This window comes from Triturus cristatus, chromosome 5_1, assembly GCF_964204655.1.
Source record: "Triturus cristatus chromosome 5_1, aTriCri1.1, whole genome shotgun sequence".
In the NCBI taxonomy this organism is placed as follows: domain Eukaryota; kingdom Metazoa; phylum Chordata; class Amphibia; order Caudata; family Salamandridae; genus Triturus; species Triturus cristatus.
Genome location: NC_140587.1, coordinates 505,246,206 through 505,390,384, shown reverse-complemented (window position 1 = coordinate 505,390,384; position 144,179 = coordinate 505,246,206). Strand labels below are relative to the sequence as shown.

At 44.2% G+C, this 144,179-nt stretch overlaps 1 protein-coding gene across 1 annotated transcript; it reads left to right on the top strand.

Annotated features, from left to right (window-relative positions):
- The first annotated feature begins 25,880 nt into the window (after positions 1-25,880).
- CHMP4C (charged multivesicular body protein 4C) lies at positions 25,881-141,658 on the top strand. The gene is made up of 5 exons (XM_085605356.1): positions 25,881-26,243; positions 109,611-109,788; positions 117,850-117,964; positions 127,384-127,492; positions 139,791-141,658. Exons 1-5 carry the CDS (start codon positions 26,054-26,056, stop codon positions 139,853-139,855), a joined length of 657 nt encoding a protein of 218 aa, XP_085461482.1. The 5' UTR covers positions 25,881-26,053; the 3' UTR covers positions 139,856-141,658.
- Positions 141,659-144,179: the final 2,521 nt, after the last annotated feature.

Below are 144,179 nucleotides of genomic sequence, written 5' to 3'. Positions count from 1 at the left end.
AGCTTGTAGAATCACTTCTAGGCACCTCTCCTCTTCTTTCAGGAAGTAGCGCCCACTGTTCCTGGGGCGCAGATCAGGGGGCAAGTTCACTAGCAAGCCCTTGGAGATTGTTTTCAGCACAAGTTGATTCAAAGTCTTTTCTGTAGTCTTTTCTTCCTCTCCTTCCAGCAGCAGGCACCCACTGCAGGCCAGTCTCTTAGGCAGAGAGACAGTATTCCTCCTTCAGCTTCTCCAGGTCCTTCTCCTTCAGGCAGAGGTTCGTCTTGGCGTCAACAGGATCTAATTTCTTAGGAGCCAGCCTCCTACTTTTATAGCACAATTCTTTTGTTCTTTAGCGCCAGGGGGCCTGGGCCTGGCTCAGTCCAGTTCTGGAGCACTTTGTTATGGGGACTCTGCACTTTCCTTTCAGCAGCAGGGCAGAGACATCAGCCGCTCCACAGGGGGCGGCGCCGGCTTTGTGTTGGCAGAGCACAGGTCTATTCAAGAGTCAAGGTGTACTCCTCCCACCCATCCTGGTGTAATCTCCCTACCCACCACCTGGCAGCCAACCTGTCTCCTGGAATTCCCCAGCCCTGCTCCTTACTGTTGCTAGGCAGAACACACACACAGCGCAGAGGCGGACTGAATGGCCAGATCAGTAAATACTAACTTTCTAAAAGTAGTATTTACAAACACAGGATATTAAAATAAACTTTACTAAAAGAAGTATTTTATTATTCTGAGTTCAGGCATACTAAACATGACTTTCTACCATGCTCTATGAGTCCACTGGGGTCACAGCGTGTAGTGACTCCAGCAGCCCATTCTGGCCTATGGAGAGCAGGTAGCCTTCAATAGTGAAAAACGAAAATGGCTGTAATTCACTATTAAGACATGCCACACACATCAGGGCATGTCCTACCTTATGCCTACAATGCACCCTGCCCGTGGGCCTACCAGAGGGGTGACTAATATGTAGTTAAGGGAAGGTTTAGGGACTGGCAAGTGGGGGCACTTGCACAGTCAGCGCGACAGTACCAGACTGCGCGCAGGTTCTGCAGTGGCAGACCCTAGACATATTTTACTAGGCCGCTTCTGTGGGTGGCACAACCAGTGCTGCAGGCCCACCAGCGGTATTTGTATTTACAAGCCCTGGCACTCCTGGTACACTTTACTAGGGGCTGACAGTAAACCAAATGACTCAATCATGGACACCAATCAATGTATATAGTTTTAACAGGGAGCACTTGCACTGTGGCACTGATCAGCAGTGTCACAGTGCTCTGAGCAACTAACACCAACAAAACACAATGAGGCACATCAGCAAAAAGTGGAAGGGAAACTCACGCCAAGGTGCCAGGTCTAACACGTGTCCCCTCCAGCTGAAATGTGGGGAGAACTACCCTACCCCAGGGAGTTCCTCTTCACTAAGGCGGAAAAACCTGGACAGACCGTCAGCATTGGCGTGATCTGTGCCAGGGCGATGTTCCACCGTAAAGTCCATACCCTGTAGGGAGATGGACCACCTCAACAGTTTTGGGTTTTCACCCCTCATTTGCATCAACCATCTGAGGGGCCTGTGGTCGGTCTGAACCCGGAAGTGAGACCCAAACAAGTAGGGTCTTAGCTTCTTCAGCGCCCAGACCACAGCAAACGCTTCTCGCTCTATCGCACTCCACCTTTGTTCCCGTGGAAGTAACCTTCTACTAATAAAGGCTACAGGTTGGTCCCAGCCCTCCTCAGTCATCTGTGAGAGAACAGCCCCTACACCATGCTCTGATGCGTCTGTCTGTACTAGGAATTCCTTGGAGAAGTCAGGAGCCAAGAGCACGGGCGCCGTGCACATGGCAGTTTTCAGGGTGTCAAAGGCCTTCTGACAGGTGTCAGTCCATTTCACTTTCCTGGGCTGCTTCTTCGAAGTCAGCTCTGTCAAGGGGGCAACGATGCTGCCATACCCCTTGACAAACCTCCTGTAGTACCCAGTGAGTCCTAAAAAGGCCCTCACCTCCGTCTGGGTCTTTGGGGGCTCCCAAGCCAAGATGGTTTCTATCTTGGGTTGTAGGGGCGCCACCTGGCCGCTCCCCACCTGGTGTCCCAAGTACACCACGGACCCCTGCCCGATCTGACACTTGCTTGCCTTGATCGTGAGGCCTGCCTTGCGCAGTGCCATCAACACTTCCCAGAGATGTTGCAGGTGTTCTTCCCATGTGCCGCTGAACACTGCGATGTCATCCAGGTATGCTGCGCTGAACTCGGTCAGTCCAGCCAACACCTGGTTGACCAACCTCTGGAAGGTGGCAGGGGCATTCTTCATCCCAAAGGGCATGACACGGAACTGGAAATGCCCATCTGGTGTGGAGAATGCAGACCTCTCTTTGGCCCCATCAGTTAAGGCGATCTGCCAGTACCCAGACGTTAAATCAAACGTGCTGAGGTACCGTGCAGCCCCTAACCGATCGATGAGCTCATCAGCTCTGGGGATGGGGTGCGCGTCAGTCTTCGTGACTGAATTGAGTCCTCTGTAGTCCACACAGAACCGGAGTTCGGGTGTGGCACCCGGCGCTGCAGCCTTTGGGACCAAGACCACTGGGCTGGCCCAAGGACTGCTGGAGGACTCAACCACCCCAAGAGCAAGCATCTTTGAGACCTCCTCTTTGATGCAGGCTCTGACCCTGTCAGTTACCCTGTAAGCCTTGTGCTTCACAGGTAAGCTGTCTCCTGTATCCACATCATGGACGCACCAATCTGTGATACCAGGAACCAGGGAGAACAGGTCAGGAAACTGCCCCAGCAGTTGGCGGCAGTCATCCTGTTGCTCAGGGGTCAGGGTGGGTGAGAGGTTAACTCCATCCACTGACCCGTCCTGCTCTGAGGCTACCAAGAGGTCAGGAAGAGGTTCTGACTCCTCCTCCGTCCCATCATCGGTGGCCAAGAGCATGCCCACTTCGGACCTCTCCAAGTGGGGCTTAAGGCGATTGACATGTAGGACCCTTAAGGGGTTCCTAGGAGACTGCAAGTTCACCAAGTAGGTGACAGAACTCTTGCGCTCCACAATCTCAAAGGGTCCTGTCCACTTGTCCTGGAGTGCACAAGGCTCCACAGGGGCAAGGACCCATACCTTTTGACCAGGTTGAAGCTCAACCAGAGTGGCATTCTGGTCGTACCACCGCTTCATTTCCTCCTGGCTGGCTTCCAGATTTGCCTCAGCAAGTTGCCTGAAACGCCTAGTCTGGTTCCTGAAGGCCAGCATGTAACTAAATACATTCTGGGGAGGTTTCCTGGGAGATTGCTCCCAGCCTTCCTTGACCAGACTCAGAGGTCCACGTACAGGGTGGCCATACAGAAGCTCAAAGGGACTGAACCCCAGAGACTTCTGTGGCACCTCACGGTACGCAAAGAGAAGGCATGGTAAGAGGACGTCCCACTTACGCCTCATTGGTCCTTCAAGGCCCATGATCATGCCCTTTAGGGTTCGGTTGAATCGCTCAACCAACCCGTTTCCTTGTGGATGGTAAGGGGTGGTGAACTTGTATGTCACACCACATTCTTGCCAAAGGGATTTCATATATTTTGATATGAAATTGGTCCCCCTATCGGACACCACCTCTAGAGGGAATCCTACTCGTGAGAAAATTCCCATCAGTGCTCGTCCCACCACGGGGGCCGTCACTGTCCTCAGAGGGATGGCTTCAGGGTACCGGGTGGCATGGTCCACCAAGACCAGGATAAACCTGTTGCCCATGGCTGTCTTGGGGTCCAGTGGCCCCACAATGTCAATCCCCACTCGCTGGAATGGGGTACTGACCACAGGGAAAGGTTGGAGTGGAGCTTTAAGCTTCCTTCCACTCTTGCCACTTGCCTGGCAAGTCTGGCATGTCCTGCAGTGAGTATCAGAACTCCTGCGCATTTGGGGCCAATAGAAGTGGGTGACAAGCCTTTCAAAGGTCTTGTCCTGCCCCAAATGCCCTGCTAATGGCACGTCGTGAGCCAGCCCCAGTAGGAAGGTTCTGAACTTCTGGGGTACCACCAGCGCACGGGCTGACCCAGGTTCAGCAACCTTAGGCTCTGAGTACAGGAGGTCGTTCTCCCAGTAGATCAAGTGAGTTCCGGACTGATCACCATTGGCCTGGGCTGCAGCCTGCTGCCGCATACCCTCTAGGGAGGGGCACTCTTTCTGCTCCCTGCAGAATTCCTCCCTGGAGGGGCCTCCTTCTTGCTGCCAATGGGTCAGCTCAGGCAGGTCCCCCAGTTCGGCTATCTGTTCCCCGGTAGGCTCCAGGGCATCCCCCTCAAGGTCTGCTTCCTCCTGGGCCGTGGGAACTTCAGGAGCCGGTTTCCCGTGCCTCCCTTGCCCTCTCTCTAAGGCCGGTTCCTGGGCCTCTCCCTCAGGCTCCAGGGTCCCTTCAACACCCCTACTGGCTGCCATTGACCGGGTGGTCACGCACGCCCAATCAGGTAAACCCACCATCCGCAGATGGGCTGTCTTCTCCACCTTTTCCCAAGGGGAGCTCTCTAAGTCATTCCCTAGGAGACAGTCTACAGGCATGGCAGTTCTCACAGCGACTTGCAGAGTACCAGAGACCCCCCCCCACTCAAAGGGAACTTGAGCCATTGGACAATGACTCTCCGTGTTGTCAGCATTGACAACCCGACAATAGGCATGGGGTACGACCTGCTCTTGAGATACCAGGTGCTGCCGCACTGCAGTCACGCTGGCTCCTGTGTCTCTAAGAGCCTCTACCTTCTTCCCATTGACGGTCACCACTTGCCCATATTTCTTAGTGTTAGAGGGCAAGTTGGCTTGGGGGACCATCTCACTGTCTCCTAGTGAGACTAAGGTCATCTGGACGGGGTCCCACCCACCTTGGACTTCTACCTCCTCCCCAAAGGCTACTGTAGCCACTTGCCTGGGTGGAGCACCAGTGGGTGCGGGTTTCACATATTGGCGACACTTGGGATCACTGGCAAAGTGACCTAGTTCACCACATTTATAACATTGAGGGGGCCCCTTGGGAACAGGTTTACCTGTCGGGGCCCCTGTCTGCTTCGGGGTCGGGGGAAGCTGAGAACCCTTCTGCTGGTTCCCTTGGGGATTACTTTGGGGGCCTTTTTGGAACCCTTTCTGTTTTCCCTTGTCCCCCCCATTCTTCTGCTGGGGACCCTGCCCACCCTTGGCGGAGTCTCCCACGGGACCCTTGTGGACCCTGGTGCTGAGCCAGCGGTCCGCCTCCTCAGCAAGCTTCCTAGGGTTAGTCAGCTTGCTATCTATCAGGTGTTGGCGTAGCTCAGGAAAACAATTAAGCGACAAGTGCTCCCATGCAATTAAATCAAAGAGACCTTGGTAATCATCTACTTTGCTACCCTTCACCCAGCCATCCAGTGCTCTGCAGAAAAAGGTCACATACTCCACATATGTACCCCCCGCAATCTTGGTACACCCCCTGAACCTCTGTCTATACATTTCAGGAGTTAGCCCATATCTGGTCATTAAAGCTTCTTTCATGTGGGGGTAAGAATTCTGCATGTCTAAGGGCAAATCTAAAAGTGTGTCCCGCCCCTCACTGAGGAACCGCCCCCACAACCCCGCTCCCCAGTCTTTCTCAGGGACCCGGTGGGAGGACATGGCTACCTCATAGGCCCGGAACCATTGCCCTATGTCATCATTCCTGTAGAACTCTTTAACTACATCTTTTGGGATGTACACCCTTGACTCTACCTGCACCGGCGTTGCGCTGCCACCAGAGGGAGTGTTCTCCAAACTTTTCTCTTTGATCGCCAGTTCCCTCATTCTGGCGTCGTGCTCCATCAGGATCTTTCTCTCCTCAAGAGCCATTCTCTTTTCTTCTAGAGCCAGCTTTTTGCTTTCCAGCTCCAATTGACCATCTATTTTCAGTTTTGCCAAAGTGACTTGTTGCTCTCTTGCGGCCTGTCTGTCTGCCAGCTCCTCTGGTGACAGACCTCTGCCCGCACTGTGGATGCTCTCCGCTGGTTCCACTAGGTCAATCTCCTCAGGTACAACATCCTCAGCTGCACCCCTTGATTCCATCCAGGCTTTCAGCGCCTTGTAGATCTGTGGTTTGAGCTTGCACCCCACATGTGGAACCTTGAACTTCTTGCAGAAGTACTTGAGTTGCCTTCTTGTGTAGTCGTCCAGTTTTGACGCATCCCATTCCCATTCCATCTCAGAGGCTTCAGATGCTGTGCTGTTTGAGCCCGGCATGGCTTCAAACGCAAGGGATCTTCTTTTTCCTTGGCAAGTGAAAATTAAAACCTGAAAAAGTTCTGTGGTTTAAGCTACTGGACTGTCCACTGTGCAATGGTTAGTAATCACTGCGCAGACACCAAGAACGCAAATCCGTAAATCCCACCGCTGCCACCAATGTTAGAATCCGGGGTCTCTGGTTGGCGCAGGTATGCACTTGCGACAAGCAGGGACCCTTTCCTCTAAGTCAGGGCAAAGGATCACCTCTTTAAAAATAACCCCTGCTCACCCTCTAGGTAACGTGGCGCGAGCAGTCAGGCTAGATTTCCAGAGGGCATATAGGTTAAGCGTTCAAGTTGTCCCACACAATAATCACCTCCCCACCACACAAAGACACAAGGCTGTATTTATCAAAAATAGGATTCTTTATATAAAAGGTTTTCTTTCAGGCAGGTTGCATAAATACAGTTCTCTTGGTAAAATAATCCAGTTACTCTCAAAATGCTTTAAGGGCAGTCCACAGGTTTCAAAATGGCACAGTTCTGTTTAAAATAAGTTCTTTAGGTCTTCGGGGCACTTCGTAGCGCCTTTGGGGTGCTCTGGGCAAGGTTTTAACAGGACCTTGCCGTTTCGCACGCTTCCCGCGTGAGCCGGAGTACGCTTGCCGAGTCTCACGCTTCTCGCGTGAGCACCGGCAATGATTTCCAATGTAGTACGGCTCAGGCTGCCAGGGACGCTTCGTACCTCAAGGGAAGCACCGGTACGGTGCGAACTCGGCTGAGTACGGGGCGAACCAAGGTAGGTTACCAGGGCAGTACGCTCCAAAATAGTACGGTGCGAACTCAGAGGCGTGGAATGGCAGTACGGTGTAAGCAGTACGCTTCAAACAGTATGTTTTTTTAAAGGCGATCACGGCTCGTATGAAGCAAGTACGAGCCAGACAATGCTCACCACGTCCCCGATACTTCGATGGCAGGTACGGCTCAAACACTGGCAGTACGAGCCAAATCCACAGCCCAAGGTCCACACAAGGCACTTACGATGTCAGTACGGGCCGTACTAGCGCACCAGACTGGGTGATTTTAAAGGCGGGTACGCTTCGAACACCGGAAGCTCTCGATGAAAGTACGGTCCGTACAAAAGCAAGTACAAGCCGTACGTGTAGCGTGAACTCACCAAAACCTTGCAGTCTCTTAACGGGGGGGTTCGGGGCGGCCTCGCAGTCCAGCACCAGGGCGTCCCACGTCGCGCTGCAGTCTCTGATGTTGCAGGGACGGCGAAGCTTTGTGGGGCGTTTGGACAGGTCACAAGTCACCACGAAGGGGGGCAGAAGCAGGAGGGCAGCCTCGGGGTGATGTCACAGCGCAGCGCGCTGTTAGCTCCGTCTGGATGCAGCGAACCAGGGCACCATTAGGTCTTGACAAAGGTCTCTATAACCCGGCGGGGATCACAGGGGCTCAGCGCTCAGACACATAAATCTTCTCCTTGCGTTGCGAGCTACGGCTCGAGGGGGCAGCTGCTTACTTTGCTCGGGCTGACAGGCCTTTACGTTGCTCACAGCCACTCCAGCAGCAGAAGTCGCGTTGCTCAGCGAGATCAGGGGATGCACCAGTTCTCCAGGGTCAGCTTGTAGAATCACTTCTAGGCACCTCTCCTCTTCTTTCAGGAAGTAGCGCCCACTGTTCCTGGGGCGCAGATCAGGGGGCAAGTTCACTAGCAAGCCCTTGGAGATTGTTTTCAGCACAAGTTGATTCAAAGTCTTTTCTGTAGTCTTTTCTTCCTCTCCTTCCAGCAGCAGGCACCCACTGCAGGCCAGTCTCTTAGGCAGAGAGACAGTATTCCTCCTTCAGCTTCTCCAGGTCCTTCTCCTTCAGGCAGAGGTTCGTCTTGGCGTCAACAGGATCTAATTTCTTAGGAGCCAGCCTCCTACTTTTATAGCACAATTCTTTTGTTCTTTAGCACCAGGGGGCCTGGGCCTGGCTCAGTCCAGTTCTGGAGCACTTTGTTATGGGGACTCTGCACTTTCCTTTCAGCAGCAGGGCAGAGACATCAGCCGCTCCACAGGGGGCGGCGCCGGCTTTGTGTTGGCAGAGCACAGGTCTATTCAAGAGTCAAGGTGTACTCCTCCCACCCATCCTGGTGTAATCTCCCTACCCACCACCTGGCAGCCAACCTGTCTCCTGGAATTCCCCAGTCCTGCTCCTTACTGTTGCTAGGCAGAACACACACACAGCGCAGAGGCGGACTGAATGGCCAGATCAGTAAATACTAACTTTCTAAAAGTAGTATTTACAAACACAGGATATTAAAATAAACTTTACTAAAAGAAGTATTTTATTATTCTGAGTTCAGGCATACTAAACATGACTTTCTACCATGCTCTATGAGTCCACTGGGGTCACAGCGTGTAGTGACTCCAGCAGCCCATTCTGGCCTATGGAGAGCAGGTAGCCTTCAATAGTGAAAAACGAAAATGGCTGTAATTCACTATTAAGACATGCCACACACATCAGGGCATGTCCTACCTTATGCCTACAATGCACCCTGCCCTTGGGCCTACCAGAGGGGTGACTAATATGTAGTTAAGGAAAGGTTTAGGGACTGGCAAGTGGGGGCACTTGCACAGTCAGCGCGACAGTACCAGACTGCGCGCAGGTTCTGCAGTGGCAGACCCTAGACATATTTTACTAGGCCGCTTCTGTGGGTGGCACAACCAGTGCTGCAGGCCCACCAGCGGTATTTGTATTTACAAGCCCTGGCACTCCTGGTGCACTTTACTAGGGGCTGACAGTAAACCAAATGACTCAATCATGGACACCAATCAATGTATATAGTTTTAACAGGGAGCACTTGCACTGTGGCACTGATCAGCAGTGTCACAGTGCTCTGAGCAACTAACACCAACAAAACACAATGAGGCACATCAGCAAAAAGTGGAAGGGAAACTCACGCCAAGGTGCCAGGTCTAACAGTCAAGTATTGCAACCGGAAAATTAATGATATCCTATAATTCAAATCAACTACAAACGAGAGTTAACTAACGTTTGGTATACTTTAGAAAAGCGGGATGAGGCGCTTAAGGACGTGTCCGTAGACAGGGGCAGAGTACTCACAAGCGTTGCATATAACTTAGGGATTCCGGGGGGAAAAAACCCAGGCTCGCGCTTCAGCGACCGTCTCCGTGTTCGTGAGGCTGCCTAATGGAAGGCGGGCGACGTGCGGGCGTCTTAAGTCGGTAACCGACTTCAAACGTGATGTATTACGTTGCCGGTATGAAAGGGAAAGGGTGGAAAGACTCTCCCAGTTTAGATACGAAACTTCCAAGGATAGATTAGACAGAATCAGATAACACATCAACAAAACCAGACATTGCAAAAAAGAGAGACGTAGTAAATTTTAAAAAACATCCTCAAAATAATTAAGCAAACTCCATTTAAAAACATAACAGACAACATTGACAAACTGATAGTCACTATATTATTACATAACATACACTTTCCATTTGAAATCATAACAGACAACATTGACAAGCAGATTAATCACTGTATTATTACAAAAAATACTCAGAGGTATACATGTAATTGTGCAATTGCATTCCTACACTAGATCCCTAGCGTACTATGTGGGGACCCACTGGCTATTTACAAACACACAGCCAGATCCCTGGTGTATGTATAGGATCACTACCTCAATCATGTATTAGTGAGTACAGACACCTGTCTACTAATTTCCTCGAATTCATTTAGCCCCCGGGCCACTGTGTTCAAAGCATGTATCCATTTACACTCACGTTTGTTCAACACAATGCTGAAGTCACCCCCTCTTGGGTTCGGTATGACCCACCTTTTGAGACTGTCTGGTGCATGGTCAAACATAATGAGTGTTCAACCAGTGGGGCACCTTCTACCTTACATCGTATACGGCTAACGTGCTGCAAAATACGGCATTTAATTCTCTGAATGGTTTGTCCAACGTATAGAAAACCACAAGGGCAGGCGATTGCGTAAATAACGCCGCTAGTGTTGCAGTTACTGTGTTCGTATAATGTATATGTTCGGCTATTGTGCGTGAAATCCGTCATTTCTTTAGACATGGAACAGGCTTTACATGAGCCACATTTATGATGGCCCTTAATCGCTGGGAGCCCCCATAGAGTGGTCTGCCCAGGAATCCTAGGTGTGTGTAGTAGAGATTTGACCACAGAGTCCCTGATGTTCTTACCTTTCTTAAATGCATGTAAAGGGGTCGGTATATTCCCTAGTTCATCAGATACCATATGCCAATGCTGATTAATGATCTTTTTAATATCGTTGCTCTTGGTATTAAAAGTGGTTACACAGACTAGACGTTCATCCTTGGAATTAGTTTTAGCATTAGGGGCTAGTAAAAACTCCCTATGGTTATGCCACGCACATTTACGTGCTTTCTTCAGCAGACTGATGGGGTAGCCTCGTTCACTTAATCTACCTAGGAGACCTGCTGACTCCTCAAAATAATCCTCCTTTCTGGAGCAATTCCTCCGTATCCTCAAAAATTGGCCAAAAGGCAAATTGTCCCTTAGATTCCGAGGATGGTGGCTTGTGTATCTCAGGAGGGTATTACGCTCACTGCTTTTCCTATACAAACTCGTATATAGTTTACCTGACTGGGCATTTATTTTGATATCCAGAAAATTGATAGTATCTCTACTGAAATCAATGGTGAACTGAATGTCAGTAGAACAGGTATTAAGCCACTGAAGAAAAGATATCAGTTGTTCCTCATACCCTTCCAAATCATTAAGACGTCATCAATATAACGTCGCCACAGCTCAATGCAGTCTCCATATGGATTACACTCGTTTAGAACAAATCGTTGTTCATATTCATTCATGAATATGATTGCTAAATTTGGGGCGAAGCTCGCCCCCATAGCCACGCCTTTGGTTTGTACATAGTATTCCCCCAAGAAACTAAAATAGTTTATGGTCATGGCAATCCGTAAAAGTTCAATGATAAATTCAGTGGGAACCCTATGTGGTGTGGGCTGTTTATTTAGTACTGACTCAATGCATGTGAGAGCAGTTGCTTGCGGGATATTAGTATATAATGACGTTATATCCATAGTTGCCAACATGTCAGTACTAGGGTCATAGGGACGCTCATCCACTAGTTGAATCGTCTGCATAGTATCTTTTAAATAAGTGGGGGCACTTTCGGCAATGGGTTTCAGAAACACGTCAATGTACTTACAAAGTGGTTCCAAGGTGGAGCCACAACCTGAGATTATGGGTCTGCCTGGTGGGTCCTCCATACGTTTGTGTATTTTAGGGAGGGTATAGATCGTAGGCGTCCTAGGGTGTTTATTATTGAGATACTCATATTCCAGTTTACTCAGAAAACCTGATTTAAGAGCCTCATGGGTGACCCGCTTTATCATGTTACTGATTTCTTGAGTGGGGTCCTTCCTCAGTTTTTCATAATTACCTCTAATAGATAACTGTGCTAAAATTTCTTTCTTATAGTCCGCAACACTTTGTACCACAATCGCTCCACCCTTATCCGCTGGTTTTATCACTACACTTTTGTTGGCTTTTAAAGATTCCAAACCTTCCCGTTCCGACTTACTTATATTGTATTTCACATACTGTCGATTAGCCAAAATCTTATCCACATCTCTCAATACCACCTGTTCAAAAGCCACCAATTTATGAGGTAATAAGTGCGTAGGAGGATTAAACTTGGAGGGTGGTCTTAATCCACTCCCTGAGAAAGTCGGGTTAAAGGGAATTTTTAGAAAGTGACGTTTCAGCCTGATTTTCCTGAAAAACTGGTGAAGTTCTACCTTCAGATTGAAATTATTGGGCATGGCAGTGGGGACAAAAGCCAGGCCTTTTTCCAGGATCCCTTGTTCATTAGGTTTTAGTGTGTAGTCCGATAGATTTACTACTGGGTTTACAGGCGCATAAATTACCATCTGTAATGTTGACGGCGCGTTTGTATGTCCCCATTCTTGCGTCTTGATTCCCTTTCCTCAGAAGACAGTGACGCTCTCACCGCCCCTATCTCCACGAGTTCCTGGTGAGGCGCTGAATCTGTTTGTTTGGCCCAGTCCGTTCTTTTCTCTTATTGTCCCCCTTTCTGTCATTGAGAAGATGATCTAGTCGTAGAGTTAAATCGATTAAATCCTCGCATGACGTGGGTTGTTGATCGATTTGAGCTATAACATCCTTTAGCTCATCTTTAAATCCCTGGTAGAAAACGGCAGCTTGTTTTGATCTGGGCCAGTCGGTTTCTGCCACGAGCCTACGAAACGTATGCAAATAGGCCACCAAGTCTCTATTTCCCTGTTTGAGTTTGAGTAAATCTTTGTCGGCTGACAAAGATGTTGATCTTCTATCAAATACTTTTTCAAAATCTATTTTGAACGCATCCCAATCATACAGTAATGGGTCGTCCCTCCGTACCAATGGAACCGCCCACTGAGCCGCCTCTCCCACTAGGTAGGAAATCAGAAAAGCAACTTTGGCTTGGTTGGTGGCAAAAGCTTTAGGTTTGCAGGAGAAATTCAGCATCACTTGTGTGAGGAACACCTGCACTTTATGAGGGTCGCCATGAAACCGTTCGGGAGGAGCTAGTGGAATAGGTTCAGGTACTTCTACAACTAAGGGATTTGCAGAAGCCTGTGGCCGCCCTCCAAAGTCAAAAGAGTTGCGTTGCATGCCGTCTACTCTGGCTTGTAAGGTTGCAGTCTCATGGCGAGATGCCGCTACCTCTAACTGCACTGCAGCCAGAGCTGCAATGACATCATCAAGAGAGGCCATTCCACACCAAACCAACCAGGAGGACACAAATTTGTGAGCCGATTATTCTGTCCAAGGTTGCCGTGTCCTCGGAATTGAAGTGATGCTAGAAGGGGTCCACCTCTCAATAGCTTCAAATCGGATTGCTATATCAGCACAGACTGTTGAAGTGATTAAGCGGGGGAAGGAAAAGTATGGGACAGAAGGGAAGGAGATCTGTAAAAGAAAGAACACAATATTTAGCTACTGTTCCCCATCTCACTTACTGTTCCCCTCCTCCCTCATTCCATAGACCCACATATAGCCTTCTCTCACTACCTGAAAAGGAAAAGACAGGTGCTTTTTGTTTGTACTGTGTGGGTCAGATGAGAAGACGACTCTTGTATCATAAAAGGCCGTGTTGCATATGTACACTAATGGGAAAGGAGACTACACCAATCAGTATAGAATCTGTTACACCACCAGTTTCCACCAGTTTCCAATTTAACTGCAGATCAAGACTCCCACATACCCAAATATCTGAGTGAACACGAATCACGGGGGGAGAGAAATGTTTATCCTAGGTTCTGACTCCACGCCCCTGTTATATGCACAAACAGACAAGCAATATACCATAAGTGCTATTCATTTCATAGATTTGTAAAAACATGGACTTAACAGATATTCCAATAGTAGCATTCCTTCTGCAGAAGTCTCACATAAACAAACAAACACAGTTCTGAGGATGATCACTGCCTGGATAATGGAAACCAGAACAAAATGGATAACCCCAGTCACATGGGTCAATAAAGGAAGTTACTGCACTTCCTTCAATGCGAGCAAAAAGGAATAGACAGGTTTAAACATGCCCCTTCTCCTGCGTCATTCCTCAATACCTTTCCGCATGCGTTTTCCTTGAAAGACAAAAGGAATAACCTGATTTTTTTTTTATGTATTTTTTAAGTTGGGAATTGATGTCATGTCCAGTTCCCCCACAAGATCCCCCAAGGAAAATGGTTTATATGTTAATAATTGTATTTCTTCTGAGGGATTCACTTGGGGTGCAAAGGCTACAGCAGTATCCCTGGGGACAGGTCAAACATCAGTTCGATAGTTTTCTTAGACTTTATAAAGGCAGATATTATGAGCCTGATGGTCAAAGGTAAACTTACACTTTATAGTAGATTTACTCATTTTTGGTATTTACAAACTGCGTGCCGAGTTTTACAACCCTACACTCCTTATACTTATGTGTGCAGAGTTCTCCACATGCAGAGACTCCACAGTGTGGGCGGAGAACTTCTCATACAAGTATAGGGCGTGGTAAAACTCCACATGTAGTTTGTGAATTTGATTTTTTAGTACTACAAAATGTACTACAAAGTGCAGTTTAAAGTCAGGCCCAAAATGGCTACAGGAAACTAGGTCCATAGTTGATTTACAAGTAGATAATTATTATGTAGTTAGCTGCCCAGCCAACAATTTCAGGAAGGGACATGCCAGTGATGGAAACGCAATCTTACTCTCCACAAACTATTTATGGTCTTATCACCTTTTTAATCATTCCTCTAATCTAGTGCAATGCGTGAAATTACCTAAAACATATGATAGTCGATACACATATTCTTGGCTCTTGATTAATGTGTATCTGCTGCCAAGCCCAAAACACACCTCTCCAATCAGATCTATACTTGCCTTCATAACTAAAAACATTGAGTCTTAAAAATGTAAATGTATACTTAAGGTTGGTGATTTTAATGCTAAAGTATCTGTTGGAGCTGGACCCTTTTACAGGGTTATCCCCACACTTTTTGCTTCCTTCCTCCTATTTTTTTACCTGTTTTTTGGCTTTAGGACTCTGAGCACTTTACCACTGCTGATGAATGCTAAAGTGCATATGCTCTCCGTGTAAATTGTGATTATGATTGGTTACTCATGATTGGCACATTTGATTTATTAGTAAACCCCTAGGAAAGCGCACAGTTCTGTAAATCAAATGCTACCAGTGGGCCTGCAGCACTGGTTGTGCCACCCACACAAGTAGCCTTTCAAATTTGTCTCAGGCGTGCCACTGCAGTGTCTGCGAGTGCAGTTTTAAACTGTCATGTCGACCTGGCAAGTGCACCCACTTGCCAGGCACTAGCCTTCCCTTTTTCTACATATAAAGCACCCCTAAGGTAGGCCCACGGTACCCCCGTTGGGCAGGGTTCAATGTAGGTGAAAGGTAAGACATGTATTGGCGTGTTTTACATGTTCTGATAGTGAAATATTGTGTATTTTTATTTTCACTATTCCAAGGACTAGCTCTCTGATAGGCTATCATTGGAGATGCCTTGTAACATTTTAAAAGTGCATCTTTCATTTAGGAACAGCTAGCGATTTTGAGTTTGGGCTTCCTGCGCTCAGAATTTAATAACACATCTTTAAGTAAAGGTGGTTTTTAAATTGTGTGTTTGAAAATGCCACTTTTAGAAAGTGGTCATTTTCGTGTTCAAACATCCTTTGCCTCTGCCTGCCTGTGGAATCAACATCTGATTTTAGATTAACAGGGGTTGTTTGTGCATTCACTCCAGACACTCACACAGAGCGAGCTGAGGTGTGCCCTGCATATGCTGATGAGCCATCCTGGAATAGAGTGGTGGGAGGAGTGAACACTACCATCTGAATAAGCTGTGGCTGCCCTGCACAAGGCTGTTTCTACCCCCAGTAGTGTGGCTGGACCAGAGAGGGGAGAACGGGTTTTGCTGAACAAGAGAGACTTTCTGAACTAAGACTTCAAAGGGAAAAAGAGGTATACGTATTAGACCTAAACCCCCAGAACTTTAGATTACTTTTGGAAACAAGAGGAACCTCTGCAAGGTAAAGAGATGAAGAGCTGTGGGGAGGAGACTGCCCTTTTGCTGTGGGTTGCTTTACTCGGTTGGCCTGCAGTTGCTGTTTCTACCAAGGAGAGGAAAAAGACTGGATTTTGCAGTGAAACCTGCTTGAGAAGAGTCTCCAAGGGCTTGTGTGTGCTTGCCTCCTGTTCTGAAGGCTCAGGGACACAGAGACTTCACCTACATCCTTCTTGAACTCCACTACTGGGAGTTCTAACCTGCCTGGGGGTGCATATTCCAGTTTTGGGCCCCTAGAGGTTGTTTCTGCTACAGAAAACTGTTAAGAGCTGAAGAAATCTACAAAATGTACGCTTCGCTCTTCTTTTTTTTTACTTTTAAAAAAATATATATTTTCATTGATTTTCTCCCAACATCAAACCTCTGGCAATACATATTATAACATTCCAGGTCATTCCAAACTTTACATTGACATTAGATGTTTCAGCTAGCCATTTTAGTTATATAATCGATCACCCCTCTAGAGCTTCCAATCATAGTCTTCTTCTCTTTCCATTCTTCATTAATAGCCCCATAGTGTGGGATAGGTGCGCCTCTCGTACTCCTCCGGCATCTGTGTCCAGAGTCAGACCAATCAACGTATCAATAGATCTAGAAGCCAGTCCCCCGCCCCCAGCCCTCCCCATCCCATGCCACCGGTGTGTCTTCCTGCAGGATAGTAAAAAATCTAACCCCACTGTACAACCATTACTATGAATGCTACTCCTCTTCCTCCGTTCAAATTGAGCGATTCTATCAGAGTCTGAGCCCTAAGATTGCACCCCTTGGAACTGCTGGAAACCCCCCATGTTCCGCCTACTCAGGGTGTGTCCACCTGCATCTCCAACACAGAACCTCCATCATACTCTGAGTCCGGGATCTGCAGAGCCACTACCAATGCCTCCCATGCCTTCGCTGTTTCTAGCGCCTTATCATTATTTGACCTCCTAGCATGCTGGAAATGCACCGTGCTCTCGCTTGTTGCCCACCTAAGTAATTCTGCCCTCCAGCGCGCCATGCTGGCTCATCGCCTAGATTTCCAGTGTGTCGTTAATTCTCTTTTAGCGAGCAGCAGTACTAGATCTAAGAACTTACACGTAACCTTCGTCTTCGATGTATGAGGAAACCAATGCAATAAGCACGTGCCCATTTCCGGTTCAACCTGCCGACCCGTAACCTCACAGAGCACATTGACCACTTCAACCCAATATGTCCACAATTGCGGGCAACTCCAGAACATGTGAGGAAACTCCGCCCCCACCAAATTGCAACGTGGGCAGTGGGCAGTATTCAATCCAAAGTACCTATTAATCTTGGCCGAGTCAGATACGCTCTATGCAATACGAAAAAATGAATCAGCTGGAACCTAGCGTTGCGCGTGCTCTTCCATGCTCTCTCAACTACCTTTGCCCAAGTCGCCTCAGGGATCTCTCTACCCAGGTCTGCCTCCCACTGCTGTTGTAATCTGCTTAATGGTTGTGTCCCCTCGCTCACCATCCGTCTGTACAGACATGTTATAGCCTTAATAGTCCCTGCTGCCATCACGACATATTGGCACGCCAGCGCTGTCTGTGGCTCCGATAAACCTCCACACCAGTGACGTTGGTTTGCAGACACTAGTGCTGAGTGCATTAGGAAATCGCCCCTGGGGAGGCCATACCTATCCTGCAGTGCCTGGTAGGGCAACAGCACGCCATCCTCATACAGTTCTCCCAACATTTGTACTCCCAACTCCTCCCACGCGGCCAACGATGTCCAGTCCCCCCATGTGGAAGGGCAGTACACATACCCAGAGGAATCTCCGGGGCGTACGGTCGAGCTATCCCACCTCTGGCTTGGGTCCGATTCCAGCATAGCCGCAACGCCCTCTCTTCATACGTTAACGACCCAAGATGCAATCTTTGTTGGAGTACAATAAAGGATAGTACATGGCACGGTGATCCACCGACCAGTTGGACTATCCGGCCCTCTGAATTCTCTCGCCACTGCCTGTGTAAACCACTGTAGCTGGGCAGCTAAATAATATAATTCAAAATCGGGGACCGCCCAACCACCCTCAGTCCGGGGTCGCATCATTGTGGTCAAAGCCACTTGCCGCCTGCCAGTCCCCCACAGAAAGCTCCCTACCAGCGATCGGAGCGATTTGAATAAGGAACCCGGTATCCAAACCGGCAGTGTCCTAAAATAGTACAACAACCGTGGCAACACCACCATCTTCAGGAGCGCCACCCTACCCGCTACTGACAACGGCAGCATACTCCAGAACTGTAAACTGCCCTTAATCCCTCTCAGTGCCCTACCTACATTACCATCGAGGAGGTCCTCTTGGGTATGATAAACGTTAGTACCAAGGTAGGGTAGGTAACAAGGCTCCCAAAGTATACCCTCCACCTGAGCAGGGGCCGGCCTCGATATGTCCACAGGGAATAGGCAAGTCTTTGCCCAGTTCACCTGCAACCCTGAAGCCGAACCAAATGTACGCAGTAAGGATGTTGCCCCCTTCAGTGCCTCCCCCGTATCAGCTAGGAACATGAGTAAGTCATCCGCGTAGAGTGAGATATAATGCATGTCGGTGTGTAATTCCAAACCAGTGTAATACTTCCCTAGCCTGGCTTGCGAGGCCAGTGGTTCAATCTCTAAAGCAAACAGCAGGGAAGAGAGCAGGCAGCCCTGCCACGTTCCCCGCCCTACCGGACAGGAAGATGAGCTCATCGCCCCCGTCCGAACCCTGCTGGCCGTCGCGGACGTATAGAGCATCTCCGTCCATCCCACAAACCCCTCTCCTAGTCCCATCACTTGCATAACTTGAAACAGGTACGGCCACTCCAGACTGTCAAAAGCCTTCTCAATATCAACCGACAGGACCGTCGCCAATGGCACAGAGCTGTGGTCCCCCTCTAATATGCGAAGCAACCGTCGTATGTTGGTAGATGTGTTCCGTTTTGGGATAAATCCCGCCTGATCAGTGTGAACCAGCTGAGACATATACGGGAGGAGTCGAGTCGCAAGAATCCTACTCAGGATCTTATAGTCAGTAATTAACATTGAAAGTGGGCGGTACGCCGCCTTGTCAGTTGGGTCCCTCCCAGGTTTCGGTAGTGGGATAATAATAGCTTCCAGAGTGGTTGTCGGCAAACTCCTCACCTTCCGCGCCTCCCGGAACATCGCCAATAAACGTGGAGCTAAACAATCAACATAGTCCGCGTAAAATTCTATGGGAAACCCATCCACCCCCGGTGTTTTGTTACACGCCATATGCTTGATTGCCCCTCTAATTTCACCCAGTGTGATTTCCTGCCCCAACAGATCAGCTTGTTCTTTCTCCAGCTGGGGTAACAGTAAATCCAACAAGAACTCCCCAGTTGCCGTCCCATCGTGTCATAGTTTGCTGCGGTAGAGGTCCCTATAATAATCCAGGAACAACCCATTTATCCCCCGCTGTGTATACACCAACTCTCCCGTCGGCGCCGTCAGGCCTAATATGAGCGACCCCCGGGGGTTCGGATTAGCCAACCATGCTAACAACGTGCCCGCTCTATCCCCCTCTGCATGCACCCTCGCCATATAGGCTTGGTGATCAAAGCAGCACAGCCTCTCCACTTGTGTCGCGACCACTTCTCTAGCATCCGAAACCTCTCCTTGGGCTCCCGGATTTTCCTGTCAAGCTCTCTCGGCTGCGCGCAACCACTGTTCAGCGGACTCGATGTCATTTAATAATGTCTTCCGCACTCCCACCGTTTTAGTGATACACAGGCCTCGCACCACCACCTTAAACATGTCCCACTCCAATGCCACTGTGGTTGCTGTGCCCTCGTTCTCGCTAAAATAATGAGTGATGCCTGTCTTAATTTTGGCGCGAAAGACTGGGTCCTCCAGCATCTCCGGACGCAGCCGCCAGGTCGGTAAGACTGATCTCTCCTGGACCCATCGTATCTTAACTAACAACGGATTATGATCCGATATCGTTCTGGCAAGATATTCACTATGCTCTACCTTAGCATGAACGTCCGGCGTGCACAATATCTCGTCGAGCCGTACATGCAGATCATGCAGGCCAGAATACTAAGAGTAGTCCCGCTCCTCCAAATGGTGCGCGCGCCATGTATCTACCAACCCCCTACTGCTCGGCCACAGTCCCCTGGCCTTAGCATTTCTGTGTATGGGAGCGTCGGGCAGTGGTGGGTGGGACCTATCCATCTCAGTATCAACAACAGTGTTAAAGTCCCCCCCCCCTTCAATATAGGACCAGTCAGGTGCTGTGCTAACCTCCCTGATAATTTTCTAAAGAAGGAAATCTGATCAACATTAGGAGCGTAGATACTACATAGTGTCACGTCCACACCATTAAGGCGACCCGCCACCATCACATACCTCCCTTCTGGATCCACTAACTGCTGCGTCATCTGGAACGGGATTCCCACTCTGACCCATATCAAGGCCCCCCTAGCAAAGGCCGAATATGTTGTACAAAATAATTGTCCTCTCCATCTGCGCTTCAACGCCAAGCTCTCAGCCTGAGTAATGTGCGTTTCCTGGAGAAAGGCTATGTGACTCCCCCTACGAACCAAGTAAGCATGCACTTCATGACGTCGTGTCATCATGTGGAGTCCCCGAACATTCCAGGTAATGCACCGTGTATCAAGTGTTGACCCCATGCTGAAATACATGTCCTAGCAACAGTTGTGCGCAAGTGGCGTATATACCGGTGGCTCTAACAATCCCAAACAAAACCCCCCCGGAAATTCCCCAACCACCCCACCCTAGAACAGGCACTACAAAACCAGTATCCATCCAAACTAAAATCACAAACGTTCCCTCAGTAAACACCAAGGGAATATACCCACTCAAACACAGGGGGAGGCGGCCCAGAGCCGTGAAGTATCGACCCCCTAACCTACCATCGTCGTGTGCCATACCCCCAAAAGTAGGCAGTCAGCCTCTTGTGAGGCAACTACTCTAATGGAACCACAGTTATCACTCCCGTATCTATCCCCGGTGTCCCCTCCAGCTCCGTCCGGCGGGCACTCTCATGAATAGTGGAAAACAATGAAGCGCAAAACAAAGCCCCCTTCTATGCAAGCCCCCTCATGATTGACTCCAAGTCTTTAGGCATCCACAAGCTCGTCCACTGTCCCCGGTGTCACGTGCGGCAAGTGTCCACTGCCTGTCATTGATACATCCATGTCCGGCCCCCCGAGCCCTTATCCGATTCTGTGGCTGCCAATGACGTCATTCCCGCCTCTCGTGAGATGGCCGTAACGGCCTTCAATGCAGCCATACGCTCTCTCTCCGTCTGTGTCTCCGTTGGCCCCCGGGTGGGGGGACGGTGTCGCCGGGTGTGCCGCGAGTGATGCATGCGTGGCCCCTCCACTTGCGTGTTGCCAGTGCTCCCAGCCGCACCTGTGCCTGCCCTGTACGACTCAAGCCAAGTCCAAGCGTCCTCAGGGCTATCGTGAAAAAAGGTCTTATCATCCACAGCCACCCGTAGGCGTACCGGGAACATCAGCGAATATTGGAGGCCCTCTTCTCGGAGTGCCTTCTTGACTTCCAGGTACGAAGCTCAGTGACGCTGTACATTCATGGTGTAATCTGGGAACAGTGTCACTCTTCCGTTGCTCACTGTGTAGGGACCCAGAGTTCTGGTGTTATGCAGCAGAAGATCCCTGTCTTTGTAGTGAAGCAATCTCGCTACTACCGGCCTGGGTGGCCTTCCGGGGGCCAGCGGCCGAGCTGGGACTCTATGTGCTCTTTCTAGGGTATAAAAGGAGGAGAGTCCCTCAGGGGCGACTTCCGTTTTCAACCAAGTCTCCAGATAGTCCACCATACTGGAACCCTCCATTCCTTCTGGCAGCCCCACCATGCGGACGTTGTTTCGTCGATTTCTCCCTTCAGCGTCTTCGGCTCTCCGCTCCAGTGTACATAATCTGTGTTGGACATCTGCCATCTGAGCCTCCAGTGCCTGATGGGTGGGTTCCATGGCCTCGAGGGGGACCTCCGTCTGCTTTACCCTATCAACTAGTTTAGCGTGGTCCGCCCGGAGGAGGCCCAACCCCTGCGCTACCTGTGCTATGTCCTGCTGTAGGGCTGCTCTAGTATCAGTGATGGCCTGAAGGATTTGGTCCACCTGCTGCTGCATCATCCCCTCCGGAGGTTGCGTCATCTCTTCCTGCTTGTCCTGGGCCCCAGTGTCCTCTTCCACCTCGGGAGGCGCCCCCCCTGCTTCCCCCGCAGCTTCCCCATGAACGGTTGTGGCTCAAACCCCAGTTCCAATGCGGCCTTCTCACTGGTTACCGACGGTATGCCGGTCCACACAGAAGGGGAGCAATGGCCGACCGAGTCCCTTACCACTGCCTGGGTTCACTTCGCTATTCACAGAGGCCCTCGGTCTCCAGATGCTGCCGCCAATTGTTCCCAAATATATAAGGGTCCAACAGGTACAGCAGCATGTCATCTGCATATAGGGGGATCACATCCTCCCACTCCGCACCCCAGAACAGTCCCAGAATTTGAGCATCCATCCTCACCCAATTCACCAAAGGTTTCATCGCCAGAGCAAACAGGAGAGGGGGCAGTCAGCCCTGCCTAGCCCCCCCCCCCTCCTATGTATAAAATTGTTGTCTGTTTGCTTGCCATTATTATTCACAAAGTGTAGAACAGACTTCTAGTGAACCAAGAGCTCCTGAAGTAACGGTACAAGCAGAAATGTAAGTTGACTGCGTATCATGGTAGATTGAAGCTACCCCTCATGAAGCTTGTGAGTCGTGCAGCTCTGGAGGACAAGTAGACACGCTCCTTCATTGTACATTTGCTCTGCAATACCAATAATGCAGCTAATTTAGACTGTGGTCAAGAACCACACTGAATTAATCATATGAACAATTTTCAGGAACTCCACTGCAGGCTAGAGAAGGCCTGGATTATCATGGCCAGTCAAAAGGACAATGTGTACCTTGCGTCATAATCAGCACAGACCCACAGTCTAGGGTTGCGTGTATTCTTGTGCAGAGGGGACCTGGCCTGGCAGTTCAGACTCCACTGTTCCAACTGGAGCAAGATAAAGGCTGATTTGCATATGGCTGGATCCTGTCTTAGGTGACGTGGTGGGCAAATAATGATAGACTGGCATGCGGCCCAGGTTTTTACCAGTAACTGAGATTAATTCAAGAATTCCACCTATCTCTTTTGTGTATTCCTCAGTGTGATACCTTAAGTGCAACTGGTAGGCCCAGGCGTGGGTCCCATTCTCACTGTGCCACTGGAGTCAGGTTTGGCCCAACGCTATATGTTTTGGTTATATTTTTCATTATTAGTAGTATGAATAATGTTAATGTAATTTATTTACATTGTTAAATAATGTTTTAATATTTTTAAGTACATATTTTAAATGTGTATTTTATTTTTATATTTTTCAATATTACATTTATCTATTTTTGATTGTATTATTATTTTAAACTTTAATATATAAACAAAATGTTATTTAAAGCTATATACTTACCTGTTTTTGATAATATTCTAGTCCATGATATTTTCGTCTCAATAATTTTGGGCTTTATGAAGCATGTAATCATATTTTGGTTCCTGCTATTGCTTTTATTAAATTTGTTTAGCGTGATATTTTTGTTCCAGATGTTTTGTCATACAACCGTTTTAACATCAGACACAAAACTCAGGTGCTTGGCTCTGTGCTGGGCCGGCGCAGCTCTTTACATACACCCCCATGTTTTATCTACACAGCTGATCTATTACCTCTTGTGCCTTATTGGAATTCCATGTGGCCCCTCCAATCAAATTCTGCATGCACACTTCATACTCAGTTCAGGTCAGGGTGGTGATCAGCCAAAGAGCTCTTTCAAACTGGCTCAGGTATCTGTGTGTATTGGACTCGGAAATTCAGGAAGAGTGGGTGGAGCTGAAAGTGCTCTAGCAGGGAACTGAAGGCAAAATACAAAGGGAGGAATCTGATACCCAAAGCACGGAATACAGTACCCTTGCCATTGATACAGTGGAGGAAGGGAAGAACAGAAAACAAAATGTTTCCAGGTCAACAGAGATCTGGTTAGCCTTTCAAAACCCCCCTTCTCCAACTTCAGCTGCTGAACACACGGGGAAACCAAAAAGGATCCCGTACTGCACCCAGTCGAACATGCACACAGAATCCACACTCATCCAGTGTTGCGCTCAGAATGCCATATACCGTCACTAATAACCCACATGGTTGAAAGTAAAAAAACCCTGGTTAAGGTAGACTGCCAGACCCTGTTCCACCCACGAGGTCAGAGCGCAACTCCCCTGAAGGAGACAGGTTTAAAGGCTTGTCCATTCATTATAATCCACTCTGCCACCACTGCCACGCTCACAAAGCCAGGGTAGAGAGGGCAGTAGCCATTCTAATAAACAGTTGTGTAATTTGGATGCCTCAAAGCATGTCAAAGCATGTCTCTAACCAGGTCTCAGGGAGACTCTTTAGTGAGCAGACAAAATTGTAATACTCACTCTACAGCTCTACAGTGACAGGACAGTGACTTACCAGGAGATCAATATACGACAGGGGTGCACACTGCCCAAAGCCACAAAGAGGGCAATTTCATCACATCAGATGCTGAGCAGCAGCCTACAGTCTGCATGGCGGTCAGATGGTGGCACGGACATTGGAGACTCATTGATTTCTGAAAAAGGCAGACAATGGAGAAGGAAAGGAGAAGAGAAAGACGGACTACAGTGACAATAGGAGAAAGCAGGGGTGAAAAAGTGATGCAAGAGTGAGATAAAGGGGCAGGGAGAGAATGGTGGCAGATGGAAAAGACAAGGGGGTGGAATTAAGACTAGAAAGCTTTGGTATTGGGAAACCCTGACAAACGGCTGCGGTGCTGCGAAGCTTCTGAGAAAAACGTAGGGTCTGGCACTTATGCGTTTACAAATTAAGCACTGTATATAAGCATTTTATTCTCACAAAATTGGCATGCATTAATAGAAACGCATATGTGGGTAAGTTAAAAACATTCAGTCTCCATGTAACTTATACCTATTTTCTGCAGGATCATACAATTCTGCTGAGTTTACATAGAGACGTGTGTAACAGGAGCATGATCCACTGGGCTGCTTTATCAGGACTGGAGTTTTGGGCGGTCACGTTGCACACGGATCCCTGATGAACGTTGGCCATTGTGTTATCTCAACAGGACATGTGATTTGCAGGTGCATTCACCCTCCAAACTATTTCATGACGATTCAAAATGTATTAGCAGATTATCCCACACATTGCTGCAGCATGTACATTAACCAACTGGGCTATTCCAATTTTACTCTGCGAATTGCCTGCTACACGCAGATCTCCGCTAGCCTAAAATGTGGACTGTTTGTGTATAAGGCTTGCCAAAACGACTTTGCATTTGTACTTTTCTTTGTTGACACTATCTTTATGGGTATAATTTGTAAAATAATGTATATGCTCTGGCAGACAATAGACTGTTACTGGCCGCCCCGTCCCCCTTTTCTGCCTCGTCAATCCGCCTTCGCTTCCTCCCTCTCCAAGCTGTGAGTTTTAGGAATGTGCGTATCCTGTCTCAATTACCCTTTGTTACTCGCGATGTTCCACTAAAGTCAAGGGTGCCAAAAAAAGACATGGTGGGTGAAACTTCCGCTTGAATTCTCCGGCCTAGAAATATCACGTAGCACGAGCCTTTATTTTTAGGCAACACTGCGAGGCTCAACCTGCAACGTTCTACATTAAACTCCCCACACGCATGCATGCCACCTTCGCGAGTAGGTAGCTTCTAAATCCATGACCAGAGTGTCAGTGCAGAATGATAGTTGCCAAACCAGTATTATTGTTTACACCCACCCATCTGGTCACGCCCTGTGCACATCTGGATGGCACTTCTATTCTTAGTGAGCTTCGTCATTCCCAGCCGTCTGTTTCCGTACCCCTGCGTCACAGTCATCAGACCTGTTTGTAGGCACCGCAGCCTCACTGGTTGCCACGCCCTCAGCGGCAGTCCGCCGCCCATCCCGTTCTTCCTCGTGCTACCGTGACGTTTCTTTTTTTTACCGGGAGGCGTGGCTATCTAACACACCTGTGAGAAAGGGGGCGCGGTCTCGTGAAACGCAAGAGGTGCGGAGGAGGTTTCACCTGTCAGCAAAGGGAACAACACTTTCGTCCTTAGAGGGGTGAAACTTCCGGACTGCCTAGCAAGCAGAGTGTAATCAAGGACCGCTTCTCGGTGGAGTGTCAAGTAAGCCATGAGTAAATTTACCAAGTTGTTCAAGGGTCCCGGGGGCGGCAAGTCCCGCGCGGGACCCTCCCCGCAGGAGGCGCTGGCCAGGCTGCGGGAAACCGAAGATATGTTGGGAAAGAAGCAAGAGTATCTGGAAAAGAAGATCGAACAGGAGCTGGCCACAGCCAAGAAACACGGCACGAAGAACAAGCGAGGTAGTGCGGGCGAGGGTCAATGGTGGGCACACAGTGTATGGGGTGTAGCTCCATTACCCCTTTCGTAGTTTGAGGGGCTCTGGAAGTGCGCTTTACAAATGCTAGTGTTGGCAGACATTTAGTCAGAAAATATCCTTTAGCGGGGAGGGGTACACACTGCACAGTCGCACCTGACCTGTTGCATGCAGGCTGGATAAATTGGGGCAGTTAAAGAAGGGCAGCATGGTGGCTGAATAGAATGTACTTGTTCTCCCCCACCTATCTGGGAGGTGATGTTAGTGGTCGGGTGGGCATCTGAATATGTATTTGGAGATAAAGGGGGGAGGGGGGGAGCCGACACGAGGCCGCTTTATTGAAACAGATGCATATCACAGATGCATATCACAATTTCATCCCTTGGCCACTGCCTTACAAAACTAAACTCCTCACCATACAAGAATTTCCTGACCCCTTGTTCCTCCCCCCACCCCTACGATCCCCACATCAGTTCACCCATCCCACAAACTACAACATAACATTCCATAATATAACCCAATCCTACACAATCTATCCTTTCCAAATCCTAAACCCCCCTGACCGTAATCCCTGCCTTTGTGCTACTGTAACTAACCAACCTCTAATCTAAACTTATCCTACCTGGTTACCCTTTTCCTGCTCACAAACTACCAAACATATAACAACAAACTCCAGCCAATCCCGGCCAACTGTCAACCACCCCGCCTGCACCTGTTCCAAGCGTCAATACACCAATTCAACCCTTATGTACCTGTTCCAACAAATGCCGCCCGCAAAAAACTCCCAACGCCAAAAAGGCTAAACAGCACCAAAACGCCCCCTTTAAAACCCTGAAACTAGGGAGGGCGGGTGGGGACAAAAAACCTGCCCTGCCAAAGCGCTCCCAGCCACCAGGTCACCAAACCTAAAATGGTGGCTGGGTTAGTGCGAAAATACGTTATATAAACTTTTGGGCTATACTTCTAGAAATTGGGTTACATTTGGGCTATTCCCAATGTAGCCCAAATCATGCAAAATGGCCGCTCTGGCCACTCCCCGCCCCCCCTCCCCCCTCCCAATCTGCCCGGGGGGCAGACCTCGCTGTGCTCGGCTGCCCCCCAAGCTCCCATTCTTCACACATACTTAGGAGAGGGGTAACAAACACTACTGTAGAAAGGGGCCCCTGCGCTCCAGGGTGGTCAGTCAATGGCTGTGATGTTTGTGATCTGAGTGCAATTTTGTTAGAAATGTTTGACGACTTAGGCACTCATTCTGAGTCCCGTCGAATTTACCAGTTAGTAAAATATGTCGGGAGTAAACACATTACTGAGATAGGCGGAGAGATTGTGTCCTTTCCAAATATTCACGCAGCACTCCGAGGGCCTTAGCGATTGGTAGAGTGGCGCTGCTGGAAGATGTCTCAGCTTTCTCTTTATTCTCAGACCGCTTCCCCATTTTTTTACAGACACTGTTGTCTAGGTAGAATGGGCTTTGGATAGCCTTTTTCTCTAGATTGGATGGCTTTCTTTTCTTTCTCAGTTCCCTGCTCTTGATTGGATACTTTTCCTCCCTATTCTTATGTTTTCTCCGTCCATGGAGAATATTGTCTTTACCCTCACTTTTGACTGAGTAACAAGTATCCTTCCACTGTTGACTTCATGGAGCAGGACTCTCTACAGAGAGCTTTAGCTGCTTGGAAGGAACTTTTACAACCACACGCCATACACCACGCGTACAACATGTACACATAAACAGGTTTTGGGGAGTCCCATTCAGCCGTTGACTTGTTTAGACAAGCTCCTTTAAGGAATTAACTCCATAGGCAGTTACGTGTTACGATCAACCCACAGCATTTCGCTTCCCGCTTTTTGCTGTTCACCTTCCTTGACCAGTTGTATTGCCAGATAATTTGTTTCTACAACCATAGGTGGTAACCATCAGTTGCAGCTAGAGAAAGTCTGCGATGTCTGGACTCCAGGTACACCTGCAGCAATGCGATCATGATGTTGGGTTCCTGAGTAATTCTTTTAAAATAAGTTTGATAGGCATCTGCCTGCAAAACTTTAAAATAGATTGAATTGTTTTTGTACGGCATTAAGTTCCCTACACAAGCAGTTTAATGTATTTTAAATGTGCTCCAAAGCAACCACTTCTTTATTTTTAGTTCAATAAGTCTTTATTTCGATTTAACAAAAATCATAAAAGACATTTACATTTAAAATATTAAAACATTCCATTTCCACATGTAATATAAAGCTGACACAATAGGAAAGTAAATCTAGTAATTCCATCCGAGAATACAAACAATACTCAATAAAAACCCCATGCCTATTTACAGTAGGTGTCACATGTAAATGTGTGACTATATAAAAAGACCAGGTATCTACATTAAAAAAAAAAGCAAGTTAGCGCAATCTCTTCTTATTGGCACGACTGGCCCACATCCAGTTTAAAAATTTGGCAACCGCAATTACTATTGGTTCCGATGTGTCTGTTTTTAAAAATCCTAAATGCTTCGCTGCTAGTATTAATACCCTTAGACAAACAGATTGGTTTAATCCACTTGTGCCTCGGATTTTTATAGGCTGGGCAAATGAATAAGATATGCACTATAGATTCGGTCTGGGTCGGGCAGAATGAACATTTGGTGCAGATCGTAGTACTCCACTTACCAACAAATGAATTAACTGGGAGTGTGCCCACCTTTATGTTTTTTTATGTATTTGTATTTTATTTTTTAAATCAAGCTGGGGCCTGGCTGGATAGCCGCTATAGCCTCAGCTATATGAAAGATATTTGTTGCTTTGGTAAACTAGACCTTTACACCTTCAGGAAGTAGAAAAGTTAGAAAATTAGGGTGGTTATTCTTTCTGTTTATTTCCATTAAAGTTCTTCAGGGATTAAGCAGGAGGAGGCCTAACAAATGTGCAAGAATCCTGCACAGTTCAGGAGGTGACTAGTGCCCGATACCTCATCACTGTTGTCCACTGGTACTTTGGTCACCTGAATCAGCGCTTGATGCAACATGGTATTCCATGTCTGGTCTTTTGAGGTTTGTTTCATTTTTTGAAGTGAATAGATTTAATATTATGGACACAGCCCTCCTTTTGTGGTAACCACATAGCAGCAGTTGGGTTTTATTTTTATTTTTTATTATACTTTATTTTTATGGACTAGCCCCTAGTTTGCCCCATCTAATCTGGGTCACTATTGGTTTACCTCTATGTGAGACTCTCATTGACTGACGTGATTCTAACCATGGCAGAGGACATCCGCAATAACTTATTTCTGTGGTCAGCTGTCGCACCATCCACAATGTAGAGCCTTTTATCAACTGGAGCACCATCCACCTTATAGAGCCTGCTGGGTTTACCTACCCACGGATAGATTACATCTCCACCAACTCTTCACCTACCACAAATAGAACCTCAAGTTATTTTGAAGTACGTGACTCAACACAAGTGTACAACCAATACACTGGATAGATATGTTTTTCTTGCTGTTATAGAACGTCTTTATACTTACTTTCTCTCCTCCTTTACCTGTTTTTCCATTTATTGTCTTTTCATTGCATGATTCTAAAACATTTGCTATTTGATTAATTCTTGGAAGTTTTGTTCAGGACCTTCGAGGTCTCTAAATGCATTCCTATTTATTAATTTACAGTATATATATTTTTAAATGATTCTTGGTAGGCCATTTTAATGAACTTGTACAGTTCCCTACACTCACAAGGGGTTATTGGGTTGCCCTTCTCCTTGTAATGGATAAGAAGAGGCACTCTAATGTGTACTATTATTATTATTATTATTATTATTATTATTATTATTAAAAAATTTTATAGAGCGCGTAGTCACCCTGAGGTATCCCAGCGCTGGGGAACCCTACCTCTGTGGGTTGGGCGGCTGAGAGGGGAGGGGGGACTGAGGGAATCAGAAGGAGGAACATTAAAATTGAGGGAACAGGTGAGCTTTGAGCCGCGTATCTGTTCATGATGCAGATCAAAGATGATTTCATATAATCAGTGCCTCCCTTTTTAAAGCTTCTCCTTTTCTTGCTCCCTGAAATAAACCTTATCAGACCACTGCTTAAAAAGGATGACCCCGATCCCAATAATCTAGAAAACTGCATCCTTTTTACAGGACTGGTTTATCCTGTAAAAAATGTTAGAAAAATGTGTAGCCAGCCAAATTCATAATATAAACTCTACATGCAACCTAAGAGGCCATTTTCAATATGGCTTCTGGTTAGGTCACAGCGCTGAAACAAGCCGCCTTAAGATAGTTAAAAATACCTTTGGGATTCTGGTGAAGGACGTTCTTGATTTCTGGGTGTACTGAGTTTGTCTTCAGCATGCAACATGATTAACTGCACCATCATCCTACAACTTGAAAATGAGCAAATGGGTTTGAAGGAAAGAATCCAAAATTGTTGGATCACAATTCAAAAAAAGGTCTCTGCATAAATACCGAGAACTCCTTTTTTTAAACAGAAACCTAGTGCTGACCAATATTCAGTCCTCTTTCACTTACATTTCTACTTGTATGTTGAAACCTAGGTGACCTACTGCAGAAACATGGAATGTCTCATCGCAAGTCTTGTAATAACATTCAGACATACTAGCAAAAATAACTGTACAAATGGTTTTTACACCTGGATTTTTCAGATACAAATCTGGATGAGACAAATGAAACTAAAACTTGACAAACAAAAAGCTGAACAACTCCTCCTGTCACCAAACTATAAACACACCCCCCCTACACAATGGATTGAACATATGTTCACCATTGGTCTCTCACCCGACATTGTCGCAGTTGCTAGCATACTCTTGAAGCCTAGCTCATTCTGGAGTCTAGTCTTAAATAAAATATGAAAAATGCAAACTATCAATTGAGCATTACATAGAACTTCAAACCATTCATCTCTAGATGCCTCCGGTTATTGTCATATCACAAATTAAATACACCAATAGATAGCTTACTGATTTCTCCAAAGATTACTTTGGACTCCTGAAAGCTTTTTATTCTTCCAGGTATAGGTAATTTATAAAAATTCTCCGATACTCCCATGTACCACTTGTAAGATGGTGAGCTCTGGAGAGTGTTCTGATGCTCTTTTGACTTGTACATAAAGCAGTCCTACATTCAGCCGCATGTCTAATAGCCTGAACCAAGAATTTCGATAGCCCACACTAATACTTGCTTACCTGAAATGGCTGCCACTTCAGGTCTCAGGTGGCCTGCATCCACTCGGCCACCCTATAGCACGAAGCAAAGAAAAAGTCTAATGGCTACTGGTCTTCGAAGTAAAATCCTTTCAAGTCTACAAACCCCACTTTCTAAGACGTTAACATCACGTGCTCTTTCCTTGGCAACACCAAAGACATTTGTCTTTCTCGTCCAGCCTTCATACGACAAGTTTCTTCGGGCTATTTAAGAAAAGTCTTGAAATGTATTCACTCATAAAGCACCTAACAAACTGCAAAGTTTTGATATTCTAATCTATAGATAATCTTGGATCACTTAATCATTACTTGCCTTTCTCACATCCACCTTACTTTCCTTCTTCCTCGCAGCAGTTTTCCTTCCTATATTTTTTAGTCCCCATGTATCCCTCAGCATGTGTGGCAACCCTCTCATTCTGTTTGATTTTCATCCCTTGTGTAGGTTTGCATCATTGCACTGTTTTCAGTGACCATATATATTATCTCTGTCTATATTACAGTGATCTATACGCTTCTATTTAAAATGCTGTGTCTCACCTCTTATTGGGTCTAATTCAGGCTATGTAATAACTGCAAACATATTAAAAAAGGAGGTGTGGAGAGGTCACTGTTTCTTTCTCCCCTCATAGTGATGGAGCGGGAGCAACTGCACAAAAGTAATGCTATTTACTCACAGTATGGAGGCGTTGGCAATGAACGGGGGCCTAACATACTGTCACGTATATATCCACATAGGGACATATTTTAGATGGTCTTGATGGAATCATGCTAGAAACTTGGGGCGTTTATTTGCAAAAACTAAGGGAGCTGCACCAAAGATGTCGAGTGATACACCGTAAAACCAGGTCACATTGTGACTCACATTGATTTCGTGTTCTGTCATTTTTTTTTTCTGTGGATGAGGAGGCATTTAGGTGCTCATAGAATATCCGCCTCGTCTAGCAACCCCATGCTGGATCCCTTCCTGACCTACTTGCTTGTGCCCAGTACCAGCTGTAACAAAAGAAAAAATATACATGAAAATGAGTGTCCCCATTCTTTGATGGGTAAACAAGTTGTCCAGTAAGAGATATTCAAATCATCAGATTCAGGGTAGGAGATCATCTTCTCAAGGGTATTATGTTGGATACATGCGTTTCATGTGGTTACAGTTGAGGGGTTTAGCAGTTTAAAGGATGTACCTGTCTTAAAAATGTAATTGTGATGAAGGTGGTAAAGATTCAGCTCTCTCAAACGCACATATTCCTAAAATGTGATGCTGCACAAGGAGGTTAATTCTCAGACGACCTGAGGAAAAAACCCAAAATGAAATATAAAGGCCAACACAAATACTGCATCTCATTTAGAAAAGATCGTAAAGGCAAAAAAAGTATGTGGTTCAATGTTTAGTTCGATTCGAAGACAGGAAAGCAAACTAGCGGGATGCCATGTAAATAATAACTTGTAGAAGTGAGATTTGTTTATCTATCTCACTGGTGCAGGTACACCCTTAGTCTACGGGTCCAGTAAATGAGGATCTACACTGGAGTGGAAATAAAACACAAGTTTATTACATCTCATGAGAGAGTCCCATCTTTCACACACTGCACGTGCCCAAGGGAGGGAGCTAACAAGTACAAACATGGCATTTATACTTTTTGGTGCCTCGTGAAACGCATTGAAACCACTTCGTCATTGTTACATAATGCTTACACAACCCCTTTGTATAATGCTTACATGCTGAACTGTAGAATCCAAATAAACCCTTACCCACATCACTTTCATAGATAGGCAAGGGAGGTTACAGGCGTTGTTGGGCTAACAGATAAAGCATCTGCTCACTTAGGCCCTTCGGCAGGGCTCCTTACTGTGACACACGAGTATTATCAGTACAACCAGCTTTCAGTGAACACGTAACTTCTGACTTTGCAAAAAGAGGCCCCACAGAAACACAAAATGGAAGAGGAGTAGAGGCTAACTTAACAGAATACATTTTTTACCGTTCAGCAACTACAAATAGTACTTCTTACAAGGCCTAAGCGAATTTGTATTCCTGCGTCCGACCACGGTATAATGAGCCAACACAGTAGTTCATAGTCTAAAAAAACAAGACCTATTGTCCGAAACAAAAGAAAGGTTGCCTGCTTGACAAACAATAGAAACTGAAAAGCAATGAGAGCCATCTAAATTGCCCTGCAACTTGACAATAAATCTAAATGTATACTATGACGTACATCAAATCATTTTATGACAAAGGTAAAACGCCCCATCGAGCCCACAATACAGATTTGAAAATGTGATGTATACACACACCCATTACATTATTTTGTAGGATTGTGGGAGCTGCATATGTCCTTGTCGTCACTTGGATTCGCTGTGTTGTATTATTTGCTAAGCTTTGGTTGTGGCTAATTGGCAGAGTAAAAAGTGAGTCAAATAAAACAAAACTCTGAGTCGAATAAATATATTTCAATCTATAAGATTGCATTATGTGTTCTCCGGAGACTGCAGTGCCTTGTATTTGCAATGGGCACCCACCTCAATGTGTGTGTTAGTTATCTAACAGATGTTGCTGATCGTCCTTTTAGTATATGATAGCAAATCTTCCACACTCAATTCAATGTGAGAGAAATCAAAGAAAACCAATGTACAATGTGTTCAATGATGTCCGAAGAACTTTGATGGTGGAGGGGTTGTAAATCTCTGATGCAATGCACCGCGCTAGTGGGAAAGTCAGAGTTCCTCCAATGGGTTGTGTTGTGTCAGGGATATCCAGCATTTTGTTAGGAATTCTTTGAGTATGTTAAGACTGTGATACTATTTTGTTATAGATAACCACAGTTTGAGTATACCCACAATTTGCCAAGAATAGGAACTATTATGCCAAGGGTGGCCATATTTTTCTCAATAGTGGCATATTATATTAACCATAGCCAGATGGCCACCAGTAAGGTGCCAACTGCACCCCAACCCCTTCTAGGGTACCCTTCCTCTCTCAAGTCGTCCTCATTACTCAGATGAGACACACACTCACAAATCCACACTGATACTCTTGCGTTCTCTTAGCCCTTGAACCCTCCTCACTTACCTCCTGGTTTGTGGCAATGAAGGGTGTTCCTTTCTCTACCACTGCCAGGCTCTGAAGTAGGAGAGCAGCAGACCAGTCTGCCAGTCTCCACTTCTCCTTTCTATGCTGCTGGTGCTCCAACCCAAGTACCCATGTGGACGAGCTGCACCTGAAAATAGGGGAAGTCATCTTTTTGGATTAGGGGAAGTCATCTTTTTGGATTTGAAGGAAGAATTTTCCAATGTCAGCATCTGCACAGGCATTTTGGATCCAGTTGGTTGCAGAATTAAGAATACTCCATTCTAGTGTGAAAAAATAAATAGTGACCAGGGTGGAAAAAAGTAGATAGCACAGAAGAAAGATAAGGGAGCGAGAATGCCTAAGAGCTCCAGGGATTTGTGGAACTTTAAACACTTTCAGGACGCTGAATAACTTGGTGTGGTAGACAGAGACTAGCCATGTTCCATGACAGGGCTGCCGCTCGTTCTTAGAACACTAATCGGCAGGGTGCCTGCCCAGCTTAGTCACCAAGCTAGGGACGCCAGGTATGTGCACTGTCATTCAGTGGTATTTGACATTGTTTGTGAGGCATGAAGAGAATTGTGGTGTCAACTGCTGTTCAGATTTGACCGGTAACTCTTTGAAAAAAGGAACGCTGTGAAATACAGATGGGGCTTGTGAACAGGTTAAAATGTCAGGCATAAAATCATAAGAAGTTCTAAAAAGCCCGAACTCCGTTATAATTCCTAGTCCTACAACAAGCCAACAGATTATCTGAGGAAGTATTACAAATAGTGCACGCTGTGCTCCATGGCACACCTCTAATTGCGTGCACCTTCTGACAGCCTTTCTGCGCCCGAATCTGTTATATGGCATGGGTGCAATGGGTGCCGCCATTTCCAGAGCATGCTGGGGATCCAAAGAAAGCAGGTGTGCACATCCAATGCACTCTACGTGCACTTTATGTAATGCAGCATTTAGTGGCCTTTTATAGGTGTCAATGTATGTGTCAGGGGCGCAACTAGACCCATACTTTGGGGGGAGGGGGCTAACACTGCCTCGGATGATGGCTCTACCCCCATTATGCAGAGTCAAAATTAATTGTTGGTATCCCTTCGCTATTCTCATACAGTACGTAACATGAACTGCGTTTTTCAAGACCATATGTAAAGTTTATTTCATTTTTAAGTGCACTAGACCAGTAAGTTTGGTCTCAACATAATAAAAAATAACCACTTTTACAGTGGGTTTAAGATTTTTGCTCTAGAAATTTTCACTGAATGAATTACAAATGTTGCATTCTCAGACTTGCTAATCCTGCAGACATGGTTGGAGGTGGACCTTTGGGTTCCTGTTTTTGTGGTGGACAGTGGCAAATGGTGATTACTAGAACACATTGGGACAAATATGATTCAATAGAAAATATTTTAGAAGATATTTGGGTTCCTGCCCACATATCAGTTTTTGGAAAAATGGCAGGTTGCCCACAGTTCTCGAGTTATTATTCTATTCACACTACATTTACCAGCATGCAGCACCCTTATCTTATTTGCAGGATAGAATGTTGATACAGGCAACAATACTCTTGCGCACAAATTAAGTACAATGTGTGTTGTTCACTCACAGCACACACTGTATACCCAAGCTAGCAGCATATTTAAGAAAACCAGTGGATGTGAAATATTAAGTAACATTACAATAAAATAAAAAAATGTGGCAATAGTTCATGAAGAAAAACTAAGCTACAACTGAAGCCTCTGGTATTTTGATAAATGCCATAAGATAATTTCAGTGGAATTTTTGTGTGAGGCTAGTTATCACAAGAACAAGGCTTTTGCTAAAATTTCTAAATTCATTAATCTGACTACAAATAGGAGTGGTGGACCTAAATAGAAATTGAAATTATAATGTTATTGGACAAACGGAAGTAAATATAATGTAAGGAAGAGAGCTTGCTACAGACATTCATTGGTTAACCTGTTGTAGAAGGCACAATTAATAGTCTTGGCAATCCTAATCCCAACTTCATTTGATTTTCAGAGGCAGAGTAAAAATGTGTGCTTGATATTTTCCATTTCAATCCGCGCCCTTCTTGCTAAATGAACCCTCTGTTTCCCAGCTTCTTAAACTATGGTTGAAGACCTTTTATTTCTTAACTTGATGGTCCCTATCTTCCTACTGGTTCTCTCCCCCCCCCCCCCCCAACTCTCAACATATTCAGCAACTGGTACACCACTAAATTGACATACTAACAAAAGGCTCATGAGAGGTCAGACGGTAGACATTAAAGGAGGGCATTTGAAGGGCTCTATCTGTCTTTGCCTAGTATAAAAGGGATCTCTCGGGGCCTCTAGTTTGTTTAAATAGTTACAGTATTATTTCTAACTCACTGTCATCCTTTGTTACTCACTGTTTACTGTCACCTACTTCTTATTCCTTCCCTCTGCTGGCCGCTCCTGCCCTCTTTTACTTCCCATTATTTCTCATTTTTGCTCTCCTCCCAACAAAGTTAATTAGATACTTAGGAGGAGCTACCCATGTAGCACTGTTGTGCTGTCCAGTGAGATATCGGTCTCTTGTGGAAAACCACACCACTGCAAATGCTCCTACCTCTTTTCTTCTGGTAAGATGGTATGATGATCGTCTTCTCATTTACCTTCACTTTGAACATCTTTTCCATATCTCCTGCTCTGCCACCCTCGGTGTTTTGAGGTGACCTTGTGGTGGCTTATAGAGCTATACAAGTTAGCAACAAAATATCTTGCGGCAACATATTTTTACTTTAAAGCACTATTGGGTTTCTCGGTAAGGTGACCTCTATGTCTCTTTCTTGGTCTCATAATGTTACTCTGGGTTTATCTCACTCTCTTTCTGCCTCAAATGGGCCTTTGCACATTAGCAGATGGGGAAACAAAGTAGTCCCTCAAATGAGAATTTCACCTCTAATCATCCTCCAACAAATATTCCTGGTGTTGCCTGTGATGGTGCACTCTGTGAGGCAGAATTCCATGCTATTGCTGTAAAGTTACTTGGGAGGGCATTTGGTCATGGAGACTAGAGATATCTTTGTGCCCTCTTTTGGGTTGGTTTGTAGGTCCTGTTCAGTTGTTTGAGACACGTTGTGGCATGTTGGCTTTTGGATTTCTTTCTTTATCCTTGGCTTTTTGATTGCTTTCTTTATTCTTGGAGTACAGTGATTTCTCTTCTTAGTCTTCTGTATATCTTTATTGAGCCCATGTATCCTAGATAGATGGTTTGGTTGCATGAATGCATCAACCTTATTGACTCAGATCAAGAGCCAAATGTGCCAATTATTTTATAGGACAAGACAAGCATATCCTTATTTAAAGCACAAAGCAATATAATTTTGTTCAGGTCGGAAAAGGAAAGAAGAAAGGAAAATTATTTGAGCAGCTGATATCAAGATGGGTGAGCATGCCACTGTGCAGTGATAGGTCAAGAGCCATTCCTTTGTTTTTAGTCGGGGTGAGAGGAATGCCGAGTGTCATGGGAGGTTACAAGGTTCTCTAGGGCGGTGAATAATTTGTGTTTAGGATTGCTGCTAGCACTGTTGTAATAGCCCATAAAAATGCTATTTTGGTCTTAATAGACTGAGGGATTTGTGATCTGATCAGTGAATTCCGATTTGAGCTTCGGTGGGATGTTGATTACATGTAGGTCGACTGTGAAGGAGGGTGACAAAGCAAGAGAGCCTTAGAGCCACTGAAGAGTGTAAATGATTGTTTTAGCTGTGTATTTGCAGATGAGAGGGTTCTTGTACTTGATGGTGATAGCACCATTCTCTTTCAGCTGTCTCTCTTCACAAATCATGGCATAAACTTTGGTACTAGGGATTCCGTAATAGACTGGACATAATAATTAAGCCAAGTGTGCATAATAAGCCCAGATTCCTTTATGTAGTATTTGTGAATGATTTTTTTAGGCCACTGATTAATATTACAGTTGCATAATTGCTATAAATGTTAAAATGTTCTGCTAAAGTTCACCAAATTTTGAATGTGGTCCTGAGATGCACATATGTTTATGTATGTGAAGTTTACTGAAAACTGCCCAAGTATTAGCAGTTCGAAAGAATGTTTTTTAAAACAATGTTTAAGCACTATTAAAACTCTAGTTTGTGATTTTCAGTAATGCATGACTGGGTACAGTGACATCTTTTTCTTCACTGGATGGCCCCTTTAAATCAATTTTTATTATACATAATTTCTCTACATTTCACATAATTATATGTAAACTTTTCAGCCCACGTGTATAGTAAAAATGGTAAATACTGCCTGATCCTTTACATAAAAACACATTAATTGTATTCTAGACTTTTAGTGTGTGTGAATTGAAAGATCATAATCGTGTTCAGTGAACATACAGAAAATGTGACATGCTGTATTCCACAAAACTACTCCCAATGCAAGTTTGGATACTGTCCGATAAACATGTCGGTAGGCATTCGCTTAGCTATCTTGAACATTTGAATTATGGGTATCAAATGTATATTTTCTCTAAAGATTGTACATTCAGGTAAACAAATCTGGTTTAAATATTTTTACTGCACAATATAAAAGCCATCTGGAGTTGCACAAACTCAGTCTGGGACAGTTCAAGAACAATCAGTTCTTCGCAGAGCAGCTCTATAATGCGGTACAAAAAAATCTATTGGTCTCTGTCAGAAGCAACTTTAAGAGTAGGAAAAATCGAGGAACAGAAGAAAGGAACAATTATGTAATCACTTCAAATGAGTCAGTGAAACCCCCTTTTCTCTCGTTAGTTTGGAGGCACAAAATCACGATCAGCCTCATTGTCCGAATAAGTGGTATGATGAGCGGATATCCTCTCTGGTGTCTTGGTCACACCTTATAACCTGCTTGGGCTGTATGATTTGTTTGTACACAAGTACAGTCCGCAAAGAACTTCCTAACCACACTTGCCATCTTCAAGTAGCAGAGCAGAATACCACAAGGAAGCAGAAAAGTTCAGACACATTAGTGCTTTCTTGACAATCCGCATCTCCTCCTGCCTTCTCCTGGTCCTTCTACCCAGATCATGGAAGAGCAGATTTCTCTTGCCTCAAAACTTACATTCAGCTCGCTTCACCACAGCATGGGTCTCATCCCTTTTTGTGATGCAGAACCCAACTCAACATTGATGGTTCCAGCCCTGTCAACTCCTGCTTTGGACCTTCAATGGAAGTCTACAAGCTTTGTGCCACTGGCTCAAGACCTCTCTATCTCTGATTGTCTGAAATTCTGCACAGTGACTGCCATATCTTCACCTTCTTTCAGTGGTAGAAAGCTCAACGCAATGTTCCTATTAGCTCTCTGTCTCGAACTCCATATGTGTCCTGACCACACAACTTTGTCGAGGACAGTGACATTTGGTTACATTTCTTAATGGCACACGTCCAAAGCACTCTCTGCATTCATTCTCTTTTTGGGGGTTCCAACTCTGTTTTCTGTGCTTGCAATCGCTGAAGCCCGATCTTTGAAGCAATGATCATTTTCGCTTCCTCTTGTCTAGACTGATACATTCAGGCATTTCAAACTTTTTATAGTGAGTGCCTCATTTTGGGTCAGACGAGCAACCCTTGTGCTGCCCTCCTTCTCTGCCATGTCACCTGAGGCCTTTGGTAATGAGGATTTCTGCAGACAGAAATCATGTTTGTCCCATAGGGTTCTAGATATTTGCTCCTTGGGGGGCCATAATGTGTTGTTGCTAGGAATGACAACAGTTTTAGAAGTCCACAGAATAAACCACACACTGAGATTCAGTCTAACCAATATACATTAACTGTAGTGTGCTACTCGCCGGAAAAGCTCTTCAATGCCTCGTCACGGGTCGTAAGCACTAAATAAATACATTTACAATTGCAAAAGGCATTGGTAAATCAAGATATAACCACATCTGCAGTGAGGCTGTTTGGCATAAAGAAAAAAATAAGAAGGCTCCGGTTCCAAGCAGGTACGGCTTTGATTTAGTTTTATCCCAGTTGTGTGTTGATTTTTGGAATGTGGCCTGCACATCTAGGTTTGTAACTGTGATGGAGATGAGATACTCTGTAATGGAACAACAGTTATTGGCCATGGTACCGAATTAACATTATTTCTGGCATTGTGTGTGGTACACAATTCAAAATCCGGACAAATCATAAAGCTCTAGTGTAAATTGTGTTGCCAGGGAGAACTGGGAAGTTGACTGCTAGAACTGCACAATTAAATTTGGAATTGCAGGAATGCCTGCAGCCTGTTTCTCAGTCACAAGTGGGTGTAGCTAATAGTTGAGCACAGCATATTCCTCCTAAACAGCCAAACACTATAGAGGGTTTAGGTGTGCCTGAGTGTCCCCTCATTGGCAGGGTGGGAGGACGAAGCGGGGCACAGTCCTACTTAAACTTGAATAGGCTGTTTCCTGCCGCTGCACAAGGGGCTGCATAACCCCTGTAGTTGGTCTGGAGCCGGAGCAGGGGAGGCAGGAAGCCTGTGCACTTTAAAGGGAAACCTCTAGAAGCTTCTCCCACTTCAAAGGAGGCACCTGGTATAAAATTGGACCTCGGACACCATCTCTTCAGTACACTTCTGGACCTGTGGATACTCTGCCAGGAAGAAAGACTTCTATGTTGCTGAAAAGACAGCTACACTTTTGGAATGCAGCTCTGAAGGACTGCTGTGCTGAGCTGCTGCCCTATTGCCTGGGTGAGAAGGACTGGAACTGCATCTGTTGATCCCATGACACCAGAGTGACTTGCAAGGCTAGTTGGCTGCCCCCATGATTAGAGCCTCTGGGACGGACAGAAAGCTCCAACAATCTTGAACCCATCAACCGGATATCTGCCAGTCTTACACTGCCAAGTGGTGCTACTTCTTGTGGTGGCGCTAGAAGGTGCTCTGCCACCCTATCTGTGGACCCAGTAGAGCTGATGCTTCCCCCTTGCTGTGCGGCACAATCCCGAGCAGAACAGATTCATCCCCTCTGCTGCAAGGTTTCTCTGAGGGGAAGGGCGCGTCATTGACTTTGCAGCTCACATCGGAACCGCTGCTCTGTGAAGCTTCCTCATTCCATGGCCTTCACATTGCAAATCTTTCGTCAATGGCAGCATTGATGACAATGGAGGTTCTTGCATTACAGCCTAGCTGATCCTTGAAACTGATGCATTGCCTCAACTGTGCAACGCATCCCCGATGCCAGACTACACATCGCAAGCCCTCATCGATGGGATCTTCGGAAACGATACAGGCTCTTGCATCGCTGCTTTGCAACTACTCTAAACCAACGCATCGCCTTAGCTGTGCAACGCATCTTTGATGCAGGACCTCACAACGCTCCGCAAACAGGATTTAAAGTACTCTTGGTCAGCTTACCTAACTGAGTCCCTGTAGCCAGCCTGCACTCCATCGCAGTTGTCGTGAACTTGTGACTTTCTCTCGGTCCGGCGTGACCAGATATCCGCACTTGACGTTCTGTGCTTTTTGATGCTGTTTTCACTGAAATCTTTACATTTGTATAACTCTGGTACTATTGATTAGATTTTTGTCATTTTGGGCTTGTTTTATTTAGTAACTATTTAGCTATAGTCCTGCATCTGGTGTGAGACCCTTTCGTTGTGTGTTACTATTTGAAATGTTGCACAAATACTTTACACATTGCCTCTAAGTTAAGTCTGACTGCTCTGTGCCAAGCCACCAGGAGGTTGTCCACAGGTTAATTTGGGGTTTGCTTGTGACTCAACCCTGACCAGGATTCTGATTTCTGCTTGAGTGGGGTTTTACCCACCTCTAACAGCAACCCAATTTCTTACACTGACCATTCCATTCAAGCCTATGAAGGACCTCCAGACTCCATCCTTTGAGTCCCTCAGAGGAATCTAATCATATATGTGCTTCCCAAATTTCCATTCAAAGCAGTTCTGCAATGTTACTTTGCTGTCCTTCAAATTGAGAATGACCCAGGACAGGTTGATGAGACAAGTCAGGTTTGCAGACCAGACCCTAACTTCAATGTCCTAGACTAGATACAGCCCATTTCCCTAGCCCCTGTTGATTGTTACTCCTTCCAGCATCTGGTAATTCAATTTACCCTGATACCTTTGTCAAGAAAAGCTTCCTCTTACCTAAATTATGTAAATTCTTGATATATGTACTGTACTCCCTACACTGTACAGTGCATCTCTGTATGCACACCAACCAAGGGCAAAACATGTCTGACAAGCATGTCTGTTTTCATGCCTAAATTGCCTGATATTAAGTTCTCAACATTTTATATAATTTTCTGGGTGAGTTTGTTTCCAGACCCCGTCAAAGAGTTGCATCTTATTCATTTATTTCCTTTTCCTTGATCTTTGATTCAGTGAGCTGGCTCTTACACAGCATGTATGAGAGAGTGCCCTATTCAAAACTGTTCCCATTCCTTACCTAAATTCATAAACCCACTACATTGTAGCATTTTTACCCATCAGAAGAATCTTCCCTAGTCAATTTTTTGAATTGCATGTGATGCTTCACTCCATTCGTGGTGCTGATGCATGCTAAAGGATTTGGTCACATCCCGTATAATTCTTCTGGCCCTCAGCCTGCAAAGGTATAGCCAAGAGCCGTGCAGAGTGCAGGAAATGGGCTCATACCCCGGTATCTTGCCATTATACCATATCAGAAGGAAGCCCCATAGTGGGATGAGCAGTTAGTTTTGCCAAAAACTCAACCGGTTAGTGGTGAGGTTCCCTGAGCCTACCCTCCACAGGTTACACAATATACATAAGACATAGATGTATATAATATGAATGTCAGTAAGAACCACAGTTATGTCGTTAGTATACAACAGAGAGTATACCGATTTTCTTTTTTTTTTTTTAACTGAGCATTGTTTATTTATATTTATTGCATGCATAACCTAGCCTTTATTTCCAGTAACTAGAAACCTGAACTAGATCTAATTGAAATACAGAAGCCACATACTTGAACCAAGGCTGTATACAGCCTAATCTTGCGTAGCTCATCGATTGCACCAGGCTGGGTCCGGGGGAAGATGCCACTATCCTTGGAGGTCTTGCTTCCTGGATTGATCAATCTTCTCTGTCCGTTAAACGTGGCACCATTTTAAAGTGGTTCATATGTGATTTTAAAAAAAGAAGGCCTGCGATACAGTGCCCTCCTTCTCATAATGTGTGTGGTGGTTAGCCTGAGAACTAATGTGGAAATATCCTCTTCTAGAGGACAGATTGTCACGTACATTTTAAACTGTATTAAGGACAGCAGGGCCTCATATAATTTATATACTACAATACCATACATTTGACTCGTATAGAACGTTAACGCAGAGTTAAAGAAAAAACAAATAATATAGTAAAACTTTAGCATAACATGTACGATGTTAAAAGAACAAAATTAAATGTTAGAAAACGTACAGGTCTGACACAACCAGAGATAATAGTGTACGCTCAAAGGTGTCAAATATTTCCATGTCTTAGTCATTACACGTTTATATAATGAAATTGTGCAATACGGGGGAGCGCGTGGTATGGGATTCTAAGTGTACAGTCCGAAGAGATTTTTGGTAACGTGACAGTGTCCTTGGTTTCTAAATGTAAAGTAATATAATGCGATTCACAAATCGCGTTCATCGATTGTCACCGATAAGGGACTCGGGCGTTATGCTCTCAGCTGTTACTTTGTTGTGCAATCATTTCAGTCGGTCTGTAATACACAATTGCAGTCACTGTGTTGGCCTTTGCGCTATCGTTTCTCTGTGCGTGGCCAATGTAAATAATGAAACTCGAGTTTAATCACTAACTAGATGAAAGTTCAGAAACCAACATGTATACCTGAGCTATACTGAATAAAAAGTATACCTGTAAAAAAAATTACTTTACAAACTTTCAGTTGTTAAAAACATTTAAAAAAAAAAAACTATTTCCGTAAGTGTGGCATTTCACGTTACTGCTAGCAGGCAGATTCTGCCTTTATTCTTCCATTTTGACTGCATGAAACACAACTATTGAGTCCATTCCTACAGGAAAATAGTCTTGTGCTGTCGACATATTTTGTCAACAAAATAGAGATAACATTTAGGATGCTGTAGTAATGGGCTGCACTCTTGAAAACTGATTTTTCATTTGTCTCCTATTAAATGGCACACATAATATGAAAATGTGGCTTTGTCATTATAAGGTGATTTAATTAAAAAAAAAAAGTACAGGCATAATCGATTTCAAATCTTAATCGACTTCATGGACAGGCAACTATTGTAGCAGCAGCACACTTCTTTATTAAATAATGGATCTAATTTTGAAAGCCTCACTCTGAAAGGTTGCACCCTTCATAGGGTACTAATGTGCTACCATTTTGTTATTGATACTGGCCTGGAGGCGCAACTAACTCAGAAGAGCCTTCCTTGACTACCAGAGCACAATTGGCAGATATTTAAAAACCCGCAATAGTAGGTGTACACCTAGATTTAGCGTATCTTCTGGGATTCGTAAAAAAATCCTGGACATTATTTGTGAGGTCCCCTGTGCATTTTTGCAAAGTTATTTCTGCAAGCATAACTAAACATTGTGCACTGTTGTGCATGCGAAAAATGCTTTGCATTAGTTTAATTGCCCTTTTATAAGTTTATTTTTTTCCATCAGAATTTTTTTTACCGATGGAGAAACCCCTTTACCATCACCTCATCAATTTTGAGAGTATTCCCAGCTTATTGCCACCCTTTACGTTGTTTTCCTCTGCCTTTGACCGAAGTGGGTATTAATGTCTTTCTGCAGAGGTTAATCCTTTCAAAATTTGCACAACTTTGCTTTTTCGAATTCCCCCCCCCCCCCCCATTTGTCGCATATGATTAAGACTCGCATGAGTTGAAACTCCTTATGCTACATACCATGCCTTTCAAAGAACCTTTTTCATTTAAGTAAGTTAGGTTGGGCCTGTATGCATGGCACTGGAAGTGGCAAGTGTTCTCCTTGTGGAATTATTTGGTGTTCAGCGCTCCCTAAAAAGGGCCCAACCCGAGAGGCTGGGCGTCCCCAGTCATTTGGAACACAAGTAGTGTTTATGTCATTATAGCTATTTGCATTGGCACACACCTAAATTAATCCAAATTGCTTCACCACACTACCAATACTTTGGCAGCCATTAATTCCCTCTACCATTTCTTCAATATTTTTACTCTTTCTCCCCCCCCCCCACCCCCCCCTCGCACCATTATGTCAACATGTCCTTCATTTCCTATTGCCTTTAATTTGGCAGGGTTCGTTTACTATTCTGTCTCCAGACCAGCAAGACCACTGTGAAAGTGAAGTTGTGGGTAAGTAGAGGCCATGCTGAAGTAAATGGGGGACACAGCCTCGGCACTGACAGCGCTATTTATTTCTTGCCTACCGCTAACAAGAATATTAAACGAAGTCCTTCATTCGTCCCTAAATGCATCATATTCTGAATTGAGTACTTCATCCTTCAGGCTCCTGCCTTGTTGAACTTTGACCTTAACAATCCCTCTGGCTTACCAAAGTCTGTCCTTGACATATTTATCATTTCTCTTCATTTTACAGCATTGACATCTATACTCCTAGTACTCAATGATTTTAGCCCAAACACATTTAAATAACCAGAGGAATTTCTGCCAAGGTTTGGCTCTCACAGCTGGTTTTTATTGTACACTTTCACAAACACCCTTCTACAGCCACTCCAGTGGCAGTTATCCTGATGTTCTCCTAAACGCCCTTTTCCCTCTTTTTCTCACAATCAGTCCGCCCTCTAGTCTTAGACTGCCAGATGTGTTCCTCACCCAGTGCAGTCTTCATAGATATCAGCCCACTCTTGTAATTCCAAGTTTCTCTGTGTTTTCTTTCTTCTGACGGAGTCCTCATTGCTGTGTCCATGGTGGTATATACAGTCTACTAGAGCATGCCCCTATAATTGATCTAACTTCAACATGACAGTCACTATTTTACAAATTTCTGTCTGCCTGTGTAAGAATCTGCAAGGTGCTCATCTGTAATCCCTTCGTATTTCATGATATTCAGTGCTGAAAGTTTAGTATCCGTTTTTGCTTCTTGTCGTAGGAACCCTGCCGACTCTAGTAGAACTGTCATGGCACCATTCCTGCGTGAAACTCTCCTTCTTGTGTCCCTTTTGAAGTTTCTTCATGGACCCCTTGTTGCCCTGGCACTACATTCCTACCTCTTTAGTCACTTCTATTGACGGCATGGCTCAGGCTCATTCACACGTCCCTTTTACCAGTAGGTAAAGCAACCTGCTAAGGAATGGGCAACATACTGTATTCACCATTGGCCAAGGGGGCTTTGCGGCTTTAGTCAGACATTACCGTAGAGCTCCACCTTATCCTAAAAGAGATTCTGAGACACTATCTCCTTGCCCTCTCTAGGAAGCCAAGAGGTTGGCCTTTCACCATAAACTTTGGGGCTGCATATCTGTCCTAGAGACAGACTATCCCTTACCCCACCCCTTAAGTTTATTATATAATGATTATTAGTTATGTACCTAATTTGTATATATGCATTCATAATAAATGTATACAAATAAAAATCTTACATTGGGATGGCATAATGAAATGATCTAATTGAGACATAGCAAGAACTGTCTGGCTCTCTGGATCTCTTTCATAGAAAGAATGTTTGTCACACAGGCATGAATAAATGGCAACTCTGAACTGGTTCAGGATCGGAGGGGAATCCGGGGTTACTGGGTACCATGTATGGGGATTGGGTCCTTTTGCTTCTGATGTTCTTGGCCAGAATACTAGGAACACTGAAAACGGAGCACTAAGTACACCCCTTTAGCTTGTGACTGCCAGGGTAGAAATGTAAGCCGTCCAAGGCTTACTCAGGGTGGTAGTGTAGGGTTATACACTCCTATTTAAATAAATCAAACAGTAGGGGCCTTACTATGATCTTGGCGAATGGGATACTCCATCACAAACAGTTATCCCGCCGTATTACAAGTGCCATAGGATATAATGGAATTGCAATTTGGCTGGTGGGATAGCCGTTACGTTTGTGACGATGTAACACTGTCCGCCAAGATCATAATCCGACCCTTACTGCCAATTAGGTGGGTCAGCCACTGCTTTAACTTGATTAAGAAAAATAACTTTATTCTACCAGCAACACAATACAACATAAACAAATCTGGACTGATGCGGGAACTTCCGTCAACGATATGAATTACTTGCAGTTGCAAACTTTACGAACCACTACAGGAATTCTTAAAGTGCATTTAGTGATTCAGTTTTTGTCTAGGTCTGTGATCATGTGATCTGTCCTTAAAGTCTCTTATGCCAAGTATAGTGCTCACAATGCTGTTAGGCAGTTTTGACTAGGCCCCAGTTTTTCCCAATTCTCTACCAGTCTCCTTGGACTGTTACCTCGTGATTGCTGCAGTGATGTCTGTTTCCTTGAGGCAGTTACCAGTTGCAGCTGCCCGGTTGCAAATTCCTTGCTCACCCATCCGTGCCTTCTCAAAGATGTCTATGCAGATCGGCCTGTAGTCGGGCCAAGAAACAGTTAAAATGTTTCAATCAGCTGTCACAGGCCCAAATAAAACCCACTGCCTAAACAAGTTGCATGTCCTGACCATGAGTCATTAAATACAGGTGAGGCTGGAGTATATGGGAGGAACTACAGATGTCCCTGGAGCTCATGCTAAGTCATCCCTGAATGATGGCAATGTTAAGGAGGGCTGAAGTCCAACGGGCATGTTTGTTAGCACCAGGCACCGTCTTAGACAAAGGGCAGGAACCTCCAGATGCAGTGCTGTCAATTCAAGGTGTTGGGGAATGGCTCATGAGCCTTGGAAATGCAGAACAGGTTGCTCTTAAGCAGGGCAACCTGTTGAGGATATTGTACAGTTCAAGCCATGCAGAAACCCCATAGGACTCTACCAGGCCTGGGAGGCGGGCTAAGACACTCGTGAGGCCCAGGCCTGGTAACCAGCACTCTTTGCAGCATTGATCTACCCTGAACTTTTCAATGCAGATGTCACACGAAGTTCTTGGCCATTCCTTTCTCGAGGCACCTCCTGCACAAAGTATCTAATGCTGGCCTTCCCTCATGGCTGTCTTCTCCCCAGAACCACCCCCTCTGTTGGTCTCCCAGCAGCACTTCACCAGAAATCCTTGGACTCGCACATAATGTCCACTTACATAGGTGGGAAACTGTCCGGGACAACAGCTCTTAGTCATGAAGATACTCCAAAAACATGCAGGGTGTTACCTGGGCACTGGTCGGTGTTAAATCCTGACCTGGAACACATACATGGGTTTCAGTCCTCGTCCTACACCATAGTTGCCGAGAGAGTTTGTGGATTCTCCAGGTAGAGCTCTGGGTCTGGACCCTGGTAGTTTCTGCAGTTTGGTGCATCCCTTTAGAGGCAGCAAAGCCACATTTTCACTTTTTCAAAAAATATTTGTATTTGTTTTTTTAGAGCATCATGTTTACAGACCATCATTGATTCAATAGTCCAGTATTACCTAGTGTATTAGTTTGTTTACAGTTCACGCTAAATGTATGTTTCCTAAGTACATTTATCATTGTAAACACATTCTATGTGGAATAATAAACGTGTGATGTACTCATTCGTCCGATTAATGTCCTATCTCCTTCACCCCCCCTCCTTCAGCGTAACTTGTGTGCCCTCATAATTTTTATTTTCTGTGTGCTAAATTCAGTAGTATTAATTGTGTGCGGGTGTGTTACCTTAGTTGTTTTCATCTAAATTTCCCCATTCAAATGTTTAGTGTTTTCATTTTGTTTGCCCTGCGTTCTACAGGTACCTATCCTGTTCTTCCACAGCTTATACTGTTTGAAAGGGCGCTACTGCTTTACCCTACAGCCCTACTATGGATTTTTCAGACTCCCCATCTCCCTTCTCCATGCAAGGCTAATCTTTCACTTCTCACCAAATTTTCCTCTGCTGCGCTCCATTTATTGGCTTGCTGGGGTTTTCCTGACATAGCTATGGCTCTTTTTGCTATAAGTAAACACAAGTATAAGCTTTTGTAGTGACCATGCAGGATAAAATGAAATGGCCCAGAGGAATGGACGAGAGTGCAAAAAAGCTCTTGGGATTTCTAGGACCTTAAAGATTTTCATCTTGCTGAATGACTCTTGAAGGTGGACATGGATTTTCTGCTGTCAATGGGACTAGTTAGCCATGTTCCAAGGTTGGACTTGCCCCTCTTCACTAGTCCCACACACTCCTCTGCAGGGTGCCTCCCTAGTTTAGATACCAGCTAGGAACACCAGGTATGCACTTGTACAGTCGGCAGTGATTGACATTGTTTGGGAGGAATGAAGAGAATTGGGGTGTCACCTGCTACTAGGAATTGACCTCGAATTCTTTGACAAAAGGGAGGCTGTGAAATACAGAGGGTGCTCATGCAGTGCAATACAGGTTAAAATGACGGAAATCAAAAAGTTCTAAAATACACAACTCTGTTACGTTTCCAAGTGATACAACAAATTACCTGGGTACATATTACAGGGTGCAATATGCTCAATGGCTCACCATTAACTACATGCACCTCCTGCAGCCCCATCTGTGATGGGGAGTGAATGCAAAGGATTCCCTCATTTCCAGGGTGCTCTTGGAGTCCAAAAAGCAGGTGTGCACATCCGATGCACTATGTTTGCACTTTATGTAATTCAGCCAGTAGCGGCCTTTGATGCGAGTCATTTTATGTGTTGTATGTGTGTAGTTTCTGTGATACACACCAGCAATGCTATTTCAGTGGGCTCTTACACAACAACTTATGTAAAATAAAAACCTATGTCATGTTATTTCTGTAGCACCATGTTGCTTTCTCCATATACCTGCCGTCCTCTACATGGTGGGCTGTTCCGATCTGTAAATTAATTATTTTACCTTTCTGAGGGCATAGTGGTAGGGCGCCCCTCGACATAGTGTCATTTCATAGTTATATTCACAGATGTGTGGTTTATTTCAAGCTAAAAAAATACTCTTCGCAACTTCCTCCGTGATGTACCGCTTATTTAGGACTGCATTCGTTGTTCTTATGACACCATTTTAGTTTTTTACTATGTGAAACATAAGCTACCCTATGTCTCATCTTCAAAACATAAAGTTAAATTGAAAACACAAAAATTAGTCACACTGCATTCGGAATATGAATTCAAGCCAAAGCGGTCTTTGGTCCAAGCTATTGTGCTCGCTCCGTATCCTAATGATGAAACATCTAGGGTACTATGTAAATCTGTAGTGCTTATTCTGAAAAGATGGTACAGTTACAGCAGGAAGGCGTTGGTAAAGCAAGAAATAACCGAACTTGCTGTGAGGCAGTTGGGCATAAGCTAAACAGTAAGATGGCACTGGCTGCAAGCTACTTTGATGCAGTTTTATCCCAGATGTGTGTTTTTCCCTTTCTTTTGTGGAAGGTGGCCTGCACGCACATTGAGGCAGTGTTACTGGCAGTGGTAGCGGATTTACTTTTTTTCTGTCCTTGTGTGGGGCACAGTTCAGAATCTGTAAGGATCATAAAGCCGTAGTGTATATTTTGTTGTCCGGCAGAGCTGGGAACTTGAATGGGATGCATGTTGCGTCATATGATATGCCATGACTGATTGAAAAAAATACACTGGCATCTGTCAGAAAGAGAGGTGTCAGTTAAGGCTGTGGTAGTATCAGTAGAGAATAAGCTTTACAGAAACTGTATGGGGAAGCGGCAATCACAGATAGAATAGATCCAGCACATTTCCCTTTCCTTGTTTGTTCTTACTCCTTCCAAGTCCTTCCAGAATCTTGTAATTCAATTTACCCTGATACCTTGGTCAAAAAAGCTTCCTCTTAACTACCTTATGTGAATGCCTGATCAGTGTACTCTACTTTCGATACTGCACATATATAAAGGCAAAAAGTATCTGTTGACAAGTATGTCTGGTTTTATGCCTAAATTGCTTGGTACACAGTTCTCAACAATTCTATCAAAGGAACCTTTCCTTGATTGTTGTTTTGTGTCCAGTTCCGGTCAAGGAGCCTCATCCTTTCACTCCCCTAGCCTTTACTGAAGTATGTTGATCTTTGTTGAAATAAGCGGGCTCTTACACAGCATGCATGAGATAGTGACCTATTCAAAACAGTTCCCATTCCGTACCTAATTTCATAATCCCTCTGCATATGTAGCCCTTTTTTACCCAGCAGAAAAATCTCCCCTAGTCAATTTGTTGCATGCAATACTCCACCCCACCGTGGTACTAATACTTGCCATGGGTTTTGGTCTCATGCAGTAGATTTCTTCTGGCCCTCAGCCTGCAAAAGTATAACCAAAAGCCGTGCAGAATAGAGAAAATGGGCACATATCCCATCCCCCCCCCCCCCCATTAAACTATGTCAGAAGGAAGACCTATATTGGGGTGGACAGTTAATTTTTTCCAAAGGCTCAGCGGGTTACATGGTTGTAAGGATAACATTTATGTACGTAGAATAAAAAAAATGTGCATTATGTTTGTTAATATTTATTGCGTGCATGATCTAGCTGTTATTGCCATTAACTAGAAACCTGAAATAAATATAATTGAAATTCAGAAGCCACTTCTTGAACCAAGGCTAAATTCAGCAGAACCTTACCCTTCTCATGGATTGCACCAGACTGTGTCTGGGCTAAGTTGTCAAATCTCCTAAGGGGTCTTGCTACGTGGATAGATCACGTTTCTCAGCCCATGATGTGGATTGGTGCATGCAGGCGGAGAAGGCGTTATACGAGTGGAGAGGCTGCCTGCATAAATTGAGAATGATTGGGGGGTGCTGAAATGAAATAGGGGTGCTTTTTGTGCCAGTCAGCAGGACCCCTCGGTTGGAGGACGATGGAGAGTGAAATACAGGATCTAGGAATTGGGGGAAGTAAAAGTTAAGCGACAACGTAGAGATAAATGTTCTGTCATATGTTACCATGTACTTGGAAACCTGTCAAATGTGATGATTATTGCTTTCATGTGTTTATTATTGCAATAAAAAGATTTTCTTTAAAAAAAGTTTCTCTGCCCTTTGTGCAAGTCTTGCTACCATTTTATAGTAGTTTATGTTGTCAAAAAAATCATGTGAAGACAGTGTACTCCCTTTCAAGATGCATGGTGATTTAGCCGTAGAACGCAGGTGGAAATATCCTCTCCTAGAGGACATATTGATGTATTAAGTTTGTCACATATACTTTATACTGTTGTAAGGACGGCAAGACCTAATATAATTTATATACGACAATGCGATACATTTGACGCTTGCACAAAGAATATAAACACACAGTATTTTAAAGCTAATAAAACTTTAGCATAAGAAACATATACGACATTATAAAAAAGACAAAAAGAATGTCCGAAGACATACATGTCTGACACAATAAGAAGTGTAATATAATGTAATGTGGATTTGTACAGCACAAGCTTGTCACCTGTGAGGGTATCCAGGCACTCAGTGGGTGCAATGCAGATGTATGGATGTGATGAGTGGCCAGGAGGATCAGGTGAGAGCCAGGTTTTGAGTTTCTTGTGGAGTGAGCAATGTGGCTGCCCTGATGTGCGGGGGGGAGGTAGTTTCAGGACTTGGCTGGCAGGAGAAAGACTGGCCTCCTGCCATGCTTCTTTGGTTTCGGGAGGTGTGGGCGAGCATGAGTAACGCAGAACAGAGGTTTCTGATAGGCTGATGGTAGATAAGTCAGTGGTTGATATAGGTGGGATCCTAGGTTGTGTGAGGCCTTGAAGGTGTGGGCGAGTGTTAGACCGGTCATCCTTAGGGTGGTCTTCCCCCAACTTTTGGCCTGCTTACCTCCACTTTTTGCTGTGTGTGTTTGTTGACCTTCGGACTCTGAGCACTCTTCCACTGCTAACCAGTGCTAAAGTGCATGTGCTTCTCCCCTAAACATGGTGACATTGGTGTATACCTGATTGGCATATTTAGTTGACCCGTGCATCACTTGCAAAGTGGTATACCATATACCCAAGGCCTGTATACTAAATACTACTAGTGGGTCTGCAGCACTGGTTGTGCCACCCACACAAGTAGCCTTTCTAACCTGTCTCAGACCTGCCATTCCAGGGCCTGTGTGCGCATTTTACTGCCACTTCGACTTGGCATTTAAAACCACTTGCCAAGCCATAAACTCCCCTTTTTATTACACGTAGATCACCTCTAAGATGGGCCCTAGGTAGCTCTTAGGGAAGAGTGCAGTAAAAGAAAATGGTAGGATATGTACTTTTAAGTTTTACAAGTCCTGGTAGTCACAAACAGGTAACTTCTTTTTTCACTGCTGTGAGGCATATTCCTCTCGTAGCCTAACATTGAGAATTACTTAAAACGCTTAAACTGTAATTCCTGAATTAGAAAGGAGTAGCTAAACCATGTTTCATATCTTTAGAATGGTAAATCCTTTGTAGTGGTAAAGTTGGATTTGACATTACTAGTTTAGAAATGCCATTTTTAGACTGTAGACATTTCTTTGCTCTTAACTTTGCTCCGTGTGCTTGCAGTCTGTCTCCAGTACATGTCTGGGCTGGGTGACAGCTACACTTTGTGCATTCCATCTACAAAAACCACAAACACAGGAAGAGTTGGTGTGATAGAACTCCTCTGCATTCTGATGGCCTTCCTGGGAGGAAGGCGGCGAGGGAGCACACACTTACATCTGAATAGGCTGTGTCCTGTCCCCCTCCTAGATAGCCTGGTTGACAGGGTTGGGATGAAAAGACATGTGCTGCAATTCAAGGAGCTGCTTTGAAGTCCCCCACTACTTCAAAGGCACATTTGGGTAGAAGTACTGGGACGCTGACCCCACAAAATCAGTGCACAACTGTACCTGGGAAAACCTCTACTGGAGTAAAGACTGCTGTGCTGTAAGGATTGCCACTTTGCCTTGCCTGACTGTCCTGAGGAACTGCTTCTCTGCTTTGCTGAGCTGCTCTGCTGCCTGCTAATCTTTTCCCTGCTGTGGACAAGGACTGGACTCGTCTCACTTGAACCTTGAGTGGCTGTAAGTACTTGCTCGCTTGCCTCCTGTTTTCTGAAATCTCAGGGTCACAAAAGACTTTCTACGTCACAAAAGACTTTCTACAGCTCTCCTGGTGCTGCTGGAATCTAGTGTTTGCGAGTCCTACCCTTGCCTGAGGTGCCTTCTCCAGTTCTGGGTCGCAGACATTTTTTCTACATAGATGTTGACGCAGCAGTGGCTTTACACCTTTCGCTCTTTGACGCAGCGACTGCTTGACAACAGTAGCTCTACAGCTAGTGCCGCTCAACGATTATGGACAGCACGGCGCAACAATGCAGAGCCTGCATCGTACGGGAGTTCGCTGACAAAGCTTCCAACGATGGCACAGATCTACGCAGCTCCTTCTCTCCTTGAAGTCCTCAACGTCGACATTCTGCTCTATCCAAGGTACTTTGTCAGCTGGACCTGTCTGTGTCCTGTAGCTGGCCTGCTGTCGTTCACGGTTGGCCTGAACTTTGGATTTACCCCGGTCCCTCATGACCTCACATAACCTTTTAGCACTATTAACTTACAAGCACTGTTTTTGGTTTAGTCTTAAATTCATCACTTCAGTTCTACTTATTGGATTTTGGTCTTGATTTTCTCAGTATTCTCTATTTTTCTAAACCTGTGTGGAGTCTTTTAGTGTTGTATTCATTCTGTTACTGTGTGTGTTTGCACAAATACTTTACACATTGCCTCTTAAGTTGAGCCTGCCTGCTCTGTGCCAAGCTGACAGAGGGTGAGCACAGGTTAATTTAAAGTGTGTATCTAGCTTACCCTGACTAGGATTGTGGTCCCTATGTGCATACCTCTGCCAACTAGAGACCCAGTGTTTAACAGTGAGTATCTTAAACTGCCATTGTTTCTGAATGGGGAGCCAGTGTAGTTCTTGGAGAAATAAGTGTACACACAACAGTGCCAAATATTTTAAATATCCTAGTCATCCCAAAGTATATAAGAAAATCGTGCGATATACCCCCATGTGGCTGTGTCCTTGGATTCTAAATTAAAACAGCCACTGCATTTTGTGGCCTATCCTCATGTGAACTTGTCATTAAGATCCAAATCGCTTTCATCGATTGCTACCAATAAGGAACACAGTCTTTCTTCCTTCAGCTGTTACTTTCTTGTGCAATCACTTCTATTGCTTTGTAATACACAGTACTACTCTTGCAGTCGCTGTGTTGGCCTTTGCGGTGTCCTTTCACCGCGTGGCCTTTCACCGTGTGGCCTATGTAAATAATGAAACTTAAGGGTAATCACTTACTAGATGAAAGTTCTTAAGCCAACATGTTCATCTGGGATGTACTGAATAAAAAGTTTACTTGAAAAATATGCCTTCATAAACTTAGCTGTTAAAACTGTCCCATTTCCAATTGCCGTACGTGTGACAATTAGGTTATGGCAGCAGGCAGATGCTGTTTTATTTCTTCCATCTTTCCTGCAGAAAACAACGCCATTGAGTCAATTCCTGCAGGAAAATTGTTTTATGCTGACGACATATTTTGGCAGCAAATAGAAATAGCATTTAGGATATTGTAGTAATGCAGTGCGTTCTTGAGAACTGGTCTTTCATTTGTTTCGGCATTCTGACCTAATACACTGTGACCTGTTATCTGGGATTTGAAAAGCATTCGGTAATAAAGTAAGGAAGATTTCACATTCTTTAAAGTACTTGACTTGCAAAGGAAATTGACTTCTCAAGACAAAAGTGGCACACGTGCTATGAAAATATGGCTTTGTCGTTATAACGCAATAGTACAAGCACACAAAACTCAAATTATCATCGATTTCATGAGCCAGCAAATATTGTAGGAGCAGATATAGAAATATTTCTTTATTAAATAATGGACCTAAGTTTGAAATCCTCACTCGCAAAGGTTGCACCCTCCATAGCAGATAAAATCATGTGCTACCAGTCTGTCATTGATACTGGCCTGGAGGAGCATCGGCCTCAGAAGTGCCTGCCTAGATAGACTACCAAAGCTCAATTGGCAAGCAATTTTGATTCCTAGAATAGTAGGTTTGCACCTACTTTTAGCGTAGATTCTGGGATTTGTAAAACTTTCCAGGAGAACTCCTATGCAGTTTTTGTGAGTCTCTCTATGCGTTTTTGTAAAGTTATTTCTGCAAGCATAAGTGCTCAGTTGTGCGTGTGAAAACGGCTGTGCATTAGTTTACGTGCCCTTTTATAATCTTATTTGTTTCTGCACAGAAAAGATTTTTTTACCTGAGGAAAAACCTTCCACAGCTCTCCACCACTTTTGAGTGTGTTCCCTGCTCATTGCCACCCTTTAAGTTGTTTTCCACTGCCTTTGATCAAAGTAATTCTAAGACCATTTCCAGGGTCGGAATAGAGGGAGAAAAGAGCTGTAAATATTCACACTCCTATTTTCTGTGTGTGCACCAACTTTCCAGGGCATCCCCATTATGGAGCTATTTAATTCTCAAAAAAATATATCTATTATCACAAAATAGTACATTATACTAGGGTAAGAAGTGAGTCTACATATTATTAATAGCAAAAGTCTTTCAACTCATAAAAACGCTATTTATCTATGTAAACCAATGTTACTCGTGCAAATAGCTTTCTGAATCTGTCCACTATGTGTTGACAAAATAACAAGAAATGCATATCATCATTCTGGTTGTTTTTGTGCGTGTGGTGTGAATGAATATATATGGAATATTGGGGTTTGAGCGTGTGTAGTGCGTGAGTGAATTAAAATGAGCGAGTGAGAGCTTTAACTGTTCGCTGTTAAAATCGAAGCTGTAAAGATGTTCTAATATATAGGACTAGAAAAAACTTGCATTGTCTAATAGGGATGCTTATAAGTAAAAGATAAAAATTTTGGAAATAATCTGCTACTTCGTATTATTCAGGAAGAGTACCGGAGGTGTTTGCATGGACACTTACCTCCAGTCTTGACAGTAGTACACGTTGTGCATAAGGGGGTCATGCCAATGACAAACCTGGTGTCCTTCATGGTAAAAAGGAAGGTGACTTCTAGCTCATGGAGAGACTTACTATTTGAAGGATATGCCAATGTGCGTCTATATAAACCGGTATGCAGTCTCGCATCATAGGCATACACCAAAGCACAGAGCTTCCAGCCCTGACATATATTTACTAATGTACAAGATCAACATAGCAAAGATGAAGCCTAGGTGTGAAATTGCTGTGTAGCTCTTTGAGCTTTATTGTGATTGTTTTCCACTTTCTCTAGAAGAGAGACCGTAATCTCACAATGCTTCATAAGGAAGAATGTATGAAACCGGAGGTGGGGGAAGTCACTGGTGCGTTGTATGAGTTCTTTGGTGTATCACAAAAGCGCAGAAGACCATTGTAAAGTCTGGAATGAATGTTACATTATGCATGAGATGTGCTTAGCGTGTTCACCAAATCCTCCTCTCTCAGAACAGGAAATGAGCAGGTGGTCTCTATTTGCCTGTTTTTTCACTGGATTCAGTGGATAGATGCTGTAGGTTTCTTCAAATGTTGAAAGGTTTCATATATATATATATATATATATATATATATATATATATATATATATAATTTTTTTTTATTGCGTTGAAATTGTTCACAATAGTTCAAAGTCGGCAAATTAATACAAAAGCACTAATGCAAAGAAACTAGCAGAAACGTACTATATAATATAGCAGAGCTACTTCCAATCACCAAGAAAGAGAAACATGGATTATAATATCATACATCATCAAAACAGCTGGCCTGGTTGATCTTGAAGTCCCCCCAGCCTAGCACTTTTAGTTTTGAGCACAGCCGCTTCCACTTGATGAATTTGACAAAACATGGACCACCAGTCTAAGATGGGTGGGGGTGTCAAGCCAGGCTCTAGCAATAGAGATTCGGGCGTTTACAATTGCAACCACTGCGGAGTCTCTTGGGATGAAAGCACATGTTTATGCCAGCATAACATTTTAAGCAGAAAGTGCACATCATACCCCGAATGATGTGGAAGACGCTGCACAATCCCCAGCACAAAAGCTGTTTAACGTGGGACATACAACAAACGTGGACAGTATCAGCAAAATAAGTGACCCACTTAGGACAGCTTGTCTTATTATTTGGAATTTTCCCGGCCCATTTACAGATCTTTTCAACATGCAAACCGTTTTAAATTGCTGCATTGTAAGATTCTCTCACAAAACCAAGCGTTTAACAATATTGAATGCGTCCGTGATCTCTTCGACGGAGAGAACTGCATCATGCCGACTGCTCGAACGTTATTGCGAGCAAGGACTGGTTGTCGACCCTGCTAGCACACCTGATTTTTCAGAATAATCTAATGAATAGCGTGCCTTAGGTTGTGAAAAATACCTCAAAATATCTGAGTCCTGCATGTCAGCTAAATGTAACTGTCTAAGTAAAAGATAATCACGAATCTACAGGTTTTTAAAGAAGGACTGGTGTGAAAGGCCGCAGCATACTTGAGGAGCAGAAAAGACACACAGCCCAGATGTTTTCAAAAGCTGATCCAATGTTTGTAAGCCTGATATAAACTACTACCTTGCCACCGCATCATGAGAAATGGGTGGGAAAACTGGATTACCCCACAATGGTGTATGTGAATATATAGAAGGCACGGCATATTTAGTACAGATTTCCCCCCAAATCCTATAAATGTCCTTAATTATCTTAAACCTCACCCGTTTGAAATAATGTGGGTGAGACCGCTGGCAAAGAGATCCTGAAATGCGATCCCAAAGCCAATTGGTAGCCCAGTGCTATGGAATCAGGGTCATGGTATGTAGGCAGATTCCGAATAAGTGATCCAAAAGCTGCCCGATAATGTAACTTAGTCTGGAAGTTGAAGGCCACCTTTTATTAACTGGTAGTTTCATGTATCGTATTGCCCGCATAGCTGTCTTGTAACCCCATGTAAAAATACCAATAACCCCCTCAACATGCTTAAACAATGAGGTGGGGACCTGCAGCACGATCGCCCATAAGAAGTATAGAAATTTGGGGAAAGTTAACTTTGATAATTTTGCACTGCCCTATCAGACTAAATGGGAGATGGCTCAGTGACCACAGTTTAATTCTAATGGACTTTAGAAGAGACTCGTAGTTCTGCCCTACAATGCGGTCCACTTTAGCGCAAAGGTTGACCCGAGATAGGTGGCCACTGAGATGGCTCCAGGAATAGGGCACTCAGTGTGATAACTAAGCAAGATTTGAGTTTTTATTAGATTAACTTTGTCTTCAGAAACCTCTCCGAACCTATCCCCTCTCAGCTGCAGTTTGACCAATAGCTTCAAAGGGGCCAGATGAATATACTGCAACATCGCATGCATAAGCACTGATTTTTTTCAGTTCCACCCCATTAGAGACCATCTCGGAATCGGAGGTTCAGAAATCCGCAATTGGAGATAATGTTCATGTAGAGGACTAACCGTAATGGGGATAACGGACAGCCCCAACGCGTGCCCCTATGTGTAACGGACAGCCCTGATGCGGACCCCTATGTGTGTGGAAAGTTGGTGAGCTTTAGCCATCCAACTTTAATCTAACCACAGGATCTTTATACAGTTACCTGACCCGAGATGGGAATCGGCCAACGATTTCTACCACAGACATGACTGGCAACAGAAACGTCCATGAGACCCGATCAAATGCCTTTTCTGTGTCCAATCATACCATGCCCACCTTACTGCCATTTGCTCTGGCCACATCAAACACGGCAACTGTGAAATTCAAGTGGCTAGTAGTGTCCATTCTAGGGACAAATTCGTGCTGTTGGGGGTAGACAGTATATTGAAGCAGGGAGGCCAGTCTGACCTCAAAGATTTTAGCAAATATTTTAGCATCAGAATGAATGAGGGAGATGGGTCAATATGATTCCCCTTTCTTGAGAAGGCTCATCCTTCTGAAGAAAAACTGCAATGTTAGCAAACTTCCAAGAATCCAGGGCATTGCCCCTGCTGTCAATATAAGACACCAGCCTCCTGAACAGGGAAAGAAGTATTTCACTGAAGACCCTCTAGAATTCCAGGGGGATAGTATCCTCCCCTGATTCTTTCCCAGAAAGCAAGTTAATCGCAAACTCATATTCTTGAGTAGAAATATCCCCCTCCGGTTCTAAAACCTGTTGTTGACCTAAAAATGGCAAGTAGACTTTCAGTATATATTCATCAATAGACTGTAACTTGAGATGACTGGCCATAGATTTCTTTGTAAAAATTGCAGAACTGACTGCCTATAGCTTGCGTGCCAAAATGCAAGGTGCCCTCTTTGTCCTTGATGAATTTAATAATATTCTTCTGCCTCTTTTCAGCAATCTGGAAAACCAGCACTCTGCCGATCTGTTCCCCATACCCGTACTGAGGGGCCTTATTATCATATTGTTTAACTTAATCGCCACCTATCTCCCGAAGGCTTGGGTCAAGATTTCATTGAATATTCACCAGGTCTAAATAGATGGAATGCTCCATCGCGTTTTTATTACTAACGGCTTGTGCATGTTAAGCTTCTACCTCGAACAAGTGCAACTGAGAGGCCTTTTTTTCTCTGTCGGGTTCATTTGCCTCCTAAACAAACTGAAAGGTAGCCATGTCCTCCCCAATAAAGGCCTTCATTGTATCCCATATGATGTGGAATGGGGTGGAATCCTGATTTATCCTCTATAAACACCATCAACTGGTCTGTAAGCCGGGCTCTGTAAACACGGCCGGATTTAGCACTTGTGGCGCCCTGTGCGACAATGTTTGTTGGCGCCCCCCACAGACGCCCTCACTACCAGCCTTTAACAGTGCCCCCTCAAGTCTCCATAACCACCCTCTATCAGATGTTTGATTAGCTATATAGCACCATCTATATCAATTTAGGGTGTCCGAGCACTTTACTTTACACACAGACAATCAATCGTGTGTGTGTAAATCAGTGTATAGGAAATGTTGCACAAGGTGAGTCACATGTCATCCATATTGGTAGTCCGTATAGTTTAAGAGTGCTTGGTCTGGAGAAGCACAGACTTAGAATTTAAAACATACCTCCATGGTTATTAGAATTTAGAACATACCTCCATGGTTAGGGGTTATATTTAATAATAATAAGGATATGTTACCGAAATGTACCCTTTTTGAATCATTAGAATAATGAAAGACAGAGGAAAAAAATCATAATGCTCTAGTCTATACCTTGCAGTTTGCATGCAGCTCTTTGACAGTTATTAGTTCACTGTTCCATGTTAGGATTTTAACATCTATATTGCTAGTAACAAAAGGATCTCTCTGACAAAAGCACTGATCTATTTAAACTATATGCACTTTTTGATCTGCATGATACACATTCTTTGCAGCAGGAATATTAACCCTCTGTGCTAAAATTAGTTAAAACTTCCACTAGACAAAACTCGTTCTCTCTTTAGGAAGAACATTAATCACTGTAGTTATCTTTACGTTTTTGTTGTAGGAAACTTGCCGGAGACCAGCAATGCAGCAGCACCTGTTTTTTAGAACCATAAAATACTTTCAAATATGGCGCCCCCTCGAAGAGTCCGCACCGGGTGCGGTGGCACCGGTCGCACCACCCTAGAACTCACCCTGTCTGTAAGCATAGTTAGAAAAAAGGGAATGGGGGAAGGTGAAAAGACGCCCTTCCTGACTGACACCAGACAGCTCCATTGTTAACAGAACTGGATTATGGTCCGAAGTAATCTTGGAGCATACCTCCAGACTGACCCACTGAATCAGCTCTTGATTAAAAACGATCATGTCTATTCTGGAAGATTGTCTATGGGGCACAGAATAAAATGTGTAGGCTGGAATCCCAGGGTAAAGGGTCCTCCATGCATCTACTACGCAGTGTACTCGTTGTATCTCTAAGATGGGGTCCTTTGTCTAAACCATGTGGAGATGAGCCTTATGGTTGATAGTTTTGAGTAATTATGAACACAATTGAAATTGCTGAACAAGAGCAAGTCCCCCCAATCACTCCAGGAGATGTAGATTTAGCTGATCAAACAACACAAGATCATTGACGTTTGGGCTCTTTACGGCACAGATATTAAATATCCTAGTGAAAACCCACAGCTGAGCAGTTGCTCATTTACCTCTGGGATCGGAGGCCGTTCTCAGAACAGTATATTCCAATTGATTTGAGCACAAGATCACAATATTCCGGATAGAAATTGATTGAACTTTCTAGGTGTGGAGGGAGGGTAAAGGAAGATAGCGGTGGGTTGATGGGGCCGTGAGTTATGCACTCCTGCACTCTCCCAAATTCCCATGCGTTAGAAAAACCATTAAAACTTGGCTGTTCACATTCTAAATTAAGGTCACACGAAGGTCTCTTTTGTTTCATCTGAACTAACAAGTCTTTAGTGCCTTGACGCCTTTGGGTATTTGTGCTCTCTTACAAACTAATTTTATTTAATTTCACTGTGGGTCACTAGCTTCTGCTCACTACATGCTTTCTAGGCGCATGAACATGTGGATTACACACAGATGGCCATTGTAATCATTGCTGCCACCGCCGACTAACTTACCACTTGATATGCCGGGTTTACACCCTTGCAGCATTCGGGCACCTTACTTTCCCGTGGAGGATTTGGCTAGAGCATCCTGCTGTCAAGGCGCCTGCCAAAACTGCACGGTTTGGCTCTTCTCGTTTTGCTCGCAGGGGACAGCCTGCAAACCTAGCACAATCTGGCTGCCCGGGCCCCAGGCCCAGCTAGCGACAGGCTGAGGTAAAACAGTCATTGACAAAGCATTCAATTTCCAAACTCCTCGCCACTGAGAGTGGAGGGGACATGCTCTCTCTTTAGCCGCTAGAGTCCGGTACGTTTCCAACTGGGATTTCTCCCGAGGCAGAATGACTGCTGGAGGCAAATCAGCCGGATCCATGGAACTTGCTGACCTCTAAAGACCCTGAACGTCAAACGCTCTGCAACACTGTTGCAATGGAGTCTGAGATCACAGAGCAAGGTAACATTATTACTTTGACGGAGCTCTCTCCCCTTTGGCATCTCCTGGTGATGGGGAAGACACTGCTACAGTTACTTGTTCGTCTGCCAGGAGAGAAAGGGGGGGGGGGACTAGGAGAGGGAACTGGGTGTGACCAGTCTAACCAGTCCTCTGCCCCTATTGAGTCTGCTGCAGTCTGAGGGCGGCACTGGCTGTTACCACTGTGGGTTAGGGGCAGTCAACCATGCTGGGCAAGCCAATCACTCTATTGCGCTAGCTGATTCAGCAAAATGGTTCAGGCTTTGGTTCAAAGCAGGTCCACTCTCCCAAAGACATTGAAGCAAATTCCTGGAATGGGAGAAAAGGGGGAGTAGATTCCAAAGGCTGCAGCAAGCTTCAAGCAAAGCCCAAGAACCAGACCCCAAAGGTTTCTCAGACCTCGGGCGCTATCTAAGGGCAGCCTTTTTGATGTAGTGAGTCACATCTAAATCAAAGATAAGCCTAATGTCGTCAGTAGGCAACAGCAAAAGCAGGGCCCGCCTGCGTAGCATGATGCAAACTCGCAGAGGGCACCCAAGTGGTGCAGAACTCGATATTGCACTAGATGTCTACAGTACCACTATGCCAGATTAATCATCTGATCAACTATCTGGCGCTAAACCTGGCCCCTTCCACACTGCAGTCCCTTTAGTAGGGACTTTAAGTGTGTAGCTAATCTGATAATTATTAGTCCTGGGCCTTCTCCGTATACTAAAGGCTTGGTAGATATCCCGATAGGGAAATCAACGCATCCATTACTGATTCAACAGGGGCTACCTTGGCCTCAGTGTTAGGGTCAAAACCTATGCTATCAACAATAGTTCAACGGATGCAAGTCTAATTCACTGAAGCACTCCAGCATTTTGCACAGGTGCGTGCCGATAATCTAGAACAGCAGCAATAACTGGCAGCGATAGCGGGGAAAGGTCTCCTCACTTAGCTCTCAAGTCGATATTTCTACAGCAAAGAATTGCAGATACAGAAGAGGTTGGATCTGCTTCAGCTAGGGCTATTAATGGGCATGAGGTATAGTTCACCCAATCTTAAGAATCAACAGTGGCGTAGTAACCCGAGGGTATTAAGGGTCCCAAAAGGAAAGGCGGGAGATGGCCCTCAGCAGTTTATTGTTCAGTTGTTTACTCGAGCTTTCCCCTACCTTTCAGACTGGGACATGGACTGGGAACACTGAAAATTGAGCAATAAGTACAGCCCTTTAGCATTTGTCTGTCAGGGTAGTGATGCAAGCAGTCCAGGCCCTACTCATGGTGGTGGTGTGATGCTATACACTCAGATCTAAATACATCAAAGAGTAACTCTCAATAATTAGATTGCTCAGCCAGTGCTTTAACTTGATTAATAAAAATAACTACCAGCAACACAATACCACACAAATAAATCTAAACTGAAATGGGAACTACTGTCAACCAATGTAATTACTTGCAGTTACATACAACTACAGGAATTCTTCAAGTGCATCTAGTGTTTTAGTTTCTGTCAGTCTGTGATCATGTGGTCTGTCCTTAAAGTCTCTTGTGCGAAGTATATTGTCCACAGTGCTGTTGAGTAGCTCAGGCTATGCCCCTGGTGTGCCCCAAGTCTCTAAGTGTCCCAAAGGGATTGTTACCTTGCGATTGCTGCCTAAATGGCTCGGGAGCCTGAGACTGTACGTGGTTGCAACTTCCTTGCCCACCCATCGGTGCCTTCTCCACGATGCTTATGCTGATAGTAGAACGGTTGGGCCAGGGATCCATTGCAGTTCTTCAAGCAGCAGCCAAAGGCCCACACAAAAACCACTGCCTAAACAAGTTGCAAGACCAGACCAGGCCAGGAGTCATTAAACAGAGGTGATGCAGGAGCCCATGGGAGCACTACGGCAGTCCCTGGAGCCTGTGCTAAAACTTCACTGGCTGATGGCAATTTTGAGAAGTGTGTGGAAATATGGATTTTCCTGGTCAGTTATGTCCCCTATCTTGGACCCCAACGGTTCTATGTGCATGTCACAAGTACATGTATGTTCTCTCCAGTTCCAGTTATGAAGACGCAAATACATGTGCGTCCACCGTCAACATGTCCTCTGACAGATCCGCCATGAATAGGCCGGATATTCCATTCCTAAATATGAAAGGCCACCGGCTTTATATGGTTCACTTATGCCACTTTACAGTCCAGGCAAGTAGGCCCTGATTCTGTCATCAAAACTCCTTTTGCCTTCTGCCTCTGAAAGCTCCGGTCCGAGCCTGCATCTATGACCATGAACTTTGTCTCATTCTCTGCGCGGCTCACGAAGCCTGACATCCGCCTATTCTCTGCCAAGAACTGTATTTCACCTTCGAATTATCTGCCTCTCCCTCAGCCGATGCATTCCTGCCTAGTAGTTTAAGTAAACATTCTTCCAGTTACCAAGCAAAAAGGCCCATCTTCTCTGTCCTCATGCAAGTAATTCATAGCCCTGTTACTAGGGAATATTCCTACCCCCTCGCATTCAGTGTAGACACTTAGACGCTTGTACACGCACGCACAGTCAGTATAGAATAGATTCTGTCCGAGAGTCCTTCTTTTGTGGATAACATAGTTCTTTAAACATAGGATGTTAGATATGATTTGGGATTAGGTTGACTTGACCCCCCAGACTTCTCGTCTCCACATATAGAGCTAAATGTCAAGTCCTCGTCACCCCCTAGTTACACGTCAATTACACGTCATACTGCTGCGCGCGCATCTATGCCAAGTATTATCTTATAGATCCACCTATACATGACATCATAACCAATCATGTTCCTTTTTACTCATTATTACACCCATTTTCGGTTACGCAGACAAACGTCAATGTCCTTATCAATTGTCACGCCTACTGTATTCACTTCATTATAATGTATGTACTATAAAAGTTACTTCTCTGTCAATAAAGTATGTACTTCACTTCCTGAACCCCCGTGGTGATGGAACTTGAAGCATCCGATTATAATCGATTATTGGAATAAAGCCCATTCCGAAACTCTAATATCACGGATTCTGCCTCTCATTTTACTGAGCTATTTTATAATGTTTCTGTATCAAATTCAGTCCCGGTAAAGGAATTTTTATTTACCACATGATGGCGCCCGAATAGGGACACTTTCTCATCTCACGCGCCGGCGGTGAGTAGCAGGCCCGGTGTCCTGCCACAGCTGGACGGACAATTACGCGTACCAACAGGATTTCCTGTATCTCCCTCCGGTCAAGCGGGGGCGACTGAGACTGCGATCAACACCCAGACGAGGCGGTGAGAAGTGCGAAGTATCCCGACCAGAGCCTAGCTGAGAGAGCAAGATCCGAGGTATACAGAGACCCACCAGTTCGAAGTCAAGCCCAGTTCCCGACGAGGCGAGTCCAGTCCAGTCCGGTTCAAGTTCAAGTTACCGAGGCCTTCCGTTTCCGAAGCTACCCGGTGAGTACCATTACTGGGGAGGCATTTTCTGACGTGCACATAGGTTGTGCCGGTCAAGACGGGTTTGGGTACACAAATCCGGTCTGCACTGTTTTGGCAGTGTATCTGTACTGTTTAGCAGTATATCAAGTATTCCGAAGTATCTAGTAAGTGTCAAGAATTAAGCATGGTGATTTAGTTATGCAGACGATCATCATTGTTGTTTCAGTTAAAGGTTTAATGTTTTAAATGTTTAAGGTGTTAAACGTCCTGCATATTGTGGTATGAATGGTTGTTCATTATTGTGCTTTTGTATTAAGCGTGTTCAAGATTAAGTATCAGATCAGTTGTCAATATGCCCCTCTTTTCGAAATTAAGACAGATCACTACTAGAAAAGGGGTACTTGAAGAAGCCGTCCCTATTCCTCCTAGGGATACTCCAGGGCACTTCATGTATCACAAACATGGCTTAGACGCTATATTGTTTCTTGATTTATGGGTAGATTACACCAAGGGATTACCAGAAAGTCAGAGATGGCCCGCAGCGGGAACCTGGGATGCAGAGTGCATCATGAAAGTCGAGGAAGAGTTATGGAAAAGGAAAGTCAGACAGTCACAGAAAAACGCCGTTGAGTTATGGCGTAAAGAATCTCATAGACGTACAGAAAAAGCACGTAGACAGGAAGAGAAGAGTAAAGAAAGTTCAAGCAAGGTTCAAGAAAATCTATTAATTGAGGAAGGTATCCGAGTGAAATCAGAACAAGTAGACAAAGAAATGCCCTTATGAATGGTATGTATCCCCTTCTGGCCGAAGGATTACCTAAGGCTACTCCAGAGATACCGAAAGACCTGCCACCCCCATTATTTCCAATCAAGGTACATCCTAAGGGGCATCCTAGAACCGCAGAAGATGTTTTTCTTTCCTCATATTTAGATGACGCAGCTCCCGAGTATGCTAATTCCGCCCCACGTAGACCGCGTACCAGGGAGGTCCAACGCCAAGATCCAGCACCCGTATCCCTACAGCAACAAATCGAGTCACAAGTTCAGGCAAGCACATCTGTTTCTGCATCTGTTCCTACAGGTGCTTCCATAGCTGAGTCCACACCTATAGTTGCTGTGTCACGTTCGACGAATCCTTTCACACCCGACGCCCCAGATGGGGCCACGGGAGGTGCTACCAATATTTTTTCTACGCCACCTAGAATAAATAAACTTATTTTTCAAGAGTCAGCGCATTCACGTACACCCAAATTCGTAAGTGATCGTACGCTTAAGGAACTTCTTATAGATTGTAGATATGACCCGGTGCTCGGTAAAGAGGACGAAATGATCCTGGCATCATTACGTATCAGACGAGCCGCAGGGTATTTAGCGAAGCTACCAGGAATGACTACGCATCTAGATAAAATATATCATTTTGTTCAAACAGGGCGAGATCCAGAATGTATTAACAGAGCTATGGAATACCAGAAAGTAGAGATACAGGGGGAACTGTTACGTTTCCTCATAAACTGTGTGATCAGAAATCAAGACCGACCGGGGGTAGATCCGGAAGCAATGAAAATTCTTACAAAATGGAGCCAGAATATATCAGAAGGGAGACACGATAAGCAAAATTGTATAATAGCCATGTGCCGAAAGATCCGTAAAGAAATAGAGCGCCTACACGAGGAGAGATTAGAGACAGACGAGTTCGAACAAAGCGAGGAAGAAGGGTCAGGACTGCCCGCAGGACAGCCGGACACCATAGCCTATGTAGGTAGAGGAAGATCTTGTAATAGGAATCAGACTAGATGTCATACTGACTCAATACGTCCAATATGTCTAGATAATGACAGGAATTTCCAAATACCTATAATTAACATAAGGTCTAACGAGCATTCGTTCCAAACCGCCGACAAGCTACTCCGAGAACGAAGGGGTTATCATTTTCTCGATTCTATGGATGAACAAGATTTAGCAAGGGCAGCTGTCCATTGGGTGGACAGTCCCGGAAAATATAGTGATGAGACAGTAGTACGCACATTTTTGAATCTCACCCCAGATGAGCAGAGGTTAGCTGGGATTTATATGATTCAACAACTCATTATACTATATCAGAGTCAGCATTCGGACCCTGGTCCTTTACCTGACATATTAACTGAATTGCTTATGAATAAATGGAGAGGTCCAGGTACTAAGTTAATTAAAGAAATTCTAGTATCAAGAAAGCAGTATATTTTTTTTGTATGCTCAGAGCATGTCTCATTGCCTGTCAAGGAAAGAACAACGTATCACATGGATAGACAGAATCCCTTACGAGAAGTGCACCCAATAAAAGGCGAGGACGATCAGTTTAAACGTGTATTTGTATATACGCCCATATCGAAAATAGAATTGTTAGAAATGAAGAAAGTGGTACCCAGTCATGACAAAGACCCAGCGGGTTTTCACCGAGAAATTAAAGACATGTTACTCATGGGAGAGTATACCTACCCCGACATTATGACAATATTAAAGGTGTTGATGCCTGCTGGCATTTATGAGAAACTCAAGGAAAAAGAGTGGGAGGTAGGAGATCAAAAGATAGAATGGTCAGCATTAGAAGCAGAAGAAAGGGCCCGAGGTCCAGGTTCGGGGCTTGGGGATAAAACTAAAGCACTACCAGGTCTACTAGTACAGGTACTGCCACGTTTATTATCTACGAAAAAGGAAGATTGGGGTACAATTTCAGCCTGTAAACAGAAGCAAGATGAAGACACTAGCGATTACTATGCCCGATTCGAGAAATGTTTTGGTATAAATAGTGGCATAAAAGCAAGTAGCGAATCATACCCGCATCTGTTTGTAACAAAATTAGTGGAAAATGCCCTGCCCCCAGTAAAGAATAGAGTATTAAAATTCGAGAGTACCTGGCAAGGTAACACTCCAACACAAATGTTACAAATGTTACAGTACCACCACAATAGAATTAAAGAGGAACAGGAACATGAACACAGACGCATGAAAGACACGAAAATTAAAATGCTAGTTTCCCAAACAGTTCCAGCTGAAGGACATAAAAAGGGTATGACACATTCCGATTCAACCGGACCTGTAAAAGGGACATGCAATTATTGTAAAAAGCCAGGTCATTACGTACACGATTGTCCAGTCTTAAAACATAATATCGCCATAGGTAAAACACAAGAAAGATCACGGCCACTAAGACAAGATCAGAATGAACAAGGAGCTATGCAGCATGCCCAGGCCATGCCAGCCGCACAACAGCCAATACAGTTTGTGCCAGCTGCACCACCGTTGCCCGCTGCTGCCACACAGACAACAACACGACAAATGTATCAGACTGCACAGTATGAATATCCTGAGTATCAACGTTACGCATGAACGAGCCTAGAGAGGGAAGTTGACTTACCCCTTATCGAGATTCCTGTAGATCAAGAAGGACCTTATGTACATAGTGAATTATTAGGTCAAGATAGAAAATTTTTACTCGATACAGGGGCAAGTCGAACAACTATAAAACGTAGTGAAGTTCCAGGGGCACCCCTCTCAGGCTCTCAGAATATTTCCCTTGGTTTTTCAGGAAAACCTATTGTTAATGAAGTATCACAGCCTCTTCCACTTACGTTAGGACCTCTGACCCGAACTACAGATTTATTGCTTACTAAATCATGCCCAGAAAACTTGTTAGGAATAAAAACGTTGAAAGCTCTAGGAGCCATAATATGTTGTTCTCCGGAAGGAGTAAGGTTGTTTTTACGTGATTTTAAAGGTCACTATGTATCTAGAGACATGGATCCCCGACTGCAGACTTTACCTACACATCTATGGGCACAAGGCCCTACTGATGTTGGTTGCATGAATATTACACCATATCGAGTCACACTAAAGGCAGGAGTGGTGCTACCACGAATGCGACAATACAAGTTACCACCAGATGCTGTAGTGGCTTTGCTACAAATCATTGACGAGCTTATAGCCCAAGGAGTAGTTGTAGAAACAGACTCCAATGTATGTAATTCACCGATAATTCCGATTCTTAAACGAACAGATCCTACAGCCCCGCCGGTATATCGATTGGTTATTGATCTGCGCGAGTTAAACAAATGCATTGTGCCACAATTTCCTGTGGTCCCAGATATCTCGTCATTATTGACAGCTATTGATTCCGAAGCAACATTCTTTACTGTAATTGACCTCAAGAATGCCTTTTTCAGTGTCCCAATAGATCCAGAAAGCCAATATTTGTTCGGATTTAGTTTAAATGGGCGTAGCTTTAAATTCTCCCGCGCACCTCAAGGATTTACAGAAAGCCCCAGCATCTATAGCCAAGCACTGAAACGGGAACTTGACAGTATCCACATGCCAGTTAACACTGCTCTGCTCCAATACGTCGATGATCTGCTGATCACCGCGAGAAGCGAACCGGAATGTGAAAAGGCATCACTGACAGTTTTACAATTTCTAGCCGAAAAGGGGCACAAGGTATCCCCTTCTAAGCTGCAATTCTGTGTCCAGCGAGTTATTTATCTTGGACACTCGCTGTCCAAGGAGGGAAGGCAGCTTACACCCGACCGCATTCAGTTAATAGCTAACATGCCAATACCCAAGACACAAAAGGAAGTACGAGCTTTCATAGGCCTCACTTCATATTGTAGGCAGTGGATCCCTCAATATGCATTTCTAGCAAAACCACTCATTCAGTTAACCACACAGGAGGCAGCCACATCGACTGTTCTCCCTTGGACTCAGGAACACACACAAGCTTTTGAAAGCTTAAAGAAAGCTTTATGTCAAGCACCCGTTTTAGCAACGCCATGTTACAGAAAACAGTTTACACTCTTTGTTACAGAACGCGAAGGTACTGCCTTGTCAGTACTCACACAGGAACAAGCAGGAGCACACAAACCATGTGCTTATTTTTCTAGTACATTAGATCCCGTAGCTCAGGCTTTGCCTGCATGCCTAAAATCAGTAGCAGCAACAGCTTTAGCAATCAGACAAAGCGATGCCATAGTGTTAGGACATCCATTGACAGTTCAAGTACCACACGCAGTAGAGGTTCTTGTAAATAGAACGCAAACACAACACTTGACTATAGCGCGACTTACAGGATACGAGCTTACATTGTTTCAGCCACATATAGAAATCAGACGCTGTAACACATTGAATCCTGCCACACTTTTACCTGTAATCGGAACAGACCCACTAGCTCACGACTGTATTGAAGTTATTACAATAACAACAAAACCCAGACAAGACTTAACCGATGTCCCATTGTCAGATCCAGACCTGATCTTGTATGTAGATGGTTCATGCATGAGAACAAGTACAGGAGAGTTAGTAGCTGCTTACGCAGTTACAACAGATACTGAAGTCATTGAAACTAATCGTATAAATACTTTGTCAGCTCAAGCCGCAGAACTTATCGCTCTGACACAAGCCTGTATTCAAGCCACGAATAAAAAAGTCAACATATACACTGACTCACGTTATGCATTCGGAGTTGTACATGACTTCGGCGTACTGTGGCGAGAGAGAGGTTATTTAACCTCCCACGGTGCCCACATTCAGCACGGACCCCTCATTCATGCATTATTAGATGCAATACATCTACCCACTGAAATATCAATTATGAAATGTAAGGCCCATACGAAGGTTACTGATATCATTTCCCAAGGCAATGATCTAGCCGACAGAACAGCTAAACTGACCGCTCAAACTCAAACCCCCGACATGACAAAGACAATAGTCCTGACACCGACACATTGTATGACAGTTAAAGATCCTACTCTTGACGTAATTGACATACAGACACATGCTACACCGGACGAAATAAAGAAATGGACTGAATTAGGAGGGATCCAAACGGACCAAGGATGGATGATGAAGGAAAAGTCTGTATGGTTCCTTCCTGATTCAATGGTCCAAGTTATAATTAACACTATACATAGTCCAGCACATCTAGGAGAAAAAGCTATGCTAGACAGCATTCAACACATTTGGTTCAATAAACATTTACGAGCAGCAGCAAAACAAAAGGTCCGTACCTGTATGATCTGTTGTCAGTTCAACCCAGGAAAAAGTGTCCCCGTAGAACAGGGTGGATTTCATACTCCTAATCATCCTTTTGAAGTACTCCAGATGGACTATATCCAGATGGAACGATGTCGAGGATTCAAATATGTTCTCGTAGTTGTTTGCGCTCTGTCCCGTTGGACGGAGGCATACCCGGTTTCAGATTACACTGCTCCGACTACTGCCAAACAGTTGGTTCGAGAATTTTTCCCACGATACGGTTTACCACGTGCTGTTTACTCAGATAACGGCCAGCCGTTCTCATCAGAATTAATGAAACATGTTTCACTTCTGTTAGGATATCAGTGGAAATTCCACTGTGTCCGACACCCCGAGGCAGCAGGTCTCGTAGAAAGACATAACCAGATACTGAAAATCAGAATGTCCAAAATATGCAGAGAGAAAGGTGTCGACTGGGTAGTAGCGTTACCAGTTGCACTATTTTACATGAGAATGGTAGCACACTCTCGAACAGGGCTATCCCCGTATGAGGTGATCTTCGGTAGACCACCAAATATGTGGGGGACGCCTATACCACGCAAAATAACTGATATTGACTGTAATATGCTGACAGATTACTTGGCTTCCTTGATGTCTGCACTACAATCTTCTCGTTCACAGGTAGCTGCAGCCTTTCCCGACAACACTGAGGTGAAACCCCATGACGTTGTTCCAGGTAATCTTGTCTTTGTGAGGAATTTCGACCGAAAGACTCAGCTGGAGCCCAGGTGGAAAGCACCCAAGTTGGTCCTGTTGACCACAAGAACAGCCGTGAAGATCGAGGGCCGCAAGGGCTGGATTCATTCAAGCCATATTAAGAAATTTCATGGACTATCCTCGGATATAGACACTGTGCCCTGCACTACCTCACAGACTGATTCAAAACTCCCTTTTGTTGAACCGAACAAATCTGAAAGTTATAAACTAAAGCTTAGGTCCAACCAGTCGAGCAATTTGATTGTTTAAGTCCTCTCCAAGGTGAAGCGGTTGAATTGTCTCTGACATGTATCCCTTGGACCTGAGTAGAGGAAATACCCGTAAAATGTTGAAACAACAGGCGTATTGTAAATCACTGCGTAGCCACTGTATAGGGACATTATTAATTTTGTTTTTATTGAGTCTTTTAATAATTATTACAAGTATGTTGTTGCACATATATTACCCTATTTCTAGACATGTTTATAATGTTACTGCTAATCATTCTTTTAGTGACTTACCTCCGCACGAATTGTCTTATAGACTTGCGCTGCGCAATAACACTTTCATCAGTATGTTACATCATTCCCATCAGACTAGTAATGCCACCAATTGTTGGGTGTGTGGCCGACTCCCTCCCTATCAGAATTATGAAGGAGTCCTGCCTTTCTTTCCACACCCATTTACACATAATGGCTCCTGTGGAGCATGGTTTAGTTTAATCAATTCCATAGACTCAGACACAGCAGTTTACCAAGATCATTGGGTATGGGGAAACCTGAACCTAGCTTTACTCAAGGCCTGCTATCCTGACAAGGAGGGTCGCCCCAGAAGAACAGGAACTGATCTAGAAAATGAAGTATATGGATTAGGTAATTTTACACCTAATCTCATGATTCTAAATGTCGTATCCGAAGTTGAACTAGTCTTACCCACCATGTCAGTATTCCCAGCGAAGGGTGAATTGTGTGTAAGAAAGGTTGGTTCCATACATATGGGCCATAGTAAATGCACTACTATAGTAGAATTCAGTGATCAAGGAAAATCTTCATTTAGAGCTTCTCGCCACTCCTACTTCATATGTGGTCAGACTGCATATATGCGTCTACCCCTAGATTGGGATGGTACCTGCTACATTGCATTCCTTTTGCCACCGGTTTTCCTAGCTCCTCCTGATTATTACAGAAATATTCATTTAGTACACAACAGAGAACGGAGAGATCTCCCCATTGTCGATTACACTGAAACGGCATGGGACAAGTATGTAGATTTTAATAAAGGCATCTTTCCCTATATAGGTACTGTTACTAATAGTAAGCTGATACGTAGATTAACTAGAACCCTTGAAGCAGTAGTGAATGAGACTATTTCCGCCTTAGGCAATTTAACGGAAGAGCAGTCTGCTATGCGGATTGTTGTGCTTCAAAATCGTCTTGTCCTTGACGTCATCCTGGCTGATAGGGGCGGAGCTTGTAGGGTCATCGGATCAAGCTGCTGCGTATTCATACCAGAAAATTCGCCATCTGTATATAAAGCCATCACTCGCCTTCATAAGATTGTAAGCCAGATACACCAGAACCCAGGCACTTGGACTTGGTCCAGTTGGTTTTGGAATGCGGTATCAGCCTGGGGATGGAGAGTTTTATCCTTCCTAGGTATTGGCCTTCTCATACTATTCAGTTGCTGTCTATGTCTACAATGTGGACCAGCGATTTGTGGTCTGTGTGCCACATCGTGCATTCCACATCAAGATTTACGTTCAAGATCCCGGAAGAAGAAAGAAGAACAAATGATGCTATATGAACAGATCAATGGATTGATGAAGATTGATATCTCTTGAAGGGCAAGTAGGGGACAAGGAGGGAATGTGGAAATATGGATTTTCCTGGTCAGTTATGTCCCCTATCTTGGACCCCAACGGTTCTATGTGCATGTCACAAGTACATGTATGTTCTCTCCAGTTCCAGTTATGAAGACGCAAATACATGTGCGTCCACCGTCAACATGTCCTCAGACAGATCCGCCATGAATAGGCCGGATATTCCATTCCTAAATATGAAAGGCCACCGGCTTTATATGGTTCACTTATGCCACTTTACAGTCCAGGCAAGTAGGCCCTGATTCTGTCATCAAAACTCCTTTTGCCTTCTGCCTCTGAAAGCTCCGGTCCGAGCCTGCATCTATGACCATGAACTTTGTCTCATTCTCTGCGCGGCTCACGAAGCCTGACATCAGCCTATTCTCTGCCAAGAACTGTATTTCACCTTCGAATTATCTGCCTCTCCCTCAGCCGATGCATTCCTGCCTAGTAGTTTAAGTAAACATTCTTCCAGTTACCAAGCAAAAAGGCCCATCTTCTCTGTCCTCATGCAAGTAATTCATAGCCCTGTTACTAGGGAATATTCCTACCCCCTCGCATTCAGTGTAGACACTTAGACGCTTGTACACGCACGCACAGTCAGTATAGAATAGATTCTGTCCGAGAGTCCTTCTTTTGTGGATAACATAGTTCTTTAAACATAGGATGTTAGATATGATTTGGGATTAGGTTGACTTGACCCCCCAGACTTCTCGTCTCCACATATAGAGCTAAATGTCAAGTCCTCGTCACCCCCTAGTTACACGTCAATTACACGTCATACTGCTGCGCGCGCATCTATGCCAAGTATTATCTTATAGATCCACCTATACATGACATCATAACCAATCATGTTCCTTTTTACTCATTATTACACCCATTTTCGGTTACGCAGACAAACGTCAATGTCCTTATCAATTGTCACGCCTACTGTATTCACTTCATTATAATGTATGTACTATAAAAGTTACTTCTCTGTCAATAAAGTATGTACTTCACTTCCTGAACCCCCGTGGTGATGGAACTTGAAGCATCCGATTATAATCGATTATTGGAATAAAGCCCATTCCGAAACTCTAATATCACGGATTCTGCCTCTCATTTTACTGAGCTATTTTATAATGTTTCTGTATCAAATTCAGTCCCGGTAAAGGAATTTTTATTTACCACAAGTGAAAAAGTCACAAGATCATATTTGGTAATTCCAGGCACAGTCTGTAGCAAAGAAAAGCAACCACCAGATTCATTGCAGTCAGTTCAATGTGTTGGACTTTAGGGAACGCTTCTGAGCCTCAGCAATGCGCAACTGGTCGTACAGCAGCAGGGAACCTTGTTGTGGATATTGTGCAGTTCAAGCCATGCAGAAACCTCACAGAACTCTTGCAGACCAGGGAGGAGGCCTAAGACACTCTCGAGGCCCATCTGGGGCGAGCCAGTAAGGAGCACTCAGTGAGCGGAGGAAACGGGGCTCACCACAACTCTTTGCAGCATTGATCTACCCTAAGATTTCCAATGCAGATGTCACACGTGGTTCATGATCATTCCTTTCTCGAGGCAGCTCCTGCACCAGCTACCCAATGCTGGCCTTCCCTCACAATTGTGTTCTACCCAGAACTACACCCTCTGCTTGCCCCTTGGCAGCAAGGCAGGCTCTTCATCCATCGGAGATCCTCTGCACTAAAACAGGAACCCCTGAACTCACACCTTATGTCTACTCACCTGGCTGGGAAACTTTCAGGACACCAACTCTTCATCATTGAAGATACTCCAGAAACAAGCAGGGTGTTACCTGGGCTTTGGTCCGTGAGAAATCCTGGAACACTTACGTAGGTTTCAGTCCCCTTCCTACACCATAGTTGCAAAGAAAGTTTGTGGATTCTCCAGGCAGACCTCTGTACATGGACCCTGGTAGTTCTGCAGTTTTGTGCTTCCCTCTCCAGGTAGTTCGGCCACATTTTTCCACTTTTTAAAAAGCAATTTTAATTTTTTTTTTTAGACTATCAAGTTTACAAACAAATCATTGATGCAACAGTGCAGAATATCCTTGTGCATTAGTACTTTACAATTTCGCGAAACTTATTTCCTCTGTACATATAAAACTGTAAACACATTCAATGTGGATTGGTAAACCTGTTCTATCCTCATACTTTATATTCTTTTTTTTTTTTTTTTTTTAAAACCTTTATTCGTATAATTCAGATACACTGCTATTCAGCCGACAACCCGGAGGTTCGGCAGCTCCTCAATCGACACGTGCAGTCATCTACAGCTCTCATACAGGATAAAAACAAAGGTTCCAATTTTTACAAATGAACACAACAAGCAAGGCAATATACATCATGAGTTCGCGTCAGCTCCCAGCGAGGGGGCGGCCCCATTTCCAACATCAGATCAAGCCACCGATTGAGAGGAGGAGGGAGGAGCAGAGGCGCTAACATTCTAGCAGAGATGCATCAGAAAGACCCAAGTCGGACGCGAGGCTAGGGGGGAAGTTGCTCCTCTAGTGGTTCAGTTGCAGGAGGCAAACATATGTACCCCCTATACTGGTTCCAACCTCTCCATACCGTATGCCATTTCTTGGGCCTCCCCGCGCACTATACACCGTTTTCTCCCGGAACATGCACCAGTCCATGTTGTCCTTCCAAGCATCCAGGGTGGGAGGGCTAGGGGATCCCCACAATCTTGCAATATCTCGCTTAGCCACCATATTACCTAGGGTCACCCATTGAGTCTGCGCCGCGTCGTAGTCTGTAGGACCCCACACATTCAAAAGACAGCGCCGCGCCTCTGGGTGCAATACAATGCCCGTGACCTCCTGCATCACAACGTGAATCCGCTTCCATAGTTCCGCAATCACACCACACTCCCATATAATGTGCAGAAAGGTGCCCACCATCCCGCAGCCCCTCTTACACAGCCCATCCTCGGAAAAACCCATATGGACCAATCGGGGCCCAGTGACATAGACTCTGTGGAGTATCTTAAGCTGGACAAGCCGCAACCTGGCGGGGATGGCGACCTCCTTAGGAGAGGAGACCGCGTACTGCCAATCCTCATCGTCCAGCTCAAGTCCGTCTCTAGTCCACTGGTCCCGCACCCCCAGGAGGAGATCGGTCCGAACGTTCACAAGCATTTTGTAAATTAGGGAGATTGTGCTCTCCGGCATATGGCCGTCCAGGATCCGGTCCTCCAATGGAGAGGACTCAGGCACCTTTTCCCCCTCAACGAGGACCGACTGCAGCGCATGGCGCACCTGCGCATACCGGAAGTATTCCGTGCCCTCAAGCGCATATTCGGACTGCAGCTCATCGAACGACTTAATCCGCCCCTTGGTCAGCATATCCCCCACCCTGGAGATGCCAATCAGATCCCATTTGTCGAATCCCTTAGAGTGCCAGAGGTTCCCCAACATGTCCGAGTCATACAACGGAGTGGCGAGGGTGAGCCTATCCTTCCATCCCAGGGAGTTCGTGACTGTCTTCCACACGTGCACCGCCACCCCGGTCGGCCCTGTGAGGGACCCAGCCGGTGGCTTCGAATAAAGTGCTCTATAATAACCACCACCCCGCAGCAACCACCGGTCCATAGCAAAGCCAGGGCCAAGCGCCGGACCGTAGACTCCATGATTGATCGCGCTCAGTTGGGAGGCCCAATAGTATCTTCGGATGTCGGGAAGCGCGATACCCCCGTCGTACCAAGGGAGAGTTAATTTTGCTATCGCTATACGCGGGCGGCCGTCCCACAGCAGCGAACGCTGCAGACTCTCAACCTCATACTTTATATTCTTGATGTAAACCGTTTATTCAGTCGTGGAAATGTGTTAAGGCAGACAATAGGTAAACAAAGAAGAGGAAAACCCTTTAGAATTATATCACATACAGATAATAAAGAGCAATCTAATTGTAAACTTGTGTGATTTTGTTTTTGTAAGTGTTTAGGGTGTGTCCTATCTTCTTCTTCCCCTCCTTCAGTGTAGGTTGTGCTGCCTCGTTATATTTATATCTCTGTTAAATTCAGTAGTAATAGTTGTTGTGATTTTCCATTACCTTAGTTGTTTCCACCTAAATAGCCCCATTCAAATGTTTAGTGTTTTCATGTTGCCTGTCCTGCATTTTTCAGTTACCTATCCTGTACTTCCACAGCCTACAGTGTTTGGAAGAATTCTACTGCTTCATCCCACATCCCTGCTATGGTTTCTTGCAGACTACCCTTCTTTATGCAAGGCTTATCTTCCACTTGTCCCCCAATGTACGTTTGTTGCACTCCATTCTTTTGCTTGCAAATCTTTTCCTGTCATAGCCATGGCTCATTTTTCTGTAGTAAAGACCGGTATAAGAACTGGCGTTTTACTACCTTAATTCATGAGCGAGGGGATAGACCCATTTATTAGGGGAGTAAAATACTGTCCTATCTAATCTCAGTTAATCGCTCTGTTACCTTCTTCCAGAACTGGGCAATAACAGGGCATTTCCATACCATATAATAAAATTCTATGACAGGTTCTTGGTATCTTTGGAATTGTGCTCTTTTAATGGGCTGTATTTTATTAATTATTCTACACGTTAAGTACATTTTATGCAGGTAATATATTTAGAATACACTTGAATCTCATGTTCTTAAAGACCATCTGGATGTATGCTAGTGCTTTTTCCCCCTATTTTAAGTCTTTGCTTTCACCCCCAAGATTGTGGTTCCATTTTTTTAAGGGCCTTTAAACTACACATTGACCCTGGTAATAAAGATGTATTGCAGACTGTTTCTAGCTTGCATACTACCCCAAGTATGAAAAGGAATTGCGTATTTTTGTATGTGTTTGATCCCTGTGTGATTCTACCTATATATTCCGTATTGATATCTTGAATATACCATATACTAAAAGTTGCTGGCAAGTCATAACATTTTTACATTTCCATGAACTCCTGCAAGTTATTCTCTGAAATGGCAGTATCTCCTTTTCTGTCCAATGCTCCAGATGTTTATGCCTTAGCAAGCCTCGCTCTTTCAGAAATCCTATTTCCAGAATGGCTGAGAAGTGAGCAAAACTACTGCTTATTTTCGCTTTGCTTCTTTTCCAGGCTTTCAGAACTATTATACGTAACTTGAGACTACCATTGTGAGTTGGATCCCTGTTTATCAACTTAGTTGCAAGTTCTCCTGCTCCTGCTTTGGCCACATGTTCACCCAACTCTTGCATGTGTATTACGTCTAACCATTCAGATATCCACAGCAGTTGGGCAGCAAGGACATATAGGTTATAGTCTGGGGCAGAAAGTCCTCCTGTCCACATCCAGTTTTTTTTATTTTGTTTAATGAAAATCTAGTTCTATCAACTTCCTATATCAATTCTGTTAACATCCTTTCTAGTTCCTGAATATTGTACATGGAATCCAAAGCAGTAAGTTTGTAAGGAAATATAGCAATCTCAGGAGTACAATCATTTTGGATAATGCTCTTCTGCTCCTGAGTGTTTTCCAGAAAGTCCTATGTCATTCAAGGAACCCATCATCCTGCTGATATTGCCAGCTAATAGGTTTTCAACTATGTGAAATAGCTGTACTCCAAGGTACTTGAATGCACAAGGTTCCCGTCGTATATCTGGATGTAGTATTTGTATTGGAATATTTTGTGTATGGTGCCTGATGGAGAACATGTTTGTGACCATTTTGCTTTGAGTACCGGTAGATTTCCAATTCTTTTGGTGATTGTAATAGTGGGTCCTAATCCTGTTTGCTTCTTGTCGAAATATTAATACATCATCAGCCTCCAGCAACATATGTGCACCATCATGCCACGTGATGCCCCTGTTATACCCTCTGCTCTCATCTTAATGGCAAGGGGCTCCATTGATAATGCAAGCAGTAAGAGCAGTAGAGGATATCCCTGCCTATTTCTGTGCTGCAGAGGTCACTTGGCTTGTTTTGACTCTAGCCGTTGGTGCAGAATTTAGTATTGTTATACAAGTAACAAAGTGTTCACCCTGGCCCACGTGTCGCAGTGCTGCGAATAAGTCATTTTAGAGAATCAAAATCTTTCTCCAGGGCAATCGATACCAGGAATGGACTTGGGAGGATATGCAGTCTCATTCAGTATCCTAAACGGCCTCCTGGTGTTAAGAGATGTGTTGCGGCCTGGTATGAACCCGTTTTGATCCTTCTGCAACAGCACTGGAAGATACAGCCGAAGTCTTTTAAACACTATTTTGCTGATTATTTTATAATCCGAACTCCGTAAAAAGATCTGCTTGAGGTCTTTTGAGGATCACGGTGCGGTTTAGGGAGAAACTCTATCAAGTCCTCCTTAGTTGTAGTATGTAAACTGCCCATTTCTCATGCTTGCTTTTACATTTTGAGCAGCTTGGCAGTGGCACATTCCGCTGACCATACAAACCTCCTCTGGTATTCTCTCCCATTCCCTATCCGACAACTACGCCTCCATTACCACATCCCATATGTGCCTAACTGTCAAGGCCTCCGGTAGGCCATTACTTAAGGCTCTATTACTTGAGGCTCTATACAGTTGGGAGATTAGTTGTCTACCCTGTGCCATATACAGCATTTCCTTCAATGTATTAGTACTTGGGGGTTCTGTTGGGAATCCCGGCCATATATCCCAAACTACACTGTAAATTTTCCCATATTGTAAAAATTGTCCAGCCTCGAAGTCAAATGCCTCCACTTCCCACCCTTGCATTCTGAACCATGTTGCTTTATTCTTAGCCTCTCAAAACGTGTTTTTAAATTCCTTGGTTCGCACTATCCTGCAATGGCCTGTTAGATTTGTCAGCATTAGTGGGCTACTGTGTTGTGTAGGGTATCTACTCCTTTCTTTCACATCTACAATGCCTGGGGAGAACACCTCCCTTTCTGCGTGCTCTAGTCCCAGGTGCTACCATCACCAGGGTCCCAAGGCAACCACAGCTTGCACCTCTCAACTGCTTTCCCCCTGTACTTTTCCTCACTGGGTTTGTTCATGTTTGGACCTGGGTGAAGTTCCCTTTTTGATCTGCATGCCTTCTCTATCACGGCCCTGGTGACCATGACATGCATAGAACTCCGCTGCAATGTCGGTGTGTTTTCAAGCATGCTGCTGACTGAGCCAAATAATTGAGAAAACAGGTTGTAGTTGTTGCTCCCTGCTTCTGTGTGTTGGTTTTTCTCCCAGGATCAGGCAGACGGCCATGGAGCCCTCTCATTCGATCAATCATTGTAACACAGAGCTGAGTTTGTGTCTTTGAGACAGTTTGGTTGTGGGTTTCTAGCCGCTTACTATTTTCCTCTTGTTCCTTTGGATGGCGACTTATGCCAAGGATTCCAGCAGGATAATGAACGTCCTGGTCAGGAGTACTGATTCAAGCAGCCAGGTTCCTTGTGTTCTTAAGCATACACCCCTACAGTCTGTCTTTGAGTGACAGTAGAAAGGAGGATGGAATGAGTGTGTCTCGCACAGAGAAACTCAGACCACGGACACAAATCGAGCGAAGCCCAATGATATGATTGCACTTGACAGACTCACTTTTCCCATTACCATTCTGCTTCTCAACTCCATGAGTGCATGAAAAAATCTTTCGTTCTAATGGCTTGGTGACTGTTGTGACTGGCTTGATGTCTATTTGTAGCACTTTACATGTCCCATAAAATTCTGAATATAGACCTCTTCGGAGATAATAGTCAAATGTGAACAATAATTGAATATAGTGTTCTTCTGTATTTACCCTGTCTGAAGGGTTTTCCTCTCATTTTTTGTCATGTTGCAACACAAACCTATCACAAATCTCTTTACCATCATCGATCTTTCTCCTTTGTACCATAGTCCTACAACATTTTGATATGGTGACCTCTCCTTCCACACTTGTTGTACAAGAACTTTGCTGCAGGGCAGTCTTACCTGTTTTTCTTGTGACCCAACAGGCTACAGTGATACCTTTGCCCTTTACATTTTGTATCCTTATCCATTCCTCTCTTCTCCTTCCTTGAGCCCACTGCATTCGCATCCATTCTCTTTACATTACTTTTCTTGATTTCATCAACTAATTCGTTCATGTGTTCTACTAATTTTGCAGCAAGTAGACCTTCACTCAAGTGGGGCCCTTGATTCATGCATATACTTCATTCAAACTGTTGCTGTGTTCAACAAGAATTGCTTCCTAAAGCTTTCACCTCTTTTTGCCCCAAACTTGTGGGTTGTGGCTTCCTTCCTATGGCAAGTTACAGATTCCTCCACTGTTTTACCCTCTCCCGCTACTCCCTATATAGATAATGCAAGTCGATTGATTTTTTTTTTTAACTCAAATATACTCCTTTTGCACATGAACTGCTTCGTGCTCTAACTCTGGTAAATTCTCTAGAACCCCCTGTCCTTCTGCACAGTGCCAGTGTAACAGAAGTGATAGTTTCTGTTCTACCAGCAAATTACCCCATTTTCTCCACCTTAGTTCGGACTCCCCTGGATGACTAAATTAAAAAGTGTCAGATTCTGCATTTTGGTTTCTAGGCTGAATAAGGTTTGGATTATTAAGGAATGGGAGACGAAAACAAGGGTAACACTCTTTCTGGTTAAAATTACAGAAACGGGACCTCTTCACACAATTCTGAACGTTTCGAGGTATTATAGTCCACTTTGCGCTTTAAAATCTGGCCCCACCATAAGTTTCTCCCTGCAGCAGCACAAGGTTTCCTGGAGCATAAAAATACGAATAACTAAAATAATAGATTTTGAGGAGATGAATTGGTTAACTATAACAGATATTTAATTCCACGCACTATGGACCAAATTGACACTATTTTGACCGATTCATTTCAAGAATATAAATTTGCAGGGAAGGTAAAAGCGTGCCTTTCTCTGTTTGAAAATGCAGGTAGTTGGTTATTACTGGTGTGCCCGTTACCACCCGTTAGTAATGGCAAACACTGAGCATGCTAATTTTGCTGTGCCTGTCGCCGAATAATTGACCAAAATAGACACTGATGTGTATGTCTGGCTCTGTTCACCCTAGAACACCACACTGCGTTGTACAGTTCTTCCTTCATAGTCTTATTTTCGTTTCTGCCCAATGCCGCCGCCACTCTGCTGCAAAATCCTTCAAGAGCTTGCTACTGCGTGTTGAGTTGGGACTATTCAGGCTGTTCAAGGACATTCCAGTACATCTTTTCTTTTCTATGTTACCTAAGCGGTCTCTACCAATGTCTGACGTTAGTATCGTGGATCACAGAGATGACGCACCTGAAATACCAGCCTGGCATCTCCTGGGCAATCCAGCTCTATATTCCCAGGTGAGGAAACGTTGCATTCAAAATAGCCTTTTACGTTGCGTGCAGCGAGTGGTTCCCTCCGCCCTTCAGGAAGCGCGTTCAGCACGGCTGGAATGAATACACAGGTTTACTGAAGTTCTATTTTTCATGGTATGGGAGATTGCCTTCCAACAAAATCTAAAACTCGAGAAAGTAGATCGTATTAGAGAATAGAAGGCCTGTGGCACCGAGTTAAAATCAGTAGTAGAAGTAAACGTAAGCTTGTGGCACCAAACTGTGATCGTGCAAAGGAGAGGGCAATTAATTTTAGTGCCATGCCAATGAGTGCTTTCGATTTGTAATAATATAGAAGCAGGACATATAGATTGAAGCGTGCATTCACCAGACGGGCAAATGTATGCAGAGTGGCTTTACATTAGCATAAACCTACTGCATGAGTCTATCTGTAAGCTAGTAGTTGGACATGGGGGGGGGGGGGAGGGGGAGGGCGGAGCAAATTATCAGCGCTATTTTAAACACCATAAAATAAAGATGGAATACACTTAGGCACTTCAGCTTACGTATTAATTCACCATAGTACTAAATGCTATACTCTACTTTAGACGTATTACAAGACTGATTCCAGTGTACATTACAAAAGCATGCGAGTAACTAAAGCCTTTGAGGGGAGGGGAAGTATTTTTTTAACAGAAAATTCCAGCTTCCAACCAACCTCTATGCAGAGTAATGCAACTACTTCAAGCATTTTACACTTTTCCTGCCAGTATTATTTGAAATGTGTTGTATTATTGCATACCTGTTCACAGAGATGTTTTAAGGCATGGGCAAAGTGGGCTCCCGCCCAAAGCCCCAGCTTTTCATGGGCCCCCTGATGGAGCCAGCTCTGTTCTGCAGAGAGTCTTGCCCTGATGACCTTGAATAATTCCTAAACAGATTGTTGCACATACTGTTTTCTTTTAATATATTTTTTATGTAGGTGATGTGTGAGAGTCTATTACAGGCATTTTGCAGATAAATGGGTTTATTTCGAGCAACACTCAAAGTTTATTTTAGATCATAGCAGGACCTCATATGCAATAAATTGAAGGGTGTCACAGAGAATGTTTGCTGTGATATTACTGAACTGTTGCTGTATTACAATATTGAGAATTTGGATGAGTGCTCTTGTGGACTGTCAGTGACCTGGCCAAAGAGGGCATGAAAGAGCTGCGACTGGATCATAAATTCAAAGCTGTTCAGAACAGGGCTCCCCCAAATATGTTTGGCCCAGGGCCCCCAAAATTCGTAAGATGTCCCTGCCTGTTCATGGTTTTCAGGCAGTGCATTTTTAGGTCTCGCAGAGCCGCATTGCAGCGCGCATGCGCTGCACGCTCTGCGAGGCTTCTTGTAATCGGGATATTTCAGAAGTGGAGTTTAAGCCCCGCCCATCATTCTTATTGGCTGGCGTCATTGTTTATGCTAAACGCTGGCTTGTGATTGAAAATGAGGCTTCTTTGTTACCGCCCTGTTTCCTTCTCGGATGGCCCATCCGGACTGGATCGTTTTACACGCTCTCCTTGAATTAGTCGGTGGACCCTTTTTTTCTCATTCGCACAATGGCTACAGCTTGTTGTTAGTTGTATGTTCATGCTGAGCGCGGCTCCCGCTTTAGGGACATGCGCTCCATTTATTTCTTTTTTTACTTTACTTCGGAGCGTGGCTCCTGCTTTAGGGACACTGCGCTCCGTTTATTTATTTATTTCTACGGCTTATTTGCATTGTTAGGTGTTGAGACACAAGACAGTTGGAGATATGCGTGTTTAGAGGTGGGAAGTACACTATGGGCACGCTTCTCCGCATCTTTCTTCTCCTCAAGCTTCTGCGGCGACACCAAGCTGTGAATAGTGGGCATTTTAAGGCCCACACGCACAGAGGACTGCGGCTCCGGGGTGGGGGGGGGGGGAGGGGCGGACATTGGGTTTCCTCCTACCATCCTCCTCTGAGGGCAAGCCAGGCAGAGGCGGGGAGGAGAGGAGAAGGCTACCCTTGCGGAAGCATAAAAGCTTTTTGTGCACTAAAGCAAATAAAATACACGCCGCAAACATATGATGTAGAATATTTTATAATCGGGGCACGCTTTTGTCATAGCGGACGCTTTTTCAACAATGCCCCCGAGTAACCCCTCCCCCCCCCCTCCCCCCTTGCCTTTTGGAACCGGAAGAAGGCATTGCTCGCAGCTGCTGGATTTCACGTATACGAGTTAGTAAAAATGTTTTGTGTTCTTGTGTTACATCCTTGTTTCTCCACACCCACTCCGGGGGTTTACCTGCAATCAATTGTTCTCTGCAACACCCTAGTAAGAGTATCACATTTCTTTACACACTGGTTCTGTACATTTTTGAGGGGCGGCGTGGGTGTCTGTGTGTTACCAATTGCTTTGGTGGCCCCTTTGTGTAACCAGGCTGGAAAATGGACCAGGCCTGACAGATGAGTGGCCGCGCACACTCGCAAGACTGGAGGAAATTAAAGAATGGGTCCGCTGAAAGCAGGAGCACAAAGTTACTAATCGAGAAGAGATAATGAATAGGGAGTCCGAGGCATTCATGGGAAAAAATCAATTTTGTTACCACGGGAAATGAGGTGGTGGAATAAAAAGGAGTGGGCTAATTAGTCTAATCTTGTAGCAGCTAGGACTGATGTGCTTTTTAATTCATTTCCCTGTTAATTGTTAACAAGCATTTGCAATGCAATAGGTCTCACATTTGCCAGAGGTTAAGCTACTAGCATTGCAAATGACCATGCCTTTTATTTGTTTTAAAAACCAAAACATAAATAAAAGACATTGTAATTTACAATGTGAATAGCTCAAACTCTCGTAAATGCAAGACCTATTGCATTGCAAGTGCTTGTTTGTAAATGTTGCTAGAGGACTTTTTATCCAGAAGAGGGCAATCGGTGCCATGGACTGTGTAATAAAATGATTGTGTGGGTTCTGCTATCAAGAGATCGGGCCACAAGGCTCCTAGGAGCAGTTTTTCAATGCTGGGTTACACCAAGTCAGCCAGTGTAGTTACAGAAAGGAATCAGTGAGCTTTAAAGCAGAAATACACAATACCAGCCCTAATAAAAACTGTATTGGGCCAGATGTACAAACATTAGAAATACCGATTGCAATTAGGAAATCCTTATTCCTAATATGTAAAACTCTTTAGGTTTTCAGCAGCGATTACTAGTTGGGCGCAAATAGACCTACGTCATGCATATTATTGAGGTAGGTCGTAATTTGCGACCTGTTGGGAATCGCAGCCATCACAGGGATTGTGGCCTGCTGAGGTCTGCAGACCACCATGTCTTTGATTGATTTATTAAAGCAATCCTTTTTGGGTTTTTTATCTATGGATCCAGTTCTCCTTAAAGGAAAATGTGATGTGTTTAAACAGAAAAAATGACATTTTACAGTTTCATTTTTTTAAGATTTGGCGGTGGTCCAGAGGGAACCCTTCTCCTTTGGGAATTGGTTAACATCAGTTTTAAACTGCTGGTAAAGTATTACTATTTTGCAACAAGAATTTAGTTGCAAAATGTTAATGCATACCATCCTGAATCCGTATTCTGAAGGGTCACCCCTTCCAAATACGAAATTGGTATTTGGTAGCAGAAGGCGAATCGGTGCCAAGTTACCGAATCGTAATTTACCTTTTTGTACATTGCAAACGGGGCGATTCTGCAAAAGTGGGCCATTTGTGACTGCAAAAAAGCTTTGTACATCTGGCCCGTTGTCCAGTGCCTTTCATGTCCTTGCTGTCCACTTTCTTCTTTGGAGATCGTGTTTATTTTGTGGTTTGGGCATGCAGTGGTGGCTAAAATGCAGGTGTTAATGCAAAATTTGGGGAGATCATAGGTTTGGTGATTCAATCGACACCTGATTGTCCCTTTTTTATCTATGAGCTTGTGTTTAACATACCTGATTTCATAATAGGTCATTGTTTGATTTATGTCACATACTTTATGTACGGGAGGTAACCTAAATTATGCCCTGCTATTCAGTAGGATGAATCTACTTTCGCTCTTGTAATTGAATCTTCGGGGCTCTTATCTAGAGAACCTCTCACCTTGTCAAACAATACATCTACACCCGCACACAGGGTTTGAAGTGGGCCGGTGCTAAGCACCGGCAGTTTTTAAAGCAGGTGATGAAATGGGTCCCTATCGGGCTCGCTATTACTGCCATCTAACTCCCTCTAGCTATCTGCAGCATGACAATCGACAACAGGGGTAACACTGCTCTGTGCCTTGCAGTGGATAAAAGAGAAGTGTTACCTCTGGTGTCACGCTACATGCTGCAGAAGTCCATTAAGGGAAAGCGAGCCTGTCATGCACTATAAAATGGAGGACTGACTGGCGCCGATTCCCATCACACAACCCAGTTGGGGCATAGCTTGTTGTAGATGTTCTTCATTAACCCTTTGGGTGCTCATGACTGAATGTTCCCGTCATGAGCACCAGTTCTCCTGTGCTAATGACGGAACCACTCCGTCATGAGTACAGGCACGGAAAATGTCTCGGCTGTCTGCAGCCGAGGGATTTTCCATTTATTATTATTTTTTTGCCTTGAGAGCTGGGAAAGAACCTCCCGAGGCCTGTTAGGGGTTTTCATTTTAATGACAATCGCGTGCATGGCGCACTGTCGTCATTACAACGAAAACGAAACAAACTTAGTTTCAGGTTCACAGTTTAGGTGCTTGTGGGGCTATCTCAGCCCCTTAGCACCGAAACACATGGGAGAGGTATCGTTGGAAAGGGCGCCCTGTTACTTGCAATGGGGATTCTTCGGTTTGCAAAGGCACTGCAGGCTCGGGGACGAAGGCCTTCTGGGTGTGACCACCACTTCGATAGGTAAGATGGGATGTTAGGGGTTGGCTAGGCACAGTCTGTTGGGCCACCCAAGGCTGTGGAGCATCTATTGCAGGGTTGCCTTTTAGGGTTGGATCTTTTTACCAGCTCCTGGTCGCGGTTGGGGGGGGGGGGGGGAGACCTTCTGGTTTGAGGCTGCAGGCGTCGGCTGGAGGCTTGAGGAAGGTCAGGGATCACTGGATCTCAGGTCAGGATTGCCGGGGAGACCTCCTTGTGGTGTTTGCCCACTTGAGCTCGGGCCGTGGACAGCGGGTGCAGAGTGGTGCGGATTCACGTTTTCTGGCCGGGGCCAGAGGTTGGAGATGAACAAATCCGGTGTTCATGGGAGACAAAATCTTTGGGGTGGAAGGCAGGCAGGTCCTCCTGGTTTCTCGCGGTTGCTGGCTGCAGGACACACCGGGATTTTGCAGGAGCAGGTTCGGGGTGGAGACAGGCCGGTAGGGCTGGGGCCAAGTCGGTAGGGGTCTTCCTCTTGCTAGCTTCGGCTTGGCTGTTCGGTCCTTCATCTTCTTCTTCTTCCTCTCTTCTTGTGGTTTCTTGTCTGCCTTCTTGGTCCATGGCTGCCCACTAAATACTGTATTTAGGGTGCGTTTTAGGGTACTTGAGGTCAATAGCCAATGGGCTACTGATCTTAGGTTGACTACACCCTTGGTGTGCTCATCCCACGTGGCGGTGTGAGCACAATCCCTAATCCTGTTTGGGGAGTGCCTGCCATCTACAAGATGGCGGGCTCTGAAGAGTGGGCTTCACCTCGCTTCCCCCCCATCTGTGGGGTGGAGTTGGCAGAGGTGGGCACACCTTCTGGGCTGGCTAATTTTTCCCGCCTGTCTTCCCGCGGAAAAGGAGGGGAGACGGGAAGGGGGCCTGCTCCTGATAGCAGGAGAGGCTGGGGGTCGCATTACAAAGGCTGCAAGGCCTTTGAAGCTCCCATGCCACAGATGGCTCTTCCTGGCCTGGGTGAGGTGTGAACACCTCGCCCAGGAAAGGGTTTGTTTCTGGGCTCAGGGAGCAAAGGCTCCCACCCTAGGGGTCCAGAAACCTGTCTTCTGGTGGCAGTCTGGTGTGTACCAGTCGGGGAACCCACCAGAGGCTGGTCGTTTTTCAGGGGGCATCTCTAAGATGCCCTCTGAGTGCATTTTTCATTAAATCCCACACTGGCATCAGTGTGGGTTTAATGTGCTGAGATATTTGGTACCAAACTTCCCAGTTTTCAGTGCAGCCATTATGGTACTGTGTAGTTCGTAATGACAAACTCCCAGCACCATATACTCTTAATGGCAGCACTGCACTTACAATGTCTAAGAATTGACTTAGACACTGTAGGGGGAAAGGGCTCATGGACCTGTACCCTCACCACTGGTATAGTGCACCCAGCTAGAGGGGAGACTGATCCATGCTAGGGCAGTGGATTGTAGGCATGGCACACAGGGATTTGTGCGTCTCTTCACTTTGTTCTGCACCAAAACACGCAGCCTGCAAGAGCAGTGTGTGATTGCAAAGGTACAGGACCTCTAAGGATGGCACAATAAGTGCTGCAGCCCTTAGAGGCCTTCCCTGGCCACAGTGCCCTGGCTACCTGTGCTTCCATTTACCAGGGGCTGACCTGTGGCCAGAGAGTACGAATTGAGTGTACAAGGTACAGTTTTGGGGAAAGAACACAGGCCCTGGGAACCTGATTGGCAAGGACACAGGGCGCATCAAGTCAAAGTGCATCAGTAGTCTGGCAAAAAGTGGGGGGGTTACTGCAACAGAAACCCAGCTTCTCACAGTGCCACCATGTGATTTAGAAAAGATGTGTTTTAATGGAGTTGGCGTTGTGCACGGGCATGTCCTAGCAAGCATTCTTTACTTTGTGATGGGGGCGTGTTGGCTCTTCTTGATCCTTTTGTATCTTTGGTTCATTTCATTTCTTTAGGCCCGCGGCATGTACATTTGTCCCACTGTGCAGTATGGAGTACTATGCGAGATCTTATTTTGCAGTTGTTGTATTATTATTAAAATCTCAATAAACAAATGTGCAAAAAAAGAAAAGAGAAGCATACAAGTGAGACCACTGTAAAACACCTTCAGCCTCAAGGAGAGTGCTTCCCGAAAATGAAAAAAATAGTTCTCCGATAGTGAGCACTGGCGGAAGAATGGTAGGAGATAATCGGAGTAGTGGTAAACCGGCTATGCTCCACAAACAAACACAACCCTAAAACAAATAAAGCCAGCGAATAGAAAGCCGGAAATGGGCTTTAACTTTGAAGACAAATGGAGGTAGGTTATCCGCGGGGATGATTCATGAGTTCAAAATGTCCCTATTTTAGCGTAATAATGAAGAAAGATATGTTTAATGATCTTAAGGCGTCATCTAGTGTGTACCTACTGGAATTGTTTATCAGCCCTAATCTACGGGAAATAGGCTGGATGTATCTACGATGGTGCCTGGCTTGTATAGGCATGTAGTGATAGCCCGGACCTAACCGCTTCGAGAATCAGTGCAAAATTGCATATTTGCGAGGAAGCATATCCGTATGGCTTTCTCTATTTGGATATGAATCAAGGGAGCGAGAGGAGAAAGTCAGTTTGTAAAATTGTGTAATTGTACATGCTGAAACTATATAAAATAGAATGAGTTTCTGATTGTAATCCCGGTCTGTAACGAGGGGGAGGACACTAAATGGTTTACTGAGTGTTGCAATTGTGCATGACCAAGGTAATTTCCTGACTGGGGCTATTCCTGCCGGATGAGTCAGACCTGGGGCTTTTTTGATGGTATTGTTTAGAGCAGTATTCATGTTTGTTTAATAATACTCCTTTGTCCATATGTAAACATTGCTAGCAACATATGCTATTGTGGCTTTTCTAATGCCCATTCCTAGGGGGTTGCGCATCTGCCACTTCTACGTGGTATTCCAAGGCATATATTCTAGTCATATTTGGTTTGGTAAAGTGACAAAAAATACACTTAGACTCCCAGTTTTTCTGATCAGAAGCTTAACCTTGTCTGTTACTGCTAGCCTACTTACAAATTGTACACCACACGTGGAACAAGGTTACCTTCTAGAACATGACACAGATGTGGAATACAGATGGGTTGCATTGGCATGACCATATTCTGTGTCAAGAGACCAATGCCATAGAAATTCCGCACACCTCCCCCCTTTAAATTAATAAAAATAATTAAACCTAAGATGTGACACAAAATATAATAAACCTATGAATAATGGACGTTAAAAAAGTACATTAAAGTGAATAGACGGTGAAAGTACTGTAAAATGTTTGTGACCTTACATAGTCACTGAGAGAGCTGGGCTTTTTGCAGATACCTTTTGTTTTAACACTTGGTTAGATCTGCAGATTAATTCTTACTAGATTGACTACCCTTTGCTGTAGCCACATTGTTACTAAAGCCGTAATTGGTATATAATGTTATTAAGTAAAAGGTTTCTTTAAACAAGCTATTCTGTTCAGGTTCAACATTTTCCATCTTCTCTTTTGATAGCATTTCTGAACAATTTAATACTCTTACTAGGTTCAGTGAACTTGGACACTGTAGTTTGCAATGACAGGGCGGGAGTCTCGTGGCTCCCGCCCTGTCATTGCAAACTGCTTTGCTTCATTGAAGCGAGAGCAGGGTAACCTGCTCTCGCTTCAATGAAGCAAAGCAGATTGCTTTTCCACATGGGGAGCAGCATGTTAGCTGCTCCCCATGTGGGAAAGCAATGCTGGCTCCCGCAGAAGGCGGGGAGCCGGCTGGGACCGTGGGGGGTTTGGGGATATTAGTGGTGGTGAAAGGAGGGGATGGGGCCTAAGGTGACGTGTGCAAACACACCCTGTGCCGGGCTTTAAGATGGGGAAATAATTCCCCTTCAATCCTGAGGGCCAACTAGTCCACCAGGTGCTTCCAGTAGATTCAAGGGGACTTTATCTCTCAACTTAAAATGGACACAAGGCGTGTTTACACAGTGGTGAAGGGAGGGGATGGGGCCCGAGGTGACGTGTGAAAACACGCCCTGTGCCGGGCTTTAAGATGGGGAAATAATTCCCCTTCAATCCTGAGGGCCCCTGGGGCCAACTAGCCCACCAGGTGCTTCCAGTAAGCGCCATTGCGCTGTTTCAGAGAGGTGGCCCAGGCCGTGCCCCTTTTTAGGTCTCGGCTGCGAAGGCTGCGCTTGCGCAGTCTCGCTCCGAGATTTAATGACTTTGAGTGACTTTGAGAAGAGGGGCTTGCACCCGCCCCTCTTCTCTCCTGTTCTCCATTGGCTGGCCTCTTAAATGCTGGCCAGCCACTGGAGAAGAGGTCCAGTCACTCCGTTGAAGCCCCGTCCTTTTCGGATCGGGGGGCGTGTTTTTTCGTTGCTTTTCGCAGGGCGTGTTTTTCTCTCCTCCAGCCAATGGCAAGAGGAGAGAAAAAGAAACACGCCCCCGAATCCGAAACCGAGGCTGCGTTTCTCCGAGGCAGTTCTTCTCTGCCTCGGAGAAAGGCAGTGGTGTCCCGGCGTTGCTCCCTCACCTGATCTCCTTGTTCCACAAGGACTACTGCCAGAAGTAAAACGGAAACCGGAAAATGTCACTCCCCCGGGTCGACCACCTTGCTACCAATCGGAGCAGGCGGCTCACAGGAGCGGCCTATCGTAAACAGTACGGGGAGCAGCTGCCAATGACACGCTAGTGACGTCACCAGCCCGGAAGGGCGGCTCGATGCACTTCCTGTGCAGAAAGAAACGAAAGTGACTGAAACAATACAGGATCTTCTTCTTAAGTCAGAGTTCGAAATTCGTTATTTAAAACTGTTGTGCCATGTCGGAGGACTACTGCCAGAAGTAAAACGGAAACCGGAAAATGTCACTTCCCCGGGTCGACCACCTTGCTACCAATCGGAGCAGGCGGCTCACAGGAGCGGCCTATCGTAAACAGTACGGGGAGCAGCTGCCAATGACACGCTAGTGACGTCACCAGCCCGGAAGGGCGGCTCGATGCACTTCCTGTGCAGAAAGAAACGAAAGTGACTGAAACAATACAGGATCTTCTTCTTAAGTCAGAGTTCGAAATTCGTTATTTAAAACTGTTGTGCCATGTCGGAGGGTCCTAGGGGCGACTGGGTGTAGTAGGCGAGTACCGGATCTGGCGGTGAGGATAGTAGGCGGGGTGTAGGGCAGCATCATTGTGTCGCGGGACGAGGGACTGCGGGGTGAGCCCACGGGGCCCGCGTCCAGGGCTTTCAGGGTCCACCGACATGGTCGTGATGCTTTCGTTACTCTGCGGGACCGAGGGCCAAACATTCAGGGGCTGCAGGGTAGACTCGGGGTGGGCATCACGCTCTCGTTGAGGGAGAGGCGGTCATCGGAGGTACAGGCATCGCTTCATCGGGTAGTGGCGAGGATGTGGTCCGTAGGCCTAAACTGCCGACTTTGGTGCTGGAAACTAGAGTTCGAGCCTCGAGGTCGCGTCCACATGCTGTGATTCTGGGCAAATCACTTAATCTCCCCGTGCCTGAATGTGTAATGTAAATGCGGTGCTATGTAAATCGCTCCAATACCTTCGGGTTTAGTTCACGCTTTATAAATATGCAAAAAGAAGTAGTGGGAAGGGACATGCAGCGAAGGTCTTCCGGTCTGATTAGTGACTCTGCAGGAAGTGCCGTATGTTTGACTCTGGTCGGGCTGTGGGGAGGTCCATCTCGTGCCAGGACGCGGTGTGCTTGGATGGAACCACCTTGTATGTTTTGCGGATGCTAAAGAAGTCTGCAGACTGTACGATCCTAAATACAGTATTTCTTATACGGAAACTACATACTATAACCATCACAGATCCTGCGTGTATTTTGTTAAAACACCATTGTGTGTAAACATACTACTGACTGCTTGGGAGTGGGGGTATATTGCGTTGTATGGGCTTTTTGGGTTGCCATGTAAGTTGCTACTTCACTTGTATCGTTAAATGAACGTTTATCGGCAGGACTAGGTTCCGCTGCGATCCGATGTGTCTGGCTGCTGCTCTGGTCTCCTCCCCCTGTCCTCTCCGGCTGGCTGCTGTAGATCAGCTTGTAACAGCTCACGGGTGGCACTATCTACCAGGGCAGTCCTCTGTTCCCTCGTGTGCCCCTTCCCAGGGCAGCTCCAGATGCCCCGCCATTAAAATCAACAAAACGAATTAGAGTGCACAGCGCTGGTGGGCTGGAGGCAGTCTGAAAGGTGAGGAGACATGTTCAGCTGCTGTACAGGAGTGTGAGGGGCAAAGTGTTTTTCAGGAAACTTTGTTTCCGTTTCCTTTTTAGTCACTCTCCGTTGCTTGTTTTCTTTCTTTACCAAGGCTCTGGCCATCGCACTTCATATTTGCCATTAATCACCTCATCTCCCCGTGGCATCCCCCACCATCTCCTGCATGTCGCTGCTGTTCCAACAAAAGAAATCAGATTGTATGTGCCCCATTTGAATCCTGAATCACGTACAGAAAATACAATGTTGAAGGTTTTTGTAAATTGGTCCCTTTTGGAAGTGCTGCTGCAGAAGGAAACAGGCAGAGACCATTGTAAAATGCATATTTGCATGCCCTGTTTAAACGTCATTTCACTTTTAATTTTCAGCCCCACTTCATCACAGTATGGCGGACGCTTCAATAGGCTGCGCACCTGTCTGTTTTTTCTGCACAGCGCCTGCAGCTAAACTAGAGCAGGCTGCCTACACTGGCTTCCCCGGCTGCCAGTAAGGGAACAAGCGCTTTCACTTTGCATTTTTAGCCGTATTTCATCACAGCATAGCAGCTGCTTAGGGAGGTCGCATACCTTTCTTTGGTGGTTACAAAGTCGGCGAGCTCCTGCGGGGTCCTGGGGTCCATAATATGAAAAATCAATAAAAAGTGTTCTTAAAGTGGCCAGATTGGTTTTATTCAAACCCCAAAAACATTAGCGTCACTTTACTGAGTTTTGCAGTGAAGCGCTGTTCGGGGATTGGCGGGGAGCAGAGAAGGAAAAGGTCTCCGTCTCTTGCTTCCTGCCCGGATGAGACAAGGAAGGTGTCAGCTTCTGCTCTGCCGCTGGCAGCTGCCCCCCCACCCTTTCTTACTCTTATTCCCTCTCTAACTCCTCCTCACTTACCGAAAACCATGACTCAAGAAATGGTTCTCACCCTCTCTTTCTTCCTGTCGTTCATTTGTTCCTCTGTGAAATGGATGCAAAAAAGAGAACTTTTTCTGGAAATGCCGTTTGTACATTTTTCTATTGCAAAGTGCAGCCTCAGAAATAAAAGGTTCATAATTTGAAAAATCAATAAAAAAAACAAGACGGAGTGTTCTTAAAGTGGCCAGATTGGTTTTATTCAAACCCCAAAAACATTAGCGTCACTTTACTGAGTTTGCAGTGAAGTTCTGTTTTTTCCCTGGTGGGGAAGTGCGCCAAACCTGGAGGTACTGCAATACCTGGTTGATGGGTGGATTGGAAAACAAAATGTATACGGCGGCTTTGTTTTCACGAATGTGGTCTTTTTAAACCAGGCTGCTTACGTTTTGTAAGCATATAAGCAGTGGACATTGAAATGGGTCCTTTCTGGGCCCTGTAGTTTTCAGGCAAAAATACTCGTTGATTTCTGCATTATGACTGTAAAGGCGTTCAGTTCACCATGTTGTTTCTGCTTACATTTTACATGCTTTATTTAATCTTTCATTCCCTATGAGTGTTTGCTTTTTCCAGGATGTTGTTTCTTTTTCTTTTAGACAGCATATTGCTCTTGCCTAGTGCGTAATTTGAATTGAGTCGCATCCAGTTGTTTATAGCAGGTCAAATTTTGCCCAAAATAAACATTTCTGCTAATTCGACCGGAATACTTCCACATTAGAATACTGATAGCGGCCATCTTGGATTGGAGCATTTTTATGGTTAAGGCCGTACTTGCACCCATTTTTTTGAATTGTAACATTCTCTCAATTAGTCTGACATCTCTTTCTATGCCGTCAGTATCGCATAGAGGTTGATGGACAATATCGCAAGCGGAGAATGACCACACAACGCGTGCTTGCTTCCCTGATGGCCAGACTCAGCAACGTGAGGTCTTACCAATGTGCTTTGCTGTTATCTGCTTTTGCTGCTCTGCCCTATGGCAAACGAAAAGGGCAGGAATGCACTATATCTATCAGATACGACGCATTCCTGTCCTTTTCCCCCGCACTGGCGCATGATGGGCTGCCGTGTGCCAACACAGGTACCTTTGTACCATGGTGCAAGGGTGCCTGCGTTGAGGGGATGATTATTTTTGTGCAGGAAGGAAACCTGCACAAAAATAGGTCTCGTATTTGAGAGAGATTAAGCTATTGACATTGTAAATAACAATGCCGTTTCTTTAAATGTTTTAAAAACATAAACAAAAATAATGTCATGAGCAATGCCAATAGCTCTAACTTTAACAATGCCGAGACCATTGCATTGTAAAAGCTTGTTACACCTCTCTGCAACGCAGCTCTGTGGCACTTACTGGAGGTACCTAGTGGGCTATTTGGACCCTCAGGATTCAAGGGGACTTTATCCCCCAAATTAAAATGGCCACAGGGCGTGTTTGCACACGTCAGCTCAGTTGCCCCCCTCCCTTCACCAGTGTGCAAACGTGCCCTGTGGTGCGTTTTAAGAGGTAGTTTTAATCCCCCTGCCCTATTATGTACTAGGGGCTTACAGAGGAGGTCATTCTGATCACAGGCGTACCCCAACGCATAGTGTTCCTAGTGTATGTAAGTGTTTCAACTGTATTCGAAGTGTCTTTTAGCATAGCACTGGCTCTAGGACTGGTTAGTCAGTCAGTTACCACTAGTAACCATCTGAAAAAAATTGTAAAAACTGCACCAAAACCCAAACACTTATAAATTCACCCAGTTACTCTCCTTGCAGTAGTCTAATAATTCAGTCACTACTCAAGTACTCATGCACTGAACCAAGCCTTAGCACATGGACTGCTTCAAACGCCTATCCACTAGGCATGCAGTCCTCTAACCACCTACACACTTGTCTTTCACACCTTCAATTCCCCAGTCAGTATCTATACACTCCAGCAAACACCCTGTCACTCACCTTGCACTCCTCCAGTGACCCATTCAGCACCATGTACTAATCCATTCACTGTGCGAAAACCCAAACACACATAAATTCACCCAGGCACTCTCCTTGCAATACTCTAATCATTCAGTCACTACCCAGGTACTCCTGCACTGAGCCAGGCCTTAGCACATGGACTGCTTCAAACGCCTATCCACTCTGCAAGCAGTCCCCTAACTAACCAACACACTTCTAGTTCTGCACTTATACATTCAACAACAAAAAACTATTTCATTTTCAATATTTTAAAAACATTTTTATTTCCATTTATATTAAAAATATATATTGTAATTTAAAAAATAAAATATGTAAAAATAAACAGTTAAAAAACTAGAAAATCAATGTAAAAAACTATTATTACATTTAAACATTATCATTTAAAAAAAATCTTCGAAATTCACTGAAAAACCATAGGTTTCAGACAAGTTATAGTTAGCTGGACATTTCACTCGTACAAAACCATTGAAATTCCTCCGTTATAGTTAGTTCTACTAACTATAACTCGCGCGCCTGCAATCCACTGCTGATGTCACATATTAAATCATTCATGACATGGTCAGTGACATCACTGATGATATCTCAAATGACATCATCTAGTAGATGTAATATGTGACGTCATCAGCAGTGGATTGCGGGCGCGCGAGTTATAGTTAGTAGAACTAACTAGAACGGAGGAATTTAGCTACCAGATCCAGACATTTCTGAAAACTAGACATCCGGGGGAGTCCGGGTGGTGCGCCTTGCATGCATTTCACAACATTTTATTATCGATAATGCCATGCAAATCTCAAACTTTCACTAAAATTACACTTTTTTCTTGCATTTCTGTGACATGAAATTCCAGAAGTCACTGGGATTTACAAAAGTCTTACAACCCAGCGTTCCCCCCCACTTGTTCTGATAAAAATGCTATCCCACTTGTGTGGCTGGGTGTAGTGCCCCCAACTGACACTTCAAACCAGGGTCAATGAGAGTTGCTTGTGGGACTCCCTTTGACCTTGGTTTGATGCATGCCTGTTGCGTACACTAGGCCAAGCCACACAAGTGTAGTAGTATTTTTATTGGAACACAGTGTGGTAAGGTTGTGTATTATTGAGGATTCTGGAAGTTGACGTCACAGAAATGCTCAAATTGTGGTATTTTAGGCAAAGTTTGAGGTTTGCCGGACTTTCCGGGATGAGAAAACTTTGTGAAACCCATGCAAGGCACACTACCCTGGACTTTCCTGGTTGTCTAGTTTGCAGAAATGTCTGGCTTTGGTAGGGTTCCCTGTTGATGTCTCCACATTGTGGTTTGGGTGCTTTTCTGTCGCAGGCACTAGGCGTACCCACACAAATGAGTTAGTTTTTATCGGAACACTTGGGGGAATGCTAGGTAGTTGGGCATTTGTGTCGCCACAGATTCCAGAACAGTCCATCACAGAAAAGTGAGGACTTTTTTTTTTCAAACCTAATTTTGAGATTTGCAAGAGCTTCTAGGTAAGAAAACCTGGCAAAAGCATCACGAGTCACCCTAAACCTTCAAAATGTGAAGGTTTACTAGATTTCCCTAGGTGCCAGCTGAGGTAGGACCTAACATTAACAGCTACCAACATTGCAAAAAAGGGTCACTTTTCAGTGGAAAAGTTTGATGTGCCCTTGTTGTGTTTTGGAGCCTTTCCTGTTGCGGGCACTAGCCCTACCCACACAAGTGAGGTGCCATTTTTATCAGAAAACTTGGGGAAACGCTGTGTGGTAGGACATTTGTGGCTCCCCACAGATTCCAGAAGTTTTTCTCACAGAAATGTGAGAAAAAAGTGTGTTTTTAGTCAAAGTTTGACGTTTGCAAAGGCTTCTGGATAGGAAAACATTGTGGGATCCACACAATTCATGCTACCCTAACTGTGGTAACAGTGAATTCCTAAACCTGCACAGAATTGTGTGGTCAACGTATTTAACGTGTTGTAAATTTGTTTTAACTCGCACTATTTTAAATTCACTTTTAATACTTCATTGCTATTTTAAAATCACTTTTAATACTTCATTGCGAAATCAGACTTACCCAGCACTTGTAAAGCTGCACCTGGTCCCCCCCGCCCCGGTACATCACGGCTGAGTGCCGATTGTGTGGAGGGCGGGGCAGGCAGCAACAGTGATCGTAGGGAGACACTTCCGGTCCGGAGGGGGTGGAGGCAAGCTCCCGTGCCTGTGCCTACTTAGGGCCGCTGTGTCAGCGTTCGCGCGCAGCGGGCACGCCGCTGGCGCGCCTAAGGCAAGCCCGTCTGCGCCCGTCCGTGCCCGATTGGGACCAGGGGCCACGACCCCTGCCCTTACAACCCCACGGAGGCAAACACCAGACCAACAAAACAGTATTCGAGGTAATCCCTGCTAGCGCGGTCACCCACCCTAACAAACTGTAACAAAATGCCATGTTTAAAAACCTGTCCAGGAAACACCGAAGGACCATTTTCCTGTTATGGCTGTAAATGGCAGAGCCTAACGTCCCCATGCCATCCCCATACAGAGACAGACAACCGGTACACCATTAGATGCCTATACTTCAATGCCAGGTCAATACCTAAACATACCATCGACATTTGGGATACCCTAAATGAGAGAAACCCCGATCTGGTTTTTGTAACTGATACCTGGCTGGGGGATAATAATCTCCCGGATATTGCCAATGCCCTGCCCCCGAAATTCAAAATTTTCAAGCAAGATAGGCAGGGACGGAAGGGAGGTGGGCTGGCCATTATATTTAAAGACCACCTCACCTGTCTCCACTCCGAAATGGTGCTTACAGGAGAGCTTGCAGTATTACCGTTTCATGTATCCACATACTGCTTGGGGGAGCAGTAATCTACAATCCTCCAGGCCATCAAACTGATCTGAGCGCCAAAATTCTTACTCCACTTCTTCCCCTATGCCTGAAATATAAACACTACTTAATCATAGGAGACTTTAACGTGCATTTCGAGGAAGTACACAGCACCACAGCTAGGCATCTGGAAAAAGATATGCAGATTCTCAAGCTTAAGCAATGGATTTCAGGCCCCACACATAGTGCTGGGCACACTTTAGATCTGCTATTTTCTAACATCGAGTCAACAAGGATCCAGGAGATTATCCCTGTATCCTGGACAGATCACTCGCTTGTATCCTTCACCTTTAACCTACCGGGGACTGCCACCAAATCCCCTAAAACCGCACGAGTGGCAAATAGAGCTTGGAAACTGGTCACCCAGGAGCGGTTCCAAGCCCACTTCTCCCCTGATAACCTAGCCACCCGAGACTATCTCCTAGCCAACACAAAAGCTACCCAACTCGAAGCCGAAATTATCAAAACTCTAGATACTTTTCCACCCAAATTTTCACCCAAGCCCAGAAACAAGTCTCCATCCGAAAAATGGTACACAGGATCTTAAAACACTGAAAAGGAAGTGTAAATCATTAGAACACTCCTGGAGAATGTCAAAACAAACTGGAAACAGACAGAATAAGTTATAGGTCTGAGTTAAGGATTTACAATAACTCCATTGAAACAGCAATAAAGACCTACTTCTCCACCCGGATAAAAGAAAACTGCAACTCAGCCAAGGAACTTTTCAGAGTTGTGAGGGAGCTTTGCAAACCAGCCAGCCTATCTCAAACCCTGTCTCCCTCTGAGGAAAATTGTGAAGAGATTAGTGAATTTTTCTCTAATAAGATCAGCACAATCTATTCATCATTCCCCAATGACTCTTCTTTATCCCAAACCCACTGGGAACATATACCGCCACATCCAGCTAGCGCGACGCATATGGGCAAATTTGCACCTCTTACAGAACTAGAGGTGAAAAAAGGTATGTTGGAAATAAAATCAGGATCCCCCTTAGATCCATGCCCCCACTACATATTTTCTCAGATCACTCCTACAATATGCCCCTATGTCACTCATCTCCTTAATAGATCACTGGACACATCTGTATTTCCAGAAATATGGAAACAGGCTATAGTGACCCCCCTGCTGAAGAAAGCTGGAACAAACGTTCATAACCCTGAAAACTATCGGCCCATCTCCCAGCTCCCATACCTTTCCAAGGTTTTGGAGAAATTGGTAAACAGACAGCTGGCCAATTACCTGGAGACCAACGAACTGCTGGACTGTTCCCAAACTGGCTTCAGAGCCACCAACAGCACAGAGGCCACCCTTTTGGCGGTTCTCAACGACATAAGATCATCGACGGATCAAGGTAAAGCTGTTGCCTTGATCCTACTGGACCTGTCGGCAGCGTTCGACACGGTATCACACGACCTCCTGCTGAAAATTCTCCATGAAAAGGGTATCCATGCCAAAGCTCTCCAGTGGCTTAACTCTTTCCTGAAGAACAGAACCCAGATGGTAGAAATGGGTCAATTCTTCTCGAGAAAAAAACCCATCGGCTGTGGTGTCCCCCAGGGAGCCTCTCTGAGTCCGACACTTTTCAATGCCTATGTTTCATCCTTGGCATCGATAAGCAGGAAATGGGGACTCAGTATCTGCTCCTATGCAGATGATACACAGTTGATGATTACCATAGAAGACAGACATGAGGATACCAGGGTCAAGCTAAACAACTGCCTCTCGGAGATGGCAATATGGATGACTACACATTGCCTTAAGCTACACGCAGGGAAATCCGAGATACTGCTCTTTGGTGGAGCACATCTAATCTGGGATCCAACCTGGTGGCCACCATCCCTGGGTGATGCCCCAGCACCCAAACAGTGCGCGAAAAACCTAGGCATAACCATTGATAACACTCTGTCCATTCAGGACCATGTGCGGGCTCTGTGTGGAAGAGGTTATGCCATCTTAAAACTCTTAAGAAGGCTGTTCCCATGGATCCCCCTTGAATGTAGAAGGACGGTCACACAAGCATTACTCCCTAGCAGCAGAGGTGTAGCTAGAGCTTGTGGCGCTCGGGGCTATCCCTCAGATTGCCGCCCCTGGAGAGGGGGATGAGGGTTGCTGGGGAAAAAGGACCGAGAGACACATAGTATCGCCGCTAATAGTTACCTCGATCATGCAAGTTACATGCACATACATGACACCGTCCAAGGCTACACAGTTAAATACACCGGTGACCGGCAGTACAAAGGAGAACACACAGACTGCCACCCTGCAGGATTTCAGGAAGGGCCTAAAAACATGGTTATTCGATTAACGTCCCTAATCAGCAGCACCGCCCCCACCCTCCAGCGCCTAGATACCCTCACAGGTGATAAGTAGCGCTATGCAAATCCTGTTTGTTTAATTGAATGACACCAGATTTCCACACATCGTTTGTGCGCTACATTAGTTTTATCTGTCAAATTGTATGTCTTTGCAAGTTAAGTGACCACTTCAATGGAGATTGTGCTGTCTATAAATGACACTGCGCGAACACACCATGCTTTAATGATGTATGTTCAACATTGTGAGTTCAGTGATGAAGCACTGATGGCAGCGACGCCACTCTGAAAATTGTTCGAGCACCACTGGGTGTTCCCAATCCTGTTTCTCTTGGTTATTACCTTCTCAGACTCAACGAAATTCTAGTCCCCCTCCCATATGAATGTGTCACAAGCCCTCTGGACATTATTAAGGCAGGTATTGGCCTGATAATGTGGTAACCAGATATTTTACTCATTTGCATTTTTAAAGAAGGGCGCATGTTGTGTGTGTTTTTAGTGTCTCACCAGAGTGACCAAAAAAAGAAGCCTGCTGTGGTAGGCCCTTTATAGTTTTCAGAGCTTGATACAGTCTCTGACAATTCTATGTTTATTTGAAATTGCTGGCCTCTGTGCTAAGGCTGGGTGTTAAGCAGTCTGGATTCCTCCTTGCACAATTGTTGGCTCAATTACTTTAACTGTAACTCTAAACCTAGAACACAAACCCTAACCACAAACCTGCGGTATGACCCAATCGAAACACTTATGTTCATCCAAACCTTAAAACTAACCCGCAATCTAAGCATAATCATACATGTATCTCTAAACCTATTGTTAATCCAAGCGATGCTAATAATTCCAGTCCTCGTTCCACCCCTATCCCATTCATCTAACCATCACCCTCATACTAGTTGTAACCTAATTCTTTCTAACACTAATATTGACTGTCACTCCAACTCAAACACTAACACCAGCTTTAAGGCAACCCCTATCTCGTGCCCTAACTCGAGAATAGCAGATCTTGTTTCACTGCAAGATTTGTGCATGCTGTGGAGCCTTATGTTAAAAAACAAGAACTGCAAACTTTAGTCCATTCTCTAGATGTCACCAGGTAGGTATGTGAAACTGCCCTATCGAACCTGGCTTCCCCAACATTATTATTAATCTCAGCAGCAAGGTTTACTGCAAACATGGTAAAGGGCAGACCACAGCTCATCAGTTAGAGAATGTCTGAGCTCGCTCCCAGTAGAGAAACACTGCATACTCAGGACAGTGTGCATAACCTTCAAAGCCCTTCACCAACTTACCTAGCATCAGGAACTACACGTCACTGGGCAAAACAGAAACCCCAGAAACAAAGAAGCACTGATGCGAATGGAATACTCTGCCACACAGTGGCACATATCCTGTGCTCTGTATACAAAGGCTATAGGCTACAATGCACCTGCAATAATGTGTCTGAGCATCCCATCGGCCAAACTCCAAAGTAGGCCCTTACTCCATCTCAATAACAGCACCCAGAATATGGATTTTTTATTTATCCAATAAAACTCCATATTCATGCCTCATAACACCTAACACTAACACTTACGTTTGTGACATTTAATTGCAGCCCTCTCCAGCACCTGCACCGCCACATATGCAGTGTCATTCTTAAATCAAATATTGTAGTGTGAAGAACAAGCTGACTACTTAACATTCACTATAAGACAACACGTCTTTGCTAACATGGATTTCTATGACTTGGATGCATTTCTTAAAATATGTATCTACAAATTGCAAAATGCTCTGCCGTCATCCTGAACATTTCTTTGTAAATATGTATGTTTATTATTTGGAATCATTTCTCACATTTTTTAGTAAAAATAAAAAACTGTAGAGTACTTTAACATCGTCTGCGTGTGGTATAAATTTTCAAATAAAGAAATAAAAACGTAGAAATTACCAGCATTCGCAGGGTTCTATACTTTATGGAATGCTCTCCGACACCCCACTGTACAACCGGCGGCCATGTCTATGTTTCTACAGGGCAATGCCTGCAATGTTCAGCTCATGGTTTGTGCACGTGGAGGGGCGCAGCTGTCACCGGAAGTACAGCTAACAGCAGCAGGCCGGAGATAAAGGAAGCATAGCTGCCAAGGTTTCAGATTGCTAAGTGTGACATTTTTATAATGTCAGCGTAATTATGAGTGACATTTCAACAGCTATGAGTGACACTTTTTTCGCGTAGCTTAGAGGTCACAACCCCTGTGCAGACTGTAATTTATCTCAAAAGGACACACTGAGCAATTTGATAAAAATCAATTTGTTGATAACAGCAGGGTGTGCGTCACCGCCCGTTATTTATTAACAATCTGAAGCTACGTTGCATTGCTAGTCTAAGCAATTAACATTGAGACAATTAAGCATGGGGGTGCATGGAAGCCTCGGGAGAAAAGTTTGATTAAAGTACACATAGCCTAGGGGTCACAATTCGGCTGTAGGCAGTTTTATTTCAAATATATACTTTTTGAGAGAGTGAGCATTAAAAAACCCGCACTATCTAAGAGTACTTGCACCAGTGCGTGTTATGCAGCAGGCTGTAAAAGTAGTCTAAAAAATACATATGGCACTGCACAGAAGTGTTTGCTTTAAAACAAACCTGCACTCCTACTGACTCCTGAAGATGAATGACTTCTTGTGGCAGCTGTGCATAGGATCCCACGCGCAGGTGCCGACATGAGAAGCTTAGACAGCTCCTATACTTCTGCACAGGTTCGCCGGCGACTCAGAAGGCCTGCCTCACTCGAGTAAGCCATAGGTAGGCCTGAGGTCATGGGTCGAGTCGCCAGGCGGGATCTCATCATGCTACTTTGAGCCGCTCTCAGCGGCCTTGCCCAGCACTTAGCAGGCTGTTGACCAACTTAATTTAGCTGCGGCCGGGCCGGCATTGCCTGGGCCCGCCTGTCCTGGATGGCGTGCGTTGGTGGTGTGAATCAATCCATTTAGGGGAGGAGATGTGGTCCGTCGGCTGCGCTGCCGACTTTGGTGCAGGAAACCGAGGCTCGAGGTCGCGTCCACATCCTGTGATTCTGGGCAAATCACTTAATCTCCCCGTGCCTGAATATGTAATGTAAATACGGTGCTATGTAAAGCGCTCTAATACTAGGGTGATCAGACGTCCTGGATTTGCCCAGACAGTCCCCGTTTTTCACCAGCTGTCCGGGCAGAATTCGGCAATTTTGTCTCATGTCCCGGTTTTTAGAAGGGGTTGACTGAAACAGTGAGAGTCACTTTTTTGGGGGTGTTCTAAAGCTTTGCTAGTTAGATACTGTTATAAGAAAGCAATTTAATTAATAGGTATGATTTGGATTGTAGAAATTACATTGTATTTACTTTCTTAATGCATCTTCCGTGATTGTATGTTGATGACAGCTGTCATTCTGCGCCAATCCGTGGATGAAAAATGGTAGTCCTTCTATTTTCCCCAAATGTCCCGGTTTTTGGTTCTCAAGATATGGCCACCCACCCTATCTAATACCTTCGGGTCGAGTTCGCGCTATATAAAAGATGCAATAAAATAAAAAATCCCCACCGGGACAGGGTCGAGTACCTCGAAGCTGGCTCCCATGAGCAGAATTATGGCACCGCCTAAACGTGCAGCACAAAACTTTGATAAATGCCGCCCGCTCGATGTGCACCGCGGGCGGCAGCTGAGCTCAGCATGACTGCGGAACCGGACCTGTGACTCACTCGTCCCCGCCTTAGCCCGTGACCGTGTCTGTGCGCGGGAGGTTGGGATTGCCCAGAAGAGACTGGTGACCCGGTCGCGACTCGCTCGCGCGCACCACCACTATGCGGTGCGTGCAGCGTGCGTGCGCTTGTGCAGGCAGTAGTTGCAAGCAGGTCACGTGAGCTTGCTTTGCACTTCGAACAGGGCCGCGAGGCACTGGCGGCCCGTTGTGGCGGCCTTTATAATTTATTTGGGGACTGGGGACACTGACTGACAAAGTGTTAGACAGTGAGTGTCCCCAAATAAATTATAAAGGCCGCCGCAACGGGCCGCCAGTGCCACGCAGCCGCCGCCTCCAAAACAGTGCCGCCTGGGGTGGTCTGCCCCCCTCGCCCCCCCCAGCTACGCCACTGACTAGCAGATTGGACTACGGCAACGCCCTGTACGTAGGCATGGCAGACTACCTCTTCTCACACTTACAGGTGCTGCAAAACGCAGCTGCTAGGCTTGTCTGCAATAAAGGTAGATTTAGCTCTGCGTCCGTATGCTTGAAAGAACTCCACTGGCTCCCCATGTGCCAAAGAGCAAGGTTCAAACTGTTGAGTCATGCGCACAAAGCACTGCACAACGTCGGACCTAAAATCCTTCAGAACAAAATTGAATTCTACATTCCTACAAGATGCCTTAGATCAAGACACCAAGCATTAGCTAGACCCAAACGCATAAAGAAAGTCAGAGCTGGCGGTAGGTCATTCTCACACCTAGCAGCTAAATACTGGAATGAACTCCCTCTGCACTTGCGCCTCTCCGAAAACTATGATTCATTCAGGAAACAGTTAAAAACGCACCTCTTCCCGATATCATAAGTACTAGTAGTTGATGACCCCCAACACAACCTATCGCATGTTCCGCTAAACAGCGCCGTGATATCCGTCAGGATGAATGTTGCGCTTTATAAATACAAATACCCTGGATTCCCCTAGGAATCTAGTTTTTAGAAATGTAGAGGTTTGTTAGGTTTCCATAAATACTAGCTGAGTTAGGGCCCTAAATCCAGAGTTTCCCTCATTGCAAAAAAGGGTCAATTTTCAGTGGAAAAATGTGATGTCTAAGTTGCGTTTTGAGTCCATTCCTGTTACGCCCACTAACCTACCCACACAAGTGAGGTACCATTTTTATCAGGTGACTTAAAGTAATACAGAATAGTAGAATGTTTGTTATTATGAATTGTATTTCTCTGCATTTGTGCCTTCCAAAGGTAAGCCAGTGTGTAAGAGAGAATAAACTTTGAGATGGCCTTCTGAACCACATGCTAGTATGTATACACATATGTTCAGAAATATGCAAATAACCACTGGTCCTAAACTCCGTATCTAGTGTCCATTTCAGAAATACATAGGATTACTTGATATCCATTCTTCACTCTTTATATTTTATCATATTAATTGCTCTATACCTGGTACACATTGATAAACCATTGTAAGGTGCACCTCAGTTGTTGGCTCTGAGTACCTCAAGTTCTTGGAAAACCAACAAACCCTATATTTCCCCACAAGCAATAGGGTCTAGCGGACATAGTGGTATCTTGCTTTTGTAAATCCGCGATTGTGACAAGAAGTTACAAATGAAAGCGTTGTCACACATGGACGTTTTTTCCTACTCCTTTTCAATATAGTTTTATTTCAATGGTTAGTTTATTCAGAAAAACCTGGAGGGATCTACATAAATGACACCTTGTTGAATTTCGTCTATTTTTTAGAAATCTATAGCTTTCTGGGATCACCCATGGATTTCACAGCAGTTTCTACCATGCACAGAGTCCAGGGGTTTCCCTAGGTGTACAAAGCTCAATGTATTCTACCTTATCCTAAAAAAAGTAAATTACCCCATTCACCAAATGTATTCTATTTAGTGGAAATATTTGACAGTCCTGAAAGCATTTCCCAATACTGCTCAAGCATTTATTTAGCAGTAAGAAATTTTTCCAAGCGTTTGCCTTTTTGCCACTAAAGCCATGTGACCGACCAGCTAACATGACTGCTTGTGCTTTTCCGCAGCTGCTCTACAGGCTCTGAAGAGAAAGAAGCGCTTCGAGAAGCAGTTGGTACAAATCGATGGAACACTTTCCACTATTGAGTTCCAGAGGGAGGCACTGGAGAACTCCCACACCAACACAGAAGTGTTAAAGAACATGGGCTATGCTGCAAAAGCTATGAAATCGGTTCATGAAAACATGTATGTTTTTTTTTTTTTAATTTGCATTAGAGGGCAATGATGCATGTTTTAAAAATATCTGTCAAATGCCATTTGGGAAAGCCAGCTGATTTAAAATCACCATATAGTAATGTTGGTCGTAATTCTGTCTCTGTAATCCCATCGTCTTCCACGTTGGTATCCCTGCTGTATTGGACTTAATTGGCCATTCACTACTAAAGCAACAGTCATTACCATGCTGCCTACATTAGGTAACAAGACCTTTTTATTTATTTATTACAATAGCAAAGCATAGAGAGAATGGCAACAATTCCCAGTCCCCTTATCTTACCAAATATTTGAAATCATATATTGTGTGTGGGATGTGGGTAAGAAATTTCAATGACACTCATACCAGCAGATCTGGGATCATGTCAAGTTTGTAACAGGACACTATAGGGAAATATTTCGAAAAACATAGTAATTTATTCTCATGTCTTCATGTTGGTGAATCTGCCAAGTAGTACATAACATGTTAAATCTCAGCAAGTAAACATAAAAAGTAAAGTGTATTCAATTTGAATGCTTTTAAAGATTACATATAGCTATGCCTAAGACTTACATGGGGGACCAAAATTCTGACCACTTAAGACAAGCAGATGGGGGGGATTTACTACTCACTTTGCTGAGAGTCCAGTTAATATGGAACGTTATTCAGAACTCAGTTGTGAACACACTTATTGTTGTAGGTCTAAGGTCCTCATTATAGTGTTGAATAAAGGACAAGGTTGATCTCTGATCCTCTGGTCGCCTCACCTCCTGCTTGTGTGAAATATCTGTTATAATGATGTACCTATTGGTTTGACTCGGGCCATGATTATTCATTCAATCACTCTTAAGAGTAATGTTTGAGGGCTGGAGCTAGAATAAATTGTCCAGAGGCAGAAGCAGATATTGAGCTAGCAGTAGAAAATTCATTTACTTGGCCCACATTTAGCTAGGTAGTAACATAGTTGTGTTGTCTTATTTGATATCATTAAACAAAGCAAACCTGACAGTAAGTGACCTGTAATCAAAAGATAAATTTTGAGTGGTGCATCCTCCCTTTTTCGACATATGATGTATTTTCGCCTTTGCTGCTACAATGTTTAATCCAAGTTGTATGTAAATTTCTTTGTCATTCGCTTGAAGACCTACTTCCAAGGAGCAGCAAATGTTCTGGTGAGGACGAAGGGGTTACTCTTTTAACATATAGCTTCAACAAGCATTGTGCTACAGCAGCTCCAATAGCAGTGCAGATTATTTTACTAGTTAAATTGGGACAAGCTGGTTTTCTGCATCAGTTGCTAAACATTCTGGGAAATGTCTGAATTTTAAAAGTTCATTATGAGAGTGAACTTGCCCCCATGCTTATGCCTTACTGTTTAATCTTCTTTAAACTGCCTACTCCAGGCTGCTTAGTCTCTGACATATTTCTGTTTCTTAATTTCGAACCTCTACCTTCTGGCAACAGAGTGCCATTCCCGTCTGACAAATCCACTGTATTGGTTTATTAGACAGCGAGTGCATCTGTCCCTGTTTTGTCTAAGTGCAGGGATTCATTGCTTCTGTGGGATAATCGTGCAAGAGTACTGAGCTCTTATCTGTGGGAATATCTTCAGTAGATGTATTTTAGAGCCACTGACCATAAAAACAGAACATTCTGCGTCTGCTGAATGTCAGTGGCTTCCTTAAGATGTTGGTGTTCGGATTGGTCATAGTGAGTACTGTTACTCGTTTGGTAACCTAGGCTGTGTGGACGTCTCCATTGGGGGTGGTACCAACTCTGAAATACTACAGCTTGACTTCGGACATCGCCTTTTCTGCTTTCGGGGAAATATATCATAATAGAATTGGGAATGGTTGAACATGTCCTGCACCCAACTTGCTTCCTACAGAGCAAGAATCGGAGTATACGTCCATCTGTAGATAAACTGATAGGGAGACTTTACCAGAAACTTATTCGGCCTTAAGTGGTAGCGGTTTTCCACGTCTTGCGAATGGATACTTTCCTGTTCAATGCATAAAGTCATTAAACGTGTAACACCCTCTCCTGTCACCATAAAAAAGAAAATTGTCTGGTGCTTTTTTTGCTCCTTATGAATGAGTGAGCGAGTCATTCTTGTAGTGGACGGTAAGAAATAAATGCCTTTTTTTTAACATGGTAACTTACCACTGAGAAACCGATATGAGCACTGTAAGGCCTCCTACAAAGGCACCTTAGTTGTTTTCAAAATATGTAAAGATACGATTTGTAATAACTGTGAGTAATTCTGTTTGGCATCAGACACCAGTGCTAAGACTGACTCGTATGCTTGTATCATCTAAGCTATATAGTGAGTCTGTTAAATAATTCTGAACTGAGATATATTTCGATGATATTTATAAGACTAAAGCATGTTCTCCATGTATCATGACTGGGCGAGTGGTTTCATAAAGGTGAGGTGCATTGGTGCCCATGTAGAGTGAATACTCTAAAGGACACAATGCAAAATGTATTCCAGGTAAAAATGTCAGTTCTGTAAATTATCAATAATGTGGGCATTAATACGCCTGGGGAGAAATGGTGTATGGGTAGGGTTGCTGGAAAGCAGGGTAATGAGTAAGGTTGTTGGTTATTTATTCAGACTGATCCTCTGACAATTAAGGACTGTACAGGTGGATTCAAACAAAGTCTGAATGCACTTCATTTCACCTTCATCATGGTCTTATTTTGCCACTGATTTTGATGGTTTAGGGTCAGTGTCCAGGCCAATTGTTGGCACAACCTAGGCCCCAAGCTAATAAGTCAACTAGTTTTAGGACTTTCATTTATTTATGATCAATGTGCTAGATTTTTAAAGAACAGAAAGTCTTCTAAAAGTTGAGCGAGGAGAGTTACACCCGATGAAACACATGCGTAAGATCCTGACATACGCCTCCTACTCACTGCGGATGCACCGTACAAAACAGCTAGCAAGGTAGTGGAGGTGGTGGGGTTTAACTACTTCCTTGGGTGAAGCACTATGAGAAGCGAAAGACTGGGGAGAGGGAAAGACCGAAACCAGGCAGAAGGTATAAGACCTCACCATAAGAGGATTGCTTCAACACTTAGGATCTTACAGAAAAACCTGTTAATTATTATTCAAACCCCAGGACCACTGATCACCCCTCAGCAGGATTAGACCCTATTCCTTCACTAGGATCTGTACTACCTAGACTAGAGCAGCTGTTAGAAACACTGCAGTGGAGTCATTCATGCTTGCCACATACAGTCATTAGACGAAAGCAAGACTTTCCTCCAGCGAGAGGTTAATCAGAACCAAACTTACATCAGGGGAAAGATAGCCAACATGGATTTGGAGGAGTGATGTAAGATTTATCCTCTGTTGCAAACCACAGTGGAGATGAAGACCATGACGCTCGACATTCACATTGGTTAGGCCCTTACCACCGATTAGGGAATACATCCATAGTATAACCCACGCACTCTAAATTATGCACTCGTGACACATTTATTCAGGGAGATATCCTTAGTGGAGCACCCATGCTGGATTAATCCCAACCCAAGAGCATTATTTAAAATGCGTCTAAATGGCAAGTAATTGATCAACGCTGATCGAAACAAATACAGAGTGACCTAATATCACAGACTTTTGTGCTCTTTTAGAGAGGTATCCCTTGTAAGACAATTCTATGGATGAGTCTTGCTTCACCAGTGTGTTCAAAGGGGCATTTGACAAGGTCACGACAGACCTTCATGTGAAAGAACAAAAGTTATCCAGTGGGAAAAACATTTTTGCATTATACCACCTGACAAACAGGCTTTTTAAATTCTGATTCAGAACAGCATTTTGTAAAAAGCAAATGCACATGTAACAAGCCCACCTCTTCTTCATCTAAAATCAGAAGGCCAACCATTGATAAATTCGGGACTCCTGCAGACATAACTGTTTACATCTTTCCTCAGAATTTTGGCTAAGCCTTTCTGGTGTCAGCAACCTTGAAGGGGGGGGAAAGTTTTGCTTCTTCCTCATCAGTTGTACACAATAAGTAAGAGAAATACAGTGATATTTGGGGAGTGATGTTATACTAGAACTAAATATACTACACTCTGCAGACATTAGTCAGACATGACCAGGTACTGCTTACGTAAGTGGACGGTTAACACAACAGCAAACAATATCTTCAACAAAAACAACTGTGGAGAGGCATGCTGTCTTAAGTCATGACTAACATGCTGACAAGCTGATTCGGTTGCTCATAGCATGAGTTGTGGAGCACAACACTCCGACATGCATGACTCAATTTGGAGGAGGAACTGCACTTACAATTTTTATGGCATGCCTCCTTCTTCCCAGTGATACAATACTCGCACATAGCAAGAGTTGCCATTGTGATGAGCCATCAATTCTACAGAATGATTGAGGGACTTCTCAGCCCATTCCCCAGTTTACCTGTCATTCATACAAGGGCCCAAGGTTTGTTAATGTTTATCCATAGGAGAACCAAGGATGAACATTACTGTAGCTGGATGCATGGGGGACCAAGTGGTAAAATGTACTTACTCATCTCTCTAGAGGGCTGTTACCTACCATGTAGGAGCACTCTGGAGAGACAAAGAGACCCATTTCTTCGATCACAATAAAAATTGATAACTTGAGGCTTGTGAATTATTTTTATAGTTCGAAAGGTTGCCGATCATCTTTTTTTATCTGATGTTTTCTGTCTCTGCAGATGACTCATTTAGCTTTTTAAGCTAGGAGGAAAACATTGGTTGCTCCCACCCATTTCCTAACTGTGTGTGAATCTTTGTTTATATTAAAAATGTATCTCAGTCGAGAAATCCACAGCTAGTCTTTGCAGCATCGTGACATATACCTGTTTGTCTAAATTCTATCTCACAGAGTGTATTATAGTCCCTTTATCACAGTTGCTGTTGGTCTTGCTACTGAAATTACAAAATCTGCAGACATTATGAAAAATGACACACCTGACGAGCATTTACATTACAATCCGTATTCTCTGATAAGTCTACTCAAGAGGATAGGTTATTTTGAAACATGGTCCCCTTAATCACTGTGTGTAGATACTGAAGCTACACTTCAATGATCAGGCCCAATAAGGCTTAAAGTGTGACTTGTATTATCTTTTGTTTTATGCAGAGCAGATGGGGACAAGCTGGTCAGGACAAACTGACCCCTATGTTGGTGTCAGTAGGCTAATGAGTGTAGCGTGTATCTCCTTCTTGATGGCACAGATGGGCTAAGATTTTAGAAAATGCTGCCTGAAGTAATTTCATGTAGTTTACAATGGCGAGCTCGGTTTTAATCAGAGTGTGCTCTCAGATCCCACCAAACCAGACCATCTGCGCTGTTTGAAAATCTAGATTTTCAGAGGTTTTCTCAAAAGTAACCATTTGTGCTCTTGTGAATTCATTTCTGATACCTAGGTCTTTAGGGCCCTCTATTCAAAGAGACCTACCCCAATGCCAAATTATGTGTTATTGGATCTGGTATTTATCTATGGGCTATAATCGTGTCACAGCTTGTGCATGTTGCATGAGTTCTTGTATCAAAAACCCCCCACGATGCACAGGCCATTGAATCTGATTCTGCCGTTCTCCTGGGAGACAATTGAGTTCTTCCAAAAAAGGTTTACTTTAGTTGTGTTTCATTTCAGAACCAGCCATGCCACCTGGTACAGCACTCATCGTGGTCACTTTGTTGTCATCAGCTCCTTCCATGACCACGACTCTGGTCTGCAGTATTCAATATATTGTGGCGGCAGACAGAACTTTCCAGAGCATACATAGGTGTCATGCAAAGGTGTGCCTTGCTGGTCTGAAGGAAATTGTGCAGATTTCCTAGCCTTAAGGGTTATTGTCCTAAGCACATTGAAGTCACTGCCGGCCATCACTGATCAGACTCCCTTCTACAGCTTCCTCTGACCGGCTGTAGCCTCCTTAGATTTTTACTCGTGAGGGCAGCGTTAAGGAGAAGCATCTGTAGTCTGGCGGATCATGGAATAGAACACATGGTTTGAATATCAATTTGAAAATATCTGCCGGTTACTTTCACAGTTAAAAACAACTATGGTGTGTCCCTCTACCCTCAATATTTCGAATTCTTACCCCAGTCTGGTGTAGCCTGATGAAGTGAATTTTAACTGATCGGATATTGGGAAGTCTATCCGACAATGATGGCTGGTGAATAGTGAGCTCCATTACATCAATCCCTCTTTGGATTGGCAGGAGCATGAGCGGTGAGGAAAGAACAGCACATACAGGAGGGGGTTGTGTAGGAGTTTGACAGTTGTCTAGCAGAGGATAACCTGTGAGAACATCTGGAGGCCAGACACAAGACTAGAAGCCCAAATAAGTTTACTTCCTCTTGCACTTCTTTAAAGGCCACAGGTAATACACCAGTTGGACCACACATACCAATGGAGCATTTAGAATTATGGATGGGTTACAGTGAATAGCAGGGATGTTTTTCCCACAGGGATTTTCAGTGGTATCAATAATAGCCTATCAGAGCGAAGCTTGAGTTGTCTATGATGTCACCAAGGCCTGGAGGTGAAAAACGTTCCTGTTGCTCCTGTTAAATGATCTACTAATGAATGTTATGTATTTCCTGCCCTTCTCCCTGCGACCCCCCTCAAAAAACATCATTATCTCCTCTTTTAAGTGGTACACTGGAGCAGAGGAGTAAAAAGAGAGCCATGCGTAACATGGCCTCATCTCCTAAACACAAACATAAAATATCTGACTTGCTGCCACATCCCCTGAACTTATTCTTCCCCTGCCAAAATTAAAAAAGCATCCCCATTTTCTGGCACCCACCCACATCACCTTGTCTTCGACCATCCTCCACTCCGCCAAACGATGAATATATATAAATAAAAATATTAAATGTGAATTCAATGGATAAAAATACAAAGGTTAAAGTGCTTTTAAAATAAGGTAAAAACAAATGCTTAGAAATGGAAAAAACCTCTGAAATTCACCAGTATTAATCCACTGGAAAAACAAAACAAAGGTTAAACTGGAGTTATAAGTCAGTAAGGTAATAACATTTTTAACTTGCGTTTAAAAAAAAAAAAAAGAAAGAAATTCACTGAAAAAATAAAAGTTAAAGTGGAGTAATAAAAATACCTACCATTTAAAAATGTTTTACAAAAAGAACACCCCCAGTTATGCACAACTGACCTCAGTATAACTTTCTCTGCCATAGATTTCATATTGTTATGTTATGTTATAAAAAATGTATACAGCGCATGTACACCCAGAGGTTTCATGGCGCTAATGAGGCAATATGTGAAGTCGTAAGCAGTGAACAATAGCTGTGTAAGTTATACATAGATCAGTTGCATATAACTGGTGAATTTCAGTTAAGTTGAACCAAAGTTAAATTACTACCTCACTTACGTATATCTTCACTTTAAGATTTGTTTTTAGTGAATTTGTATGCTTTTAAAAAGAAATTAAGTAAAATCTTACTACGATGCTTCAACCAAAGCCCCGATGTGCATGGTCGATTTATGTATGTAGGTTTGTGTATAGATGGATATAGATGCATATAAAACAAAGGTTAAAGTTACGGTAAAGTTAGGTGAAATGTAACCTTTTAAACTCTAAAACCCACTGAAACTCACCAGTTATAGTTAACTGAAGTAACTATAACTCACGGCCCGCCTTGCACAGTGTTGTCATCAATGATGTAACATGAAAATGTCATGAATTATGTCACTTGTGAGGTCCTAAGCAGCCGTGCCTGGCGAGGGCGTGAGTTATAGTTACTTCAGTTAAATATAAACTGTGGATTTCAGTGGATTTTAGAGACTAGAAAGTGATGTGTTATCTAACTGTATTGTCACTTTAAGCTTTGTTTTTTTTGTGTGATTCTGTGTTTTACTTTTTTTATTAATGTAGAGTAAACCTGGGGAAACAAGATAAAGGTCAATTTATATGAAGGAACTGAATTGGAGAGTTTCAGAAGTGAATTAAAGACTTCACTTACTATGGAATTGCTTGCAGTTTTAATCCTTGAGAAAGCCATAATTGGTCACGTTCCTCTTTTCCAGGGATCTCGACAAAATTGACTCCTTAATGCAGGACATTACTGAGCAGCAGGAGGTGGCGCAGGAGATCTCGGACGCCATTTCTCGACCCGTCGGGTTTGGTGAGGAGTTTGATGAGGTTCGTAAATGGATGGTTGGGCAACTGGTGAACGGGAAAAATCCGCTTTCTAATATGGTCATCACTGATCTTTTTTTCTGCATACTATTTAGGAACATTTTGCAGATGTGTATGTTAATCTGAGAAGGAACTTGCACAATGTGATCAAGTCAAAGCTACTTTCAACCTATTTTCGATGAGGACAATATACATTAAGTAATCTTATCTACAACATGATTTGTGGGTTTTCCTGTGCACCCCATTGCATTCTGCTGCTTACTCTGGTGGGTGGAAAGAAAATGTGAATGACGGTTAAACAGACCAATGGGTAAAGAGGGCTGAACCATAGCCCCTAAATGTATGTATATATATTTTTTTATGCCTGATTTTTAAACAATATATCAGGCTGATGAGAAAAGTAAAGCAACCTCTGGGCCAAACCTGAAAACGCTGTGAGGCCTGTTCACTGTCTCATTGGAATCTTTCCCCCGTATCAGGCCAGACTCCTTTCAACTGCCTGCTCAGGGGTCTTGTTGCTGCTGCGCACTACTGAATGGCTGGAAAGTGAGGAAATAGACTATTTTCAGCTGAAGTTAGAAGAGACCAGCTCTATTACATTTTTGCAATGCCAGATACACTTTTTCTACCCGAGATATACGGAAAAACAAAAACTTGGATGTGATTTTTTATTTTTTATTTCTTTGGTTTAATGTATTTTTAAATGTTTTCCTTGTATGTGTGATGTAAGCAAATCATGGGAGGATTTCCTTTGTCAAATATTGGCAGTAGGTTTAAATGACATTTCACAATTGACAAGAAAATGTAATTCTGTTTTATCAAGTGCTAATATGTTTAGCAAGTGTCCCAAAGGAGCTATAGATGGTGGGAAATCCATGAATGCAATGTGAAAATTGGAAATCTTGTTGTTCAAATTGTGTTTGAAGTGAAAGATTACAAAATCACACACTTTATTATGAGAAAACCCTGCACGGTTATTGGCCAGCAATATTTAACCACTTTTCCCCAAATTGTACTGCTAAAACATTCTAAACTAAACTTAGCCCAGATTCTGAAGATCTTTCCAAGTTGTTTTTAAACTTCACAGTTCCAAAACCCATTTCAAGAAGAAGAGAACAAAAGCATACAGTTAGAGAAGTCCCTTAGTAAATCCAATTACTAAATTCCATTGCAGTCTTCTGGTGCAAAGATGTTAAAGTCCTTATTGATGACAAAATGGTGCGCCTTCCTGCAAACTATTACTATGCTTGGTTATATGCATTTGGTCTGAAGTCCATTAGAGGTCCCTCAAACACTTTTGTATTATTTCAATTGTGCTATACCCACATATAAAGGAATCTAGCGGAAAAGGAGCACATTATAAAATGCTTCATAGTGGCTCGCTGTCACTTCTGCATCCTTTATTTTTTTATGCAGCAGCACTTTTTCATTTATGTGAAAGTATTTATAATTATAACAAAACTGAGTGGTAGAACCTTATGTCCACAAAACGTGGGATAAATTGCAGCCAGCCACTCCACTGTAAAATCACCTTCTGCAGTCTTTAGTTTCCATGGTGGAGCAATGAATAAAAACCCTCTTCACTCTGTTTCCCCCCCTCTACTGGCCACCTACCCTTATTTTTATTTGCCCAACAGCCACGATTTCCTAATTCAACTTCATTCAGCTAATGCTGTCCTCTCTAGTAGATTGTTTTCTTTCAATTGATCTGGGACCATAAATTCAAACAAGCATTCATCGTAATGCACAGACGCCCATATCTCTCCTTAATATCTTTTTCTTTTGTTTAAAGACTTGTGAATTGTGCTCCTGTTATGTCATAGTTGCTGGTCCACTTACATATCTAGAGTCTTAACTTTTTATTAGAATGATATGTGTGTGAAACCCTCAAAGCAAGCAACCTGCTTGCTTGCTTGCACTGTGCCTTTCTACCCAATTTTTTGATTGCTTCAGGAAAAGGTCACTTATAGGAGTATGGCACCAGTGCTGGCACCCCACTGCATCCTGATCCAGGTCCCACAAATAACAGTAGGCCTGATGCCTAAGCTCTGTTGCTTCCTTACTCAAATCTGGCAGTCGCTTTGGGTGAAGATGCTGAAGCCCTGTGGCTCTCCTACCCGGATGCCAGGTCACTGTGTTGGGTTTTTGGTCCTTAACACATGCACCACTCTCCTCCATAGCAGCATTGCCCTTACATGACTGGGACTGGAGGAAGAATCATTGCAGTGATCTACAAATCCGAACCTACAATTCCTACAGTGACGAGGGGAGAAGGATATTCGAGCATGCACACAAGAAATTTTGCCAGTTTGTAGTCGCACAACTCCTTTCATCAGATGGATATTCTTTCAGATTTTCTAATGTCTCGCACAAGTGACTGTGTTTTTTTTATACTAGACAGAACACAAGACTATGGTTACTCTCTGCTGCTACATAAACTTAAAATGCATGCAGCTTTTTCATTTACTTTTATTACACGAAATGTGACATACACAAGATTTACTCTGGAAACTGATTCACTGTGGTAAACCTTCAACACATCAATGGCGCAGCACTTTTATCTTGTTAGAGCCACAAAAATCATCATGAGACTGGTCTTGCTATGATGTCCTATAGCAGCTTTTAACGTTCCACAACTAGACACTCTGATTAGAAACAATGGGCCACACCGGATTTGTGTAGAACATTGAGGATGCCTAAAAGACCGTTGTTACCGCACTACTTTACCAGAACATAGGTGCAGGGGCAGAACATGGTCCAATAGGCGTCTCACATCCAAACAAATAATCCCTAACTCTCCGTAGCTGCCACTAACCTGAGGTCTCTGAACATAGTGCTGAGAGAGATCAAATAATTCCAAGGATTGTAGGGGAAAGACTTTGAGGTGACATTTTGGAAGGATATTCAAGAATTGGCGCAAACAGAAGATTTGTGGAAAATGTTCTTGGTGCCTGGCTTGAAGATAATCTTGACTGGAGAGCCAGGAACACGGGTGAAGAGCAGAGACCAAGCAGAGGCTCTAGCACTTCAACAGGGTGGAAAGCCAAGCCCTGGTTGTGGCTTTTATAGACTGTGGGATCCCTGAATCCTGTGGAAGAGCCTCATATCCTGCAGTAGAGCCACAAATCTAGCTGTTGTCTGCCACTCAGATGTGGTATACGAGGACAGCTTTTTGGCTGCCTGATTGAGACAATACTGACTGTGCTGGTGATGGAGTAACAACTGGCACTGAATTGCAAAAGGCTATTTTGAATTCTCAACAAATGCCAGCATACCTTGCATTTTCTTGTAGGAATTGAAAGAAATTGAAAGTGGTACCCAAAACGCAATACTTTCATACACAGCTAAGTTGCAGATACCAAAGCAACTAAGCTTTCTGTACCAAAAGAAGCTGATGCACATGTGGCCACAACTTTTGACTAGTGAAACTTCTAGACTGTGTCCGAGAGATGAATGAGGAAGAGGAAAGAGGGGGAGCAGAGCATGGCATTTCCTAGAACGAGATGACTGCTCATTAATCATCCAATAGAACTGGGAATTGTTTGTTAATTCTTAGAAGAGAAACAATGGTGCTGGGAATCGCATATTAAACTCTCCCGTTCCTTCCGTCTTGCTTTCAGCAATACCTGGATCATGTGCAGAGAGGGGATTGGTATGGCAGTTTTGCCAGATGCTTAAATCTGCAAAGAATCACCAGACCTGTCAAGAAGTACAGGAAGGAACTTCCCACACTGCTTACAGTCACATCTCTTCTTGCTTGAAGAGAACAGGGGGATGGTGCTTTTCATGAAGTAATTTGTCTACAACACATTATATTTGAATCCTCTGGGCAAACGGTGGAAGCCAATTGAAATTGTGAAATGGTTTAAATATATAATCAAACTTGCCCTTCGCGGTATGAGGTGGACTGCAGCATTTTGAAGATATTGAAGCTTGGCTGCCCATTTAATGGCACTGCACCAGTCCTTTTTCACTCAGATGAAAAAGTTAACTACTTGTACTTTTTAAATATTTAGGAAAAAATTTAACAGTTTTCAATTGTATACAAAATCTAGTTGAAGTTTAAATAAAAAAAGAAATAATGGTTAAGGTGTATGTCTATGGAAACTTTGCAAGTTTTAGGAAGTAAATACAATTATTGGCTAATATGGATGTCTATGGAATATGCAAAAACATACAGTTAAAATTTGTGAATTTAACCATAATCCTAACTGGCTTCTTCCCTTACTCCATGATGTTCCAAGTCATTCTATGAGAGGGATACTACTCCTTCAATAACTGTAACCCTAACCCATTCCCTTGCAGCTGAAGTGGTTCTACAAGTGATTAATGTGTACAGGTGGTTAGAAGTGGCACTCGTTTGTGGGGACTGCAACTTATTTTTCAAAATTAGTATTTGATCCAGAGCAAAAGAGAAAGGCAGAGCAGGGAAAGGGAAGAAGTGAATTAGGGGAACACATTGAGGGAGGAACGGAAATGAAAAAATGTGAGTGTGAGACAGAGACAGGAAGGGTAAGGTGGTGGTAGAAAGAGCCATTAAGCATAATGAAGGCTAGGCAATATTGTGCTAGTAGATGGAGGAGCTGTGACATCAGGTGGTTATGATAACGGTGCTTATTCCAGAAGAAATGGGTAAATAGGAACAACTTGGTAAGGCACAAAACAGTGAACCGGATCCAACTGCCTTTCTTTCAAACCCCCCAAACCATTCGAATACAGCATTCCATGCACACTAACCTCTCCACACTTTCACAGACCACATGCTATGGAACCTTCACTTCCCTAGTTCTTACAGAACGCCTAGCACTAAGCTACTGCCAAACTAAACGCCACACAATTCCTGTCCCTCCAACAGACACAACAATGACCATAAAACAGACCAACAAATGATCAATGTTGGGAATGACCATCTTTTGTCTGGTGTAACCCTACATGTAACCCAAGGCCGTGGGTGTGAGGAGGTTGTGCCCAGGAACTTAATTAACTTCAAAGAGGCTACCCTGTCACAGGCAACTGTGTTGACCCTTCTTTTTTCCCACACCTCGTAGTCTTCAGTGCCAGTCGGAGAAGAGCTGCCCCCCCAGAACTGGTTTAGAGTGACCACGGGAGGGGGTGGTGGTTGCTCATTTCTTAGGTTTAGGCAGAGGGGCGCACTATAGGTAGGGTCGCCTCTAGGAACTTTTATATTCTCGGTTAAGGAGGGGCTAGGAATCAACCCCACCCACAGACTGGTGCCAGGCATAAATGGGGAACCTATAGTAGCTTCCTCAGAACACTTTCTGGGCCTGTGGAAGAAGAGACGAGGACTGGACCTGCAAACTGTAACCTGAAAAGAGCCTAGAAGACTGGACGCACTCTCTCTCTTGTACCCAGGAAAAAGTTGTGGACTTAAAGGGTCATAAGACTGACCTCCTGTTCAAGCTACAGGCACACAACAAGCTACAAGAGGCCTTTCCTGCAATTTTCAGTTGACACCTGGCCAATTTTAACAGGACCTACCCTGCTGCTGGCCTCTACTCAAGTGTATGTTGACCCCCCAAGTGTTGTCCTCAAGGTCCTGGGTCCTTGACTGGTATCAAAGTAGACTCTTCCTAACAAAACCTGGGACTTAGAAATGTCTTGGCTCCAAAGACCCTCGGAGGACTGGGATCAACGTGGCAAGCCGATCTGATGAAGGTGGGTATTCGCTGAGCCACAGATTCAGGTTGCTCCCAGTCTGAGCTTTTCTGCAGCAGCAAATCTGATTCAGCAGGACCTTGCAGAGAAGGTGTCCGGCCTTGTGGAGCCATCATTGGCTACTGCCTGCTGCCATGCCCCTCTGGAAGAATCCAAGCTCCAAACAGTGACTAAGTCCGAAGGTAGACATCTTCACCGTGCAAAGACATTATACTCTCACTTGGAGCTTTCCACTAAACGTTAATGGCTTCACCGAGACATCGCCCAGTGGCTATCCAATGGTTTGGAACCCTCCTCATTCACAACATGCTGCCTTACCCCTTGAAGGGGTTTTGACTACCATTTCAAAGACTAGAACTCCAAAGGTAAAACCTCTGACCAGGTTGAACCTGGTTTCTGTGTCTGACCCACGTTCCATCGCGGTCAGCATTAACTTGCTCCTAGGTACCAGTCCAGAACAACCAGATGACCTTATTGAATTTTTGGTATTTCATAAATAATTTACAAATTACCTCCAAAGTTAAATCTGTCTGCTCTGTACGATAGCTACCTGGGATTGAGCTCGGTTAATTTAGTGTCTTTAAGGGTTCACCCTGACAAGGGTTGTGGTTATTACTTGAGGTGGATACTGATTCTCCCTCCCTCACCCCCTGCCATCCTCCCACCACCCGAGTTTATTACAATGACAGAGATCACAACATCTTAATACATCTCTGGAAGTACATGGAAACTTGAACTATGCCTCATATCACCAGACGTCCACGGACCCATTCACTCAGGATCCTGAATCAAGACCAACCTCTCCCTTGAATTCAAAACATCAGATCCAGATTCGGTAATCAAGTAGTCAAAACTATCGTTGAACACAGTAGCACTCTTAGGAGCCATTTCAGGTAATACTGCAGTATTACGTTCTGTTGAAGACAATCCTCAACTCATTGGCATGGACCCCTGTTTGACCTCCCTTTATACTAAAGCAAACAATTCATCCTTCTCAACAAGACCACTGAAAATTGATACCCTGTCTACATTCTAAACACCATCTGCCTGTAGTCTAACCACACCATTAAATAGTTTAGTCACCTTAATGGTATCAATCCACATATAATGTGACCTCTCACTTCCTTTGGCATACTTGATCTGAACTAATTGCCCCAGTCTTGTAAAATTGTGGAACACTCATGCACTGTTTCCCTAAAAGCATCAGAAGAACTCTTGTTATCAGTCCTACCTTTCAGACTTAAGCCAGTCTTGAGTCGTCTCAACGCTTCAAATGGTGAAAACATCCCGGTTACTGAGTTGGTCATGGTTGTGTATGAAAATAACATGGCATGCAAGTCATTGGTCCAAAATACCCCCTTACATTTTCCAATTGTAGTGTCTCTTTGATAACTTGGTTGACCTATTAACTTCAACATTTTCTTCATGATGATAATTCACAATTCTTTTGACTGTGATACCACACAAACTGAAATATTTGGACAACCTGTCACTAATGAACTACGGATCATTATCTGATACAAGATAAGATGGTAAACTGTCTCTGCAAAAAACATGTTGTAGAAATTTGATTACAGCGACTACGCTGATTCCTCTGCAATCCTCATCACAACCCATTTAGAATAATAGTCTGCAACCTCTACAACATGCACAATGGAGCCGTTTGTCACATTAAATAGACTCAAAATGTTTGCTCCCAGCTTTCCTAATGACCCCTATAAGAACTCCATTGTCACAGGAGGTGTCACACACTGTTAAGTATATGCCACTTTTGTTACATTCGTTTCAAATCTGAACCCATCTTTCAGTAGCCCGATTCAAACCAGGCAGCTAGAAATATTTGATTTGTTCTGGACATCCTTATGTGTTTTTGTTGCTGACTGATGAACTTTGCTCTCACACCAAAGGGCGGTAAATCAAGTGCACATGCATCACTGCGTCACAGTTACATATGCATTAATGTACATCTGCTACATTTCTGCAAAAGGAAATTATTACACACATGAGTAATATGGGAGATATGACAATCTCTTAATCCCTGGAGTGCTCTTTAAATACTAAAGGAAATCTCAAATTGTCTACAAATATAGGCATAAGCTTACAAGTATACATTTTGGACCAAAGACCATTGAGTGTTGGGCCTGTTAAACCCCATTCAGGATGTCACAGGGCGGAAAGGGGCTAGTTGGCTCCAGCCATGGAGGTTAAGGTAGTAGCCAATGGTGACCTCGGGTCTGTCCTACTACCGCTCTGCAAACTGAGCCAAGTAACACCCTTTCCAAACTTGATTCTTAGGGTAGCGAGAGCGAGCAATCACAGGAGAAAGCATGGGATGTATGAGCTCAGAGCTAAACCATCAACCGATGCAATAACTCCAATGACCAGCCCTGTGCTTGTCTTTTTGAGAAAATATTTAGCAGTGCTAAATACTACAGAGTTCAATCCAGTATGCAGTGCAGTGAACCTGGTTATGATTCTCAATTGTGGTGCTACACCCTCTCATTTCCCTTTTTAATTGCCCCAGCTGGTACGACAGTTGTATGGCTCAAGTGCAGTTTCAATTACCCCACAAGTCAAATGTGCACTCAATTCACGTTTCTCAAGGGTCTCGCCCCTGGTGGTGTAGACGTATGTTTAGTCTCTCACACTACTCCCAGTCAGATCTGGCGACCTCATCGTCCTCCTGCAAGCAGAAGCACACAGCGAATGAACAGAGTCTCTGGGACTGCAGAGGAGGCCAGGCACAGCTTTGTCACCATACATGCAGTAACCCTACTCGGTTCAACAATAAGCAGTGGCCCTGGCACTTATGTGCAGGTGCTGTCCTAGCTGCTACGAATCTGTGGGGCAACCAGAAGAAAATGTTCTCCAACTGGATGATTAGGGTACTGGTCCGTGTGGGCAAGTGCAGTCATCCTAGCATTATAACCCTAATCAGGCCACCATAGTCACCACAACAGTTGTAGCCCTAATTGGCTGATGCAAGCAGTTGTAGCCCCATTTGGGCCAACACACTCGGAAGGTTTGAAGCAGTTCCTGCAAGAAATATTTTCTGACCAACCAGAGGGATGCTCTGCAGCATAGGCCATTCCGGACTTAACTTTCAGGTAGTCGGTTTCATCTGGGTGTCCCTCAGTTCCTGGTACCTGCTGGTCTTCTCCTCCTGGGCAGTCACCCCTCCTCCTTTGGCAAGATAGACTGCTTTTGTCTCTTGGCATGCAGGCCGATACTAGGCAGAAACTCTGCTCCTCCAGCAGAAAGTGCAGACAGCAGGTGATGTTCCCTCACTTCTGGGAGAGCCCTTGCTACACAGTAGTCGGAGTTCTCCTCAAAGCACTCCTTTCCTTGGTCATGAAGTACTTGGAACTGGAACTCCATGGGTTGATTATATTCCTTGTCTAAACTGGGATTGTGGATCCACTGTCTCCAATTAAGAACTAATTCTGGGAGGTACTGCTTTCAAGTTCCCCCATCATACTGCTCTCCAGACACAGCCTTTGTGTAGAATGATGCTTCTCACAGCAGGTAGTAAGGGGAAAAATTGGAGAACCCACAACACTGCCACAATGAAGTGTGAGGTTTCTGAAACTGATTGTCATCAGCCTCTCTGAAATTATAGTCGGGAGGACATAGGAACTTCCTCATCTAACGCAACAGAAAATGCAGCCCCACCCATCACCCCTGCCGTCAAATGGTTTATGATTACTGTTAATATTACAATGTGTGTTGCATTTTTTTCTTGGCAGGATGATTTGTTAGCTGAATTAGAGGAACTGGAGCAAGAGGAATTGAACAGGCATATGGAAAATGTGCAGCTGCCCAGTGTACCTTCCACATCATTACCGTCCAGACCAGGTAAGAAATGTGGGTTACATGATTAAATAATTGGGAAAACATTTGATCAATGATTTTGTGATGAGCAAAATGTTTCTTAATTTTACTTACTCATTGCTCCGTCTGCTCTTTTTATTTAAGCAGTGTAAGCTTCCACCCTCTAGTGTGTCTTCTGGAATCTGATTAATCGGGCTGGTTGAAACAACAGTTGCGGTCCAAGGGACAAGGCAGAAACCATAATCACTTAGTGCAACACCATAGATTTGACAATTATATGTTAGAAACTCAATCCGCTAGTAGGATTTAATGCTCATCTAATTCCATAGCTAATGTTCTATTATTCCATTGACTTGGATGGAATTTTGCGTTTTTGATTAACCGTGCTTATGGCAAAGTAAGTGCCACGATATTTCAAATAACTGTGTTGGGAATGGTATCCTCTGACAGCCATTACATATTCCTTCCTCTCTATGCAGATCTACATTGCCAGTCATCATTTAGTCTATTCAAAGTCATATCCAGGTTTTATGGCCTTCACCTACAAATATAACACAGGACCAACACCATTCTATTAAACTCTTGTTCATTCTTTCTAGTCTTTGATTTTAATGTCTAAATCGTAGTTGGCCTCTAACCAGATACTATGACATAACATATTGGAACAATATATTCATTTAAAAAATGGAAATGTGGCGTTGTCATTTTGTCCCCCTACACGACACTGCTTGTCGTCTACTGCACCAGCAAGAGTTGTCACATTCAAGGTGTGGGTACATGCATGGGAGTTTGAGTGATATTCATGTATGAGCGTGTCATTTTTTGGGGATTTCAGAAACCTTGAGAAAAGAGCTTTGGGGGTTTTCAGAATGGAAAAGGTAGAACAAAGATTGAAGTGGATGGACTATGGCTCACTACAGTCAATTGAAAAAGAGGATTTTATTGCAGATTGACACCCCAGGGCACCTAAAGGACTTGATCCCAACACCTTCACTCATCCACCCTAAATGTATGGTACAAACTAGACACCATAGCTAGGGTAATTGGCTTCCAAAACAGAACACAAAGATTCAAGATCAACCAATCTTTATCCAACCCCACCCCAGTCACCTTGGGAGTACCCCAGGGCTCTTCCTTCTCCCCGACACTCTTCAATCTGTTTATGGAACCACTCACAGAGCTTCTCAACCTTGAAAATATCCAATATCACATGTACGCAGATGACACACAACTCTACAATAAGGTCCAATCTCTTGAAGACATCAAGTCCCTTAACTCAACGCTCCAAAAGACACAGACCTGGCTAGCTAAGAACCATTTAAAACTAAACACACTAAAAACAGAATTTCTCCTAATCGCTCCCCCCAACCAAACAACAAAGCCATGTCTTTTAGCAAACGAAGTGAGACGAGACGCCAGAAACGCAGGCTACACATTACAGAGACTGCATTTTAGTTTTAATTTACCTGAGGCCTGCTGTGCAACACGCTGCTTGCTGTTTCTGTTTTCTGTGTCCGATTAGTGCTGAGGCTGCGTAGTATGCTGGGGCGGGCCGCGGGCGAAAACAGTGATCGTTGGTCCAAGTCAGGACCCACACTTGAGGATTTGACAAGGAGACACAGGGCCGGACTAATGACATATTTTTAAAGGGGTCATTGGTAGCACTTCTGTGATTGATTGAAGTGACCGGAAAGCTGAGGCAGGGACCCATGCGGTTTCTGACATTGTGTGTGTCTCATAATAGGGCAGGCATCTGCGACGTCAAATTTGATATATGTAAAGGAAAGTCCCATGCAATATCAGCTCTTCGCCGCCACCGGGAAGACCCGTGTTAACTCAGTGAGCAGGCAGCACCTAATATCACGTGTAGACCCGGCCCTGACTAATATGTGCCGGTGCTAAGCACCGGCACATATTAAGCACTGCTGTATCCACATAATTCTTTGTATTTATATGTACATGTCTTTCTTTTTTCCTATGCTTGCTATGTAAAGCGCTCTGATACCCGCAAGGGTCTTGTTCGCGCTATACAACACCATCAAGATAAACTTAGAATCCACAAACATATCACCAATACAAATGAGGCACATTTTAGCCTCTCTCCTGTATCGTGACCCAAGAAATTCTAAATACAACCATACATTGCCATCCCTCCCTAGAAACAGCAGAGCTTACTGTCCAAGGAGAGCATTAAACAATCTCTCTTAGAAAAACTGTGACTGGATACTAGAGTCTTTTATTCAGTCCAAACAAATCTCCCACCACAGGAAACATCCAGATAGTGGAAGGTATCAGAAAGTGTTCTCGTCCCCAGTCTTTGAAAAGACCGAATTGCAGCAAGCATGTTCTAGTCCTGATCAACTTTGCACAAGCCACTATGTTGATAAAATCCAGCCTGCGATACATGCTTCCCAGATGCAGATTGGGTGCAAAACACGGCTCAGCTTATACAATGGACATCTTATTGCTCATGAACATCTGCCTAAAAAAGACTTCGCCACTCCTTTAGTTGACCTACTGGTTCCTCCCAACTTTGTGATCAAACATCTTTACAGAACAGTCCTGTGGGAGGTGGTGATTTCATACACAAATATCTGACTCAAATGCTTCAATGTCAAGAAATACTCCCTGTTTAAATGCTTTGGTGTAGAGTTAAGTGATGATGACATAAATCCTGTCATGATCCACATTGTCAAATATCATCCAGGAGACAGCCAACAACTACTGGAGCTAATGAACATTTGCTCTCGACCACAAACATCTTTTTAGGGGACTTCAACCTCCACTGGAATGACCCATTGGCCTCTCAGAAAGGAGTTCTGTTGTGTCACCTAAGTATCAGTGACTTTAAACAACTCTGCTCAAGCCTGATTCACTGGAAAAGGATGTACTTTAGAACTTTTACTCTTGAAAGACCGCGTTTTGCTGATGGTTTCTAAGCTGCCAGTAAACTGGTCCAATCATCAGTTTATCCTTTATTACCTCATTTTCAAACCATCTCTTAACCAAAGGGCAAATCTGCAGAGCAAACGCATGCATCAGAGACACTAAACATATTAACACTAACATGCTGCCCTATAAAAGTACTTCTAATATTCAATCCCTTACAAAAGAACACTTAACAGCCTTCCTGGCTAACTATTACATTATAACCATGACCTACATAATAGGACCTGGAACCCATGAAACTTGAGAGACAAAAATTTAAAATCTCATTGCAGTGATACAACAAGGAGGTAAATGATGGGACGACAGCTCAGATTATTTGAAAGTTTGAAAAAACAAAAGCCCACTACCTTAAATCTGACTATACTATGCAATGAAAGAAGAAATTACAAAAAGCAAAGGCCTTCTTTAGATCCCAACTAGACCAGACTTGAAATCTCCCACGAAAACAATCTAAATTCATTAAACTACTCGTTCCCTCAACCGAAACTGACATCAGTTCCCCAAATAAAAGATATGAAGAGCTATCTAACTTCTTTACAGGCATGATTATAAAGATAGAACAATCCCTTCCGCCTTCCTCCTCATCTTCCCTACCACCCTAAAGACCACTGCATTCTGGAGTGAGTTCACAGAAATCGATGAGAGGAAAGGGGAAATGGACAGAACAACACGGGCAGAGCCACCAGTGTCCCTACAACGCAAGCGCTCCCACGCATATGCCTTAACCACGCATATGCGAGGTTACGGCAGTGCGTAGTGTAGCTGCCAGAATGGTCGGAAGCAAGAAGGATCTGAAGAGGACGCAGTTTAGTAAGTGTGGCTGGGGACAGGTTTTGGGAGTTGGGTAGTTTTTAAGGGTTTTGGCTAGTTTTCAGGGCTAGGGGGGCAAGGTTGTTTTCAGGGAAGGGCTTCTGGTTAGGTAGGGCTCATGGGGGCAGGTATTTTTTAGGGCAAAAGGTGGGGTCGGGGAAGCTTTTAGGGCTTGGGGGCCAGATCGTTTTTAGGGCTTGGGGTGCAGGGAAGTTTTTAGAGCTCGGGAGAGTGGGTTGGTTTTTAAGGGAGGGGGGTAGTTTTAGGTCTCGGGGCAGGGGCTTGGCCCGGGGGAGTGGGTTGGCTTTCAAGAGTGGGTAGTTTTAGGGCTCATGGCGGGGGCAGGGGTTAGGGTACTTTTTAGGACTTGGGAGGGCAGGGATGTTTTTAGTGCTCGGGGGGGGTTGTTTTAGGTCTCAGGGCAGGGGCTTGGGGGCAGTTTTAGGGCTCAGAATGGGGGGTAGGTAACAGGGTACTTACACTTACCTGGAAAGTCTTAACCACGCATATGTCTTTGCCATACCTGCCTTAACAACACAAACTGTGTTGTAAAAGTATGCATGGTAAAGGCATATGCATGGTTAAGATTTGCCTGGTTCAGACCATCTGGAACCGGCATGCGTGGCAATCGCATGCGTGGTTCTGTCACACAAACTAGCAAAGTGATCACAACCTGAGCAAAAACAAAAACACCAGCACACTTCACTGACACTATCCCCTTCATCCTCATCCAAGAAATACAGACCAATCTCTCTGCACTGGATCCCGCTGATCAATTCCTCGCTGGCCCAAGGTGATGTCCATGATTGAATGAAAGTTGCACGAGTAACTACACTCCTGAAAACATCAGTAGTAGACTTGGATGACCTTAACTGGATCAACCTTCTGTTTCTTGGGCAAATACTAGAAAGTAGTATCTCCGCCCAACTCGGGCAATACATTACTGACCACAAAGTACTATACAGTCATCAATCTGTTTTCAAAGCTTGGTGCAGCATGGAAACAGCCATCCTACAGGTTAAGGATGACGCTCTTTGACTCGCGGACAAAGGGAATCCCTCCCTACTCATACTCTTTGACCTATCTACAGCATTTGACTCAGTCAATCACAACATCTTACTCAACACCCTTGAAAAGAGAATGGGGATGAAAGGTACTGCCCTGAGTTTGTTTTCCTCATACCTGAAGAAAAGTCCTCCCCATATCAAATTACAGAAGTACCTATCTGAATTCACTCTGATCACTCAAGGGGCCCTACAATGTTCGATACTATCCCTAACCTTATTTAACCTCTCATGAAACCACCAATGACAGTCTTAAACCAAATTAACCTCTAGTAAAATCTATATGCAGGTGAGATACAGCTATGCCTTATCCGAATATTTCCCTTGTTTGTACCCTAAAGGACATTCACAACTGGCTATCCTTTAACCACCTGAAGCTAAACCCCCAAAAAACTGAATTCCTTCTTACCCCCTAGCCCCTATTCACTGTCAGACCCCCATCCAAGACTCACTTGGCCTTCTAAGCTGTCAACCCAAAGCCATTGAATGCACTAAGTCTAAAGATAACCCTCAACAAGAATCTAAACCTTCAAGAGCTCATAAACACTACAGAGGGGTTCCCAACATCTCCTCAGAATTCTAAGAAACAACAAACTTTTTTTTATCCCAGAATCATTTTTTAAACTTGGTACAATCCCCGGTCATCTCAAGACTAGACTATGGAAATGTGTTTCTCACTAAATGCCTTGAATTCCACCTGACTCAAATGACGCTGCAGTGAAAATGTTCTCCAAAGCGAGTCGATTTGATTACATTACTCCTGTGCTCACCTCCTTAAACTGTCATGTGAGTGAAGTCATGTGCATGTTTAAAACTGCCTGCTTCACCCACAAAGCCCTATACTGGCACACCACAATATCTGACTGACAAACTCGTACATTGTCAGGGCTGTTGCTCCCTGCACAGTACAAAATCCTTACTCCTAAGACGACCTGGTTCAAAAAACAGAACAACTCCTCCTAATCTTTCTCTGGAAGTACAATTAGGATATGGAACTCTGTTCATCCTGAGACCTGCACAGACCATGTTGTTCCTGCCCGTGCGGGCAGGGAAATAATGGTGCCACTGGGAATGGGGTCCCCAGTATGCCGTCACTGAGCCAGTCCCTGGGGATGGGGTCGCCGGGGCCTTACCATGTCTCTGGGAAGGGAGCCGCACAACCTATTCTCCATAAAAGTATAAACCGCCCTGGGAGGTATGGTTCCCAGGGCCTCAGGGAGGCTCCTGGGGGCTGCATGCCCCCTTTCCTTTAGAAATAAATCTGCCCCTGGGTATGGTGTCCCCTGGGCCTCAATGAGGCTCGAGGAGAGGAAACCGCCTTTACCACTCACTCATTACCTCGCGTTACCATTACCAAGCAGTCATTACCAGGTAGTCCTTTACCACACAAGTCTATACCACACATATTCCTTTACCACTCATACCTTTACAACAAAAATGTAAGTATAGCGCACGTAAGTGAAACCGCAATATACGTTTCAGTTATGTACTCCAAAAGGGTACAAACAAAACAATGCAAATCAAAGTGCTTAGTAAAATCATCTGTTGAATAGAACTCTATGCTAATTAAAAATACAATACAATTAATATGTTCTACACTTCAGGCTGACATCTTCGCTTTTCTAGGGAATTTCTGACTCTAGGAAGTATAGCTAGAGTACTAAAGAATTTGCATTTGTATAGAGTTTTATTCCACACTTGATTTTACTAAGCACTTTGATTTGCATTTGTTTTTTTGGTACCCTTTTGGAGTACATGGCTGAAATGAGTGTTGGCTGTAGTTAGGCCTAAGTGGGATGTACATGCGATTTGCAGAAATGCTCTAAATATCGTACAGCAACTTAACTGCACAGAATTATGCAGTTTTAAAGGTTTGTGTGATCATAGAAGCACACAGGGATGTCCGCTCTGGCAGTTGAACCCTCTAGCCCAAATGCTCAGATGAGATGTACGGCTGACGAACCTTACCTGGCCACGATCCATGAAGCACAAAGTTATGTTATGTTACAGTAACTTATAAAGCGCACTTATACCCAAAGGTGTTTTGGCGCTACGCTCTGACTCACCGGAAACCAAGAAAGGGGTACCTTAAACCGTGAATAACCGTGTTTTCAACTCCTTTCTAAAAGAAAGGAGCTCCGAGGCATTCCTGAGATGCCACGGCAGACTGTTCCAGGCTTCCGCCGCCCAATGGGAAAATCTGTTGCCTCCCCAACTAGCTTTTTTTATACAGGGAACAGCCACTAGTTTACCTTCGGAGGATCGCAACACTCTACCCGGAGCATACCATTCAAAGCATCTGCTCAGGAATTCCAGGCCAATGCCCCTCAGTGACTTAAAAACCGTGTACAGAGCTTTTAATTCTGCTCGTTTTGTCAGTGGCAGCCAATGCAATTGCCGGAGTCCATCTCGAACAGAGGAAAACCTTGGTATGCCTGTTAGCAGTCTAGCCACTGCATTTTGTACTAGCTGTAGTCTGTACAGATGTTTTTTTTTTCAAGTTCAGGTACAGACTATTACAGTAATCCAGCCGAGACAAAATGAGAGCTGAGACTGCTATCCTAAAACCATCAGCTGGAAGGAAAAATTAGATTTTCCTCAATATTCTGAGGAGGTAGAAGCCAGTAGATACAACTCCGCTGACCTGGTCACCAAAATCAAGTTTGTGATCCATGATCACACCCAAATTCTTGGCTTTACCTGTGGGAGTTGGTAACTTTCCCAGTACTTCAGGCCACAGGTCAGGTGACCAGAGATTGGGATTGTTCCCAAATATGACCTCAGTCTTGCCTGCTTTCAATTTCAGGCAGTTGGAGGCCATCCAGCCAGAGATATCTTTCAGGCAGTCATGACATCTGGAGGCCATAGCTTCCTCAGTCCCTCGTTGTATGGACAACACAGTTTGTGTGTCATCTGCATAAGATGTTAGTTGCAGTCCGAAAGATCTTATCAATGCTTCCAACGGGCTGACCTAAATGTTAAAAAGCGTGGGACTGAGGGATGATCCCTGCGGCACCCCGCATGGGAGGGCAAAAGGCTTAGATTTATCCTGCCCCAAATCTACTGTTTGGATTCTGTCAGCCAGAAAAGATTTCAGAAGGCTCCAGGCCCTGGCTACCACCCCTGACTTCGACAATCGGTCCATCAGCACATCGCGATGGACCATGTCGAAAGCCGCTGACAGATCCAGTAAAATCAGGACCGCCACCCCTCCCTGATCAACCGCTACTCTAACCTCCTCCATGGCCTTGATAAGGGCCAGTTCCATGCTGGGTCCTGCACGAAAGCCAAACTGCGTGGGGTCGAGTGCATTGGTCCTCAGAAAGAAAGAGCGGAGTTGCCTATTGATGGCCTTCTCTAACATCTTAGCCGGCAACGGGAGTCGAGATGTGGGTCTGTAACTGTTGGAATCGTTTTTATCCAGATTTGTTTTTTTTTTTATAAGGGGGGAGTATCGAAGCGGATTTCCACAATCTGGGATCGTTCTTATATGCAGATCATCTCTTGATATACCTGACTAACCCCTTGAAGTCAGGACCACATGCCATATAAATCCTAGATGAGTTTGCCTTCCGCTCTGGGTCCAGGGTATTTCCCCTTATCCCTGCTGATGTGATTGCCCGGTATAACTGGGTGCGAATTCAAGTAAATGCAGTGTCAGGTATGTTGGTATTCAGGTAACAGACAAGAAGTCGGTGATCTGGTCACTTAATATACTTTCCTTACTAAGCCACCCTAGGAGAGACATTCTTCACTTCAGCTTTCAGTGATGGGTAGGGTGGCCCTGGTTAAGATGGTGGCCCTGCCTAAGATGGTGGCCCTGCCTAAGGCGCCATATTTTACTGTTGGCTTCCCCAGGAAGTGGCCTCCAGGACTTTGTAGGGTGGGACATGCTGGGGATTCCCACACTAGAGGCGATATCCTCCTCTGGCCAGGTCAAATCTTTTGAGGTACATTGATAAGCATCTAGGCTGATTCACTCACAATTCTATTGTTGCCTAAAACTCAGACATGCCATCCTCCTTACTTTGCCACCCTAGAGGAGGTGCCTGCCTACACCCCATAGAATCCAAAATAACCATGTCATAGTTGTCAAGCAGAGGCAAGATTTCCAGAATTTATAGATCTTGTTATACCCACCATGTACACATTTGGTAAACTGATGCTGGCAAAGGGAGTGAATTACTGCCCTCTAGAGGATGAAGAATAAACATTCGCTCTCATGGCACTTGAGAAGACCGTGATTTTCACCAGATACTGTCTGATACAGTACAATTCAAATATCTTTATAGTGTCAATTTCAGACCACAATGTTAATGGCATGTGAATAGAGGATCCACTCCGACCTGCCTGAGGTCCTGACTGCGAAGGGTGACTACCGCCAATCGGTCTGGTCCTGTAGAATCATTTGCCCCATTTTGGCGTGGCACAGGGGAAACTTGCCAGGCAATCCAAGCCCGTCCAGTTGACTTGAGTCCAAAATTGATGCTATTGAACATTTTAGAGGATGAGGGATGTACACATAGGCAGACACACCTCTATTTGATTTGGGGCTGGTGGTATTAGGAAGGTATATTGCCCAAAACCACAGGAAAACTGCCTCCCACTATCACTAGCTGGAACGTGTGTCTCGATACCTGCCACATAATTGACTGTTCCATCTGCAAAGGCACTCGAACACCAAAGAACATAGCACAAATGGATGCAGTATCAAAGCTGAGGGGGCGGGGCCAGGCAGATTGACACAACTATTAAAGAGACAGACCTGGTTTACTGACCTATGAAGGGATACATTCACTAATCCATAAACTACAGGGGGAGTGTTGAGGCTGTTATCTACTGAAGACGTACTTTCATTGTCAAATAATTAAGTGCTAATAATTCCAGTCATTATGTATTATTCTTGTCAAGATTATTTCCTTAAATTCCAATGAACACCATTTATTTTTCTTTTTCCTTTTTTTTTTAAATGGAAGTTGTAGTGCAAGTGGATACCTACAACTTTATTTAGCAATATTTGTAAAGTGTACATGGGAAAAGCCACATTTTTAATACTGTCTGAAATTTGCTGTAAATCCTTATTGTTCTGAGAGGAAGTGAGTTCTGTATCTTCCACCAGTGCACGATTTTCGGAAGGAAGGGATGGTCACGAAAATAGCCAACCTAGATGAAGAGGACTTTAGTTGTTGAATTTATGCTGAAGGAAGAAAGGACCTAAGCAGTTAATGGCACAAACAGCTATGCATATTGCTTTGAATGTGATCTGACTGGCCACAGAGCGCCAGCATAGCAACTGAAAGGCAGGTAAAATGTGAGCCCGGACATTATGGAATTTGTCTCTTCCAATGTTCTATGTTGCTTCTGAATCACATGGATGGTGGCTTCAAGATATATGCAGTTGGCATAGATAAGAGAGTACTACAAAAATGTACAAAAGGGAAATCTCGGCATAGTATGTAGAAGAATCAGCTAGTACATTGATTTACTGGAGGACTCCAAGCGAGATTCAAATCCTATGATCTCACCTCATGTGATCTGTCTTGAGACAGATCAGCCTGTTAGATGGCGGATGGATGGATGGATGGATGAATGGGCGAATGGGTATCTCATTTACTGCAGGCTAGTATCCATTTTTAATATGCATCGCTTTGTGATTTGTTAGTATCCAGTTATCAAAAGTCGGTATAGATTGGTAGAGTGCACAGAAGTCTAGATCAGCTGAGCTCTCAAGTTTTAGTATACTTTTCGTGTCATTGGTGCACTTTTACCAGTTGAGATTGAAGGAGGTGCGCTCCAATAAGGGGCTTAGGTATTTGTTTGAGTGGCAGTAGTGATGGTGGGTCATTGAGAAACTCCATCTCTAGAGGCAAAAACGTAGCCGAGCAAATTGTCAGGAAAGATGGAATGTGGGATGTTTTAAAGAGGAAGAAGACAATCCAGTGGAGCACACTGCCCTCTTTAATCTCTGGTAAAATGTAGTATTATGAGCTGTATCAGTGGCAGAAGAGCTACCACGTTATTTGAATTGGATTATGTTGTTCAAGAAACTCTTATTTAGAAGATCTTCTACCTATTGCAAAGTATGTAAGACACGGATGCAGAAGAAGTATGTAAATGGGAGCTTTCCTAAATTGTCAGTTTCATTAAAAAAAATGAAAATATCCCCAAACATGGCACCGTATCATTAAGAAACCAAGTGCAGAAGGTAATGAAAGTTGTAACATATTTACCCATTACTGACTTTAGGGTCAGGTGTCCTGCACATTTAACAGTCACAAACAATAGGAATCAGACTTTTCCAAATGTACTAAACCCGTTTTAGATGTCAATGAAGTTTTATAATTTCTTAAAGTGGGTTTAGAAATGAATTACAAATTGCTGTAGGGCACCTAAAACGGCCTCATTCCAAATAGTGATATGTATCAATAGTTTTGAGACAAAATATCGTTTGAAAGCCATTGCAAAGTTACCCACCCTCAAGTTAAATGTTTAAAAAGTTTTAATTGAGTAGGCAATGGTCCAGGAGACCACTAAAACTCTTAAAGATACTTTACATTAAAAAAAACTTTGAAAAAGCCATCCCCCATTACCTTTTAATAAATGGGTTTCTTTCGAAAATATTTTTAATTTAAAGGCAACCAGACATGGTGTTCTACTGACCTTTGTAATTATCCCTGTGATAGGTCATGAATTGTGACTCACTCACATTTGTGGCTACCTCGTTATAAGATATGTCAGTTTTCAAAATTTCACACTGGTCGCATTATTACTGGTTGCAAATTGTGACCAGCATTTTTGCAACCAGTGTGTTAGTACATCTGGCTGTTGGTCACATTGGGTTAAGTGGATTCTGAAGAAACAAAACTTTTTGGATTTATTGATAAGTAGGTCTTTAGTAGTAGTTTACAAATTTGTTTAATTTATATGATAGAATGGAGTGTGGCGTAGTACCTGGTTGAACGAATGGCTCGACAGATGACTGCAGGCCACTTCTTGTAACCCAGCAGTTTGACTCTGAACGAGCAGGATCCTGGTCGCGTTGTATGATCATGGTTGTATTTGGTTTTCTTATGGTACCTGATTACATACACATTAAGGCTGGTTAAGATGATTTGTGGAGTAAAATATAAAATTGCAAAAATCTGTGTTGTGGTATATCTTGATATCCCCGTTAGCAATAATAACATTTAGGTCTAGTTCCAGGTTACGTTAGTTTGTTGCGACCACACCACATGTAGGTCATTGTGATGCCACCTACCTCTCTTTGGTTTGAGGCGTTATCCTCGCCTAAGCTGTATGGAGGGCTGGTCTTGTCTTGTTGCCATCTTTTGCAGATGGGTAAACCAACAAACCATCTCTCTTCAGCCTGAGCTACAGTTTCAATCGATTTTATTGAGGCAGCTAAATTAAAATTGTCTCTGCTTGTTGCGATTTGTGCAATGTGTTTTTTAGTAATGTGACTATTGTACTTGCTAACCCTTTCTGGTGTTTCTTTGCAGCATCTTCTAGGAAGAGGGTGGAGGACGAGGATGACCTGAAGCACTTGGCGGCCTGGGCATCGTAGAGCCGGACAGACTTCTGCCATGGTGGCGATCACAAGATGCACTCGGTCAACCATTTGGCCAGCGGTTTATGGCCATCTCTTAAATGGCATAGTTCTGTTTTGACACATTCCGTTTTGTGACTTAGAGTAAAAGCTGTGCAATCACAGCATTTTAAACAGACTATTATTCAATATTTATGAAATTAAGGCACCTTTACCTTACAGAGCCTTGCATTTATCTGGCAACAATCTATGGTTTCGAGGGTCAACAATTAACTAAACCATATTCTACCACGATTAGAGCGGTCAACGAGGAGCGCCATTCTTCTATCAGCAGATGTCATTTGTTGGTCTTCAGTGTTCCCATGAAGGAGCTGCGTGCCCTGGAAACGCTACACACCCAGAACACTTTTGGAGAGCTAAAATGAAGGTTTATTGCGTGTTTTAATCAATATCTGAATTCTGTATTAAAAACTAAGCTTGTATTCTAATTTATCAACGGGCAATTTTCTTGAGATTACATTTTGACAGCTGTTGGTTGCCCAGTACCTCTTCATTAATGCTCGTTTCCTACCTCTCGGGTTTCAGGTTAAAGGTATCTATTCTTCCCTGTCGTGGCATCAGGAGAATGGCATTTATTTAGTGGCATTGCCTTTTTAAAACCTGAACTGTTTAGCCGATGCACACTATGTCAACAAACATGGCAACGGCCAGCTCAGAGAAGCCTTTGACCTCAAACAATCTGAATAAAATAAATACCCCTTCACTAAAGTGGCAGTGGAAGTCACATGAACCCATGATTTGTATTAAGTAGCACCACAAGTGTCTGGGAACTAAGGTTGATGGAGTGGCTGACTTTTTGAAGTTCTGCCTCATAGCTCCCCAGTAGCCTAGTGTGGCTGTACGTCGTGTGGCCCTCTTCCACGTCTTCCAAAGGGTCTGTAAGCGGGCACCATTAATATGTATTGCAGGGTACGCAAATCCAGATAATGCTTTTCCTATAACTCTGTTCAAGGAATGCTTTATTTTCTGGAAGAATTAGGGATACAAATAATTTCCTTTATTAATTATTTCGCACAGCATTAAAAAAACACTTTCTCAGATGTCTATACCCACATAGTGTTTCTTGAGTTCTGCGCTTATTAAATGCTGGCTGCCGTCTCGGGAAGGACCTTGTACAGTGCTCCAGTACCTAACCTGGAAACAGCAGCGATGCCTTTGAACAAGTGTGAAGCCATGTATGGTTTGTAGACATTCTGAGTTTGTAATGGGAGCCACGTATAGGATAAATGGCGTAACAGCAGGCACTTCAATGTTTTTATAAAATGTCAAGATCTGAATCCAGTGAACTATCATGATAGCAATGTGTCTGTGTTTTACGAAGGCTTTGAGCTTTGTCATCAAATCACCCACTTGTTTACTTTTAAATATGCTAAGCGTAATGTTATAGAATACCTTTTTGAACAGTGTGCCTTCCATGAACTATTTCAGAGCTGTTCAGCAGTTTTTTTGATCCATGTTATACATTTGATTCAAAGGGTACAGCAAATACAATCTGTACAGTGTTTTCTGTAATAGTCAGGATCTTAACAACAATTGCAACGCTATAATTTCTGTTTTTGTCCTCTCTTCCTTTATCCTGAGGATTTCTTTCATTGCAGGGGTACCTATCCAAATGTAAAAAAAAACTTTTTTAAAAAAACTCCTTTCATTGTTTTAGCGTTTTGTTCTGTTAAAAAATAAATAACACTATCTTAACAATTGGAATGTAAATATTGTAAAGCCAGCTCTTGGGAATAAACATGAACAAGATTTTTAAGTATAGTTTGCAATCATTTTCTGACTTCTTTGTTATGTGCATTTTATAGCATCAACAACTGTTGTTGAGCGATGGTAATGAAGACTGCAAGTGCTTTATTGAAAGAATATCAAAAACAATATTGAATGGAAAATCTAAACTTAGCCTATGATGTATGTGTTGTTGTATACCTTGGCTTTCTTGGCCTGTTGAGTGAGTGAGGAGACGTGTAGGTTTCAAGAACAGTGTCTTGCTACAGACCACCCTGGCTGTCACAAACAGCATTGTAAGCAACAATTTAAGCATATAGTGGCCTTTGGTCCTACACCTTTCTCATGATTAGTGACTTGCTTTTTTAGCTCCCTACTCCAGATGTGATGGCTTTCCTCTGTAATCTTGCATTTGTTCTGTCCAGAGGAGCATTTTGGTTTCAAGGTTTTGAATGAATGAGTACTATCATTCCTCTTCTGGCATTGGGAACAATTTTTCCTTGAGCAGGGCTTTAGGGTAGTTTACCTTTTGCACTTGGAGTGCAACACCCTTTCCTTTTCTCCTATGTGTTCAACACATGCATCACTTCTAACTATTTCCACCTGCTGTTTCTTTCTCTCTGCCTGTGTCATGTACCTGCCTAAGTATGTCTTCATGGCTGGAAGCCACACACTGATGCTCAACCAACCCTCACTGTTTCCCCCCGTCTAGGCTCCACATTGGAGCCTGGACACAACAAATGTGGCGCCCTGGTGTCCACCATACAATGTCTGGCAATGCTGGGTTTCCCAATGCCTGTTTGCTGCAAAGGCAATATGTTAGCAATTTTGAAATGTTCTGTAATTCATATTTATACCATTCCAAGATGGCTTCACATTGCATCTGCAGGCCCCATTCACATGTCCATGTGCTGTCTAGATGCAACATGGTGGCTGTTTGAGATGGTACAATAATAAAATATGTTGTTTCTGATGGATAGTTCTAACTGCAGATTCCTCCCCTTTCGAATGTCTGCAGGCACCAGACTTTATCCAGATAACTTTGAAAGCAGTGCTCCAAGGGGGCTGCAGTTGGTGTCTCTGGTATTGACCACAATTAATCAGTGGGCTAGGGTACTATGTTGCTTGCAAAAATGACCGTTTTGAAAGCAAAAAAAAATGACGAAACTATAGAAAGCTGTTGTTGTTTACGGACCCACACAATGAGTGTCTTTGGTGCCTTGGCTGTGGTCATTACTCTAAAATTTACAATATGTTCACCCTCATGCACCTGAAGGCAGTCCGGGACCAGGACGTGAAGTTGTGCATCGTTGAAAATGAGAAGAGGTCACGATTGAAGCACAAGTCACGGTCCTGCTTCAAATCACGGTAGTGGTCTCAATCCCAAACACGAGGCTGGTGGAGCAGGGACTTTAAATACATATTTGGTTTACAGTATCAATTTTACTACTCATCCAGAGGAATTATCCTCTCATTACTGGGCCCAGGGCCGAAAGACCTTGGACGTAAGAAAATAATTCATCCGGAGCTGCAAATCAAGCAATATATCACAGTTCAATGATCATTTCTTGGAGGTCAATGATATTTGGTGTGAGTTTTTAAGGTTTTATTAAATCTTTAGTAAGTATCTCTTTATTAATAAGTTCTCAAAATTGGTTATCAATTCATCAGTAATACAATGCAGAACAATTGTATAAAGCACAATCCATATAAATGAATCTCCTATTCTAAGTCTAGTAAAATGAAGGAACGGTATCTAATAGAACACAAAGAATTCCAAATCAAGAGGTGAAAGCATAAATCTATAAGCAACTCTAAATCAATATGCACTTCCGATAAGGGGAAGTTCATGAAATTCTGTATCTGTACAGTTTCAGAGCAGCATAGATTTAGGCAAGGTAAATAAATAGGTCTGAGAGAATGTGTGAAAATCTCAGCAAAGGGCTCAGCAGAGACTCTAGAAATGGTCTGAAGAATTTCCAAAATATCTAACTCTTACTACTCTAGGAACACACACTAATATAACATTTTGATGTCTATCACAGAGTTAAATTGTTGCATTCTTCTGTTTTCTCAGCAAATCATTGCGCAATGTCATCATGAGATGAACAAAGCTTCCGTCATCTAAGCGGTTCAAGACAAAGGTTTACAGATATTAAGTGTTAGAGTGAAACATTTCATAAACATTGTACAAGTTGATAGGTCTGCTTTGTTCATTTTTACTACAAGACAAAACAGTTCATGGTTGGGTATATACATCATAAAGATGAAATATACATCACGGTGCTTATAGAAGACCCGTTGCCTATGCCCGTCAGGACCCGAAATGATGTAAACCAGAGCTCGACTGATGACACACCATAAAACCCTAAAGCGTAACCGGTTGTTATGTAGCTTAACTCTAACCCAGAGATCTACCTCAACACAACTACCCACACTGGCTCCATATTCTTTTTGGCTCCGACGCTATATAGGAAATACATTGGGTCCTCTGGACACTGGTGGTGAAGATGATGTGGAAGAAGAGGAGGGTAATTGGTTCTCCCTCGTCTGTACA

What these genes read in the sequence shown, in the direction of transcription:
- CHMP4C (XM_085605356.1), top strand. Translation starts at nt 26,054, where the DNA reads ATGAGTAAATTTACCAAGTTGTTCAAGGGTCCCGGGGGCGGCAAGTCC. An exon ending in AAATCGGTTCATGAAAACAT is followed by an intron (nt 109,789 to 117,849) that starts GTATGTTTTTTT and finishes CCTCTTTTCCAG; the next exon opens with GGATCTCGACAAAATTGACT. An exon ending in ATCATTACCGTCCAGACCAG is followed by an intron (nt 127,493 to 139,790) that starts GTAAGAAATGTG and finishes GTTTCTTTGCAG; the next exon opens with CATCTTCTAGGAAGAGGGTG.